Source organism: Myotis daubentonii, chromosome 2 (assembly GCF_963259705.1).
Source record: "Myotis daubentonii chromosome 2, mMyoDau2.1, whole genome shotgun sequence".
NCBI classification, from domain to species: domain Eukaryota; kingdom Metazoa; phylum Chordata; class Mammalia; order Chiroptera; family Vespertilionidae; genus Myotis; species Myotis daubentonii.
This window is the reverse complement of record NC_081841.1, coordinates 12,538,660-12,647,118: the sequence shown is the minus strand read 5'-3', so window position 1 is coordinate 12,647,118 and position 108,459 is coordinate 12,538,660. Positions and strand designations below refer to the sequence as shown.

Genomic DNA, 108,459 nt, shown 5'->3' with positions numbered 1-108,459 from the left:
GTCGCCCAGACCCAGCACCGAATTGTCCTGGTAACAAGTACAAAGGGGAATGGATGTGTGCTGGGTCAGAGACCAATGCTGTCTGCCACACCCTGGTCCCGTGTCTCTAGCCCTCTCCTCTCACAGCTCAGACAACCTGATTTCACAAGGAGCCCAGGGCAGTGGCTCTAACTTAAACAGGTGTCCCTGTCAACTGGGCACAGAAGCTTCTGAACTTGAAACCCTTGCAGATTTTGCCCTGTGTACCATGTCTTCTGGCTGTTCATTTGTATCTTTTATAAGAAAACTAGGGGCCCAGTGCACGAATTCATGCACTTTGAAAGGAACTGTGGGCCGTGAGGCTGCAGTAGGCACAGGGGCAGGTCTTGGTGCATCCTCCATGCCCCCGCCCAGCCCTTCCCACTGTGGCCTATGGTCCCCTGTCTGCTGGCAGCCCCGCTCCCTCCGCTGCTACTCCCACACACTGACTGCACTGGCTCTGCTTGTACCCACTGATAGCGCGGAGCATTTGGGGCCAGTGCCAGCAGCGGGTGCAAGCGAGGTAGGTGCCATAAGTGGGTGACAGTAGCAGCTGCTGCCCCGATCACCCCTCAGGAGCAGGGGGAGGTGGAGAAGCCCTCAGGCATGATCAGGGCCAGCAGCCACCACTCGCACCCACTGATGGCACCGAGTGATCAGGACCAGTGCCAGGCACCGGCAGTGGGTGCAAACGGCGGCTCTGGTGCCGGCAGCAGGTGCAAGTGCCAGGCGGGACCACAGCACTCAGGAGCAAAGAATTTTCAGTAGCCACCAGAGACTCACCCCAATGACAGCGACGGGCACCCTGCCTTGGTCTGGCACCCCCGCTCACCTCCTCCACCATCCCACCGCAGCCAACGCCCACCATGTTCCGCACACTCCCCCTGGTGGTCAGCGCACGTCATAGCAACTGGTTGTTCCGATTGTTCTGCTGTTCAGTCTACATATTCGCCTTTTTTATATAGGATGGTAACCTCAGTATAGTGCTTTCCTGCTTCTGTTAGGTCACTCTATGATAGAGTGTGGATGGCCCGGGGACCCTCACTGGCATCTGGCATGAGAAGTGAGGGCAGTCTTGTTGGGGGCTCGCCTCTTAACTTTTGGGACCTGATGCTAACTCCAGGTGGTATCAGAACTGACATGAATTGTAGGACCTTCCGTTGTCGGCAGAGAACTGGTGTGGGAATGCACTCAGGTAATCATGACGACAGCTATGGTAGGAAGCCAGAGAGCCCCACCTGACGCTCAGACTTGTTTATCTTCAGAGCCTGAGCTCTGAATCCAGGGCACAGTCCAGGGGTACCATTTACGTTGCGTATGTGAACGTCACTCCTGCCTGCTTCTGTCGCTGTGCAATGCACAGCCCTGCGATCACAGCCCCAGCGTCGGCCAAATTCACCTAATCATCAGAGTCGCCTGGGGCGTTTATTAAAAATGGGGACTCCCAGCCCCTCCTTGAAGATTCTGATCTAGTAAGTTTGGGGCGGGGCCTGGGAATTTTTATTTTTAACAAGCTCCCCAGGGAATTCCAACAATCAGTCCAGTTTGGCAAGCAATGCACTGTGCCACCTTTACCAACCTCCTTACTCAGGTCTATCATCTGCCAGAGTCCCGCCCAGCAACAGTCCTACTCCTGGGTCTTGCTCTTCCTTCTGCATCCTCAAGCTCGACAATGACCCCCAGCCACGCCAACAGCAGAGCCTGGAATCTGGGGCACAGTCTTGCTGCACTTTCTCCTTCGCTCACCATTTGCTAGTAATTTCTACCTCCTACCAAATACCAATCAGCCCTCCCTTCCTTTGCCACAGCCCAGATGACACTCTAGCCAGGCCAGCTTACTAACAAGGCTTTCTGCCTTCATCCTTTGCCCCCACCTCATAATCTGCCACCCCATAGAAGGCAAATTGCATATTCCAAAGGTGGTTACAAAACTATCTCCCATCTCATATGTTCTTCTGGAATCTCACCACTATTCTACCAAGAGGTGAGGTCTAATTCCCCTTTTCTTGAACATGAGTGCCTTTTGGTGATTATTTCAATCCATAGCATATCTACATGCTCTACAAATGATGCTACATGACTTCTAAGGCTAGTCCGAAAAGGTGATTCATGTGCCCCTTTTCCCACTATGATACTCACTCTTCACACTTTTATTTAGTCTCCATCTATGCCTCCAGATCAACAGTCAACTGTCTGAGCCTGCCATGTTGGGAGGAAGCCCAAGCTAGCCTACGCAGAGAGAGCATGTGGAATGGCCCCAAAGCAACCAGCTAAAGAGAGATGCGTGACCAGCCCCCAGCTGCCCCAGCCCTGACTATTTGATCTTTGGCCACCATCTGGCTGCAACCACATGAGAGACCCCAAATCAGAATTGACCCACCCAGCCCTTCCCAAATTCCTGACCCAAAGAAATGATGAGAGATAATAAAGTAATTGTTGCTTTAAGCTAGGAGGTTTTATGCAGCAATAGCTTACAGGAACCTCATTTAATGGGCACAATGGCCAGAACTGTATGGAGCCATGCAGTGATCAGGACCAGTGCCAGGCACCGGCAGTGGGTGCAAACGGCGGCTCTGGTGCCGGCAGCAGGTGCAAGTGCCAGGCGGGACCACAGCACTCAGGAGCAAAGAATTTTCAGTAGCCACCAGAGACTCACCCCAATGACAGCGACGGGCACCCTGCCTTGGTCTGGCACCCCCGCTCACCTCCTCCACCATCCCACCGCAGCCAACGCCCGCCTGGCCTAGGGCTGGAGAGCAAACTGCTACTAGTCAGTGTAGATATTGAGGATAAGTGTTGAGAAGTTTTTGATGGGGTGATTTTTTTTTTTTTTGCTCATTGAATCTAATCATTTTTTGAAAACGGACTTGTGCTGTGTCTGGATTTGGGCAGACTTGGGCTCAAAGAGCGGAGGGGAAACCACTTTGGTTGGGTTGGTCAGACACAGCCCGGTCTCGGGAACTGCACTGCATTGAAAGAACGAAGAGAGGCCATGGGGAGTAGTGAGGGGCAAATGGGCCAGGCAGAGGCAGTACATGAGGGTGTCTCTCTAATGCAGGAAAACGTGTGATGTGTTCACTGGACTGAAAGAAGGCACGGTGCCCTTAAAGAATGGCTGACTTTGGGAATCCCTTCAATTGCAAACAACAGAAAACCCTACTCCGGTGACTTAAACCAACCTTGCTTTATTTTTCTCATTGTATCAGAATCTTGTCCATGACACTTGGCACTGGACCACTGTGTACCACAGTGAGTCTCCCAACTGTATGAACTGGCACCTCTGGGGGGGTTTTCTCCAAAGTCACAGAAGGTCACTCTGCCTGTGGCTGTGATAACTGACGTGTGTGTTCTACACGGGCTCAAGCTCCAGGTGTCCAAAAGAGATCATGTGTAATAACTCACCCTTTATTGCCTTCCTTCCATCCTTGTCTCATGTGCCCTCTCCCTTATCAGCATTTCCTGGAATCCCTTACCAAATAAACAGCTTGCATTCTGTGAATTAAAGCAGCATACACAAGATGGAGAATGCTAAGTGATAACACTGGAGAGGTAGGCAGAGACCAGGGAGGGGGGGGGGTTGGTAGGCGGGACTTGCCCAAGAACACACAGGGGTTAGGGGTACGACTGGAATTAGACCCAGCTCCTGGGATTAGCCCTTCCCATCAGGCTGCATGGCACTCACTGAGAAGTCAAGAAACGAAGTCGCAAACCCACAGTTGCCTCCAAACTCTCTTGGTGATTCTTCTTACAAATGACCTCACCTGAATTTTTACTTTTCACAGCTTCCTCCCTCCAAGCAGCACCTTAAAGGGGAAGCTTAAAGGGGAAGAAACGAAGCACTTAAAGTCAAACAGACTCTGTTTAGCATGTGCCTCCTCCATTTGCTAGCTGTGTGACTGAAGGCAACTTTCTTAACTTCTCTGGGCCTCCTCTGTAAGTATAGGTATGCTTATAAAGCTAACTTGCTGGATCATTGCAAAGTAAAATGGATAACATGAAAAAGCACCCAGGGCATGGCTGGCACACAGTAGGTGCTCAGTAACGCCTGGCCTCCTCTTCTGTCTTTCCACACACTCTCTTTTTCACAACAGAATGAAAGACCAAGTAAAGATGTATTGGCCAAATACTCAACTCCATTTGTCTGGCATTTCTCAACCCACTTGCTTCCCGTGATTATTTCTATGAGGCTAATACCTCATTACAATAACACTGCACTCTAATACCGGTGGGCCCATAAACAGAGGCCCAAGTAAAATAAAACCATTATAATCATGGCCCAGATTTAATCACTGACTAGTGGGCTCCCCAGTGGTTTGATCAAGAGCCAGGCAATAGTCAAATAATCAAACTGCAGATGCTGGGATAGCAAATCGGCTTAAATTTAAACAGTGGCAAAGACCCAGACTACAGTGGGGAGAAAAGAGCGACAAGGAGGGGGAGAGAGAGCCTTGTACAATGCTGGAATTTCCCTTCCACAGCCTCCCAAGTTAATTGGCCCATAAAATGACCAGGCTTGTTAACGAATAATGGGCTCATTCCTGAGAGGCACCTAGGTCTGGCGTTCGCTGGGGGCCTGTTGACTCCGCTCTTGGAGCTGAAAGGGATCCCAAGGGTGACATGAAGGCAGAGGCGATGATCTCCGTCCTGCTGGCCACTCACAGGCGCGCAGCTACTTACAAAGTGGATCCTAAGTCACAGAACCAGTAACGAGAAGGAAGGAGAGGCAGATCAGTTTTGGGGGTCCTGATGCTTATACAATCTGGGGCCCTCTCTGAGAAAAGAAGATGCAACTGTGCATATAAAATATGCTCAGTCACCCAACACCACCTTGCACAAAAGAGTGGTCACCCCAGTGCCACCCAACCCAAGGAGAAGTGTGAGGGGGAGGAGGTGAAGTGGAAAGAGACAGCAGCTTAGCCACTGCAGCTAAACATGGTACAAGACCATGTGACCCTGTGAACACGAAGCTGGGGATGCCCCCAGGCCAGTGAGAGGCCCCGAAGCTTCGTTAGCTTCATGGTAAGCCCACCTCTAACGAGGAACTAAGACCATGACCTTCTGAGTTTTCCACATTTTGCTTCCCAATGTCATTCCATCAAACTAGGAACCCTGGTGCTACCTAAGTTTGGAGCTGGGCTGCCACTAAGAGCACAGCCTAACAGGCATGGTGAGCAGAGTCCATCCAGGGGCGAAGGCCTGAGGGCACATCAGACTGTTCCCCAAACCAAAACACCCAGGACTTTTGATTACCCAAGTTTCAGTTGTCTCTGCGATTCATAAGAAACAGTGCATTTAAAAACGACGTGCTTTGTGAATCAGACAGAACTTAAAGTGCAAATTCTTCCAAGGAACCTGAATATTCAAAGAGAATTGTGGTTTAGGCCCTCACTGGCGCAGGCAGTCTGCGGCTGAAAGCATTATGGTTAAGAGTATAGGTGTGATTTTTAAAAATTATATCTTTATTATTTAAAGTATTACATATGTCCCTTTTTCCCCCCATTGATCCCTTCTAGCCTGCCTCTCCCCTCCCCCCAGGCCTTCACCATCCTATTGACAAGTTCTTTGGTTGATCTTTTCCCACCCACTCACCCTCCCCCGCCTTCCCTCATAGAAGAATGGAACAGATTCTGCAAACTGTTCTATGCTTCTATGTCTCTGGATCCATTTTGTTCATCAATTTATTTTGTTCATTAGATGCCACACATGAGTGAGATCATGTGATACTTACCATTCTCTGGCTTATTTTGCTTAGGATATGCAAAGACCCATGCAGATACATAACAGAGAGACACACACACATTCACCTGTGTGGAGTTTAGTTCCCAGCACCCTCCTTAGGCAAGTTCACAGTCCTGTGATGCCTGTCTTCCTCCACTGCGCCAAGTCATCCAACCAGCAAATTCAGTCCCCACACCTCCCTGTGCCAGTGATTGCATCCAGAATCGAGATCTGAATCTTACTTTACTTACAGCCTCTCACTGACGCTCCGGGGGCTGTTCTGTTGCAACACCCGGCATAAAATCTGTCACGAGCATATGTGGAGATGCAGCAGAGAGGAGGCGGGAGCCAGTGGAAAGTTCACTGGTGCCAAAGCAGGAGAAGCAGAGCATGCAGATAGATAAAAAGCCAGAGTCCGTATTCACTAAGATTGGGACTAAATCCCAAGTAATATTCACAGACCTGACTTAGCACCATAATCAAATAACAAAAATCACGAAGTAAGACATCTACGATTGTAATGCATTTCCATGAACTCATTCAAAAATATGTATTGTATTATTTAAACACTTACTCTTTGCCAATGTAGTATTGGTTCAAGGGCAGAGCAATCAAGCAAAATAGATGGATAATTCCATCTACGAACATACCATGGAATAGATTTCAGAGCTAGACCCATATATATTGCCGGGAGCCGGTCCATCCTTGCTGTTTCAAGGGACCTGGCATATATGGCATACGGTTCTTAATATGTTTGCTCACCTTCTTGGCGCTGTGTTTTAACCAAGGTCACCTCTCCAAGAAAGGTTGAATCCCCAGGTAGGGATTTTCCCCTGAAGTTAGGGAGGGAATAAAACCCCTCAACTAAGTGCCAGGCGGGTAATTAATCACTTTAACTACGAACAATCATGCTTAAGCTACATAATCTTTACTCCCTGGAATGGAGATAAGAAACGCCCTAACCTTTGTAATAGAGATTGATAGGATTGAATCAACTGGTATAAATACAGATGTAACTAGACAGCAAGACACAGAACTCAGGAGACAGAATTCAGAAGACAGAACCTACACGGAGCCTGGAGACAGAAGAACTTCGCTGGAGAGAACATGGCAATAGATCCTGGACTGAACCTGACTATAGAACATGGCAAGAGAACCTGACTAGAACCTGGATACCGAACCTGGCTGGAGATCTCAGACAGAACCTGGCTGGAGAACCTAGCGAGGGAACATGGCTACATAACCTGGCTGGAGATCCTAAGCAGAACCTCTCTGGAGATCCAGACCAGAACTTGGCTAGAGATCCTGGCTAGGCTGCTGATCAACTGAACGCTGTCTCCGTGTCATTCCTTCTTCGCCGACTCCGTCTACGCCTTTGGGGACCCCTGGATCTGCTGGGGTTGGACCCCGGCAATATATAGGACATACTCTAATGATGTGATAATATTTGGGGCCCCACTTCTAGCATTATGCTGGGGTTATACCAGAAGAGAGCATAGGAGAACATCTTTACAACCTTGAGATGGGGCAAGGCCTTTCTATGCAATACACAAAACTCAAAAGCTGGAAAAAAAAAAAAAAAAGGGCTGATTGATGTGGCCATCAGAATTCAAAGCCCTGTCTAATTAACACCAAGGGAAGTTCAAAGACAAACACTACAAACAACCCAAACCATGTTCAACAGAGAAATCACTTATAAATTTGATAACATAATTTATCATGCAGCCATTTTATGGAAACTTAGGGCCATAGTTACATAAAACGATGGAAAGTTATATATACACGGGTGTGAAAAAAATTTCCAAGACAGAGAGCTAAGTGTCAAAAATGAGTCATAGAACTGGCTAGATGGATAGCTACCATTCCTATTTTAAAAGCGTGTGTGAAGATTGTGACAAAGCTTCATAAAGAATGGACTACACCAGTGATGGTGAACCTATGACAAGCGTGTCAGAGGTGACACACGCGAACTCATTTTTTTGGTTGATTTTTCTTTGTTAAATGGCATTTAAATATATAAAATAAATATCAAAAATATAAATCTTTGTTTTACTATGGTTGCAAATATCAAAAAATTTCTATATGTGACACGGCACCAGAGTTAAGTTAGGGCTTTTCAAAATGCTGACACGCCAAGCTCAAAAGGTTCGCCATCACTGGACTACACTCATCCATGGTGAACTGTTAATGGTGGTTATCTCTGAGGAGGCCAATGAGGTCAAGAGATAAATTTCACTTTTCACTATATAAGCTTCTGCATTGTTGGGTTTTTTTTAAGAAAAATAATGCATTTGTGCATTTCATTTGTATGATATATGAGGCAAAGAAAGTCGTAACATTTGGAATCAGATAGGCTGTCGTCTTGGTTCCAACGTATATTAACTTTGTGACCTGTGGCAATTTGCTCAGTCAAAATGGGGCAACAACCCCTACATAGCTCTGAGCACCAATGTGATGAGCACTGAATAATATTGATGTATAACTACTGTTTATTGAGCACCTATATTATCCCAGGCTTTTCAAATGCACTATTGCCTTTTAAATACACTCCCATGCTGAACTGTAATAGCAGCCTCATAAAGTAGCTATTGTTGTGTTTTGCTTGTAAAGAACTTGAGACCCAGAGAGGTGAAGTAACTTGCTCAAGGTCACAGAGCAAGTAAGTAGCAGAGCTGGGGGAAAACCTGGATCTTTTCACTCTAAGATCTATGCTGGTCCTTCCCATGTTTGCTATTCCAGGTCCTTCGCTTTTCTCTCTCAGAGGGGTGCTGCTCACAACTCGGCTTTAGGCAACCCCCCAGCATAAACCTTAGACCAGCTCCAGTACTGCTCCCTGCCCAGACCCTGCAGAAATGGGACCAGGAATTATTGACTCACAGTCGCGGCCTATTGCTCACAGACAGTGTCTGGAAGCACCGTCTCCCACTTCCTCTGAAAGAGATAAGGACGGCTATTTTAGCCTGAAATGTCACTGGTATAAACACACAGAGAGTAATAAATCTGAACTGAGAGGGTGGGGAGAACTCCTTCTAAAAGAGCAATCAGGAACTTGTGTTATAAAACCCCCCACCCTGCAACAGCCAGCTAGGATCCCCCATCGTGGCGACCCCAGCCACAGAGAGCTGGGAACATGTGCGACATACAATAGGGGACTCATTAGAACCTTCGGCAGCAGAAGCTGAACAGACGTTTAAGACCAGGAATAGCTCATCGGATCATTGACGTGTTTACAGCAGGGCACACAATCTGATTTCTCTCTGTGAGCCCCAAATGTTCAGTGAAGTCTAAACGCCTGCAAATATTAACTAATTGCTTTTGAGGATTTATTAAATGCTAAGAACTGTTCTAGTGATTTCCACTAAACTAAGTGGATTCAACCAACCCATTTAATCCCACAACAACTCAAGAATTATTCCCATTTTCGAGGTAAGAAAACTAAGGCACAGAGAAGTTATGGAAGTTGTCCAAGTCCCCAAAGCTAGTATGTGCCAGGCCCTGGGCAGTCTGACTTCAGAGTCTATGCCCTCAACCACCTCTCCACACTGCCTCTCGAACACTTGGCATGGTGAAGTTTTTGCATTGAGGTTCATGAAAGAGCTGAAGGTCAGGACTGGATAAAGACTTCTCCCCACACCACAACACATATCCAAGGCCTCCCCACCCCAAACACTCCTGGACTGACGCAGGCAGAAGAACGATAAGATCCAAAGTCCCTCTCCAATTACGATCATCCCTGACAACTGGCCCACAAGAATGTCCTGTGGGGCTGGCCTTTCCCCCCTGTGGAGAGCTGAGTGAAATCAGCTCTCTTTGCCTTAGTCCAGTGAACCATATCCCACCTCCCTTAAAGAAGGGGATTTGTCATTTTAGCCACAATTTCCCCCTCTACCCAGTGCCGGTAATGAACAGAATTCCTCTGGCTCCATCTCCACACTGTCAGGAAGCTCCAACCACCATCAGATTCCCCAGTGAGTTCTGGGGGTCCCCAGGTTTGGCTGTGGTGAAGATTAGAAATAGCATCGCTAAGATGTCTGAGATTTCACAGATGCTCAAAAAAAAATGGTAGTGGCCTGCAATGGTAAGCATAGAGAGAAATACATTGCTATTTTATTTCATCTTATTTTTTTAATATTTTTATTGATTTCAGAGAGGAAAGGAAAGGGAGAGAGAGATAGAAACATCAATGATGAGAGAGAATCATTGATCGGCTGTCTCCTGCATGCCCCACACTGGGGATCAAACCCACAACCTGGGCATGTGCCCTGACCAGGAATCAAACCGTAACTTCCTGGTTCATAGGTCAACGTTCAACCATCAAGCCACACTAGCCGGGCCATTGCAATTTTAATTAACTCTTAGAGAGAGCCTACTCCATGCCAGACACTGGACTAGTGACACCTGTCATGTGTGGTCATGGTGATCATTTTATGATCAGGACAGAGGATTGCTTATTCCCACAGGGCAAATAGATAGGGTTGTCCAATTTAGTAAATAAAAGCATGGGATGCTTGGATAAATTTGAATTTCAGGCGAACATTGAGTCATTTTTCAGTATATGTGTGTCTCATGCAATATTTGAGACCTACTCCTGCTTTAAAAAAAAAAAATGAAGCACAATGAAGTAACTGTGTTTTACATTGAAATGTGTAGTATGCATTAATAGATGCCAGGCATGGCCCAGTAAACAAAAGTAATAAAACAGAATTGCAGCCCTTGAGAGCATTCTGGGTCAGGGGTTAGTCCTTCAGGAGGAAATTTGGTAATGAACATCAAAGGCCTTAGAAATATTCTAATTCTTTGACCTAGAAATTCATATGACTTTTGGCTATATTAGCTAATTTTCTAAGTCTTTAACATATTTCATAATTTTTTGCACAGCAGGTTACAATTGCAAAACATCAGCACTTCCATCAGGACAAATAAAAAAGAAATTACATGAACTAATGTCTTCATGGTGGTGATTAGGAATTATTATGGAATGAATTGTGCCACCCACTCCCCCCCCCCAAAATAAAAAATTATGTTGGAGGCCGAACATCTAGTACCTCAGAATCCTATATAATAAAAGGGCAATATGCAAATTAACCCTAATGGTGAAAGGGCCTGGAATGACCGGTCGCTATGATGTGCACTGACCACCAGGGGGTAGACGCTCAATGCAGGAGCTGCCCCCTGGTGGTCAGTGTGCTTCCACAGGGGAGTGCCGCTCAGCCTGAAGCCGGCTCATGGCTGGCCAGCGCAGCGGCAGTGGTCAGAACCTCTCCCGCCTCCGCAGCAGTGCTAAGGATGTTCAACTAACGGCTTAGGCCCGCTCCCAGTGGGGAGAGGGCCTAAGCCATTAGTCAGATACCCCCTGAGGGGTCCCCGACTGTGAGAGGGTGCTATTAAGTGTTATTAAGCTGGGCTGAGGGACACTCACCTCGCCCCCACCCCCAACCACCCACCCACCCCCAGTACACAAATTTTCATGCACCAGGCCTGTAGTGTGATGTTATTTGGAGATAGTCTTTCTAGAGGTAGGTACTCACATTAAAATGAGGTTGTCAGGGTAGGCCCTAATTCAGCAAGACTGGTGACTTTATAAAACAGGGAAGTGTAGATACAGAGACAAACACACAAAGAGAGAAGATAATGCGAAGTGACAGAAAAGATGACCATCTACATGCCGAGGAGAGAGGTCTGGGGAAGAGCCTTTGTTCACAGCCCTCAGAAGAAACCAACCTCACTCGGCCAGTGTGGCTCAGTGGTTGAGCATCGACCTATGAATCAGGAGGTCACAGTTCAATTTCCTGTCAGGGCATCTGCCCTGGTTGCAGGCTCGATCCCCAGTAGAGAGCGTCCTGGAGGCAGCTAACCATTGATTCTCTCATCATTGATGTTTCTATCTCTCTGAAGTCAATAAAAACATATTTTAAAAAGGAGAAAATGGAGGAGGAGGAGGAGGAGGAGGAGGAGGAGGAGGAGGAGGAGGAGGAGGAGGAGGAGGAGGAGGAGGAGGAGAAACCAACCCTGATGACGCCTCAGTTTTGGGCTTCTGGACTCCAGATCTGTGAGGCAAAAAACTTTGCGTGTAGCCACTCGGTTTGTGGTATCCTGTTAGAGCAGCCCTAGTAAACTAATCCAGGAACATCTTAGCTCGCTTTCAGAGTTTGGAATGAAACTGATCATGAGTTTCTTTTTCTTTCTTTCTTTCTTTTTAATTTGGCACATGGTTTGGAATCTGTCTACCACCCTGGGTAAAATGAATTGTGGTACAATAGAAAACTTTGCAGCTAAACCTATAGAAAAATATTCGAATGGCAAGCTATTCCCATCTATTTCTAAATGAAAAAAAAGTTTGAAGTCAAACTGCCTCGTTCAAATACTGGCTTCAGCCTCACTGCTGGGCTACTTTCTGTAACCTCTGTGGGACTCAGTTTTCTCGTCTCTAAATTGGGCATGACCATATTAATACCTACCTCATAGTGTTATTATGAGGATTAAATGAGAAGGTGTAAGACATTGAAATAACTCCTGCACATAGAAGTTCCTCTATAAATATTAGCTATTAACAATTTGTAGTGTGGTTTGATCCCATGTTTGTAAAAAATCACTTACAGGCTTATATGTAATTTACTTCTATATCTATAAATATTTTCAAATCCTAGATAAGTAATGGTGACTAATTCTGGTTGGTGGAATTACAGGTGATTTCCATTTACTTCCTTTTGTTCATATTTATTTATTAACTATTCTACAAGAAACATGTGTTACACACATAACACATCTTTACAGATATTTCTATTATTTCAGAAATGTGTTTTTTGACATTCCTAAAATTATATTGAAGCAAGGTAACAAACAAGGAGTTGACTGACAGCCAGTTAACAAAAGAACATCTTCATCCCTGTGACCTGGGCTGGGGGTTTTGGTGTCAGGAAGAGACCCACAGTTTGCCATTGGTAGGTTGAGCCCTTCTTCCTGTTCCTGGCCAGGCTGGCATGGGGAAGGGGGTGTGGATAAAAAGGAGAAGGACCCATGGAGATGACAGCCCATGAACAGAGGGAAGACTCAACCCCTGTCTAGATGATCTGGCTTATGATGTGAGTCTACACTAGGAAGGCCTCATGTATTCACTTACGCTCATTCTATTTGCACTCAAGAAACATTGATTAAGCACTTACACACGGCAGTTCCTGTTCTAAGGACAAAAAGATGACTCAGAGGTGGTCTCTGACCTCAGAAAGCTCAGAGTCCAATGCTGAAGACAGATGGCAGCTGCCATGACAATACCTGGAGCTAACACATGACACACAGGAACACAAAGACCCTGAGGAGGCCAACCCATCCACAGAAGCTGTGGGCAGAATTCTCTCGAGAGCTCCTTCAGAGCCTGCTGGGTGCATTCTGAGATTTCAGCCTCACATCTAACCTCCAGTACCCCCAGTCCAGGGAGAGTCAAACACTGCCCTGGAAATTTTGTTCTTTGACATTTATACAACCAGCAGAAGAGATAAACCCAGACATCTGAGAATGAAAGCATTCCAGTTCCACAGAACGTAACTGTTCCGTTTTTCAAGCAGGTGCACCCCTGCCAGGTCCATAATAGCTAATAAAAAACAATTTGAAAAGTTCTTTGCAAATCCGATAAGAGGCATTGCCATAGATCCTGTCCAACGTTGAGAGATACGTAAATGTGCAATAGCAAGCAATCAGACCTGGATAGCATTCTATAAACTCACTCCAGCACCTCAGGCCTCAGGCCAAGAAAACTGTGCTGCTTCATGTCACAATCTCCCAAAGGCCCTGCCTTCCTGCACTGCCTACTGTCCTCAAGCCCTGCACAGCCTCCTGTCCTCAAGCCCTGCACAGCCTCCTGTCCTCAAGCCCTGCACAGCCTTCTGTCCTCAAGCCCTGCACTGCCTCCTGTCCTCAAGCCCTGCACTGCCTACTGTCCTCAAGCCCTGCACAGCCTCCTGTCCTCAAGCCCTGAACAGCCTCCTGTCCTCAAGACACAGCAAGACACAGGGAGGGGCTCTGAAGCTGAGGCAGGTCAGAAAAGAAGCCCAGAAGGAGTAGATTAACGAGTCCTCATCACCAACACTGTCATTACCATCGTCACCGCGGTCATTCTCTCTTTCAAGAGATTTTCTTGAGCACCAACTACAAGTATCTCAGTGCTACCTCGGCTACAACATGAGTAACATAGATAGAGGACATTTCTGCCCTCATGGAATTTTCATCCTCTTGGAAAAGAGGCAATGAAAATTTTTCAGAAAATTCCAGGTAACGATAAATATTATGACACAGAGTGATGTGGTAAAGAGAAGTTTGGATGAGGGAGGAAAAGGCAAGGCGATGAAAGGTAGCACCCTTGGAAGTGAGAATTTAGTGATAAGGAAAAGCCAGAGTTCTCCACACAGAGGGAACAGCACATGCAAAGACTCTGAGCTTGGAATGAGCTTGGCGTGTTTGAGAAGCCTGAAGAAGATCGGCATGTTTGCACGTGTACAATAAACCACAGGAACAGGACAGGAGGCGGGGTGAGAAACATGAGGGCCCAGATAGCTATTGGTGGGGAGCTCTCTGTGTTCCCACCTGTTGCTCGGGGAAGTAGGCTTCTTGCAATGTCAAGAGAAAAGGCATTTTGTGAGACCCACACGGAGGAATAAGTGGCATTTATTTGTGTGGATTTAAATCCCTGAGTTTGCAAGGTCCCCTCTCTCCAGTCCCACCATGGGAGAAGTACAGCTGTGTCCTCAGCAGAGCCAGGATTAAAGCCATTGCCCAGAGTTTCCGTTCCGTATTTGCACAGTCCCGTCCAGCATCAGACTAGCTTGGCTTGTGTTCCAGCTGCAGTCTCTCAAATATATGTGTGTGAGGTCTGCATGGCCATGGGTCATACGACTTCTAGGGTCACATGGGTATGGAGGGAACACAGCGAATGCAGGAAGCACGAGCGAAGCAGAAGGAACAAGAGAGGAACCAGAGAGAGAATTCCTTTGTCTGGGGATTTTAACTTCCTAAGATTCCATGGGCTTGTGGTGGCTCCACCCTCTCTGGCTAATGGTCAATGTTCCAGGTGAGACTGAAAGGCACCTTCCCTACAGCACCCGACTTCACTGTGTGTGCATCCATCTCCCCCCGTCGTGGGACCTCTTCCCCCGGCAATATGCAGGGAATAGGCCAGTGGTTCCCAAAATGTCTATAGACCTTGACAAATGTCCCCTGGGTTGTGGGGGAGAGGATCACTCCCAATTGTAAACCACTGATCTAGACCAAAGCCATGAATGTCCAACCCATTGCGTAATCTCAGTGGTAAAATGTGAAACCCAAAGATCCCAACATTTTCAAGGACACAAGCAGTATGAAGTTTGGAGAATCGAATGGACAGCTTGGAAATGCAAATTACATGATTGTGGTGAGAGCAGCAACATAGGTAAAAAATAAAACAGCTTCTAGAGGCATTTTCTTCATCATCATCATCATCATCATCATCACAAGGTAGCATGTATATTGTGTGCTACCAGGCACTTTTCACTTTTCACTTATTATCTCTCTTAAAGTCTCACAACAGCCCTGTAAGAGGAACCTGTATTAGGGATAAATCACAGGTGGATAAACAGAGGTCTAAGGAAGGTAAGTAACCTGCCCAAGGTCACAGCCAGCAAGGGGCAAGGGGAATGTCTGGGATTCAAACATAAGTAACTTGAATTCACAGCCCAGACTTTTAGCCATGATGATGTACTGACTTTGTATGAGATTCCATCAACTGAATGCTGAATTTATTTGATAATAAATCATAGGTGATATCAAAGGAATTCCTGAAATAGACAGACAGGTGATAGATGATTGATAGATAGATAGATAGATAGATAGATAGATAGATAGATAGATAGATAGATAGACAGAATCAGAAATATGGAACCAGAAAAGGTCTAAGATATTATTGAGGCCTGCGGGTCCCATTCTGGAGACCAAGTCCAGCAACACTGCTTCCCAGATGCTGATTAGAATCTATGATTAGCCGTCCATAGAATTCCTAAAGGCAATTTTATTTCATAAGCAGAAATATATGTCTGAATCATAAGTAGCAGGAAAAGAATATCAGCTATTATTTAACAAATAGTTTGCTGAGAAGACAATATCTTTCAAAACATGGGAAGAAGAGAAATAAGAAAAATGGCCCCAGGCATTACAAAGTCTGAGACCTGCTCCAGCACAACCTAGTTGCTTTTGATGAAAGTGGGAAATAATGAAAGCCAACGTGGACAAGACTATAAAAGAAAACACTCAATTTTCCTAAAGTCACAGTCCTGAGGACGCTATCAGAGGAAGATGTGCCCGCACAAATGTATTTCTTTTTTCTAACTCTATGTTAGAAAAAGACTTTCTTACTGTGGCAGACCAGTTGGCCAACCTTTCTAGATATGGAAACATTCACCTAGAGCCTCTTAAAATGAGCATGTGACCAGCAGGGAGACGTGGAGAAAGCAGAACAAAACCACCAGACTCGTTCATCCTGCTCAGACTTGGGCAAGAGTAGGAAGGCTGGTGTGGCCTGGTCACACAGACCATCTGCATGACTCATGCGCACGGGAGATGGGCGTGTGTAAATGCAGACCATAGCCATGTGCTTATTTGCTGATCTCCCTTTCACGACTATATAACCTCCTCTTTGTATCTCCTGTGCCCAGTGCCTTTCTTGCCATGCAGTAAGCACTCCATAAATGGTTGTTGAATTCATTCATTTGTAAGGGCTAAGGCATTAGTCGATAATGATCAATATGAATTTCAAGGACCAGAGTTCAAATCCTGGCTCTTCCTGGCAAACTTTGTGACCCCATCCAGGCTTCCTTGCCTTACCTGTAAAATGAGTCAATTCAAAAGTAAAAACTCTGTGCCATGTTGGTGGAAAGTGAATGGTTACAGACATTTTAGAAAGCAATCTGTCAGCCCTGAGTGAAATTAAACGTGTGTATGCCCTGCTGGATACATATACCCCATGTTTATGGTAATGGGCGTCGCCAGGGGAAGTAACACAGTTAACTGTGATGAATGCAGTCTCTGGGATGCAATGCAGCAGAAGCAACAAACTAGGCATACTAGAGCATCATGGGTAAATTCCAAAGGTGCAGTGTTAACACACAAAATGAGCAAGCAGCCAGAAACACCTGAAAAGACCTAAAACCTAACTCATAATAAGAAACAATGCAAATCTATATTGATAAGCTGTTTCTCATCTATTAGACTGTTAAAAATATAAAAATTTGCCTGGCCAGTGTGGTTCAGTGGTTGAGTGTTGACCCATGAACCAGGAGATCAAGGTTCAATTCCTGTAAGGGCACATGCCCAGGTTATGGGCTCGATCCCCAGTGGGGGGGCATGTGGGAGAATGAATCAATGATTCTCTCTCATCATTGATATTTCTCTCTCTCTCTCTCTCTCTCTCTCTCTCTCTCTCTCCCCCATCCTCTCTAAAATCAATAAAAACATATATATATATATATATATATATATATATATATATATATATATATATATATATATATATATATTTGACTTCATGCTGGGCAGGACTGCAATTAACTGGCATCTCGTATATTACATCCCAGCAATGCTCCACTCCTGGTGGAGGGAATTGGAAAATTTCGCATACAGGGATGTAGCATTTGTCCTTTGATCCTGTAAGTCCATCTCTAGGAATCCACACTGGAAATGCGCCCCCATGTGCAGGGTGGTTCGCTGTGGCATTGTCTGTAATAATAGAAAAATGGAAGCACCCTAAATTTCCAGCAATAGGAAGGTGGTTGGGGAAATGATTGTGCACTGTCACAATGGAATATTGTGCAACTGAGGGACAATGAAGAAGATCTCTGTATACTGATTGAGAGTAACTCCAGGATATATTATTAAATGAAAGGAAAACAAGGTATAGAATGCTTGTTTATCCATGTACTACATTTCACATAATAAGAAAGAGAAAGAAGAATATATGTACAGATATATGTATATGTTTATTTTTGTCCCTTCCAGAAACAACCGCTACAAAGAACAACCAGAAATAAATAATAATGGTTACTCTTACGAACAAAGGGGTCAGAAATGGGATGGAGGAATAGGGATGGAAAGGCAATGTCTCTGAGTGGAGTTTCTAATTTAGTTTCATCTTTTGAACGATGTGTGTTACATACTCAAAAAAAAAAAAACACAAAAAAAAAAAAGAAGAAGAGGGCAGAAAAGACAAACCTCAAAAATGAAAACAAACTTTTGAACACAATATCCTAACTATTTATCTTTAGTGGCATATCGTCTGAGAACCACAACAAGAACACCAGAATTTTGCAGAGAAATCTCAAACTTCACTCAGTAGCTTTACTGTTAGTAATAGTGTGTGTGTGTGCGCGCGCGTGTGTGTGTGTGTGTGTGTTTAAAACAACAAAACAAAACATAGTACTGAGTGAGAAAATGAGGAAAGAATAAGATTTATGGCACAATACCATTTGTGAAAATTAAAAACACACATCGGCGATATTTACAAAGACACGCCTATATTGAAGGACATCTACCTCACATTAGGATGAGGACCCACCTATTGTAGGGAGAGAGAATGGTCACAGGCAACGGTTCTCAACCTGTGGGTCATGACCCCTTTGGCGGTCGAACGACCCTTTCACAGGGGTCGCCTAAGACCATCCTGCATATCAGATATTTACATTACAATTCATAACAGTAGCAACATTACAGTTATGAAGTAGCAACGAAAATAATGTTATGGTTGGGTCACAACATGAGGAACTGTATTTAAAGGGCCAGAAGGTTGAGAACCACTGGTCACAGGTATAAGAAAACAGGGGGGAGGGGAATAAAAGGAGAGAGTCTTTGCAGGGAAGAATGATGACAATGTGCGACCACAAATTTAGAAGCCTAAGAAACAACACCCACTTGTTATCTCGCAGCTCTGTAGTTCAGACGTCTGGCTTGACCTGGCTGAACTCTGCTTCAGGGGCTCATGAGGCCGAAACCAAGGTGCCAGCAGCGCTTCATTCCTTTCCGGAAGCTCTGGGGAAGAGCTCACCTCCGAGCTCATTCAGAGTGTTGGCGGAATTCCGTTTCTTGAAGCTGTAGGACTGAGGTTCCCATTTCCTTCTCTTGTGGCCCCTCAGCCTTCAAGCCAGCAATGGCCGTTGAATCCTCCAGGTGCTAAGAAGTCTCTGACTTTCCTTTCTGCCTTCTGCTGCTGCTTTAAGGCAGTGGTTCTCAACCTTGGCTGCACATTAGAATCACCTGGGAATCTTTTTAAAATCCTGATATCTGGGCCTCATCCTCCGGAAATTCTGTTTCTTTGTTATGGGGTGGGGCCACAACGTTAGTAACAAAGAAACAGAATTTCCGGAGGATGAGTCCCAGAAATCAGGATTTTAAAAAGATTCCCAGGTGATTCTAATGTGCAGCCATGGTTGAGAACCACTGCCTTAAGGGTTCTTGTGATTATACTGAGCCTCCCTGGTAATTTACCAGGGTAATTTCCCTCCCTTGGAGTGAACTGATTCTAAGCTAAATTACACCTGCGAAGTCCTTTTTGCCAGTAGGGCTGGAATCTTGTTGGGCCATAAGTGTGCCCACCCCCCTCCCCAAAGTCACCCTGCAAAGCCTCCAATTTACCTCCGTGCTAAGATCGTTGGTATCACCTAGAAAATGTTTTGAAGGGAGGTTTGATCTGCGTTTTAGAAAGACTTGGGTGTCAGTGAGAGGAGGGAGTGAAGAGGCAGACAGGGAAGATCAGCTTGTGAGAGATGATAAGGGTGAAAACCAGGGCGGTGGTCGTGGAAGCAGGCCTGACACTGAGAGTAGTTGAGAAACCAGCTGGGGGCAGAAGGAGGGCCACGGGGAGGCAAGGAAGAAAGCAAGGCCGCTCTCCCTAGATTTCCATCCTGCCCATCTAGTGCCCTTAAGCAACATGGGAAACGGGGTTTGCTGGGTGAGAAGAAAGTGATTTTGATTTGAAGGCATTGCATTCGAGAGGCCTGAAGATCATCAAAGTGAAAATGCATCCCCAGGCCCTGGGAGGAGGCAGAGGGAACTAGAGAAAGCTTAAGCCAAAGCAAGAAGCAGTGAAAGCAAAGGAGGGAGAGGGAGGAGGAATCCAGAGGGAGTGGGAAGTACAGGCAGGCGAGTGAGAAGCTTCTTAGACGTCCTGACAGCTCAGTTAGGGGACAGAGTGTGCTGGCTGTGCCCACTGCCACATGTGATTGTACCTTCCCATCTGCTGCACAGTCAGACGTGTGGGCCTCCGCTTCCAAGGCACCAGGCTTTCACGCTTCCCGGAGAGGCTGCAGCCCAGCACAGGCCTGCTCTCCTGATTCTGCAGAGATAAAGCTGCTTTGGGACCTTATGGAACTCCAGATGGCACTCTGGGATCCCTGCCCACGGGCCTTATGCTTCCCAGAGGGTCCCTGCACCTGAGTTCTCCTCTGTTCCTGCCTGCCATCGCCAAATAGCCTACCCAACAGCCTCTTCCTTATTTCCCTCACACCCCCACCCCCTCCAGTCTCGCCTCCCTCATGCCTGAGCTCCGTGATCCAGTGGGAAAAATCAGGGCCCGGGAGCCCAACAGACCCGCATTAGTACCTTAACCAGCTGTGTGGCCTCAAGCAAGTTTTGTAATCTCTCTGAGCCTCGGATTATTCACCCGAAGAATAGAGTAAATCAACCCGTCTCAATGAGTCTGTTGTGAGTCAATTGCCTAGTACAGTGCCTGGCACTATGCAGTAGAAACTCAATCGATATGGGTCCCCAATCCTCCAGTCTGGAGCACTTTTCAGAGGCAAGAAGGGGCAGCCAAGACCCCTAGCATAAGGGGGAGCGTGGTGGCAGATACCTCCAATTATCAGAGGCCGTTCTGACCAAAAAAAAAAGCATCATTGGCAGTTCACGGACAATGCTGTGACCACGAGGGCTGGCCTGATTATGTCTCTGCCTGGTAAGTTCTACAACACAATTCTGTTTCTGCACCTGTAATCTCGCCGTCTGACCCTCCTAAAGGTTCAGTGCCCACCACATAGCCTTCAATAATTTCTATTTCTGCATAAAAGAGCCAGAACTTGCTGGTGTTGGAAGCTAAGAACTCTGAACTGATGTAGCCATTAAAATGACAGCCCCTTGGACCATGAACCATGTGTCTTGATCTCCACTGTAACCGCTGAGTTTCGGTTGGCGTTTTATCACTTTTATTCTCAGAAACTGTGTCAGTCAAGAATCCTTCTGTTGCCAGTGACAGAAACCCAAATCCAACTAATTAAACCCCCCACAGAAGGTACTAACTCTCGTAAATGGTGAAGTCTCGGGTTAGCATTTGCTTTAGGGACGGCCAGACCCCGAGATTCAAATGATGCCACAGTACCCATTTCATTCCGTCCTTAGTTCTGGTTTTCTCTCCCATGGCTTCCTTCTCAGGCCATCTGTCTTATCACTTGGTGCTGAAACCGGCCACCATCAGTATCTCTAGCTTTGCATCATTCTCCTGGTAATCCCACAAAAAAGAGGAAGAAGGACACAAACGCCTCGCCCCCAACAGTGGCCACCCACATGGGACTGATGGGCCCTGTTTGGGTTTTGGAGGGACCCTGGGTCCGATCTTTGGGTCCCGGAGAAACAGAAATGCAACTAGTTAGAGTGGGTGGAGATCTCGCCTCTGCAGTGCAGAAGGTAACTACAGTGAGGTGATGCCTACTGGAGTCCCATTGCACAGGGACGAGCAGTTCCCCAAATCAAGTGATGCAAGCGGGCAAAAAGAATAGATTTCCACTCAAAATTCCAGGTGGCACAGAGTATATATTTTTTAAAGCTACTAGGCTTGGCCAGTGTGGCTCAGTAGTTGAGCATTGACCTCTGAACCAGGAGGTCACGGTTTGATTCCCGATCAGGACTCATGCCTGGGTTGTGGGCTTGATCCTCAGGGTGGGGTATGCAGGAGGCAGCCAATCAATGATTCTCTCTCTTACTCTCTGAAATTATGTATATATATTGTATATATAGTATATATATTAATTATTTATGTATATAATTATAAATTTTACATATAAAAATAATTTATATATATATATATATATATAGCAGCTTTTTAAAAAAGCTACTAAAATGAAAACTAAAGTAAGGAATAAGTAGTTCTCCTACAAAGATTAATACATTTATTTGTCTCCTCCCTCTTTCCCTCCCTCCATCTTCTTTCTCTCTGTCTCACATACATACACAAGGAAAAGGTTTCAAACAGTCCCCAGGGCCCTAACAGAGGAAAATGGCCATGAGGATCTATCCCAGGATTACTAGGGGGACAGAGCTAAGGTCTCTTATTACATTGAGAGAAAAAAGCAAAACCGTGAACTGAAGCATAAATTTCCTAATTGTGAGAACCATAATTGACCGGCAGTAAACACCTCATCGTTCTCGAATAGACGGCAGCTTTGGGCAGCCTTCATTAAATAACCTATTATAGAGATGTGAATAAAGTTAAGGAGGAGCGGGATGTACTGAGGCAGTAGAGACTCAAGGGTGGGGGGTGAGAAGAGGGAGTCTGATGCCCCTTTGTATCTCACTTACCCAGATACTAACATTGAACCACCACAGTGAGCCAAGTATCATATTCCCCAAAAATCTGCCAGACATTCCTGCCATTTCAGCTTTATTGAATTACTATGTAGTGCAGCCTTAGAAATATAAATCATGGAGAAGCAGGAAATGCGTTTATTTCATTAACCCGTGCTAGCCTTCATGCAAGGCCTGCTGGGGCCTCTCTTAGGGACAGCCCTGCTACCTCACCCTGCAAATACGTTGCATTTTGTTTCCCAGAGCAGACTTAACAATGGGATATCATTTTAACTCCTGCTTCTCCTAAAGAGGCATTTCTTTCTAATGTAGTTGCCCAGATGTAGTGCAGAATGTTAAGACGCGAACATCTGTGTGTTGTTCATTTGTCATTTCTTGGTCTTCCAGGCAGTAGTTGGCCAGACTTGCTTTTCACTTTCATTCCAATCAGCCCTCCACGAAGAAGAACTCGTCTCCAGGATTGGCAACAAACATCTGGATGACATGCAAGGACCCAGATGACCTTTAGCACAAAAATTTGGTGCTCAGCGGAAGGGCTGCACGTGCGAATGCTTAATGGACGGCATGAGGAATGAAGACAGAGATTACTCGGTCACCGCAATCCACTTCCCATTCTTAGATGACAGAGCAGAATTAGAATCGGAAGCCCTGGAGTCAGGTGGCCTGAGTTCAGATTCAGGCCACGCACTTCTCAGCTGGATGACGGGAGCCTGTGACTTCCCCTCTCCAAGCTTCCATTTCCTCCACAGTATTACTGTTTACCTCCAGGGCCTACTGAGAGGCGGCTTCAAGGAAAAGTGAGTTGGAGGAGGAGGGGCTGTAACCTACAAAACATCACTCAACTTTGTTATTATCATGACACTTCACCAAAGAAGGAAAGAGACATACTTAAGTGGCTTAGCTTGAGGCCAAAGTTCAGAGTCTGTCCTTTCCACCTTTCCTGTGAGAATTACCCTGCTTTCTCATCCTGTTCCATTTTCCAAGGGGCCTATGTTGTAAATTTCTTCTGGCCCTAGCTGGTTTGGCTCTGTGGATAGAGTGTTGGCCTGCGGACTGAAGGGTCTTAGGTTTGATTCTGATCAAAGACACATGCCTGGGTCCTGGGCTCGATCCCTAGTAGGGGGCATGCAGAAGGCGGTCAATCAATGATTCTCTCTCATCATTGATGTTTCTATCTCCCCCCCCCCCGAAATCAATAAAAATATATTTTTTTAAATAAATCTCTTCTGAAACATTAATGGCTGGCTAAATTGAGCTGATAACGGCTTAATGTGTGATTGCTCCCAGGAGTACTGGCATTTGTTTTAATAGGGAAAGGGATCCTAACCTCTCTCCTAACCACTCAGAAGCTCCACTAGGGTACAAGGAGTCATCCTGAAGACGTCACTATCTGGGCCTTTCCCACATGATCTTGAACATGAAGGTTTTGGAGAGTGAGCAAGGAGCGGATGAAGAAAACCTGTTGGGAGTTAGTTACTTCTCACTCCCTGACATGAAGAAAAGGCTGGAACATGCTAGGGGCTCCATAAGTAATCTTGAGTGGGTGAATAAATGATAGGATTAAGTAAATGCATGAACAGATGACTGTCCCATACACTCTCCTTGAACCAGATGAGTACACTTTAAGATGATTCTAAGAACACAGTATGAAAATGCCTCCCTTTGCAGATGAGAAAAATGAAGTCCAAAACGAGAATACAACTGGGTCAAGATCACAAACACCAAGACTGAGGTCTCCGAACTTGGTATAGGCATCTATGTTAGACTAAGACTCCTGACTTTCTTTGGCTTAAAAGGAAGATTCCCAATTATTTATCAGGCACTGGGTCCGATAGCAAGGTCACCTAGTGCAGGTAATGGGTGAAGGCTGATCCAGGGGTCCATGCTGGGATGTCACAGCAGGGCTCACACTTAAGGAATGGGTGTGAAGATAAAAACAAAGGTAAGCAAGACTCTAAGGGCAGGAGAAGGCCAACATAGTTCAACAGGTGGAGGAAAGAACAAAGCACCGAGGGTCAGAACACTGGCCAGGAGCAATGTGGTTGACATTGGCTGTCGTGGCAGAATCCTGAGTAGGTCGGCCAGAATGGAAGATGCAAGGGCAGGAAAGACTTCAGGTACAACACCCGTCAAAGCACCAATGTGCAACTGCACTGGAACCCTGGAGGATGACTGGTCTCTTTTAATCTGTTCCTTCACTTTGGAATCCTTTCCTCAACAAGGACAACATTGTCGCCCTATCCTGGATCCCCAATGGGCCTGAGCATGCGATTAGGAGTTGTTTCTCTAAAAGGGGAGGCAATTTTTCCAAAGCCCCTCACCCCACCCCGCTTGTCTCTTTAAATCTTCATGTTGCCCAGATAGATGTGTTCATGAGAAGTCAGTCTAAGCATCAACTACTGCCAGGGACCATCTGTACTTCCTAGGGACTAAACCCACAACCATGGCCACTTTGGAGCTGACCAGCAGGCCTGGTTCTGAGGTCTGCATCTGGCTTTCTGCTTTGCACACATCCTTTTGTCTGGGCTCCAAAGCCTGATGGCTGAAGCTTCTGGAATGCCCTAGGCACTGCTGAATCTGAAGTTTTTCAGCTTCAGTGATTCACAAATTCCAATTTGCAGAACTTTCTCAGAAGAGCTATATTTTGGGAGCCGCTTTTCTCCAGCTGCCTCCAGAATGAACTGTTCCCGATCCTCCGTCTTTCTTGACTGTGAAATGTTCCTCTGGAAGTTTAGTTTGGGACCACGCCCGTGCCATCACCCTGCTCTGGGCTTTGAAGACGTGGCAATACTCTCCTTTTTGTGTGATTGAAGTTGCTGTTGCAATGCCTGACCCCAGGCAGGTCATGCAGCCCGCCTTGGCATCCTGTGTTCCCATATGGCTCCAAGCCGTGGCTTTGAGCAATTAGCCCTCTAGAAGCAGGGTCCCCTGAGGCCCAACAGTACAGGAAAGAGCATGTGGAGCCCTGTTGGGGGATGAGTGTGAATACACAGCTTTGGACAGAAGGAACCCAGCCGCTCAAGGTCTACTATCCCTCTACTGAGTTCTGAACCATAGCAGGTGCTCAGAATGAAGACTCACTCCTCCATCCCATTCCACTCTAGAGGAACTATGAACCCTGGATCATCTCCATTAATTCCATCTGCGGAGCCTGGATCTTAGAACATAAAACCACTGGGGTTCTGGGGGACAGTTGTTCTTTCCATACTTGTTTGGAGAGAGCATTGACTTGGGCCAGTGTCTTCATTCCTAATCGTGTCTGTTTAGCTCCTGCAGGAAAATTCCATTTACATGAACAGGGATGGTAACAGGATGGGGCTTATGCTCAAGGAGCCCAACTTGAAGAAGGACCATCTCAGGAGCACAACAGAGCAATTAAGAACTGGGGCTCAAAAGCCAGTCAGCCGGGCCTGTATTTGAATCCAACTCCACATTTAACAGTTGGGCAACTTGGGCAAGTCACTGTACATTCCCAACCTCAGTTTTCTCATCTGTAGAAAAGGGCACATGAGGAGCATTAAAAGAGATGATGTATGTAAAGGGTAGACACACTGCCTGCAGTTCAGTAAGAACTCAGTTAAAATTAGCAATCATTATTTTTACTTGTGCTGGGACCTTCCCATGGGAAGCAGACATCCGTTGTGACAGAGACATTGTTATGTGTCCATCTGATTCTATTTTATTTTCCACTTTTTCAGTACTACAGACTTGAAGACTATCCAGGAAGTTAGCTTGGGGTCAGGTGACTGAGTTCTGGCTGATGGGCTGTGGGCCCAAATGATGTACATCACATCCAGGCCTGATTCTTAAAAGCTCTTGACTTGTGCTTTCTCTCTCCAGCTGCACAGCTGGAAATGAAGGACCCTCTAATGGCAGAACCACTGGATGGAAGAAGCTCAGATCCCCAAGTGTCTACATGGAGACCACACGATGCAGAGAGCTGCCCAAACTGCATTGAACTCGGTGAGAGTAAGAAATACCGTTTATCAGATCGAGTCATTTCAGGGCTTATTTGTTACTTTGGCATAACATGGTCTATCTAGACAAAGTCCCAAATGAAAACTAGCGCAGGGAGTAAGTGAGGAACCAGAGATCAAAAAACAGTGGCTGTTCCCAGTCAGGTAGAAATGGGCAGTGTCAATTCTTCATCAGTAGAAAAAGATTGTCACAATTTAAAAACTTTTAAATTTGATTGCTAATTTTCCACACAACTCCCTACCAGAACCCAACAGTTGTGATAGCGTAGGGCAGGTTTGATGACTTGGAAGCCTTCGTCTGAATTTTCTGATCTTTATAGAGTGTCACCACTCCTCCACTTCCATGTCCCAAACTCTGCATGATTCTGTGGCTTAAAAACATCCTCGCCATAAATTTCAATAAATTGGCAGTGAATTTCGGCAGTGGAAACATATTCTCATTTAATATGCACGCCATGGCATGTCTCTCGTCTGGGGACCACCTGTCAAAGGAAGCAGCCATTGGTAATTAAGGGTACACCAAGTATTAAATGATTACAGCCAGTCCACATGAGAACATGCCACATCTGTTTAGCAAAACAACCACACTCCCTGAACCATGGTTGTCCTATGCCAATGGACCAAAAATTAACCCTGTAAATCTCTGTTTTAAAGACCCAAGGGCCTTTGCACATACTGTTCCTGCTGCCTGAAATGCTCACTCTTCATATAGCTGGTTCTTTATCTTCAGACCTCTGCCCAAAAGTCACCTCTTCAGAGATGCCTTCCCAGAATACTCTTTCTATAAGAGGTAACCCTCCCCGCTTAATTCTTTATCTTTGCACCCTATCCATTTCCTTCATAGCACTTATTACAATCTGTAATTTGGGGGGCAAGGGGGCTATTAACTTGTTTATTATCTGTTTCTCCCACCAGACCCAAGTGATCATGAAATCCACCCTTTCTCTAGAATTCCAAATATATGAGCTAATAAAGCCATTATAGTGTTTAAACAAGTTTCAGCTGGGTTTTCTCATATTATAGCTGATTTTACAAATATATTTCCTCTCTATAGCATCATATTGTGTCTTCCTGATGCTATCTGTATAAATTTAAAATCTTCTATGTGTCAGGCCCTGTATTAGATACTTTATATTACATTTAATTTCCACAATAACTCTGAAAGTTAGGGATGATTTAATGCTATTTTGTAGATGCAGCCCAAAAGGTGTAACTTTTTTTGTTGGCTCTGCATCCCTTCTACGGAGAGAGCTGCCCTCCCCCATTGTGCAATTCTGAAGGAGCTGTCATTCAAGTATACCACAGGGGTGGGCACAGGATTCAGGCTGGCCAATCAGGGCATCTCTCCACCTGGACTCTGTGACTGGGCCAGAGGGAAACACATGATCCCAGCAAAGCCAATCACAATCTTCCCTGGCACATAAATATTGGGATATTAAGATTCTCTCTCTGACTCCAGGATCACACACTGACAGGACCTGTAACCCTATTACTTCCAGGAGCTACCTTGCTGCCATGCAGAGAAAGCCTGCCTAAGAACAAAATCCACATTTAGTGGGGGTGAGTGAAAAGGCCAATGACATCACTTGAACCCCTGGATCCAGCTGTACATGAAGTAGTAAGTTTTTCTTATTACGTAACATGGTCTGAGTTGAGTTTCTGCCACATCCATTGACTAATGTGAGCACCATGTAGAAGCTCAATGAATGTTAGTTCTCAATTTTCCCCCTAAAAGTGACCACTCCCCAGTAACCTCACCAACCTATCCGTTGACAGCATGTCATCTGTGCCACTCCAGCCACCCCTATATTCCTCACTAAGTTACATTGGGTCCAACCCCTAGGCCATGCACATGCTATTCTATCTGGCTGCAGAACTATGTCTTTCCAAAGGGACTCATTTTTAAGCAGACTTCCTCTTAGTCCCTTACCCCGGGAATGACTGACAGGCCCATTTGCTAACAAGGGCAGGGACCACAGCAAGAATTAAGAGCTTCCAAGCCAGGCAGACTGCCTTTAAAATGTCCAAAGTCAGTGAATAGTGCCCTGTAAAGAAAGGACTATGGTTTCTCATTCATGTCGAGTTTTACATTCAAGGAAACTTGAATATACAGTGAAAAGTTGCCATTTCTTTGGAAAGTCAGGCTTTCCTTGCATGGATCCCCTCTAACACTGCTCTTCAGTACAGAGCATGACTCTCAAGGTTTGATTCTAGGGCAGGGCATGATGTCATTTGATATTGTGACTGGGTTCCAGGAACTCCTCAACCTCCGGCATTCTTCATCCCTCCTCCCAAGAGCTTCCTGAAGGGTCTGTGCGCAGAAGGCACAATGGCACAATGGGACTCAGTGAGTGCCACTTTTTTACAGGCAGAGCAGCGGCCTGCACCACTGGGAAACATGGTCCATGGATCTGGACTCTGAGCAATCGGAATAGGGACGTGTCTGCCCTTAGAGTAGAAGGAGGTGCCCAGGAGGTGGGCAGGCAGAGGAAGCTGAGGCTGGGCCCGGAGCGTGGCTGTTAACCTCTGATGCTGTCTCTAGTCCAGGTTGAAGGAATCGGGTCAGTAGTCTCCTTTGGAAACCAGAACTGAGAACATGTAAATGTGAAAGTTATCTGATAAGCCAGGACGGGCCAGAAAATCAGGGAGGGGAAAGCCAGGCTACAAAAAGGGAAGAATAAAGATGATATGCAAAGAGGAGCAGAAAAGAAAACCTGTCCTTCTCTAAGCTCCCAGGTCTCCAGGTCCTGCTCCCAGCTGCACTGCCAACTGCTCCCCGCCGTCTGAGAACTTCGAATAAATCCCCCATTTGTGCTTATGCTTGAGTGGGTTTCTGTTAGTTATACCCATTCTATCACTTAGTTAACAAAACGAAAAACAAGCAAATAAAGAAGCAAAGTCCCAGTTCAGTTCATTGCAATTTATTTAATTTAAAAATAAAAACAGAAACAAAAAACAAAACAGAAATCGGTTTCCAACAAAAATACAAACACTTTGGGTGGTTATCCAGCTTTTTTTTTTTTTTTTTTTTTTTTTTTTTTTTTTTTTTTTTGCTTTTTTGCTTTTTCTTTCCCCTGTAGGCTATTCTGGGCTCAAACCAATCAAATGAGTGAAAACCAATTTTGACTGGAGCCATAGCGCATGTTGCACCAATTAAATTACACCAATATATTATTATAATACCTTTGAAATGCCTTTCAGACCAATAAATAAGAAAAGACAAATTCAAATAAAAAAGTCAACTTTTTATTACCAAAAAAAAAAAAAAAATAGAAATTAAATAAAAGTCACAACTTGGATTTTTTTTAAAAAATGTGCAGTCAAGTTTCTCTCTCTCTCTCTTTTTTCTTCTAGGAATGATACCATGCCAGTTAATCCCTACAGAACATTTCCAGTTTGGCAATAAGCAGTCAGTCGATCATTCACATTTGTACTCCAGACAGCAGGCCTGGGCAAGCCTCGCCTGAATCCCACCCTGGAAAGTGCTCCCTGTCATCTGAAGCAGCAGCAGGGATGGAAATTCAGTGAGTTCTTAGCCATTTCATTTCGCCTGGGGTCTTGAAGCACTTCCTGAAAACTGATCATGCCTTTGAAATTTACCTGTAAAAAGAAGGATCATTCTATTCCTTTGGCAGATGTGTAAACGAAGACACTGAAAGGCCCAAGAGGCAAGGGAAGGACCAGGAGAGCTGACATCCAACCTCCTGCCTGGTCCACCGGGTCATAAAAGTGTCTCTCACTTGTGATTCCGTGGAAACGAATCAAGCACGTCCTGCTTGGCTGGGGACTGGCAGGTAGGGGTGGTAGGACTTACTCAGGAAGCAGGGAAGTGGCTTTTCTGAGCTTTTCCCTCTCTTCCAGGGTTTTCCTTGAAAAGCAGAGTCAACATCACATCTAGATCAGAGGATTTAGCAGAACTAGGCAGGGCCTGAGAGACCAGCTAACCCACCCCTCCAGCTCTCACAGAAAGGGAAACGTAGTCCCCAAAACTCTGCAGGTGCCCAAGGCCACCAGCTAGTTAGCAGCACACCAGGACTCAACCTAGAATCTTGGCCTGGGGGTGGAGGACTGTCTTTGCCACAATCCAGTCTGGGTTTACTGACAACAGAGAACATACGTGTGTGTTTCTCTTTGAGGGGCTGGGGAAGGAGAACAGTTTTTCTGAATAGTGTCATTTTTATTTAAAGATTAGAAAGTTGGAAAATACTAAACCGAGGTAATCACTTGGCAAAAGGAAAAAAAACACACATCAACCAGTAGGTAGGTGTTACACCTACGTCATACCGACTGCTACCCACAAGGCCAGCTGCCATGCATGGGGACCAGCAGTGTGGCAGACCAGGGAGCTCCCAAAAGGTTGTGGAAAACGAGATAAAGAGTAGGGAGCTCAGAGGCTGCCGAATGCCCTCCATGCACCCACACGCCCTCTGCCACCTACAGGGTTTTCTTTTTCCCTTTGAACCTTTATGGGAGCTCAGGAAGGAGGTGGAATTGAATGCAAGGAAACTGAGACGCTTCCCACAATACATGACTCAGCTGGACCTGAAGGAACACACAAGACAAAACCCCAGAGCTGGTGGCAAAGGGGAGAAATGCCGCCATCTCCTCAGGGAAAGGGTGGCTTTGTTCTCATTAAATGTTCTCCGTGCCTTACGGTGAATTCTTTCTCATCTCCCCATGAGCGATTGCTTGTTGGTTTTCCCAAAAATGCTTCCAAAAACCAGTCCTCCTTGTTTCTCTAGGTGGCTACCGGAAGTCGGCCAACTTGAAACAAGGGTTTCCATTTCCCCAGGCCAGTAGAATCTGAAGTCATCCCAAATTCACAAATAAGACCATTCATTTCAAACCCAGTACCTGAAGATGTCCCATTGTGGGAGTGACAGTCTTGTCACCTGCAATCTGGGTGTCTTTTCAAGGTAAGAGTCCTATCACACCTCTTCTCTGCCTCCTCCAGAACCATCTGGATGGCTTCCCGGGAAATGTCTCCTCTTCCATATGCTTCCACCCAGCCCACTCTGCTCTTTCAACACCTTATTCATGTGAATGGATGAACATTCTTTCCCCCCAAAGCCTAGGAGTTCAAACCCATGACACAGAATAACTAGAGTTGGGGGGGAACACCTTCCGCCTGACTTTCCTTTCCTCGTCCAAATATCCTACCTACACACTAACTCCCTACAAGCAAACTCGCCTACTTCTGAGGATCCCACACGTGGTGGATGGGGAAACCGTCTGCTATTACTAGACAGGGTCAATGGGTGAGCCAGTTACTCCCTTGGAGACTATGGACAGTATCACATCCAAGGAGAGCATTCATGCAGATGAGAATGAACCCAAGAGGCAGCATTCCAGTTAATATTGAGATGTTAAAGAAATCGACAAGTTGTCCCCTTGTTGGTGTGGGTCAGTTTCCATTCATCTGTGCAAAAAGCACAGAGGGTCCCAGGCTCTGTTATACACCAGTTTTAACCTCTGACACCACCATCTTTTTCCCATCCACCCTTGGGAAGTTGTGCTGAAGAGCAAGGCAGACATCAGAGAAGAAGCCAAAAAATCACCATAGGCTCTAAGTCCTTAGCCGAGTTCAGAGCATCCTCTCTCTGACCAAGGCCCTATCTTCCATTCAAGATAGAGTAGCAAATGGACAAGTGCCACTCCAGTAGCATTCAGAGATAACATAGATCCCACAGGATGCCTTAACCTAATTCCCAGGGCTTAACCAGGTCAAGGATGGCAACTACATGGCATGAGTGCTACGGCCCCTCTTCCCATACCCATGGCAGCCATGACTAGTTGATCACAGAACTCCTTCCCTTGTGCCTGGGCAACTCACACCAGCACAGCCAGCAGCCACTATCAATCAACCACCGATTCGAACTCAGGCTGCCGAACTCTACTTGCTAACCCCAAGCAATCAGACCAGACCAAGCTTGCTAATGTGAGAGAAGGAGCAAGCTCTGAGCTCACCCAAAGCAGACGTCTCCAGTCTCTCTCATGCCTCCTCCAGAAGCACTCGGATGACTTCTAGGGAAACGCTCCCTCTTCCATAGGCTTCCTCCCACCCTCTAAGTGCTGGCCAATGCCACCTCCCCCGATAGCTGGGCCTCTAGGAGGTACCATAAAGCCGATGCCAATTAGGACCCAAATTCTGGCTGGCAGCTGACAGGACTGGCAGAGAGCCCACTTCTCCCTTTTAGGTGCTGGCTCAAGGTCGCAACCTTGGCCAAGTGAGATGGCACCAATCCTTTTTCAGTCTATCATCGTGGCCAGCAAAGAGGTAACCAGCTCGTTATCACAAGTCATTGCTCCCCTTCCTCCCTCGTACCCACCCCCAACCCCGCCCTGCACCCCGTGGGAGCTAGTTGAGTTTGTTGCAGATCTCCAGCGCTTTCTTGTAGACCTGAGTCACGTCATCCATGTCTGTGAGGAGGGAGAAGCTGCTGTCTCCCAGCCGGTTCCGGTACCGCTTCGGGTACTGAGGCCGGGGTCGGTTCTGGAGCCCCTCGAAGTCCTGGATCTGGAGGAAGTTTTCCGCCGAGACACAGCTGCGGATGCGCTGGCGGGCGGGGCGATTCTCCTGCAAATCCAGCAAGTCAAAGGAGTCGCTGGACAGGACACTGTCATCGCTGATGATGCTGGAAGGCCGGCTGTAGCTCCGGGAGAGGCCCTCGGAGGAGACGCTGGGCTCCAGCAAGGATTCCAGTGTGGGCATTTCGGGGCTGGCGAGGGCCGGGTCCATGGTGCCTGCAGAGTACTTGCTGCTGTGTTTCAAGATGCCCTTCCTGCGGCAGGACAGGCTGTGGACAGTCACCCTGGCTGTGTCCGGGGGGCTGGGGGACGGGATGCTGCTGCCCATCCCGTCGTTGCTGTCCAAGAGCTCCGAGGACTCGCTGCGCTCTGGGGAGGAGTAGTAACCCGATTCCCTCTGCTGCGTCTTTTTCAAGATGCCTTTCTTGGGCATGGTGGCCGCCTGCTTGGGGCTGAGTTTACCTGGCACCTCTGCCTCGGGGGAGCTCGGGAGGGGCACGCCAGTCCGGCACAGGTCCTGCTCCATCTTGAAAGCAGGGGGTAAGGCAGGACTGACGACACCTTCGATGAAGCCGGTGCTGTGAGAGCGATGCTCGCTGTTGCTTCGCTTCTTCAGGATCCCTTTGGGTCTCTTGGAGCTCAGTTTGGATGGGCTCTCGGGCACCGAGTCCTGGCCGGACTGGGCAAAGTCGTTCTCTTTCTTGGACTTCTTTAGCGACCGCTGCCGCTCTAGCATGACCTCCGAGGCCCCCGGCTTCGTCAGGTTCTTCATTTTGGCTTCCGCCTCGACCTGCAGCCCCGTGGACCGGTGGTGCCAGTCGATAATCCGGGCCAGGAGCGGCGACTCAGAGTTGGGGAGGGCATCGCAGTCACAGACGCTGCTCTTGTAGCCCCAGTTCACCCACCAGTGGTTGGCGATGTCCTCGATGGTGGCCCGGCGATCGGGGTTCACCATCAGCATCCACCGGATGAGTCCTCGAGCATCTACGGGGCAAGAAGGAAGAGGCCTTAATGGGAGCCCCCGGCACTCCAGGAATGGCTAAGGAGACATGCTCACTTTCCGAAAACTCCAGTCGGACCCCCGGGCTAGCCAAAGTCTTCCAGACTGTACCTCAAAAGCCTCATCAAAACTTAGAACCACAGGCCAGTTCGCCATCACAGCCTGGCACGTGTTTGCATGTGAGTGAAGGGATGTCATGAACTACTGGGCTTCCTATCAACTCCAGTCTTTATAAAATGGGCAAGGCCGGGTACCCTGGAAAGAATCCAGACCCAACCCCTGCAGCGCCCCACTACTCCTCCGGTGAATGTCACTTCACCGAAAGGGAACACAGCTGTAGATTACTGTGGCTCTCTTTAGTCCTCCGGATGGAGGCTTGCATAAGCATGCAGTGCTCAGGGTCATCGGGAAAGTGTGTAGCGATGACAAAGAAATTTGGGGCCGAAATGGCGAGAAAAAGGCTCCTCATCAGAGAGGGAAAGATGGAGAAGGATGGAGAGGAGCTCAGACCTGGCACACCTGGGCAGTGAAGGGGCCAAGTGCAGGGCCATGCCCACGGCCGGCCTTGGCCAGGTTCTGAGGCCCACACCCCCATGAGCTCAGCTCCTTTCCCTCTGACATAAGCCACAGCGTGCTGAGCTGTCAGATCAGAGAGCTGATCTGTCTGCTGTCAGCTCACCGCCTGTCTGACAAACTCCATTTGCAAATTTCTGCTGCCAGAGAGGTAAGGGGAAGCCCCAAAGGGATGTCGAGGAGGCACAGGAACCAGCTGCCTCTCACAGCTTTCACACTGACTTCAAAGATCAACTGTGCTTCCCCGATGGGGGCTGAATTACGTCCCGGGAGGCGCCACCTCCCCCGGCCACTTATGTGGGCTAATGAGCAGCTGGCAAGGGCCTGGCAAGGGGGCCAGGGGTGAGGCCCACCCCTGAAAAGTGACAGGACTATGTTCATTCAGTCATTCCACAAGTATTTCCTGAACTCCTGTAATGTGCCAGGAACCCGTTAGCTGGTGAGGCAAGTAAGACCGCCATAGAGATCACCCTGAAATTTCTCAAAAAAAGAAAAGAAAAATTCCCAACCAGGTTGGCTTATTGACAAAAAACAGAGATATGACCCTATCTATCTACACATGTGCAATAGTCAATCCTCATTATTCACAGATTCTGTACTTGTACACTCACCTACTCACTAAAATGTATGTGTGACCTGAACATCAGCGCTCAGGGTGCTTTCCTGGCCTTGAGCACAGTAGAGAGGCAACACCCCGAGCTGCCCGACACTCATGTGTGTTCCCAGCTGAGGTCCGACAAGGGGACGGCACTCTGCTTGTTGTGTCTGCGCTCATGACTCACCCAGTGTCCTTTTCAGTCTATTTAGTCGACGTTTTTCACATTTTTGCACCTTCTGTGGATTCGGCTGTTTACACTGCCCCAGGTGTAGTGCTATCTAGTGATCCTAAGGACAAGAAGGCTGTGATGTGTGTCAGGTAAGCTTGTTCAGGCATGAGTCACAGGGCTGTTGGCCATGACTTTGATGATAAGGAATCAACAGTATATTTTAAGCGAGGTATCTTTAAACAGAAACATATAAGGTTTGTTGAAAACAAGGTTACCTACTATTCAGTGACAAAAGCACGGGGACTTCAGAGGCTCACAGGAATCGAGCCCTGTGTCTCACTGAGGAGCAACGCTCCAGGACTCACTAACCAGTGCTCACAGCAACGTTACAGAACGTCACTACCTGAATATGAGAATCGCCTATGGGTGTCCGTGTGTGAACATATATGTATACATATATGAAGTGCCTGTGTTAACTGTATAAAAATGGTCCCCTGGGCACACCCTTTCCCCACACGCAGGGCACTCTCCCATCAAGAGGCAGAGCCTGTGGCCTCGGTGGCTTTGCCCAATGGGAGACGGCAGAAGGGACTTTATCTGGCTTCCAACACAGACAGTAAGAAAGCCTGGCAGCTGCTTCTTCCTCTCTCTTAGAGCCCAGAGCTGCCACGTAAGAAGGGCAGGCTCCCTCCCAGACTGAGAGGCCTGAGGAGGCACCTCATGGACAGAGAGTCCACAAGGGGTGTCCCCAAGTCAGCCCTGCTGCCATCAGTTACAGCTGCAGGAGAAACCCCTTCCAGCAAGGCCAGCAGAGCTCTAGCCAACCCAGGTGATCGGTACGGTGACATGGTAGCTTGGGGGATGGGACAGAGCCCTGATGCAGCCACAGATCATGAAACAGTGTCCCTGGGGGCACAGTGGTGAAAAGGGGCCGTTGCCACGCTCATGACAGTCTCGTCAGGGTGGTCTGTATGTCTACCTGGACCAGAAGACACCAAAAATACCTCTTCCAAATTTTTAATTTTTAGTGGAGAAACTGAATCCCAACAGGGTGAGGGTTCTGCCCAAGTCCACACAGCGAGTGAACGGGACTCCTCCTAGCCTTCCGGCCGTGCAGAAGGCTTGTTCTGAAGTTCTCATTCGGGAAAGCGGCCTCACAAGCCAGCTCTGCCAGAAAGCAACGAGCTGGAGGGAATAAAGAGGAAAAGCAGGAGACTCCGTCCGGACGCTAAAACAGAAGCAGAAAGCGTGAGCTCGGGCAGCTCCCACTCCACCCCCGACCCTCCCGAGCACGCACCTGAGGGCTGCGTGGGCTCCCGGTACTCTCCGCTGCTGATCTGCCGAATGAGGTTTTTGTGATCGAAACCATCGAAGGGCATTGTTCCATAAACCAGGGTGTAAAGCAACACGCCCAGGGCCCAGCTGTCCACCTGGAGCAGAGAGACAGGACATATAGGAGCCGGGAAGCCGATTCCGGATGCCTTCCAGACCATTAGCATCACAGCGTGGGAGCAGCCACCCCCAGCGACCCCAGAGCCGAGTTTAGCACCTGGCAGACAGGTTCCCATGGCAGCCTGACAACTGATACTCAGTGCAGCTGGGCATTTCCACTTCAAACCAAGCCCCCACAGTCCCAGTCTCCTTTGATCCTCACTCTAACTTTGTGAAATAGGTAGGGATGGATGACTTTCACCCACCCCCCACTTCACAGATGAGAACACTGAGGCACAAAGACCTCCATCGTTTCTCAAGAGGCCTCACCCCAGTGACAGAGGTTAAGCCTGGGATGCAGGGCTCTTGGCTTCTCACCCAGGAATCCATTCCTTCCTGTACCTTCCTTCAAATGGATCAGGCGGCAAACCCAAATGCTTACAGGAGCCAGGCAGGCAACAAACATGAACGGAGCAAGAGAGAATTGGGGAACCAACGTGGAGTGCTGGGGACAGAGACAAACCGTACAATCCATTCATCCATCTCAAGCAGGCAGCCCCCCTGGCTAATTGCCGCCTCAAGGCGACACACAGACCCTCCACGGCTCCATCCTTTGGTTTTTTCAAGAGAAGTCAGAAACCAGACTTATATGTGAAATCTCCCAGTTATTAAATGTGTGTTCAACATTTTTTTTTCTTTTTTAGAAAAACAAATGTGGCCAAATAAAGCACGCTTGCTGGCTGGTTCACAGGCTGCCAGCTTGTAACCTCGGAAAGAGATCCTCCAAGATCAAAGAGGCGTTCATTGTCTATGATAACTTTACAGTGTCGAGTTTCTGCAGTTTCGTAAATGGAATCCTGTGCTCCTCCCTTACATTCTTGCTTCAGAAAGACTTTCCCTGCACTGTCGCTGGCAGAGGCTGCTGGCATCCTTCTCTCCCGCCTCCAGCCCTGCCCCAAACACTCTCAAACAGATAAATATTTGGAAGGAAACATTTCAACCCAGCGAACAGCTGCTATTTAAAGAATACTGAGTGGAAGAAATCTCTCTGTAAAGAGAACCATCTTTTTTTTTTTTTTTAAGAAAATAGCCACTCACAAAAAATAGCCACCAGCTTTTAAAATAACATTTCCACCTAACACACGGCCCCAAAAAGCCTTAGGTATGTAGAGCCGTGCATTGCTCATGAGTTCAAAGATACAATTAAAATTTATTTCCTTAATTAAAAAATACAGGCTGTCAAAATTATTTGCGAAAAGGTAGTCATTCCCAGAGCTAAGGGGTTTTCGGTTTGATGTTTGTTTGTTTTCTTATTTCGTTATATTGAGGAAAAACGGAAAGTAATCTGACTGTCTAAATCTTGGGGAGTGATTCAATTATAGTATGTTTACTCCTACAATAAAACTTTGTATTGTCATTAAAAACTATGTTTTTAATAACAAATTCAGAAAATGTCATAATATAATGTTAAGTTAATAAAATACACACACACACACACACACACACACACACACACACATATATACATATACAAGGACCTCAATTATTTTTTAAGATTTTTAGAGAGGGAAGAGAGAGGGAGACAGAGAGAAATATGTGTATGAGAGTGGAGCATCGATCAGTTGCGTCCTGCAGGCTCCCTACAAGGGATTGAACCGGAAACCCAGGCACTTGCCCTGCCTGAAAACTTTTAGATGCGCAGGACGATGCCCAACCAACTGAGCCACACAAGCCACGACTCAATTTTTGAAATGCAGAGATCGACACTGGAAAAGGGTCTTTTAAAAAGCCACAGAAATATTAACTGGTTATCTTTTATGGGTAGATTGCAGGTAACTTTATTTTCTCTTTTAGGCTTTTCTGGATTTTTCTATTTTTCTCCCAGGTGGGTGTGTATTATGGCTTTTATAATCATATAAGGAAAAGTTTGCTTTGCTTATTTTGTTGGGTATTTTTTAAAGTATTTTCTGGATTAAGCTCTTTGCCCTCTGGCCTTTTCTCCCCCCAAGACCCCCCGCCCCCACTCGCCCCGCCATACACAACAGGCAGCCTGCTCACCTCTGGCCCTCGGTAAGGCCTCCCATTGACAATTTCAGGAGACGCATAGAGTGGGCTCCCACAAAACGTTTGCAAGAACTTGTCCTTCTGGTACAGGTTGGAAAGCCCAAAGTCAGCAATCTACAAAGAAAGCAAGATCCAGGGGGCTTGTTAGCGTCCCAGTCAGTGTCTGCATTGGATCAACTCGCACCACCCAGCACTAGAGCAGCTGAGGGCACCTGGGGGGTCTGCTGGCTGAGTCACCCTTTTCTCTGTAGCCCTGGGTCTTCATAAAAGGACCAGTCAACACGACTGGGCCCGTGACTCCCGGTGGCATCCTTGGCATCCAGCACAACATTCTGCCACATCTGCACACACCTGCTCTGTTCCTTAAAATTACTCCTTACATGGACGCTCTTTTTTAAAAAAATATTTTTTTATTGATTTCAGAGAGGAAGGAAGAGGGAGCGAAAGATAGAAATATCAATGATGAGAATCACTGATTGGCTGCCTCCTGCACGCCCCCTACTGGGGATCGAACCCGCAACCCAGGCATGTGCCCTTGACCGAAATCGAACCCGGGACTTTTCAGTCCACAGGCCAACGCTCTATCCACTGAGCAAACTGGCTAGGGCTGGACACTCTATCTTCACTTCCATTTAGATTTGCCTGAGAAATCCACAAAATCACAGGCTTGATGTTTCTGATGAACACTGAAGTGCATAACCACCTGGTATTAGTTTGAAAAGTGTTCATCTGTGGCCTACCTAATCACACTGCTCCACGGTCGTGTGCACATCGCACTTTGGAAAACCCTTACCTGTGCACCTGACACCACCACCTCTTTATCTGCCCACACGCTGATCAGAACTGCAGTTTGCCTACCTGGTGACCCTAGAGCAGTGGTTCTCAACCTGTGGGTCGCAACCCCTTTGGCGGTTGAACGACCTTTTCACAGGGGTTGCCTAAGACCATCCTGCATATCAATAGATATTTACATTACGATTCATAACAGTAGCAACATGACAGTTATGAAGTAGCAATGAAAATAATTTTATGGTTGGGTCACAACATGAGGAACTGTATTTAAAGGGCCAGAAGGTTGAGAACCACTGCCCTAGAGGAAATGGACTCAGGGCTCTGGGTTTTGTTAAATGAGTTTTTAATCATATTTCAGCCATCTGTGTGACATGGAGCAGGTCCATTAGCTACTCTAAGCCTCAGTTTGCTCGCCAGAAAATGGGAATCCATGATCCCTATCCTGTTCCAGCTCACACGATTATTGTGAGAATGAAAAAAAATCCATCCAGATGAGACCATGACTGCAAAAGTGCTTTATAGTCCTAAGCAAATGTTTTACCTAAGCTTGCTGCTCTTTAACCGCACAGCCCTTGAAGCCATTCTCTGTTCCTTGAGTTTAAGTGTTTTATTTATTGCTATTTATGGCAGCACTCTTCCATATATATATTTTCCACATATGTATCACAAATATACATATAATGTTCATATATACATATGTGCATGTGTGTGTGTATGTATATATATATATATATATCAAAGAATTCACCTTGCCTGTTAGACTTAAGTCCCCTGAGGCAGGTGGGAGGTTCCATATCTTCCCCTCATCTTTGTATCACCCACTGCTTAGCACCTGCTGTACCCAAGAAACAATTCTCACTAGAATAAGCAGTATATTTTGAAAACCACAAGATAATTAGCAGATAATACAAAGGAATAATGATAAACTTAGTTTCCACTTACTGAACAACTTCTAAGTATCAGCCACTGTTCTGAGCACTTTACACTCTCTAATCTAATCCTACCCAAAACCCCATTTACACAAGAATGTGAATGTACTTCATGGCACTGAACTGTACTTCTAAAAATAGTTAAGATGGTGAATTTTGTTTTATGGATATTTTACCACATCAAAAAAACATTTAACAGATGAGAAAAATGAGGTTTAGGGAGATGAAGCTGTTCATTTCAGGTGAACTAACTAGTAAACACCTACGTAAACCCGTATCTGTAAAGTTTCCAACCATGAGCCTTCCTGCCCCGGGTAACAGCAAATTTCACTCCACTCTCAGCCTTTCACGCAGCCTTACAGCCTGAGCCACCGCGGGCTTCTGCCGCTCCCCAAGCTGATTTCCACCGGAGGCTTAAAAACAGCCTGAGTGATTCACATGCCCAGCCTGACCGCAAACCCGCTAGGGCTCTGTTTTGAATGCAGCCCCCCAAATAAGCCTATTTTATAGAAGTCAGCCCTGAATGAATGGAATGTCACTGCAAGTAGCTGGTGAAAAACCACCCCTAGAAAACGCATTCTCGGGGTTCAGATTGCACTTAATTGCCCTGAATTCCACTTTCTTATCAAGGCCCCTGCCTGGCTCGCTTACAGGAAGTTGGTTGGAAGCTCTATGAAGTGTGCCCTGTCAACCAGAAGAGGAATGACATGGCTGCAGCCCTGGGACATACCGAGGAGTCGCAGACTGCGTCCTCTCCGACCACTAAGGCAGAACTAACTGTCCCAGCCGGTGCGCATCCTGCGGACAAGACATTCCTTCCCACCCCACAATGTCAGCGGCACCCGGGACACCTATGAGCTTCCAGATACACACACGTGTGAGAGGCACCCACCAGCTCCGCGTGCAAAACCCCACGTGCACACACTCACACGTGGAGTTCTCCAAGCCAGGGCATCCTTGCTTTCCTTTCAGCCCTCCGAGAGCGTGTTTATGTTGTACCCACTCCCATCCTCACAGACGGATGCTTATCAGCCTCTCCCAGTAAAGCTGTCAGGGCTGCTGACAGAAGATGAATAGAGATCTAGATTAGTCCATGTTCTTGGCACTTTAACGGGGAGAAGCAATACTAATACACACACACATCGTTCTCAAACCTTAAGCCACTTAAACTTGGGCTGTGGCTCTGGACCTCATACCCTGTGGAGCCTACATCAAGTGGCCACTGGTTATGAAACTTCTCAAAGCCTCAGTTTTCTCATCTGTAAAATGGAGGTAGGAACAGTGTCTACACCCACAGGGTCATGGCGAAAATTAAATACCATAATGTATGTAAAATACTTAGAACAGAAATTGGTGCAGAGTTGAAGCTCAATAAATATTTGCTTCCCACCTTTAAATCCATGTTGATAACTTTAGTAACTTCATGATACTCAAAAGGATATTGAATTTCCATTTAAGAGAATTACATAAGGCTTCTATTTCAAATAAGTATAATTTTTAAAAGTGAAATCAACTAAATATATTAAGTAAAACAGCAACAGGAGATACTAGGGAAAGTCAAAATCCAAGAAGAGAGTGAAAGAAAGGAAATTTGGGCCCAGCTGGTGCAGCTCAGCAGTTGGGCATGGACCCAGGAATCAAGAGGTTACCGGTCAGGGCACATGCCCTGGTTGTCGGCTCAATCCCCACGAGGGGACATGCAGGAGGCAGCCAATCGATGATGTTTCTCTCTCATAGATGTTTCTATCTCTCTATTTCTCTCCCTTCCTCTCTCTCTAAAAATCAATAAAAAGTATTTTTTAAGAAATTTTGGAAAAGCTAAAAACATGGGGAATAATGATTTTTGAACATAATAAAACAAAAATAACCCAATCTCCAAAATGGTTTCAACCTGAAAGAGCCTTAAGGGATGAGCTAATCCTACCCCTGGTTCTGTAAGTGAAGCAAGTGGAGGTCAGAGGACTTCAAAGCTTGCTGAAGGCACGAGAGACAACCCCAGGAGCGTCAGGCTCTTCCCAGTCTGTGTGCATTCTCTGCATCAGAGCGTCAGTTGTGTATCGAGGGGGACTCCGCCAAGGAGGCATCTGGGCCCCTGTTAAAGTTGTATTTTGCTGACACACTGGTCACCTCTGGAGAAAGGTAACTGCTTTGCCCTTCTCTCCTGGTTGTGGACTGTTCCCCTGGCCCGTGCTGGTTCAGAACCACCCTCTGTCCCCACCCTGGGTTCAGTTCAGCCTGGACTCTGAACAGGAAGCGAGGAAGTCAACACTCTTGTCTTTAACGTTTGGAGTTTTTGTTATCGAGTCTTTCTAGACGTGTGCCCTGCCGGATGGAAGTCGGAGTCAGAAAGATAAGCTAGGAAAGGGCTGTTCACATTTCAGAAGAATTCACCTCACTACAGCATGGACGGACCTAGAAGATGCCGTGCTCAGTGAAACAAGCCAGACGCCTAAGGATAAATAGTATGTGATTCCACTTACATGTGGCTCAGAGTAGTCAACTTTGTAGAGGCAGAAAGTGAAATGATGGTTTCCAGGGGCTGGGTGGGTGTGTGGGGTGGGGGTGGGGGGAGATTGGGAATTTTTTTTTTCACTGGATACAGAGTTTCAGTTGGGGAAGACAGAAAAGTTCTAGAGACAGGGCGGTGGTGATGGTTGCACGACCATGTGAACATACTTAATGCCACTGTACCATACACCTAAAAATGGTAAACTTTATGTTACATATATTTTACCATTTAAAAAAAGGATCAGGTGGGTGGATGGGAAGAGATCAACCAAAGAACTTGTATGCATATATGCGTAACCCGTGGACACAGACAATCCGGTGGTGAAGGCCTGGGGTGGGGGAAGGGGGCGGGCTAGAAGAGGTCAATTGGGGGAAAGAGGGGGCATAGGTAATACTGTCAATAATAAAGATTAAAAGGGGGGGGGGAAGCAGATTTAAAAATTTAAAAAAAAAGGATTAACCTCAGATCACATGAATAATCACTGTTAGCTCACTTGATGAAAAAGGAAGTATCAGCTTGCTGGTGATTAACTGCTGGGAAAGGATGCTGATGACAATGACAATGTAAGCCATGGTCTGATGGTCATTTGCAGTGTCTAAGAGGAAATGCAGTGGACTGAGCAGATCAGAGGCTTAGAAGCCAGGAGTACCTGGGGCTAACCCTGGGCTTAGCACTAACAGGTGCTCAGTGGGGCCTGCCAAGTTCCTCAATTTCCTCATCTGCAAAATGGGAATGATAACAGACCCCACCGCATAAAGGTGTTGTGAGGATCAGAGAACCCACATGTAAAGCCCTGAAATAACCCTGGTTCCCACAACTCTCTACATTACAGCTGTTACGATAATGCTGATGATCTGGTTTTCTTAACACTGTTTGCCAGGCAAGACACAGGACCGAAAGCCACGATGCCGCTGTCCACCAAACAGCCAACGAAACTGTCATTATTCATTTCAGAAATAAGCATGAGAGACTGCGTTGCATGAGGGGAAGAGTAAGGGATGGAGAGCTTGAGTGTTTGAGTTCAAATCCCGGCCTCAACTCTTCCCAGCTGGAACCTTAGGCACGTTGGTCAGCCCCTCCCTCCTCCACTGAGGTCTGAGGACCAGTAGCATGGGCACTGGCTGGGAGCAGGTCGGTTACAGAATTGCAGGCCCCACCCACCCCGGGCCTACTGAGTCAGGTTGCATCTTAGCAAGATCTCCAGGGGACTCCCCAAACATTAGCCATTCTGAACCTGGGTTTCTTCTTCTAGACAACAGGGCAGCGGTTCTCAACCTGTAGGTCGCGACCCCTTTGGCGGTCGAACGACCCTTTCACAGGGGTCGCCTAAGACCATCCTGCATATCAGATATTTACATTACGATTCATAACAGTAACAACATTACAGTTATGAAGTAGCAACGAAAATAAATTTATGGTTGGGTCACAGCACGAGGAACTGTATTTAAAGGGCCAGAAGGTTGAGAACCACTGCAATAGGGGATGATGATGATAATGTAACCTATTTTGCAGGACTGTTGTAATATCAAATGAATGATAGATGGAAACCATGCCTCACATGGCCTGCAGTAAATGTGAGCAATTACTACTTCAACCTCTCTGAGTCTCCGTTTCCTGGGCTGGAAAATGGAAAGCAACAGCACCAACCACGTGATGTTGTAAAAACCAAAATCAGGGTAAATGAGATAATAACAACAATAAATAATAACAACAATAGCAGCATTGCTACAGGCCAATCGCCGCTCCGTGAGCACTACCTATATGAACGTATTAAATCGGCACAACAACTATGATGAGAGGGTGTCATTGCTACCCCATTTTGTAGATGAGGAAACTGAGGCCCCAGGCGGAGCCATAGCTGGCCTGAAACGTGGAGGAAGAGCTGCTTTGGCTTAAAGCTCCACATAAAGAAGAGTGATTGCTCTTAGGTGGCTGAGAAGGAAACAGCTTTCTGTGGAACGCTTTAGGAAGACAGAAAGCCCATCGGGGAAGCCACACTCCATAGCTCCTTTCCGGCCGAGGAGTTCACGGCCGTAGCTTTCCCCATGACAGCCTCCCTCCCGAGTTGTCAGGAAGTGGAGGCAAGGAGTGGAAGTGAGCAGAAGAGAACGGGGTCGGCTTTCATCTTCAAAAGATCCACGCCCACACCGCCTCAAAAGAGAGACTGGAAATGACTGATTCCACAGGATCTGGGGAAGCTCTTCACCCAGGGCGCCTCCAAGCAGCAGCCTCTCGGGATGCTACTGGGCAACCCGCCCCAGCTCACGGCTCCAGTGACTCAGGCATCCCTGTGCCTGGAGAGTCTCTCCCTGGGACAGCTGGACACAAGCTGCTGCAGACAGGGGAGGCGACCTGAAGCGAGGGCCAAAAAGTGTCTCCAGGATGCTCTCTTGGATGTAGGGCAAATCTGGGTGGGAGCAGTGAAGGTTAGAATTTATCCAGTGGCTGGTCTTTAAGATCAAAGACCCTTAGCTGTAGCCAGTCCCATGGCTCCTTAGCTGGGGAAACTCCTCATCTGTAAACTGGGAGTAATCAGACCCATCCCAGTGGAGATATTCTAATGTCCAAATGAAAGAAGGCACGTGGAAGGTCTGGCTCTGGGCTCTGGTTCTAGCAAGGACTCGATAAAAGTTGCTTTTATTTCTATCCTTCATGTCCTGTTCTTGCACTTGCTGCTCCTTCGCCTTAAAAGACCATCACATTCCTTTCTGTTGAACTCCTACCTGTCCTTCAAAAACCCAGTTGAATCAAAGGTTTTCTGGTCCCTCCAGCTAACAGACCCACCACTTCCTGCTCAGCACTCCCCCAGCATATCACACAAGGCACCCTGAGGCCAATAGCAGGGCCACTTGGTCCTGCCAAGGGACAGGAATCAGAAAAGGCTTCCTGGCCCTCACCGGTTTGGCTCAGTGGATAGAGCATCGGCCTGCGGACTCAAGGGTCCCAGGTTCGATTCCAGTCAAGGGCATGTACCTTGGTTGCAGGCACATCCCCAGTGGGGTGTGTAGGAAGCAGATGATCGATGTTTCTCTCTCATTGATGTTTCTAACTCTCTATGCCTCTCCCCTCCTCTCTGTGAAAAATCAATAAAATATTTTTTTTTTAAAAAAAAAAAGGCTTCCTGGGAGAAGAGGCATTCAAGCTGAGACTCAACGGACAGATAGGCAAAGGGCAGTGGGATGAGCATCCTAGGCGGAGGGAACCATGTGTGCAAAGAACAGGAATCCAGAGAAAGCTTGGTAGATTTAAGGAGTTCGAGTCCTATGCAAGGGCCTTCTCTGACCACCCTCCCTAAAATAGTACCTGCCATTCTCTAAGTTAACCCTGAGTGAATTTTCTTCACTGCCGGACAGTTTCATTATATATTTCTGTTTATTGCTTGTGTCCCAAACTAAAATTCTAAGTCCATTAGGGGAGGTACCTATCGTCCCGTTCACCTCTGTATCCTTCTCATGACTCGACATGACCGATGGTTTACCTGCTAGATTCTGAGCTCCAAGAACACAGGAACCCAGCCATCAGGCTCACTAGTAAATTCCCAGCAGCCAGCACAGGGCCAGGTACCCAGTAGGAACTTAGTAAACATTTGTGGTTGAGTAAATATTGTCCATTGAAGAGATTGGATCTGCTGAATGCATAAGTGCAGGAATGGATGAGTGAATGCAAGCACACATGAATATATATGTGTACACCCACACAAATGGATAGGCGAACAAATGAATGGACTAATTAACGCATGAATGCACACGCTCACATTCATATACTCAAAGCCCAGAGGCGCAGATGCTGAGCTGCCTCCCCTTGGTCTTCTTAAGCCTCCGGGGCTTCTATCTCGCCTGAGCCCTAGCCATTCAAAGCTTCTTTTCTTAGCCCCAGCAGCTGAGTTTCCATTGTCATCAGGGGCAACAGGCCATTTCCCCTCCGCCCCTCTACTCTGAGTCCTGGGAGCTCACTAAATTCTCAGCCCTCTTTGAGGAGGTCAGCTGACCCTGGTGCCTGGACCTCTTCTCATTGTAAGGCGTTTTTTTGTGTGTGTTTTTACAGGAGCCTCCCATGGGAATTGTCGGCGTTCCATTCTCCCAGAGAATAGGATGTGAAATCTGGCCTGTTAGTTTTTTTTTATTAATTGCAAATTAATGCTATCCTGGGTGTCTATTTTGGTAGACATGCTTCTCCTCGGAGTACGGAATGCAACCCAAAGAAGCACATTGCTCTCATTCTTTCTGCTGACCGACTGTGTGAATATTTCTAGAAGCCACACCCTCTCGCACTGGCCAGATAAGTAATTCCCAACGCCAGATGTGCTCTTTGCCAATCAACATCAGGCAGGGAAGGGACGAGGAACAGTTGCATGGCTCCCACCGAAACTGCAGCGACATGTGACAAGTTTAAACCAGTAGCATTTTTACAGGCTTCCTGAGCAACAGCCCTCTACCTTTGGGATTGGGGGGATGCACCCACATTTAGAGAGACACATGAGGGGGCTCCCAGAGGCATCTCGCTGCTCATAGTCCATTGGCTGGTAAGAGGACATCAGTGTCAATGGTCCCCTTGTCCAGATACCGATAACATGGGCTCTCTTGAACTTGGGAGCCCAGCTTGCAGCCATGTGTCTGTGCCTGCTGCCTTTATCACAAGTGCCCTTTTATAAATATGTTTTCAGCAAAATGCTGACTTGGGAAGAGCTGAGCATATCCAGCCGGAAGACAAATCAACACCAGCTGAAACACATTTTTAAAAACCTTGGAAGTGGGTGTGAGATGATGAAAAGAGAATTTGTCTGGAAGTCAAACATTTGAATTCTAATCCTGGCTGTCATCCCTTCACTCCAATCAAACAGCTTAAGAGCACCTACTGTGTGACAAGCACTGTGCCACACTCCAGGGAAACAAAGACACACTAATTTCATCTACACTGTGTCTGACCCTGGGCACATCAGTTGGACTTTTTGGACCATAATCATTAAAACAAAGGGTTTGGAAATGACCCTCAAGGTTCTTTCAAGCTTTAGGAGTCTCAGATCCTAGCAGCATTCCTTGAATAAGCAGAAGGAAGGATTCGTGTCAGAGAATGGGAGGGTTTAGTTTCTGTTCAGGAGGTGTGTGTGTGTGTGTGTGTGTGTGTGTGTGTGTGTGTGTGTGTTTCCTTAGTAAATGCCAGAAACAAAAAAATCTTAAGGATTAAGAATCCTAGCCCAGCTGATGTGGCTCAGGAGTTGAGCATCAACCTATGAACCAGGACATCACGGTTAGATTCCTGGTCAGGATACATGCCTGGGTTGCCAGCTTGATCCTTAGTAAGGGGCGGGGGTGTGCAGGAGGCAGCAAGTCAATGATTCTCTCTCATCATTGATGTCTTTATCTCTCTCTCCCTTCATCTCTGAAATCAATAAAAATATATTTTTAAAAAAGAATCCTAAAGAAAAAAATATGACCCAAACCTTAATTTCTATAATGTGCTATGTCTGCAATTTCCCCACCTAATGGACAGGGATCCTAGATTGAAGGACTTGGTCCTGGGAACTGGGAGGCCCAACACCATGGCACTATTCCTTATGCCAATGAGCCATTCTCCTGGGCTCCTGCCTATTGTTCCCAGCTCAGTTGCATTCAGAATTCTAACCATTCTTTTCCTCTGGGCAAGTCTATGACTCCCTAGGAAGCTATGTGCCTTATCACTTCTGGGACTACATCATGGGAGCAAGAGGTCACATTGTACTACAGAACCCAACCCCCAAGTGAGAGGCTCACATTCCAGGCCTTGTAAGACTACATTTAGTTTGGAGAGCTCTGGGGGCAGGTGGGAGGAAGAATCTGCAGAGGAAGTTAACAGAGTGGATGACACAAACCCTTAGAATGTGTCCCTCAAACCAGAAGCCAATTCTCTAGCCATGGCCTGACCAACAGGTACTTTCAAAGCAACTGGTGTCCTGTCCAGTCTCCTCCCCAGGGGCCACCCATTTAAGTAGGCACCTTGGACATGAAGCGTTAAGTGCTAAGTGCTTTGACTATATGTTGTCTAAAATCCTCATGTTTATCATTGCCTCCCCCGGAATGGGAACAGGGCATGGCACACAGTAACTGCTCTGGAAACACTCAGTGAAAAAGTGAACAAATCCACAACAATCATCAGAGATGGACTGGCAACCCTACTGGACAAATGAGGAAACTGAGATTTAGGCAGGCAAGTCATTTATCCAAAATACTGCCATTAGTAACAGGCAGGGCTGCCATTCAAAACCCAGGCGAGCCCCCTCCAAAGCCACTGCTCTTACCTTGACTCACTACCCAGTGCTCAGCAGTGTATAAAGCTAAACGCAAACTATCTCATTTACTCCTCCAAACAAGCCTGTGGCATTGCTGTTACCCCATTTTCTAGTTAACAGGGTGAAGTGCATTGCCCAATGTCAAGGAACTAGTAAGCCACACAGGATGGAGTGTCCTAACTGTGCATCTAGCCTCCTGCTCAAATTCTCCAGCCACTCGGCCAGAACTGGAGATTTCACTTCCTGTTCCTAGAGAAAGCTGCACTGACCAACTCTTTTCTCCGCATTCTAAGGACTACACAGAACTATGTGACCACAGTCAACCACTCACAAAAGCAACATGTCACCGGACGTGGCTTCCAGGAGCCTCTCGAAGGATGATGATGACTAACGATGGTCAGATGCCAAAGCAACTCCATCCTTCCAAGCAAGGAAAGAGTCCCCCGTGATGCACCCCCTCAACTTAGAGCAACAACAACAACAAAAGAGGGCGATGCAAGGTCATTCCCAGGCTTGGTCCTGGGGCCAGGGAGGAGGCACTAACGTCACCAGCGGCTAATTAGAGGGATCCCCCGGTGCCAGGAGGACTGAGGCCATTTCATAATGAAACCCACGCCGTGAGCTCCGTTTATTTTGAAACCGTATTTGCTTATTTTGCCGATGTGATCAAAGGGACGTCCCGAGTGCTCTGCAGGAGGCACTTGAACCCTATTGGCCAGGAGCACTTTCTCCAGCTCCAGCAGCAGCCAGCAATAATACTCTCCGTAAAAGTAAACTCCATCACTTGACGGGATGCTCCTTCCCAACAGCGAACACCACCTCCCTTTCCATCAGCTTCCCAGTCCCAGGCAGCTCTCAAGGGTGGGAGGGAGGGGAGTGACAGCAAGTGGCAGGGAAAGTGTCCCAGCTCTAAGGTAACTTGGGGCCCTGCAGGCAAACCAAGCATAGTGGCTCGAATGAGGGCTCATGAGTCAGAAAGACATGGGTTCAAATCCCAAATCCACTACCTACTACTGTGTGACCTTGGGTAAGTTACTTAACTTCTCTGTGCCGCAGTGTCCCTAGCTAGGAAATGATGTAAACAAGAGGACCTATCTCCTAAGGTTCTTGTAAAGATCGAATTTAAATGACATCAGGCAAAGATGATTTGAAATACGTAACATACATGTTATTGTACTAAGTATTTTTATGGCAATGATTGTAATGATTGCAGACCATGAACTTGCTGAAGACAGAGATTGTATTTTAGTCACCTAATTATCCCAGCATGAAGAAGAATGTCTGGCATGTAGCTGAACATGGGTAAATGGCTTACGGAGTTTGAACTGAGGACTCAAGCCCAGTGACGCTCCCCACCCGCCTGCCAGGGAAGGAAGTGGCCACCTTATTTCTAAGCCGTCGTTTGGAGCAGCTTAAACCCCCACCGGATGCCACCCCCAGGCCCTGCATATCAATCATCGAGGCAAGAGGTTTACCTTAATATTGCAGTTGTCATCGAGCAGTATATTTTCCAGCTTCAAGTCCCGGTGGACCACACCGTTCTGAAATGAGAAGACAGGCAGGGAATTGAATGGGAGCGGATGGGATGAGAGAAAGAGAGGGAGAGAGAGAGAGGAAGGCGGAGGCAGAGCAAAGGGAAGCATCTGACAGATGAAAGATGCACCAGCCCGGTGGTCTTCGCCTCCATCCTTCAGGGCTGCTCTCGCTGTCATGCAGCTCCCACAAGAGACCGCGACAGCAGAGCATTAGTCACTGGCTGTGTGGTTAGGGGAAAAATGACTGGAATCCGTTCTCCCCCAGAGCCTGTAAAACAGCAGGGGGATCCTTTGTCGGAATGTCATTCCACTGTGTGAAAGCAACACAGTCCCAGGCAGCGGCAAACCATGTCTGTCTGTGATGTGATTCCCAGGGAAGAAGCAGATTTCTCTGCTGGGGACTCAGAATGCAGGGCTCCCAGACCTTGCGTGTCTGTCTGTCTGTCTGCCTGCCTGCCTCCTCAATGCTGGAAAGAAGCCTGGTTCAATCTATTCTGAGGATAACCAAGTTGCTACCATGGGTGTTTCCTCGGCAACTAGGAGGGAAGATTTTCAAAGTCCCCTTCTGCTCGGTGGGACTCAATGCAGGTAAAGGGTAAAGGTGGGGGAGGCTGGTGAGACTGTCGCCACTGGGTTGACCACAGCAGGTCGGCAGGTCGCTGCCACCCTGGATGACCTACCCATTCAGGTAAGCTCTAGGAAGGCTGGGAGCTGAGCTGCAGTGACAAGCAGCCAGCCCACCAACAGGTGAAAAGAGTCATCAGCCAATAGGCTGTTGGCCTGTATCTACAGCAATAACAACTGGTGTGCTCGCTTCTCTTTTAAAACCCAGTGATCTTTTCATGGTGGGCATGGGAAGAGGAGTGGAACGGAAAGAACCAACTATTCCGGGCTGGGCAGAAAATTAGCAGGGAGAGAATTGTTAACATTATTCAGCATAAAGGGCATTTACAAGCTAAGCTGCTCTTTTAAGCGAATGAACTGCCTAGAAATTCTGTCTTTCAGTCAAGATTTTCTTAGTTCAGAATCCCCCTTTTTCCAATTGGTTCTTTATTATTCTCCTTTCCTTTTGCCAGTTCCTAACATCTCCAAAAGTACTGACCAGAGAGAAGAAAAGGACATATATTTTTCTGAGACTTTTTCTAATCCAAACCTTCAAGGTTGTGTTTTGAATTAAAAAAAATGCACAAAATCAGGCTCCTCTCGATGAAAGATATGAAATACAAGGTACCTAATTCTGCTTTGCTTTCAATATTGGGAGTCGTTCGGTTTACACTGCTACATTCCTCTTTTTCACAATGGAATGAGTCTAATAAAGTCCCTTAGTATGCAGAAACTTCAAGTAATAAAAGTACCATCTGCAATGCTTTTTGATGATGCCTGGTGATAAAATACACACTGTTGTATGATCTGAATAATCAGGACCTTGGGTTACGGGTTTTAGATCTGAATAATCATTTTCTAATCACTCCCAGAGCCGCTACTGATGAACCAGACTACCTGGCAAACCAGGGGGACCCTGTACTACAATCATTTGTGTGAAGAAACTGACTATTTGGTATGCCATGTTGGATTCAAGTCACTGCTGTCCTCAAAGTGAATGAGTGTTCAAGGTATGATAGTTCGGGGCGGGGCGGGGGGGGGGGGTAAATAAGATGATTAATAACATTAATGGCTGGACTGTGGCTTGGAATTATCTGAGGACTTGATTTCCTTCTCCAGAGGCCAACAGTGGCTAACCCAGGGGTGGGCAAACTTTTTGACTCGAGGGCCACAATGGGTTCTTAAACTGGACCGGAGGGCCGGAACAAAAGCATGGATGGAGTGTTTGTGTGAACTAATATAAATTCAAAGTAAACATCATTATATAAAAGGGTACGGTCTTTTTTTTTTTTTTTTTAGTTTTATTCATTTCAAACGGGCCGCATCCGGCCCGCGGGCCGTAGTTTGCCCACGGCTGGTAACCCGTGGCTGTATGATGAGCACATCCAATCGGGTGTATTGTGACAGGATGTACATGAACATCTATGTGTCACCCCTTTGGAAGCAATCAATGCAACAAAAGGGACCAAGAGCAGAGAAAGGTTCAGAACCTGTGGCACAGGAATTCCACTTCTAAAATTTCTCTTAAGCAAATTATTCAAATGAGAGGAAAAGGTTACCGTCTAAAAACATTGATGACTATTTGTAATAACCAGAAACTGGCATCAGCCTACATGTCCAACAAACACAATAATTACAGAGACTTTTTAGTAACATAGGAAAATGTTTAGATTAAAATACTGAGTGAAAAAATAAGACACAAACTTTGTAAAAATTAGACAAGGCATTACTCCTGGAACAGAGAAAGGCCATTGGTGGAAAAGCTGGTGAAATCCCTATAAAACCTGAAGTTTTGTTAATGGCAACATATGAATGTTGGTACATTCATACTACAGTAATGTATTATGGTAAGATATTACCATAGGGTTAGCTGAGTCAGGGGTATATGGCAACTCTCTGTACTATTGGGAAACTCTGCTGTAAATCTAAAATTATTCTAAATAAAAAATTCAAATAAAAAACAAATGTTAAAAGTAGGAGGAAGGAGATTAGAAAGAAACAAAAATGTCAACAATGAGTTATTGCTGGATTCTGGGATTATGGATGGTGGTAATTTTCTTCTTTTCACTTTGTAAATTCTCCATAAGTACTATAATGAACAGACATTACCCTTATAATGTGAAAACAAACAAACACGTAATGCCATAGACACCATCTGTGGCCAAAGCTCTGGCCGGCCGGTACCTTGTGACAATAGTGAACAGCCGAGACAATCTGCCGGAAGAAGTGTCTGGTCTCCCTCTCGCTGAGACGTCTCCGCTCGCTGATGAAATCATACAGCTCCCCTTTGCTGGCATATTCCATGATGATCACAATCTTATCTTTGTTCTCAAACACTGTGGGGGGAGCAGCAATATACAAACACCCTGTTAATCCAACAATCTCACTTAGACTGGGACAACAGCGATGTCACTGAGCGAGGGGCGGGGCAAACAGCTACCGGGAAGGACACAAGTTGGGCCGTTCAACATCACGAGGAGTTGGCCGAGTTTTCCAGCCAAGTGGGCGATACCATCACTATTGTTACTGGACAAACTATTTTATATGGACTAGCTACCAGGACCGCCTAAGCTCCTCTGACCCAAAGTCGGTGATGATCCTGTCATCTCTTTGCTTAAAACCTTCCAGTCTTTCCATCTCACTCAAAATAAAACCCAAAGTTTCAAATGTGGCTCACCTGGTCCTATATGATCCTGTGGACCCTTAGCCTTATCACACAACAATTCTCTGTATTTGTTTATTTTGTCTCCTCCGTTAGACTGTAAATGAGGGTGGTTCCAGTTCATTCACTAATGTATCCCCAGCACCCGGTGTGCTAGTTGGCCTAGGAGCTCAATTAATATTTATTAAACCTTAATAAGTGCATTCTGGACAATCATCTATAATAATAAAAGCTTAATATGCTAATTAGACCAGACATCCTTCCAGATGACCGTCTGGACGATGCCAGGGCTGCGAGGGAAGCCCCAGTCCCGGGTGCCAGAGGGAAGCCAGTGCCAGCAGCTGGGGGAAGGAAGGCCTGTTCTTGCAAGAATTTCGTGCCCTGGGCCTCTAGTAGTAAATAATTACATATCACTAAGTGCTTCTCTCCCAACCCTGATATTCTCAAACAGCGATATGTTCAAAACTCTGCTCGTCAGAGGTCCTGTAGTTCCAGGCAGATGCCTGAGCACCGGGCTCGGGGAGGCCTCGAAGGACAGGCTCTGGTCCTCAGCACTGCCTCAACCAAAGGGACTCTGCTGCCGTTTCATACTTTGGATTTCACATAAAATGCCCTTTGAGCAAAGACAAAATAATAATTGTTTTTGAAAACCTTTACTCCCAGGAGATATTTTATAAAAAATAAAATAAAAACACTCTTTTTTAGGCTACCCAAGACCCTCCCTGAAGGACCCTGACTACCTTCCTCCATCTCACCAGCTTCTACCAATCCCAGTAAGGCACTACATGCCCAATGCCCACCATAGTAGGACTCCTTGCTGTTTCTGTTTCCTTCTCTCTCACACACACACACACACACACACACACACACACACAACTGTTTCCCACCTCCATGCTCTTCTAACTCATCAGTTGAGAATGAACTCAAATATGGCTTCCACTATGCCTTCCTTCTGCTTTTTACTGCACTTGCATCATAGGACTTTCAAACTAAATGAATTTATTTGCTAGTTTATATATCCAGTTCCTCTACCTGCCTGAACTTTGAGACAAAAACTACAGTGTTGAAACCAGACACTGGCAAGTAGGATTCCTGGATCTGCCTCTTACTTGCTGTGTGACTCTGGGGAAGTTGCTTGCCCTCTCTGTGCCTCAGTTTAGTCAACTATAAAATGTGCATAATATTAGGATGTACTTCTTAGAACTGCTGGGAGAGTTTATTGATAAGTGGTATGCTAAATGCTTAGAACAAGGCCTGTCCTTACGGCATGCACTCAATGTTAGCTATTACAATTCGTATCAATATTATTGGACCCCCAGGGCCTACTACACACACACACACACACACACATACACACACACACACACACACACATACACGCACACACACACGAGGGCGCGCACACACTGAGGACTGAGTTAAACTGGAATGTGCCCAGGCCTGGGTCCCCTGTCCTCCCACACCTTGTCACTGCCGCTAGGAACTCAGACCCGCTCCGGTCCTTTTTGGCTCCTTCAAGTCCAGCCAAACCTCTCTGATAAAACTAAGCGGGGAGGAGGAGGGCAGAGAGGAGGAGGAGAGTGAGAACAGCCAGATAAAATTGGCTGCTCCTGCGTCTGCTGGCCTCGGTGTACCCTGCGGCTCCGGCTCCTGCCAGGGATTTCAGCCTGGTTTGCACTTTTCATTAACAATAAACTTTGGAAACGGGAAAAGCTGCCTCAGGATGCATGGCTCGGGCTCCAACAATGAGAGAGTGATATTCCCAAACGCGGGCAGAGCGTTTCCTCATTTTACAAGGGGTGGGAGGAGGAAGGAGAAGGAAAGTACTTTGACAGGGAAAGAAACAAGGAACCTCACACCCCAAAAAGTCTGATGCCAAAGACTAAAGGTCAAAGCCAGCGGTCCCTTCAGTGTCTATCAGAAGGCGTGGGTCAGTGCCCCCTGCAAACCAAAGGGTGGCTTCAGCCACTGGCTTCTTCCTTTCCCAACTGGCTGACATGGTATCAAGGAGACATAAATGCAGTTCAGTTCAACACACTTCAATACGCCAAATATTTTACTAAGCAGATTGCATCCCTAAGTCCTGCTGATCCTACCTCTAAAGTATATCCCAATCCTGTCCACCTGTTCCACATCGCCGGCCACCCCTTGCTCCAAATCCCCATCCTCCCTGATTTCCCACCGTTAACTCTTGCCCGGCTGCTGGCTGCATTTGGAGGGGTGTGGGGAACAGTTTCAAATGCATGTTCCATGGAGCACTTGCCCTGCAAGCTATTCTGAGGCAAATGGGGTTCCATGGTCAAACTGAGGTAACATAATTTGGAAAATGTTAAGACTGGATGGCCCCTTGGAGAATCTGGTTTCTTTAACTCAAGAGCTTTGCAGGTTGCTTTGGTCATTTCAATATTCCTATTATAATCCCCAGGAACTAACCAGGAGCCAATGTGGAAAACACTGGATGAATGAGATGATACCCAACTGATAAAATCAGCCCCTCACTGTTGCAGGAGCTGGGGGGGCAGCCAAGTGAGAAAAATGTCCAAGTGGCCAGGCCTGGCTCTGGAACCCCACCCTCAGCCCTCCCACAGGAAACAGCTGGAGTCTCATGGTCATGGCCCTCACTGGAACTCTAGATTAGCTAAAGGCAAACAGCCGTTCTAGACTGGAAGCATCAATGCTTCTTCAAGAAGGCAATGCGGTGTCCATACGTGAAGCTTCTTGAGCCCTTCCTAATGAAGGCAGCACTTACTGAAGGTTTACTATGTGCAGGCACTGGACTAATAGCATTCTGCATGAATTCTGCCCTATGGCTTTGGTCCTATGAGTATCCCCCATTCAACAGATGATAAAGCTTGGGTGTAGAGAGGTTAGCAACTGCCATGGCCACAGAGCTCGGACGAGGCCAAGGCAGGCCTGAGCCCGTGGTCTGACTACACACTCCATGCTCTACAGTATTATTCACTGTACTGTTACTCACATGCACTAAACCCTCTGACCCTCGGTTTCCTCAACGGTCAAGCAAGGTTAACGATCCCAGTCACGTGGGATTCAGTGGGCTGCTGGGCCCAGCATCCTCCGTACAGTGCCTTGGCCAGTGCTCAGTAAATGGAAGCTCTTCTCGTAATTACTTCATCTGCCTCTTAGGCAGCTTCTGGCAAAACAAAACCCTAAGACTTGCCTCTCTCTCTCCCCACCAACGTAGCTCTTTAAAACATGCTGTGGCTGCTGCAGAACCAGAGTATTTTCAGGCAAAAAGAGCCTTATAGATCAACTATTATTTTTCCAGAACAGCCCGGGATTTATAATGTATGAGAGCGAGGCCTTGGGAATCTGTTCTAAAGAATGACCGGCTTCCGCACCCGCGGCCCAAGGCTCCTTGCCCACAGTCAGGCCACTATCAGTGAGGTGACAGGACCGCTCTTGGCCATTCTTATGGCAAAAAGGGCTGCTTCCCTTGGGCACTTTTACAGCTGGTTATTTATAAGCCCAGAAATCTTGTCTGTGTTTATGTTATTAGTCACTAAGCAAAAGCTTATTTTCCACCAGTTGGGAAGGGTTTCCTTTCTGAAAAATGAAAGCCTGTGTCTCTTGGCCAGACAGTTTTACCCAGAAGCCCAGTGGCTCCAGAGTGGTAAGGAAAACTATGGCCCCTGACATGCCAGGCCCACCAGGAAAATCAAAGCCCTGAATAGAAACCTAGCTCGGCTGGAGTCAGCCCACAGCGCTGGGCCCACGTCCATGTGCTGAAGATCTGTGTTTTAGCACAACAACAAATTTTTATGAAGCACCCACTATGTGGATGGCATTGAGGATACTAAAGGAAGTCTTTACAAGGTTAAGAAGGAGAGGAGAGGCTGGCCCTGGAGAAGGAAAAGTGAAAGAGGGCAGAAATAGGAGCAGAACTACCAGGGTGCCAGGGATTAAGACAAGAGGCGTGGCTGTGGTTGAGCATTGACCTATGAACCAGGAGATTACTGTTCAATTCCGGGTCAGGATATAGGTCTGGATTGCAGGCTCGATGGGGTGCTGGGGGAGGGGGCGGGCAGGAGAGCAGGGGGGCCTGCAGAAGGCAGCTGATCAATGATTCTCTCTTATCATTGATGCTTCTCTCTATCTCCCTCTCCCTCCCTCTCTGAAATCAATAAAGGTAATTTTTTTAAAAAGAGAGAGAAGAGAAAGAAGAAGCAGGCCTTGAATGTAACACAGAGGCCTTGAAGGCCCCAGGGAGCTCTGGGGAGGAGGAGTCAGACACAAGTGACCAGACATCGCCAAGAATGATAAAAACGTGGAACAAAGGACAGGGTAGCATCCAGGATCCTGGACCTATGAAATGGTCCAGGGCTCTCTTCTCTCCAGAGCCTCCCCAGACAGCTATCGCTCCTTTCCTGGAAGGCTTATTCAGAATAACAATAGTTCACATTTATTGAACCATTGCCTCATGCCCTGGATTCTCACATTTAATACTAACACTCCTATGAGATAGGTATTAATATTATTCCTACTTCATAAATAGGAAATCAGCATTCAGATCAAGAAACAATGTGGCCAGCACCCTGCAAACACCCGCCAGGGCCTCTTTCTGTCACTACCCATCTCCCCAAGTGTGTGTGCTTGTGTGTATACACATATCTCCACCAATATCATGAATATCATAAATATAAGCCAATAGCACAGATTAGTTTGGCATTTCAAGTTTTCTAAAAATGAAATCATGCAGTACATATTCTTTTTTGTCTGGCTTCATTAGCTCAACATTATATTTGTAAGAATAATCCATGCTGTTGTTCCATGTAGTCAAAGACTGTTCACATCCATGTTTGTAGAGTTCTCCATGTTGTGAATGCATCATGGTTTAGTTATCCATTCTACAGTTGATATAGACATTTGCATTGGAAAGGTGGGGGTCAAGATGAGCAGTGCTGCTGCGAGCATTCTCATGCATGACTTTTAATGCTCATCTGTATGCATTTCTGTTGGGCAGATCCTTACTGGATCTGATCCCAAATCTGTGTGACTCAAAAGCTTATGTTCTTGCCACAACTCCACACCACCTTACATAATACTCAGTAATGTAGCAGGACAGAATATTAATATTCAGATATCAGTTGCATTTTTATACACCAAGAGCCAATTATTGGACTCTCCTTCCCCAATACTCAGTAAAGATTCTCTTTCATAAAAGAGAACCAACATCACTGTCTCTTCTAAAAATGCTCTTTTATCAGCCTACCTGAAACATGTTTCTGAGCATTTTGTTATGTGTTTAAAAGAATGCAATCATAGCATAAGACACAGTCTTTGTTCTCCAGAGTTGCTATCTGGTTGAATAAAACTAGTACTTCACAAATAAATCAAGGTCTCACCTATACCATATAGGCTTTAAGTACCCAGATGATCAGAAAGATGGGTGAGGTAACTCGAATGGGCCTGAAAAGATTCCTAGAGAAAGCAGGCGTGGAACTGACCCATGACAAAGGACTTGGGCTTTGTTTGCAGGAGAGCGTGTTAACCATTGTTTCAGCTTGTCCTAAAATATCCAAACTCTCTTCGTTTTCTTCTACTGTCCCACAGAAGGGCCTTCTTCCCAGACACCAACTTGAATTGTTTTGCTTGTTTTCTGTTTATTTTCCATTTCAAAGGAGAATGGGGATTGGTCGCTATGGCAACAGCGACTTCTCCAAATTAATTCTGAATTTCATCAGATGTTCAGTTTGACAGCCCAGTTCTGCCTCCTGATTTGTCTGGCTTTCACAACCACGCTAATTACCCAACTCCTAACCATTCCCTCCTGCTGCCCTCGGGGTTAATAACACAACTGTATAACTTGAGAATATGCGTGTTATCAAAACAATGCTCTGGCCTGGGAGAGATGCTGATGCGTGAGGAGATCTTGGGATTTTAACCATCCACCAGGCATTTTAGAGCCAAATTCAGGAGGCCATTTAGGAAGATGAAGGGCTTGGGAAGGGAGAGGGTGGGAATCGATTTACAGGATGCTCTGTGATGAGCAGGTTCGAAAAACTGGAGGATATCTTTCTGCTTGACATGTAACCTTAAGAAAGGAAGATTAGTTTGTTGGTTTTAAGCAAAAAAAGGCCAAGGGCCTAGAGTGGACCAGTCTGAATTCTTTTCCTGCCTTTGCCTTCTGTCAACTTCATATCCCAAATTAGTTCCAGGAAACTGCCATTCCTTCCATGGCGTTGCCTCCCCACATGGCAGCATTTTTATTACTTTCTTAAAACCTCAGACAGAAGTACCGTTCCATTTCTCGGGGATGCTCTTTTCTTAAAGGTCAGTAGAATCCTCACAGAAAATTGCTTATTTTCCATTTTAGAAATGGAGACATCTTTCCTTTGCGAGAACTGTCTGCAACCTAATTGCATCAGTTAGTCAATACAAGATTCACTCTTCAAGAGTTTCCTCTCCAGAATTAAATTTCAAACACCTCATGGGCTCATGGCTTCACAGAATGGTCTTCTGATCCCTTAAGTCCAAAAGCCCAAGGCAGTGAGAGTGAGAAAATTAAACTGGACTGGCAGCTCCCCATTGTCAATGAACTGGTCAGAGTTGAGTCAATGTGTTTCCTGGTTTGGACAATGAAAAGCTCTTTAGTTCACTTAAACCCAAACTCTTTCTAGATGTTGGCTGGCATGTCCAAGAAGAACCATAGCCAACCAGGCCATCCACTGCCAGCAGTAGACTCCATAGAAAGAAGAAATGGTAAGAAAGTATGCAAGTGACCTGCAGAAGACAGAGATGCAGAAGCTTACCAAGAACCAATCACTCCTGCTAAGATTAACAGTGCTATTTGAGGGCCCAATATCAAATCCTAGGAGGACAGAGGACAGACATGGCCAGGAAAGAGATAGGAGTTGCATGGAAGAGGAGATCAAATGTACCACTTTGGACCAGCCATTGGACTCCCCTCCTTCCACAACCATCCCTGGTGGTGTTTCCATGGAAACCAGCAGGGCTTTGAGGGGATGAGCTCTGTCAGCCATAATCACACACTCATCAGCCATGCCCACAGTCTCCGTGATCATTTTTCTATTGCTCTGTCTCAGACTTTTTGTCACACACACACACACATACACACAATCCTGAATCTGAGAGAGCAGTGACAATTGATCAGAACATCTCAGAATCATCCCAGACTGAAGCTAAGGCTCTTTTACTTGATATAGTGAACTTCTGAAAACAAGCATGCTCCCCTAATTTGGGCAATGAAGCCGGGCCTATGGTTATCACACCTCTGCTTCTAGCACTGCTTGACCCACCATGTACGGCTCATCTTGTTCACTCTAAATCCCAGTCTCCCGCATTGGACAAGGTAGTGCAGTAGTTAAGACCCTGATTCCCAGAGCCAGGCTACCTGGGTTCAGAACTAGGCTCTGCCATTTACCAGCTGAGTGACCTTAGCAAGTTACTTGACCTTCTGTGCCTCAGCTTCTTCACCTGTTGAAATGAAGACCATCCTTATTGTAAATATTATCATAGCTCACAATAAGCATAAGTGTTAGCCTGGTATTACTAAGCAGCAAGTATTAGTTTAAGAAAGAACAAATGAAGATATGCCTGGATTAAATCCAAAATTATTAAGGCTATGTATTCGCAGAAGCCGCATCTGACATTATACATGTGGCGCTGAAGGATGGGGAAGGCAGGAGACTGAATGGAGGAGACAGAAAACTAATACTCAAAGACAACAAAGCCTGAGGTGGAAGCAAGCCCGATCTCTTAACTAGGGTCCATTCCTCAGTCCCCAGTGGGGTGCCAAAGCGTGGATCTCAATCTCAGTCCATACCGACTAGAGGAACCTCCTGTCAGAAATCACGGTGGCCAGTGGGACCTCTTCTATACCCTATGGGCCTCCCTAAATGCAGCCTATGACTACCAGGGGCAAATTAACAGAGCCATCCCAGTTAATTCCCAAAGACCCCACATTAAATGACAACACGGTTCCAGTTTTCTCCTTAAAAATTAGCTTCAAGTACGAGAGGCATTATTTGAGGCACTAGAAAATACTGAATTCCAGGAAACCCAAGAGGGTGAGGCAGGACAACCAGGGAGTAGCGTTCATTTGCAGTTGTTTTACTTCTAATCTCCAGCCTTCAGAAAAATGGCTTGGGTGTAATCAAAAGAAAACAATGAAAATAATACACTTGAAGGTCAAATAGCTAACTTAATAGGAAACTCATTAGAAACGTGGCTGGACAGACTCGCAGCTGAAGAGCTGGTTCACATGATTAACAGTGAAGACAGCTCTCTGGTGCTATGTTATGAACAGGGGCGAGTCCTTCCTTTGCATCCAGTCTGCAGAGACTTCGTGTGGAACTTGGGGATCTGGCAGCAAAGGCCGTGTGTTTAAAGGCTCAGCAATTCGCCATGGGTTCAAAAGAGTAAACACAAGCATAATACACCACGTTGCCAAGTTCAACAAACTGTTTCATGGGGCTCTGAGTCCCTGATGAGGGCAGCAACCAAATGGCTAAGTAAGTAAACCCAGGCCCAAAGGTATCGCTCACTGCTCACTAGACACACTGCTGCCAGACACACGTTCTTCTCTGGAATTCACTGATGACAAATGATCTGACCAAGACGAGTTCATAGAGCAGGGCTCTCATTTCCCCTTAGTTGCAGGACTAAGTCCATATTTCTCAGCCTGGTCAATTAAATCTAAATCTAAATGCCGAGGCATCAGCATTTTTTACAAATACCCCCATGAGATTCTAATGTGTTATCCAGCATCCAGAATCACTGATCTAGGCTATCTGGTCAACCTTCTCTTCCAGCACCTCCCAAGAGGACTTTCTACTCTAGCCAGAAAGGACCTCTCACAGCCCTAAAGATCAATCACATTGGGAAGAATCAATATCATGTATTGAGCATGTACCCAGCACTGTGCTTAACTATTTTACATATTATTGGAGTCATTCTTCACAACCTTATCTATTCAGATTCTAGCTATTGGCGGCATCTAACAGAAAAGATAACTGAGCCTCAGAGAGGTTAAGTCACTGGCCTAAGATCACACAGTAAAAACTGGTAGAGCAATTAGCTCATTCAAATCTAAGCCTATTTGGACAATAAAGATACTCACCCTCGTAGAACAGTACCTGGAACATAACTGTTCAATACATTTTTTGTAAAAAGAAATGAATGACCGAAGGAATAAATGACTAAATAGGTGAATGAGTGAACAAGAACAGACCTTGTTAGATTAGTTCAGCTGACCCATGCCTTTTAAAGGGCCTAAATCAGGATTTGCTTGCTGCCTGAGAAACCTAAATTAGAATGAATACTTGAGCCTAAGAGAAAAAATGTAAACGGCTTGCTCTGTAGGTATTTCCAAATACCTGATGCTAGCAATACAGCCCTGCTTTGGTTTCTGACCTCCTGAGCAGGGGTTTCTCCAATACAGCGAGTGCTTCTCACACTTAGGAGTGTGTGGGAACACTGGACCCCACCCCTAGGGTTTTGGATTCAGTATAGTAGGGTGGGACCAGGTGATGCTGACGCAGCTGGTCCTGGACCACCCTCTGAGAACAGCAGCTTCTGACTCCAGGACCTCTGCTGGGTCCTGTGAAACATCAGCGCCACTGCCCCTGGCCACAAGAGTAGGGGAAGGAGAAGGCGAGAGGCGGGAGGCGGAATGCCCTTCTACAAGCCTGCAGTAAACAGCACAGGCCAAAAGCTGTGGGCTTGTCCACAGATCCTATCTCTTGTTTTCTCCTCTTCATCTCTGGCTGGATGTTCTGAGCAGTGATGTTCACCAAAGGCCAAAAACAATATCCCCTTCCAGAAAGACCAGCAGAACCTCAGGAGGCACAGGTAACTCGAAGAAAGGTATTGTAATGCGTACTTCTAGGAAGAAGATGAGAGGCACGTTCAACTGATAGTAAACTCATCCAAAGGGTCTTCGTGGTAAGAATTTGGAGAATTTTCTACAACCCAGATTCTTCTGCCATCTTCTTGCAGACAGCAGGTGTGAGGTTCAGAGGGCAAGGACGTGAGACTCATGTGCTTATCAAAGACGGCATGCTTGTTTGTCTATTTTGTTTTGTTATTTTACGGTTGAGAAACTCTTCCGAAGGCGACAGATTACAGCTGACCAATGCCACATGGGCCTCCTCCTTCGTCCCAGAAAGCCAGGATCGCCCTTCCTAAGACAGGAGCCGCGATGAAAGCAGATCACCACGCCAGGGGCCAAAAAAGAGTTCAAACATGGAAGAGAGATTTCCAGGAACAAAAAAAATCCAGGGCATAAAAGGGAAGGCAAGGCCCAATCGCCCCCATTCCCTCGCCTTTTCCTCTTTACCCACGGGGACTGTTACCAGATGGGGCGCTAAGGTTCCCTAAAGTACAAGATGTTCATTCTCTTGGTTGTGCAGACTGGGTCTCCTAGGCTTTCAAAGGGGAAACGGGGGGGGGGGGGGGGGGGGGGCCGGGCCTTTGATGTTTGAACTCAGATCCTGAAATCAGAACCTCAGGCAAAAACTGTTTTTATCTCTCCCATCCTAGGCAACCAAGTTGAAAGCTCTGGCGGGCACTTCCTTTTCAGCTGCTCTTTCCATTTTGTCAATTACCTCCCTACTGAGAGAATGGAATTCCTCTGACTGGAAACGGGGGTCCAGAGAGCGATGGTGCCAGAGATTTCTTCCTTTTCTCTCTCTCGATTAGGTTACCCTTCCTATCCCACACTGGCAGGTGTATTTCCATCCTTTCATTGGACTGGGCATCAGAAGCCAGTCATGGTTCCTGTTGGCAGTTGACAGATTTGTGGGTTAATCACCTTCTCCCGTGGGTCCACAGGGGAGCAACCCCAGGGGCTGGTTTGAGAGAGAAACATTTGCAGGGATTATTTTTGAGATTTGGTCAACAGCAGCGCTGATTCAGCGAGGTCGCAGATTTTATGAGCCTGCGGGTATTATGAATAATATATAAATAACTTACATTTCCATGGACTGCTGTGCAGAAATATCTCCTAAAATACTCGCAACGCTGGGATTTAATGCTCTCTCATATTTAAGACAGCCATCTCTGTGAGGGCCAGAAATTCCCCTCATCACAGGGTCTAGACAAGGCCCCCAATGGGGGTCGCTGCAGACCACCAACTGACCTGGTTAGTTTTATGAGCACCAGCTTCGGAATGTCCCTGAGACTGGGTTGGACTTTCAGGCCCACCATCTATTAGGTGATGAAAGCTTGGGAAAAACTACATTTTCCTCACCATGAAGTTAGAGATGTTAACAGCTCGTATGTCATGGGTGGAAGGATTAAACTCGATAATACATGTTCTAGGGCAGGGTAAACACTTAACAACTCCTAGTTTTATTAGTATTATTTTAAAGTACAAATTGAAAAATGCTATTTCCCTCATCAAAATCAATGGCTTGCCCTCATTCCTGGTGTAAAATCCACACTCCCTCCTTTTGCCAATGTGACCAAGATCTGGCCCTCTCCAACCTCCTCTCTCCTGCCACCATCGTACTCACTCACCATCTCGGCCTCACAGCCCCACAGGCCCTCTATCACTTCTACCAACACAAACTCCTGCCCTCCTCTGAGCATCCACACATGCTGCTCCCTTTGCCTGGAATGCCAAACTCTTCCAAAGACTTACTCCCTGCTCATTCAGGTCTCAGTTCAAAAGCCACTTAATCTATTCACTTGCCTACTAACTGAATGTCAGCTCTATGGGGCCTGAGCTTATCTTGTTCACTAGAACAGAGCCTGGTACATATTAAGCACTTACTTGATATTTTTTATGAATGAATTACTTTTTCTCTGGAACTGGTATTTCAATATCACCAGATAATACAGCCAAGATGGTGCCTTCCCTCATGAAATCCCCAAGTTCCTAAACATAAAAGGAGCTACACCATTGCTTTGTCATGTTGCTATTGTTATTGCTGCTGATGCTACAGGTGTGTATGTGTATGAGTGTAAGTGTGAGTGTGTGTGTGTGTGTGTGTGTGTTTAAGCATAAAGGTCCTTGTTGAAAATTACAAAGTTCCTTAACAGCTTCTATTCACTTGACTGTTGTCCAAACAGCCACTTAGATGCCTTGGCATTGGTTTTTCATTATGCAAATTAATGCATCTCTGCACTCAGCTAAGGCTCTTGACTGCCCTGGCAACCAATCAGCTTCCAGAGAGGTTTCCTTTCTCTCTGTGAAAGGCTGAGAGACCAGCCCATCAACTCACAGACTCGGGTCCCACCACCATTGCTGCCACCCACTGTTCCTGCCATGTCCCAGGGTTGAAAAGGATAGCAAAGGCCAGGTTGAGGGGGATGCCTGAGGCAGAGAGTTCAGCCACAGAGCCAGCAAAACAAGCCATGAGGTCAAAAACACAGGGCTGAGGTCTGGCAGAGGGGAAAAACCAAATGGGGTCAGAAGGCTCCTGTGCTAGGACCACCAACTAACCATGACTCCAGTGTTATGAGCTAAATCTGGGCCCTCTGAAATTTACATAGTGCATTTCTAACTCCCAATGCCTCAGAATGTCACCCTATATCAGTGATGGCGAACCTATGACACGCATGTCAGAGGTGACACACGCGAACTCATTTTTTTGGTTGATTTTTCTTTGTTAAATGGCATTTAAATATATAAAATAAATATCAAAAATATAAGTCTTTGTTTTACTATGGTTGCAAATATCAAAAAATTTCTACATGTGACACGGCACCAGAGTTAAGTTAGGGTTTTTCAAAATGCTGACATGCCGAGCTCAAAAGGTTCGCCAAAACTGCCCTATATGGATATGGGGTCTTTAAAGAAATAACTGAGGTTAAATGAGGTCATTAGGGTGGATGTTAATCCAATGTGACTGGTGTCCTTATAAAAAGGGGAAATTTAGACACTGACACACAGAGGGAAGATGATGTGACAACACAGGGAGAAGACTGTCCCATACAAGCCAATGATTCAATAAACAATGGCATTTCCATAAACAGAATACTATAAAGCATTTTAAAATGTCTTTGTAGGGAATTTTTTTAATATAGTTTATTGATTTTTTTACAGAGAGGAAGGGAGAGGGATAGAGAGTTAGAAACATCGATGAGAGAGAAACATCAATTAGCTGCCTCCTGCACACCTCCCACTAGGGATATGCCTGAAACCAAGGTGCATGCCCTTGACCGAAATCGAACCTGGGACCCTTTAGTCCGCAGCCTGACGCTCTATCCACTGAGCCAAACCAGTTAGGGCGAGAACATTTATTGACATAGGAAGAGATGCATAACATAAAAACTGAAAAACAATCAAGCTAACAAACAGTATAAGCTGTATGATCTCATTTTGGGTGAAGACACATACAGATATAGAGAAGTAGATAAAAATATAACATGGATAGCGAGCTTTTTATCAAACTGGGAGTTAGAACAGAAAGTATTTTTTAATTTTAACATTAATATTTTGATCATTTCTGCAATAAACACATATTGCTCGTGTAATATTTTTCCAGGATATTTTAAAAATGAAGATTTGGGAAATTTATACTCTCCGTTTCTTCCCACGAGGGAGCAAGGAGGTTGAAGCAAGAGCAGTTTTATAAGCTTTGCCCCACCCTGCCTTTCTGTAAACACCAGCTACCACTTGGACTCCATTTGCACCAGCAGATCCCTCTTCTTTCTCAACATTAATTGGATCTTCTCAAAGGTACTTCCTAACTCAAAGAGCCTAAATTGGAGTAACTCATGACACCCCGCCCTGAGCATCAATTTTGGGGAATGACGTTGACAATTTATCCACCTTTACTTGGTCACCCAACAAACTTCCATTTTTCAGAAACCAAGGCTGTCTCACATACCGATGTTCGATAGGGTGGGTTGCTTAGCAACCACCAAAGGCACTGGGAAGCCGGAAGAAGGCACCCGCCAGAGGTATTTTATAACCAAAAATGAGCTGTGCTACGTGTGTCTGGTTGCATTCAAGGTAACTAAATAAGAGATAACACCCGGCTATTTTTGCATCCTGAGGAAAAATACTTGGCTCCTGCCCAGAAGGGCAATTACCTAAAAATCTTGGCAGGCCCCATGGTATGAGGAATGGTAACTGATACGAGGATGAAAAAAAAAAAAAAAATCACTGACCTTCATAAATACTGATGATATGAGGATGGTTGAGGGATGACATAATCTCAATCTCTCGTCTGATGTGAACCATGTCTTGTTCATCCTTAATTTTGTCCTTACGAATGGATTTTATAGCAACCTGTAAAGTCAGGAAATGAAATGTTACTCAGAGAACTAAACAGATGCAAATCAGCCATTTGGGGGAGTTTGGAAAATAAATACAGATGTTACTTTGCCGGAAGCCGGTCCATCCTTGCTGCTTGACACAGTCGCTGCAGGAAAGAAACATCTGCACAGCATATGTTTCAAGGGACCTGGCGTATATAGCATACTGTTCTTAATATGTTTGCTCCCCTTAGCGCTGTGTGTTTTAACCAAGGTCACCTCTCCGAGAAAGGTTGTTTCCCCAGGTAGGAATTTTTCCCTGAAGTCAGGGAGGGGATGCCTCTCCTAGAAAGGTTGTTTCCCCAGGTAGGAATTTTTCCCTGAAGTCAGGGAGGGCATGAAACTCCTTAACTAAGTGCCAGGCGGGTAGTTAATCACTACAAACAATCATGCTTAAGCTACATAATCTTTACTCCCTGGAATGGAGATAAGAAACGCCCTAACCTTTGTAATAGAAATTGACAGGATTAAAATCAACTGGTATAAATACGGATGTAACAAGACAATAAACAGCAGAGCCTCTCTGGAGATCAAGACCAGAACTTGGCTGGAGATCCTGGCTAGGCTGCTGATCAACTGAACGCTGTCTCCGTGTCATTCCTTCTTCGCCGACTCCGTCCACACCTTTGGGGACCCCTGGACCTGCTGGGGCTGGACCCCGGCATCTGGCGCCCGAACAGGGTTCCCTTAGGTAAGTCCCCCCGTACTTGGGACGGATAGGACTGCACCGTAGGGTGCTTCAGACCCCCCCTATAGAGGATAAGTAGGGTAAGCGGGTAGTTAGTACAAAACTTAGATTGACAGGATGGGTCATACTGAGTCTAAAGAAAAAAGACTTTGTATTAATCTTTTAACGCATATGCTTACTAGCAGAATTGGAGTTAAGGTTACTCCCAGTGAGACAGAAAGTTTTATAGAAGAAGTATGTCAATGGCTTCCAGAGGATGGAACTGTTAATTTAAAAACTTGGGTTGAAGTAGGAAAGCAATTAAAGAAACACCATGAATCTGACGAGGTCCTGCCATGTTTCTTTTCCCTCTGGGAATCAATCTGTGACACCTTGGCACCAGAGGCAAAAACGGTTGAACTTTCTCAAAATTTAAATAGTCCCTCGGCTCCACCCAGAGAGGATACATCATCATTGTCTTCAGCTCAATCTAAAAGCAATTTAGCTATGCCTACTGATCGGGAGGAGAATAAATATCATAAACATGACCATTGGTCCTTTCCAGTCAGTAGAGAGGAGAGTGGCCCTCCCATTCAAAACAGGCTCCCCAAATTAGAAAGGAAGCCTAAACCAGGTCCTGTGGCTCCTAGGAGCTCCATGTCTAAATTTCAAAGGGCGATAAGAGAAGCTGAAGCTAATGGAGATCTTGAATTCTCACTCTGCTTCCCAGTTACATATGAGAATGAGTCTGGTGGGAATAGAAACCCCACCTTGGAGCCTATACCTTACAAAGTACTTAAAGAATTAAAATTGGCCTGCTCTGAATATGGACCTCTAGCTCCTTACACACAAACCTTGGTAGAAACCCTAGCCAGTAAATGGATGACTCCTTATGATTGGTCACAGGTTTGTAAATCCTGTCTCTCAGGAGGCGATTACTTATTATGGAAAACTGAATATGATGATCTTGCTAAGAAAGCTGTAGCCACTAGCGGAAAAACCAGAAAAGGAATAACCCTAGACATGATATTAGGAGAAGGTGATTTTAACACGGCTGAGGAGCAAATGAATATGCCCACAGAGGCACTTACCAAAGTAACCAGTTGTGCAGTAAGTGCCTGGAAATCCCTACCGTGTACAGCAGGAAAAACAACCACCCTTACAGAGGTTAAACAGAAGGTCGAGGAACCATATCAGGATTTCCTTTCTCGCCTCATGCAGGCAGTCAAGAGAGTAATCAATAACAAAGAGGCAGCCGATATCCTAATCAAACAACTGGCTTTTGAAAATGCTAATAATACCTGTCAGGCTTTATTAAGGCCGATTCGCAGAACAGGAACTATAAATGATTTTATAAAACAGTGTGCTGATGTAAGTCCAGCATTTATACAGGGTGTAGCTATAGCTGCAGCTCTCAAAGGGGAGACATACCCTCAATATGTACAGGCTATAGGACAAGCCAGCAATAATATAGGTAATAAAAGAAATATGAACTGCTACTCTTGTGGCTTATCTGGGCACTTTAGCAGAGAATGCCCAAATAAAAATAATAATAATACTCAGGCCAGATGGCAAGCTCCTCGACAGCCTGGAAATACGTTAGGGAATAATATTAATCCTCCAAAAACCATTTGTCCCCGATGTCAGAAAGGATTCCATTGGGCAAAGGAATGTAGATCAAAATACCATAAAAATGGTCGGCCTTTAAACTCTACAAATAGCTCCCAAGGAGGTTATATCCCATCACCTCAATTGGGAAACTTGAGAAGGGGCCAGCCCCAGGCCCCTGCAATAATAGGGGCATCAACCTTCAACCCCTTTGCAAATTTCGATCAGTCAGTGACCTCTTCAGGGCAACCCCAGGCAGTGCAGGATTGGACCTCCACTCAACCACCCATGCAATACTAACCCCAGACTCACCAGTAGTAGCCATTCCTACAGGAGTGTCTGGGCCGCTGCCTGAGGGAACTGTAGGTTTAATATTAGGGCGGAGCTCCACCTCCTTACAGGGGATCTTAGTCATCCCAGGAGTTGTTGATGCAGACTACACAGGAGAAATACAGATTTTACTTTCCCCACCCACCACAACTATACAGATTCAGCCCAACCAGAGAATTGCCCAATTACTCCTGTTACCAATACATAAAATAGGGACAGCTGTTACCCAGGAAGCTAGAGGGGCTGGAGGCTTTGGATCTAGTGATGCAGCATTTTGGATACAAGAAATCCATGCTACTAGACCTACAAAAATTTTACAAATTCAGGGAAAACCAATTGAAGGTCTATTGGATACAGGAGCAGATGTTTCCTGCATAGCAGAGAAGGATTGGCCCTCTTCATGGCCCACTCACACCACCTCCACTTCCCTAGTAGGACTAGGCAAGGCATCTAATGTAAAAAAGAGTTCTCAGATTCTAACTTGGGCTGATGAAGATCAACATTCAGGAACATTCTGTCCCTATGTAATTACGACTATCCCCTTTACATTATGGGGAAGAGATATCTTGTCTCAAATGGGAGTTGTATTATATAGCCCCAGTGATAGAGTAACATCACAGATGCTAGACACGAGATTTAATCCAGGAAAGGGATTAGGAAAGGAAAGTAATACCTCACACTCCTCGACAGGATCTGTAATTGGGGCCATTGCCCTTAGGACTGCTGATCCCATAGTCTGGAAATCGTCACAACCAGTATGGGTTGAGCAATGGCCCTTAACATCTGAGAAAATATCAGCAGCCCGACAATTAATTGATCAGCAATTAGCAGAGGGACATATAGAGCCATCAAATAGTCCCTGGAACACACCCATATTTGTAATAAGAAAGAAATCAGGCAAGTGGAGACTTTTGCAAGATCTAAGAGCCATAAATGCCACCATGGAAGATATGGGTTCCTTACAACCTGGATTGCCCTCCCCTGTGGCAATTCCACAGGAGTATTGTGTTGTTGTTATTGACTTACAGGATTGTTTTTTCACTATACCTCTTCACCCAGCTGATTGTCAAAGATTCGCATTCAGCATACCATCAGAAAACTTTAAACAGCCTTATCAGAGATACCAATGGAAGGTTCTCCCACAAGGGATGAAAAATAGTCCTACATTATGTCAAAAGTTTGTAGATCAGGCATTGCAAGTTATTAGAAAGAAATTTTCAGATCTATATCTTATTCATTATATGGATGATATTTTACTAGCTCATAAAGATCGGGCTACTTTACAGGAAATTCTTACTCAGACCATCCTTGCTTTAGAAGAACATGGTCTAAAAATAGCCCCAGAAAAGATTCAGACTGAACCTTCTTTTTCATACTTAGGCAGAATATTACATACCTCTACTATCACCCATCAGCCTCTACAATTAAGAAAAGATCATTTAAACACATTGAATGATTATCAGAAACTATTAGGTGATATCAACTGGGTCAGGCCATATCTAAAAATAACCACTCTTGACTTGAAACCTCTATTTGACATTTTAAAGGGAGATTCTAACCCTAAGTCTCCCCGACAATTAACTGTAGAAGGAGAAAAGGCTATAGCAAAAATAGAACAGGCCATCAATAAACAGCAACTACAGTATCTAGATTATTCCAAATCTTGGGCCTTAATTATTCTAGCCACTAAATATACTCCTACAGGATGCTTGTGGCAGGAAGGACCATTAGAATGGATACATTTACCTGTCACTCCTAGGAAGATTGTACCACCCTATCCCTCCCTAGTGGCCACTCTCATTATCAAAGGTAGACGACGCAGTATGGAACTCTTTGGAAGAGAAGTTACTGAGATAATAATACCTTATAAAAGAGAACAATTAGACACACTATTACAATTTGAAGAAGAGTGGCAAATAGCTATAGGTAACTTCCCAGGACAAATTTTACATCATTTGCCAAGATCACCTATATTGCAATTTCTCTCCCTACATCCATTTATATTTCCTATTAAATGTTCAAAAGAACCATTATCACCTCCTGCCTCCTTAGTATTCACAGATGGTTCCTCTAATGGTAGGGCAGTAACAATCATTGACTCAATAACCCATGTTCAACAAACTCTAGAGACGTCAGCTCAGAGAACAGAGCTTTTGGCAGTCATTTATGCTTTTGAACAATTGCAACAGGTTCCCTTTAACTTGTACACTGACTCTCAATATATAGTTAAATTATTTCCTCATATTGAGACCGCCTCTCTCCCACAAGGAAGAACAGCCATTTTCTCTTTGTTAACTCAGCTACAAACTTGCATTCACAAACGAGAAAAGGCTTTCTATATTGGACATATTAGAGCTCATTCCTGCCTACCAGGACCCTTAAGTGAAGGAAATTATCAGGCGGATTTACTAACTCGCCCAGTAGTTTGTACAGCTCTAGAAGAAGCCCGGCGGTCTCATGCCATTCACCATCAAAATGCTTCTGCTCTCCGTCTATATTATCGCATATCTAGAGAAGCTGCTCGAAGTATTGTGCGTGACTGCGGCCATTGTCCTACTCATTTTCCTAGCCCTGCTACTGGAGTTAATCCAAGAGGACTTAGACCCTGTGACTTATGGCAGATGGATATTACTCATGTCCCATCTTTTGGCAAACTTTGCTATGTGCATGTTTGTATTGATACCTTTTCTCATGTTATCCTTGCTTCTGCACGTACAGGAGAAGCCTTTAAAGATGTAAGTCAACATCTATTCCAATGCTTTTCCTACCTAGGAATACCAAGGGCACTTAAAACTGACAATGGGCCTGCCTATACCTCTAGAGCTTTTAAAAACTTATGCTCTACATTCGGCATCGCACATACTACAGGAATACCCTACAATCCTCAAGGCCAAGCAATAGTAGAAAGGGCTCACCAAACTTTAAAAACACAAATTAAAAAATTACAAGAAAATGAGTTTAAATATTCCTCTCCTCATCATGTTCTACAACATGCTCAATTTGTAATTAATATACTAAATGTAGATTCTGAGGGAAATTCCCCAATGTACAGGCATTGGAACCCTGATCTATCTAAACCTAAAGCCCTCGTCAAATGGAAAGACTTGCTTACAGGAGCCTGGAAGGGACCTGATGTACTTTTAACCTGGGGGAGAGGATATGCTTGTATATTTCCACAGGACGCAGACTCACCTGTGTGGATTCCAGACCGTCTAGTCCGACCTTATGTCTCACCGCCCGCCATCTCTGCCTCATCATAGCACACCTGACCAGTGCCTGTCTGCAGCAGATGTGCAGCCCTGAGCTGGAACAATCTGTCCATTGGGAGGATCACATGTGCCTCCTTTTTGTCTTTCCACATGTCTCAGCTTTGCCCCACATCTCCTTTCCTTTTTCCTTTTTTTAAAAATCTAACTACTTGTTTGCTGGTTCTTTGGCCTTTCTCCTTCTTTCCTGAACACAGCCTTTTCTAGAATCTCCCTACCCTACTGTTCCAGGAAGGGCACCTCCCTTTTCTGCCATGACTAGGGGGTGTCTAGTATATGTCCCATACATGGAGTTGTCTTGTGCCAAGAGCCTGACATCCTGGGCTGAGAAAGCCCTGTTCCAGGACTCTCCTTTGTCCTGTATTGGCGCCTCTTACCCTTGTGCCAAGAGGGACCCTCTTCTTACAATCCAATTGCCTATAGCTGTTGCCTGAGCTCTCTGTTCATGCTGAGGTTGAAGCCTCATGGTGGCTGGTACCATGGATCTGTCTCTGGCCCAATGGCGTAAGCTGGGCCCTCTCTAGAGAAGAAACCTGAGTTCCCTATGATCAATGCCAGAGCCCCGCCAGCAGGCGAGGGAATCCAAAGGCAGTTGCTGGGCATGGAGGCCAGAGGGACATAGGATATCAAGGAGACAAAACTGAACCTCACATCACCCTACTTGGCCCAGAGATGGCTGGTAGTCAACGACGGGTAAGACTCCACAGGGTGGGGCAACCTAAGACAGGCACAGTCGGGGGCCAGTAGGAGAAAACTTGGGGTGCAACAAAGGTGGGGCACAGACCCCCCTCCCCAATGGTGCAGGGGCTTGAACACTCGCCCCTTCTGATGAAGGTCTCCTGTCCCCATGGCTGCTTCCTGCTTCCCATGCCCAGCTCAGATCGGGACCCAGGTAAAGACAGAGACTGGCTGACAGCAGCTGCCCTCTCACTGCAATAGGACTTGTTTCCCATTTCTACCTGGGACCACAGGGAAAGGGGAAGCTGAAGGAAAGGGCTGTGTCAGGATGCTGCCTTCTTCCCTTTCTTCTCCCTCTTTTTTCTAAACACTTCCATGCCTTGTAGTTCTTTTGCTTTCTCTTCTTTTTCTACTACCCTCCATTTTCAATATCAGCTGGATCCAGAGGGCACAGCTTACTCCTCCTTGGACATCGACACCACCATCAACCACAGCCCTGATGGACCATTTGATGCAGCCCTTCAACTTGCTGACGCTTCGGGAAGCCTGTCGCCAGTGACGCCGCCCGCTAGCCAGACCAACAAAGACAATCAAACCAATAACTTGAGGACAGCTGAAATCCCTTGACTGAAGAGGCTGGCAACCTTCTACAGGAATGGGGCTCCTTCTGCGCTCCATCCACTATGTTTATAGCTATGCTCACTATCATTGCTTGCCACTCTTCTTCCGAGACTTAAATGGCCCAATCTGAGAGGTGGCCACTGATTTGCATGCGTGAGCATTTAAAAAATAAAAAAGGGGGAATTTGCCGGAAGCCGGTCCATCCTTGCTGCTTGACACAGTCGCTGCAGGAAAGAAACATCTGCACAGCATATGTTTCAAGGGACCTGGCGTATATAGCATACTGTTCTTAATATGTTTGCTCCCCTTAGCGCTGTGTGTTTTAACCAAGGTCACCTCTCCGAGAAAGGTTGTTTCCCCAGGTAGGAATTTTTCCCTGAAGTCAGGGAGGGGATGCCTCTCCTAGAAAGGTTGTTTCCCCAGGTAGGAATTTTTCCCTGAAGTCAGGGAGGGCATGAAACTCCTTAACTAAGTGCCAGGCGGGTAGTTAATCACTACAAACAATCATGCTTAAGCTACATAATCTTTACTCCCTGGAATGGAGATAAGAAACGCCCTAACCTTTGTAATAGAAATTGACAGGATTAAAATCAACTGGTATAAATACGGATGTAACAAGACAATAAACAGCAGAGCCTCTCTGGAGATCAAGACCAGAACTTGGCTGGAGATCCTGGCTAGGCTGCTGATCAACTGAACGCTGTCTCCGTGTCATTCCTTCTTCGCCGACTCCGTCCACACCTTTGGGGACCCCTGGACCTGCTGGGGCTGGACCCCGGCATTACTTGTTGGCAGAATTGACAATAACAAAACAAAGCTTCGAATACCCCCTGTCATGTCTTTCATTTATAGCAGAAACACCCTTCTCTGGACAACAGAAAACATCAGGTTTTAACAGCCTGGGTTTGGGGATGGTCATTTTTTTTTTTTTTTCATAAAGCAGAGGCAGCTTCACGTGGCCAGATTCATTTACTCTAGGAATGGTGATCCTTTGAAAAGAGGAAAACGGAGAGCTCGGTTTACAGGGCATCGATGATTAAACGTGGATCCGTGAAATTAGTATCACTCAGCTCCTCTGGCAGCTGCCTCGGCTCTGGCTACAAAAAGCTTTACTGCATGTCCTATCTGGAGGCCACTTCTGCTCCAACCTTGGGTTTTAAGACTCCAGGTTGTGCTTTGTTTATGCACTAGCTGAGAAGCCAAATCCTTCCTCCATCCTTCCTCTTGCCCAAGGCACCGTCAATAGCACATCATGTAACCAAAAGACTCGGCCTGGGGGAAAATCAGCATAAAACCAAGGGAGTGACAGCTAGACTCCCTGCCCAGCCCCAGTGGATTCCCAACGTTCTGTACCAATGTCGCCTGCAAATCCAAACCGTTGAGAAGTGCCAGGGCCAAGATGCAGAGCAGTTACTCAAAATAAATTCATCAATAAAAAGGCATTAAATGACATGAGAATCTAATAAGGAAAAACATGTTTGCCAATGGATTCATCTTTGCTCATGAACAAGTTGGTTGGTAATTTAGTTTTCCTTGGCTCTCAGGGGGACACAAGCTACTTAGGAGGGGGAGGTATCCATGGTAACGAAGAAGCTTGCCAACCAATTTGCTGCGGGTTCTGAAAGCCTGCTGAGTCACCTCCTTCCTGGTGCATCTGTGCCTTAACGTACCTGTCCCACAGTTTCCTAGTAACTCGACAAGAACTGGGAAGCTATTTTTATTATTGTTTTTGCTATTTACTGATCTTCCCAAAACCAGTTAAATGGACTAGCAGCTCTCTGTACTTCTCTTTTGCAGACCCTTGCCCCGTTATAGTTAAATCAGTATTTGTGTCATTAATTGACTCTCCACTAGTGGAGATATTACTCACTGCTTTATCTCGGTGCTTAACACCATGTCTGCCACGTGCCTGGCCTGAGAAAACACTTAGTGTGGGCAGGCAGGCAGGCAGGCAGACAGAATGGGAAGGAGAGAGAAGGAGGGAGGGAGGAGAAGGGGAGGCAAGGGTTGATGCTATTAGGTGATGAGTGCTCAGACAAGAGAAGTGATAGTGGAATTGGAGCAAAAAAGAAGGGAGACTCCTGCTGATGGGGAAAATAAGACATTTGGGGGCAGCCAGCAATCTGAATCTGTGCCAGTGACCTAATGTACATTCTTGATAGCCTATAACTGTCACTGTCCCTTTCTCCACAATCTGGTCTTGCAAGACCTGTTTACCTAAGTACTCCCATTTTACAGAGGCCATAAACCACGAACAATACACAACCCCCAGACTGGAGTTATCAGTGCTGACGCCAGGCCAGGCCTTTCGTGTGGTCTCAAGGCCCCCATCCCAACACACAGGGCTTTGGTGAAAGGTCCGGAAGTCCCATCCATATTTGGGAGTCCAAGAAACCGAAGGGTATCAAGGGAGAGCTTCCTCCATATTGGTTTGCTCAGGGTTTGGAGAGAAACAGTCCCCCTAAGTCACTGTACTAGTACATGCAAAACATCTGAAAATAAATGGGTTTTTCCTGTATCTCCAAGTACTCCTGTGTATTTTTCGGTCACCTGGTAAATTCAGTAACACTGCCAAAAAACACCACCAAGACAGGCACGACGGGAAGATGACTTGGGATTTCTTGGACATCCTACCTACAGGGGCAATCGAGGAATGAAGGAAGCAGATAGGGAACACGAGACACCCTGCCGGATAAAAGGCGGCTGCACAGACAAGATTAAGCTTCCGGCTACAAGGCCCCTTTTCATCAGGGTGCCAGGCTCAGAGCTGCCCTGGGTCTTCACGACAGCCCCATTCAGTATGCAGCAAGAAAAGCCTCCGTGTGCTTACGTCAAATGTAAGGATATGACTGGAAGGCTTTATTTCATCTGAGCAGGGCCGGCAATCCTGAGAGCTGGTTCTTAGAGGAAGCAGACAGTGAGCACACACAGGCCTGGAGGATGTGGGTGGCTGTTGGACCCACTGCTACATTCCTCCATGAACTAAGATGGGAGGAGGGGAGAAACCACCCCTTTGATCATGCAGCAGGCTGAACTTGCCCTTGAGGAGGCCCTATTGTCCAATGACAATAGGAATACATTCTTTCAGCATCCAGGATCAAGGGAGGGTAGTGACATTCTGTGGGTAAGAAAATAAGCCCACTTTTCAACGCCCCCCCAAACAGGAGCCAGAGGCTACAAGAGGCCGCGAGGGTCCCACGAGGGTCCCGCAGTGAATTTGCCAGGGTGTGCTTCCAGCCCAGTGTGAAAGGGGAGTGCCCACATGCTAATAAAACCCCACTCGGCATTGAGGTCACGCAAAGGGTTCGTTCCACAATGTCAATAAGCATGGTGGCTGTCCCTCCACAAAAGCTTCCCTCTTCCCACAATGAATCTTCTGTTGAAAATGTGAAAGAGGGGTCATTCTATCCCCTATTTCAAAGGGATGGTGGAAGTCAGGAGGAGACAGATGCTAGAAGTCACTCAGAACTGTGCAACTGTCAGGGCCAGAGGGAAGGCTTTCAGTTCAGTTCCCAAGAGCAGTGAGATGACTACCCAAGGTCACAGTTAATGGCAAACCACAAAAACAATAACGATAGTAATAACAGTAGGCATTCATATATGGCACAGACACTGTGCTAAGCGCTTTATACCCCTCAGATCATCGCATCCTTCTCATCACTCCAGCTTCAGCTTCACACAACCCCCTAGGGATGACGCCCTCTGACCCCACTGGTTGATAAGGCCACCTGGCTGCCTCCTCTACACCTTTCCCCATGTTATCTCTTTGGGGGCATTTCACATTATCTGAAATTATCTTGCTTCATTGTTTGCTGCATATTCATTCAGCCTGTGGGCCAAATTCAGCTCAAGGCCTATTTCTGTTAGGACCCCGAGAGCTAAGAATGGCTGTCACATTTTCAAACAGTTGTTTAAAAAGGAGGAGGAGGAAATCTATACTAGTAAATGTAGCTTCTGTAACGGAATATAGCACCTGCTTCATGAAGTTGAAGGAGAAACCGAGCCAGGTGCACAGTGAAGCAGTATTGCACAATGGCTAGTGACATGGCTTTGAGTCCTAGCTAAAATCCCTCGCTGGCTGTGTGACCTTGGGCAGGTTACATAACCTCTCTGGGCTTTAGTTTCCTCATCTATAAAGTACAGAAATAACAGTACCAGCTTCATAGGTTCCTCCCTGTGAGGATTACACGTCGTGTGCTTAGAATGTGCCAGGTCCAGGCAGGGTAGGTGTTTAATAATGTCAACCATGTTTACCCCAGAGAAGAATGTCCCAGAAATAGGGCCTTTCTTCCTTTCACCCACCGAGCAAACTTGAATTCCACCTGATTCCTCATGGGGCCATGAGTGAAGGCCTTGGGAATGGAAACCACATTTGTTCCCAAAGGACACAAAGGGCTGGAACCTCTCTCTCCTGGGTCTTTAAATTGTACCCTCATCTGAAATGTCAGGAAGCTCAGAGGGGCCGGGGCCCTCAACATCATCATCATGGCACCCGAGTCTGAGACCAAACAGGGAAATGAACAACTTGAACCTAGGACCGTCTTCCCATCTCCTTCTTGTGGTTGTCCACCCAGGTGAACAAGGGAATAAACTCTTCCTCCTTAGAATAAAAAAGCTGACTCACACTATCCAGCTCAGCTTTCCTGGATTTGTTTATCCACTTATTCCTTTGAGCGCCAACCAGGTACCAAGCACAGTGCTAAGACAACGCGAGAGGTAGCCAACGCGACTTTGCTCTGGCCCTCATGGTGGAGGGGAGGGGGGACAGGGACAAGACGGAAACATTGCACAGATAATTACATAATTTCCCTCAGGACCAAAAGCTACCGAAGACATGCACAGAAAGGCCAGCATTATAGAAAAAAGCCCCTTTCCAGTTTTCCTCTATCCTCACATCTACAAAGAAAGACTGATAAGTAAAGGGGCCAGCAGGAAGAGATTACCAAATGTCTGAAACCATACACCCTCCAAAAAGAAAAAAAAATCCAATTTGTTCTTGCACGAGTCAGATTTCGCTCCGCCTTCGAAATGACTAGAGCCAGGAAGTCAGGTGTCTGAGCCCAACGCGCAGCACAGCAACTTTCATAAATGTCCCCTCGTCTAGACGGCACCGTGCACCTTATAAAACGGTCTGCTTTTAAAGAAGGCCACCCCTAGTTTGATGTTTAAACCGTCTGCAGCCGCAGGTCTGGCCAGGGACCGGCCAGTGCTGCCCTGTGCTGCCTGCCTGTTTAAGAGGCACACTGGGCCCAGCCAATTGCCATCCCTTGTTAAATGTAACGGGCTCAGCCTCCTCTTCTGCAGAGGTTGGTTTGCCTTTTTGTGAATAACCACCCAAAACCACCTGCTCTGGCACCAGCCACCGTGGCTGCTGTACATGAGAGAGCCCGGTGATTTCAGCAAGGCTACGAGGAAGCAGAGAAGTACGGTGAAAGCTTAGGCTTGTACTGGCTGGCTGACCGCAGGCAAGCCTGAACCTTGCAGGCCTCAGTTTCCTGATCTGTAAAATGGAGTTAGCAAGTTGTACCTCCTGAGGCTGTTGTAAGGAATAAAAATAATATAAGTGCCGGGACACAGTAGGTGCTCACTGAATCATGGTGACTATAAACAAAGCCTATCAGATACAGCGTCCTGGACCATGTTTTAGGGGTGATGAGCCCACAGACCTCCCCGTTTCCCCCACACAGCTTCTCCCCACAGTTAAACTGCAGGAAGAGCAGGTGAAAATTCATATCCAGCCTGCATGCCTGCACACAGCAGGCAGGCAGCTGTCTTCCTAGCCTGCTTTGGGGAGTGGGGACGTTCCGGGCAGGTGGTGTATATTTGAGGCTGTAGCCAAGAGAATCACTGCCATATGTCAGCCTGCAGGGAGTGCTCTAGAACAGTGCCTCTCCTACAGGGGTCATGGGTATACTGTTAATTAAAATGCAGATTCTGAATCCAAAGGTCTAAGGGGGGGCCTGGAAGTCTGCATCGCGGGCAAGCTCCCTTGTGATGCCAGTGATGCAGGTGCAAGGACCCACTTTGCATAGCAAGATCTTAGCACTCTGCCTTTGGCCCTGACAGACCAATATTTTAAAATCAGTGACAACATTCTTCATAATAACAGTGACTGACATTACATGTGCCCATGTGCCAGTGGGCCTTAGCTCATTTCATCCTTACTGCACCCCCGTTTTAGAGGGGAAGAAACTGAGGCTTAGAGGACATAAGTATTGCCCGAAGTCACCCAGCTTTCGAACAGCAGAGCTACGACTCCAACCCAGGCAGACTGAGCTCAGAGGCTGCTGATCCTTGAGGCTGTGGATAAGTCAGGATGGACAGCAAATGTGGTAGCTGATAGAACCTCTCATACTATTCTCCCAAGCTCAGTGTGATGGGCCCCCTCCAAGCAGATGAAGTTTTACAGGGTCCCATGTCAGGTGCTAAGAGGTGGGACTGGGGAGTGAGGAGCAGGAAAGACACACGCCATGAACACAGCATTAGCATCGCTTAGTGAAAACAAGGCTACGGTTATCTGGCAGCAGGAGCTGGCAGCTTCCCCACCATTCACAAGGTGCGATCTCACGCCCAGCCACGTTCCAGGTTCCACCTTCCACGTTCGACCTTCCACCTTCCCCAGGGAGCTGCAGGGCATTGAGTCAGAGGCAGCTCAAGGACCTTTTCTTAACAGGGGCCCAACGCAAGTAGCCTCCAGGCAGCCAAGCTGGAGGCCAGTGCATGCTCCCGCTCCTGTCTGGTTGATGCTCAGAGTTCCGGCAAGGCGGAGCTCCACCAGGCAACACGGGTCCCAAGCTCCACAGGATCACCCATTAGCTTTCACTCAGAAAGTCAACCATCACCCCAAAGATGCCACCCAGGAGACCATCTTGCAGCCAAAGCCCCTAATTAATTAAATGACCTCCAGCTCTTCGTGAGCAGCCCGGCCAACTCAGGAACACACTCCAGCAAGTTGCAATGATGCAACCGGCCCCACAGGGACCCAAGCCAGCTCCGCCGTGGGACCCACAGGCCTCTTCCTCTCAGGCCTGTTGATTCATGTCGTTACATGGATGTTTTCTCAGACAGAAGCAGATTGGAAGCCAAGAGTTGTATCAACAGGCTCTGAGGAGAGGCACCCCGATGCCAGGGAGCACGGCGTGTGTGAAAAAGAGCTTCTCCTTCAAAGAATGGCATCCCGCCATTCGCCACCACCAGCCCTTTAATCTTGTAGGAGGCTCTAAAAATATAACCCTCTGTAACTCGGTTCTCAATCCTCTATTTCCCAAAACTCCCCATCAGGGATGCTGTTTCCTGGGATGATACTGATTTTTCTCCTGCTATGAAAAATGTGTTCTATTTCCAGAACTTAAGCAGCAAATCAGATTTTTATTTGACGGTGCCAGGGCCTGCTTGGGAGCACCTCAGAGAGGCCTGGGGTCTTTTTTCTACATGTACAGTCAGACCTTGATCTCCATCGCCCTCCCTTCAAAGACTGAGCTGAGACTGTCATCATTGCACGTGGTGATGCCACCAGGGAAGTCGAATTAATGACTAAGCAATCTCGGGCGGATTTACACTCCCTGCATGGCTGGCGCTGGGGTTGGTAAACACGAGATAGTGGCCATGGCTGACCGAGCAGCGAAAAGAAGGCCAAGGGAAAGTTAACACCAGTAGCAATGCCCAAAGCAAGCAACAAACCAGCTCGGAGTGCAGTTAGAGTCTCAGAGGAAACAGTGTGCAAAAGGGTGGTGAGCACACCCCCTGCACCAGATCCCCTGGCTGGGGGGCAAAGAGGAAATGGTCAAAATGCAGATTCCATGGCCCATCCAGGTCTACTGAATTTTCAGGGTGGGGGCCAGCTCCTGTCAGCATTTTTTTATGTGCTTCCCTGGTGATTCTGCTGCATTCTGAAGTTTAAGAAATGCCATCTTAAACCAGAGTGAATGTGGCCAGGATGGCCCTTAATATTCTGTACCTTAAATACTAAACATTAGGTGACTAGTGAAAATTGATGAGCTGCCCATCAATAGAGAGGGGATTAGAAACAAGCTGCTTCCTGGGGGGACTTAGTGACCCCAATTAATTTACCCCTGGCACACGGAAGGCTGCTTCCTCTCATCCTCGCCTGAGGCGGGCCTGTGGCCGCTGTAAGGGCAGGAAGCTGGCTGCTGAGAGGTGACTTCATGCTCAGCATACAACCGGGGGCTCCCACGCCTGGTCAAAGTGGATGTGTCCAGAAGAAGAGAGAGAAAGTGAGCCCCGGAGCTTGACGTCCTGCCTGCTGGCTGCTGGGAGGAGCCTTCTCTTACCAGGATCCCCTGGACGTCTCTCGGGGCTCTGCTCTAATAAACACCCCCACGGCCGCCTGTGTGAAAAGGCCTCCAGCAGCACAAGAGATGCTACACCAGCAACTGGGGTCACAGAAGGCCTGAAAATGCAGGCTGTGTAGCTGGGACTCCAGTGGCCAAGCAGCTGTTTATGGACTCCCATGTCAGCAAAAGCCAAGTGCAACAGCCACTCGAATTCGCACGGGCCACTGCTCTTCTTTCAGGTTGCGACTGCCCGGGGGAGGCAGAGGCCGGGCGGGGCTCGGGGGCTGAGGCTATTCACAAGTTGGACAGCCTCAACTGGTAGCGTCCGATCACTCTGACTCTGTTTATAACACAGCTTGGATAAGCGTAGAGTCGTGCAACTTTTATATATCAGCCTCCAAGCCCAGCAGAGCTCCAGCCAGAAACGCTAGGAAACCAGGCATCAGCGCCTGTGCCTTGTCATCAAGCACAGCCACTTGGCCCCCTGCACAGAGGGGTCCTCGGGAAAGCATGTCACAGGCTCAGCTTCCTCGTCTGCAATGAGGAGGACAAGGGTACCCACAAATTGGTATAGGCAGGAATCAAAACGGCTTGTGCATATGATGGAGGGCAGAGGCCAGGAGTCATTATAGTAGAGACACAATGAGCACCATGATCATCCACAGACGTCAGAGTTGCAAGGACCTCGGAATGCTCTCTGCCGCCTCCCCTCCCCTCATTTTACAGATGAGGAAACTGAGCCCCAGCGAGGCTAAAGCACAGGCTCCCATGCTAACAGCAGCACTGGGACTGCAGCAAGAGTCCTGAGTCTCACTCCGGTCCTGGGTTATTACTCTGGGCAAGGAGTCCTAAGTTCCCAGCCACGGCCAGCAGCAGTGAGGGAACTGCCACAGAAAGGTTCAACATGGACCTGGGAGGCGGGCTCTTGCACGGCGAAGTCCCCAGAAGAGCTAGATTATTAATGCACCGAGATAAGGAGTGACAAACACTCCTAAGGATGCTGGCCAATGATGACCCGTTTCGCAGCACAATGCATTATTTCAGCTCCATCTAATTCAGACACTCCGGGGACACCGTTTTCAGTCCAATTCAGCCCAATCATTGTTCCAGTTTCTTAAGGCTGATTGGATATCACACATGGATAGGCATACTTAGGAGGTTTTCATCCCATTATTTCTTAATTCACTGAAAACACTGCTTTTAAATATTAACCTCAGGCTGCTACAGAATCACTGACCTTGGGAGCAATGAACAAGGAACACAAAAGACCTAAGAAACAAAATTAGTTTTCCAAAGGAAAAAGAAATGAGTCCATTGAATTTAGCTCATCCAGGTGAGGAGTACAAAGAAGAAGTTTTTAATTTCTTACAATGAAAAAATACAGAAGACATGCAAAAAAAAGGGGGGGTGGCTTTAAATTTTATTTTATACTTTAACCATGGGTAATTTTATAGCTAAGTGAAAGAGAAGATTCTTCAGAAGTTATTTTTATCCCGACAGACTCCCTCTTAGTCGAAAAATTGATTTATGACCATTAGAGTGAGCAAAGACATATCAGACAAGGAAGGAACAATAGCCCGGCTGCAGCCTGTCCCCCGGGGCCCTCATTCATCATCCCCTCACAAGAAGAAGCTTTTTGCCTTCCAAGGGAAGCTCTCCTTGTCCATCCACCCCGAGAGTTAACAGGCTGGTTCCTGCTCCACAGCCCCACTGCCAAATCCATCTGGATGCTTATCAGCCCGCTAATTACCTCTGCAAACCTGCCCAGGATGCTTGTCATGGCAGCACCTCCGGCTACAAAAGCTCAGCCCCCCAGGCGATGACAGCCCGACCCCCAAGGAGCATGCTCAGTTCCAGGAAGGCATTTCAGGATCTCTGCCAGGATCCCTGTCCTCAATAACTAGCTTCTTCAGCTGACCGTCTCCTCCACATCCATCCATCCCCTGCAACGAATCCCATAAAGTTCGCGCAGGTCGCTTTTCACAACCTCGCTCACCCTTACTGGTGGGTTTCAGTGGCACAGAGACCGTACAACTCCAGTGCCTAGCAGGTGCCTGGTGCTGAAACGGACCCCAACTATTTAAAAATTTAAAAAGGACTCTTAATATTATGCTAAGTGAAGTCAGACAGAAAAAGACAGATACTGTATGATTTCACTTACATGTGGAATATAAAAGACCCAAACTCACAGACATAGAGAGTAGATGAGTCGTTGCCAGGAGCTTGTGGGGATGGGGGGCGGAGCATAATGGGGGGATGTTGGTCAAAGGGTACAAACTTTCAGCTATAAGATGAATAAGTTCCTGGGATCTAATATACAGCATGGTGAGTATAGTTAACAACACTGTATTATATACTGGAAAGTTTTAAGAGAGTAGATCTTAAATGTTATCACACAACACACATACAAATTAGAAAAGTGGTATGTTATGTGAGGGGATGGAGGTATTAACCAACCTTATTGTGATCATCATTTTGCCACATACATACATATCAAATCATCACCTTGTACACCTTAAGCTCACATAAGTTATATGTAAATAAAGATAGGGGAAAGGACCCTTAAAAAGCCATAAAACCATAGCAGGACATCTTCTTCCACATGCACCTGTCACTGAGTCTTCTTTTACTTACTAATCGCTCAGACATTGAATCCAATCCGTCCTTGTCCTGAAACCACTTAGCCTGAACTTGCTGGTCTATAAAATGGAGCCAGGCTGGGAGATAATTCACAACAATAGCTAAAATCAATCATAATAACCACCTGTCAAGCCCTTCGATTAGGCCAGGCACTGGGCACCATCCCATTGAATCCCTCAACCTCTCATTCATTAAATTCTTACAGAAACAGCATTGTTTCTGCTTTCTTAATGAATGTAAACTGAGTCTGGGGGGGGGGGTTAAGTAACGTGCCCTGGGGCACACAACTAGTAAGTAGGAAAGCTGGGTCCTGCAAAAAAAAAACAAAAAAAAAAACCAAAGACCATATTCTTAACCTCTGAACCACTGACAAAGCACCGCACCATCCTGGCACATGGCCAGTGTCTGGTGAAAATGAGCTCCATCAGAGTCTCTGGAGATGAAGGCCCCACCAAAGCCACATGGCCTTATCCCCACCCTAAGTCTTTTTTTTTTTTTTAAGCTAAAATTTAAACCACTTCCATCTTCAAAAGCACACCCACTGGTGTTCCTTGCTGCTCTCTGTGAGGCCAGCCAATGCAGTTGGCAGAATCAGACAGCAGGGTCTGGGAGGCGTGTTCCTAAAGTGATGCAATAATGAGTCAATTCTCCAAGCAAGCAATTTTGGGAACTCTACTCTGAATAAGGCATTCACCCAGATGCAGTAAAATATGACCCAGACCTATCCTTTACGTTGCTTACAATCCAACTGGAAAGGGCAGTGGACACAGTAACCATTCACCCTTCTACTAGTAGACACTCCCTGGCTTTACTCAGGGGACCAGCCCTACCCCATTGGATGCAGTTTTAAAGAAACTGTCATCAAGATAAGTCATGACAATGGGTGGATCCATGATCCTAGAGTTTGACTAAGGAGAAGCTCTTTCCCCAGAATTGAATTTTCAATGGTCTGAAAGCAGCTGGGGCATTCATCCCAGCAATCTTAGAACATCTGCTAGTACTTTCTCCTACCTAGTTCCACGGGGCTTCCTTAGTTCTTGTCTTTCTTTTCCCAGTTTGGTCCTGTAGGATATGCTGACTGGAGGTTCAGTAAGGATCACTTAGACCCATCTTGCAGAAAGGTGTAGGAAGTCTAGACATATTTTCTCCCAAATAATGTTCACACCAATAAAATATTTACCAGTTGTTATTGACTGAATTGTGTGTGTGTGTGTACAGACACACACACACACACACACACACACACACACACATTTATTGAAACCCTAATCCTTAGAGATAGGACCTTTAGGGAGGTAATTAAGGTTAAATGAGGTCATAGAGTAGGGTCCTGATCCAAAAGGGTTGGTGTCCTTTTAAGAGCAGAACAAGTCACCAGGAGCATATGCACACCAAGGAAAGGACATGTGAGGACACAGCAAGAAGGTGGCTGTCTACACGCCATGGAGAGAGGCCTCACCAGAAACCAATCCTTCTGGCATCTTGATAGTGGACCTCTAATCTCCAGAATTGTAAAAAAAAAAATAACTTTCTGTTATTTAAGCCACTCAGTCTGTGTTATTCTGCTAGGACAGCCTGAGCAGACTAATATACTAGTCATTATCCATTCTACCTAAAACCCAGTCAACATGTAAACTAACAAAAGGGAGGGCCATCCATGGTCAATACCAGGCATAGCAAGCAGAGAATGCAGAACAGCAGCCCTAACTGCTTTGTTCACCCCTGTGTCCCCAATATCTAGGAAAGAGTCTGGCACCATAGCAGACATCCAATAAATATTTATTGAGTTGAGTTGAATCAAACTTGATAAATAGCAAAAGTCTTAATTTTCATAAGGATGATTCCTTTCTCACCCATCCACCCACTAGTACCAACCTGGCCCAGGGTCTACAAGTTGCTGAAGTCAGACAACCTACCCAGATGATATCCCAGATTCCACTCTGGTCCACGCTTCCACGCTGCTCTTGTACTTGTGGGTAAGACCACAAACCCCCGTACTTGTGCAATACCATGGGGTAAATGACCAACTCCTATGTACACATGGCCACCCCACTTAATTTTACTGCCCCACCCCATGACACAGGCAAGAGAGGGAAACAGTAACTGAGGAAAAGAACTCCCCAAATCCCCACAGGTCATAAAGTCAACACCCAAGTTTCAACCCAGGTACCTGGATTCTGTAGCCAATGCTGCTTCCGCTGAACCACAGCTGTTTCCACATTTCGTCAAATCGACGGAAACGTGGGGTAAAGAAGAAATATTCTGAGTCCTGGTGTTGCGATGCTTCCTTTTACTGGAGCTTAAGCCTTGGGGAAAACTAACTCAGATTTCGAACTGTTCAAATGTTGTGGGCGACCTGGCCAGGGAGCTAATCAGAACAACTTGGGAGTGCGGCGAAACAAGGACACCCCTTCCTGGATCAAGCATTGTCTTTATGGCAACACTTCATAAGAACCATTCTCTTACAACAAAACTGTCAAATCCAGCAACCACAGGCCAGAAACATCCCAGCTGAACCCCGCCAAGCGGCTTTCTGATGTACTGTACACACAGATACCAATATTCCCCAGATGTTCTCCATGTAAAACATTTGGTTTGAGACACAGCCCTTCTTTCCCAAAAACTCTTACATTTGTTTAATGGACTCATACAGTTCAGCTAAAATATCCTGGAGCAGACATCTGAAGCCAGCCCGGCTCTGATGCAAGCATCCCATCTGCAGAAAAGACAAACAAGTAAATAAGACAAACCTCCCCAAGATTTATGCTGCCTGCATCTTTTAAGCAGGTCATAAAATGTAAGCTATGTACGGAGAGCAATGCATGTTGCTTTCAAGTGTGTTTCTGAATCCATTTCCTTGTTAATCTAAGACTGATGTTCAAACAGAGAGTGGTCTGACATGCTGAAGAGGAGGCGACATGCTCTCTCTACTCTCTCAGAAAAAGGAGTTAAAAAAATCTGTCACTTGAGCAATGTAGATGATTGAGGTAAAGGGAGGTTTTTCCTGAAGTTAGTTATCCAAACACAGCAACAGTTCCTTTATTCCAAAGCCCCTTATCTCTTCACCCACAATCGAGAACACAGGTAAGAGGTGGCAAAAGATTTGGAAGTGCCCATCAGTAGACGAGTGGATAAAAAAGCTGTGGTACATTTACACAATGGAATAGTACTCAGCTGTAAAAAAGAAGAAAATCCTACCTTTCACAACAGCAAGTATGGACCTAGAGGTCTTATGCAAAGTGAAATAAGCCAGTCAGAGAAAAACAAATACCATATGATTTCACTTATATGTGAAATCTAATGAACAAAATAAACAAAATAGAAAAAAATTAATAGATACAAAGAACAGGCTGACAGCTGTTAAGAGGGGAGGGAGGAGTGGGAGCTGGGTGAGAAAGGTGAAGGGATTTTTTCAAAAAATCTCATAGATACAGACAACAGTATGGTGGTTGTCAGAGGGAAAGAGGAGTGAAAGGAGGTAGAAGAGGGTAAACGAAGGATAAATGATGAGGGAAGGAAACTAGACTTTGGATGGTGAATGCACAATACAACATACAGATGATGGACTATAGAATTGTACACTCGAAACCTACATAATTTTATTAAACAATGTAACCCCAACAAATGCAATTATAAAAGAAGAGGTGGTGAAATGGGAAACGCATTGGAACTCCAGTCAAGGGATCCAGCTTGGCCACATACTAACTGGGTGACCCTGGCCAGCCCGACTCCCCCACAGTGGCTCAGCCTATTACATGAGAAGAAAAAAACTTCACTAGACTCACTGTCAGGGACAGTTCAGCTGTGAACACTATACATATAAGAGCAACAAAACCTTAGAAAAGCCAAGAAATGTCATCAAGTTCATGCACTGGGTCCCCACAGATAATCACCAGTAGTTTTCCTATTAACAGTTCTAACAAGCTTCGTCACAGCCAATCTTTGGGCAAGTGGGGAAATAGAACTAGAAAGTCGCTAGAGACAACCTCACTGACAGAATCAAGACAGGACAACTAACTTCACCTTTACTCTTGTCCTATGACAATGGTTCTCAACGACCCTTTCACAGGGGTCGCCTAAGACCATTGGAAAACACATATATAATTACATATTGTTTTTGTGATTAATCACTATGCTTTAATTATGTTCAATTTGTGACAATGAAAATACATCCTGCATATCAGATATTTACATTACGATTCATAATAGTAGCAAAATTACAGTTATGAAGTAGCAACGAAAATAATTTTATGGTTGGGGGTCACCACAACATGAGGAACTATATTAAAGGGTCGCGGCATTAGGAAGGTTGAGAAACACTGTCCTATGAGTTTTCAGTATTGAGCATGCATTCTTTTTGCTGTAGGGAAAAAGAAAAATTTCACTGTTTAAAAAGGTCACAAAAAAGGAATGAAAGTTGATGAGGGAGAAGATAGGCAAACTATAAATAGCAGACATGAGAATTCCAAAACACAGTACTGAGGACTATTTAGAAGTTCCCCAAAGACATCAAGACAAGGATAACCTCCCTTCAAGGTACTTTGTTTTAAGGAGCAAGAAAGTGTACATGCACTTAGAAAGATTTTCATAATAAATGGATACAATCTTTTTAGTGAGCTTCAGTTACCTGGAAAAATATATTTAGACCTCTGTATTATTACATAATCTCTCCACTTAACCAGGAGTCGTATTAACCAGTATTCTCCATTTCCTCGACCGAGGCTCATGCAGGTTGAACAGTACTGGTTCCTGGGCTCCTCTCTGCCTTTCCCAGACCCTTCCGTTCAATCAGCCAACCTCCCACCGCCATCCCAGCCAAACCAACGGCTCCAATATGGCGGCCTCGACAGTCCATGGGGCATCTCATTCTCCAACAAGGCCAGCAAATTGTGGCCCGACTGTAACTTCCTCCATTCTAAGGATCATCCCCAGAGTTCAGACTTGTGCTTACTCTCATGACTGCCAAGAAAAGGCAACATGCAATAAGATAACATATAGAAAATGCCCAGGAGTATGCCCAACATACAGCAGAGTCTCCAAAACTGCTTTTTGAATAACTATTATTAACAAATAAACCGTATGCAGAGGTGTGTGTCAGTAAGAACACTACAGTGAGAGCCTCAAAATATGAGCCTGAGAGGGCGATGTCAGAGGGCAAAGTGAGACAGGGGTTGGGAGGAAGGGGACAGCTGTAGCCTCTTTTAAGAGGACACTTCAGGTCACCCCACTAGAAGAAATCCCTCCGAATGTACTTCTGTAGCCCCTAGGGAATCAAGTTTGCAGGATGGAATTATTTCCCTGAAATAAACAGACACACAAAGGTCGCGACAGCTGGGGCCTAAAAAGAAAACAAGCCGGCTGCCGATTTATGGGCAGCCTCTGATGCAACAGAGCCGAAGGTCCCGGCCCAGGCCCCGCGGGATGGCTTCCGACACACCCGTCCCCACTGAAGAACGCATACTGGGGGCAAGAGTGGGGGCGGGGATCCACCTTCCTATGGACCAGGCCCCAGCGTGACCAGACATGGATGGGGACACCTTCAGGAGTACAGATCCTTGGACCTCCACAGTCAGCGTGCTTCAGCCAGTGGCTCTCAACTCCAGCAGTGCATTACAGCAACCTAGGGGACAGTTTAAAACCCCCGATGCTTGCGCCCCATCCCCAGAGAGAGCTTTTTTAAAGCTCGGTTGGGACTGAGAACCAGTGGGGTAGCGGGAAGAACCCCAGAAGGACCTGAGTTTTGACCTACTGTGATTACTGGAGCAGATCGGTTACTCCTTCTGAGCATCAACTTCCTTAACTGCAAAGTGGGGATAAGAGTCACTACATGTCACAGAGTTGTGGTGAAACGAGGGGACGCATGTGTACTGCCTCATTCAGTGTCTTGCAGAAAGACACACTGTGTTCCATAGACATTCACTCCTCTCCCTTTCACTCTCCTCTGCCCAGGTTCTTCCAAGTGGGTCAGGAGTGCTGGGCACGCCCCACTCTACGGGGTTTCCTGCCTTGCTAAGGGGTTAAAAATGGGTGGAAGGCAGACACATCCTTCCTTGCCTTGGACCCCCCTCCACATATACAAAATACACCCACAATGAACCCCTACTGGGTGAAACAGGCATATTCTATAGCAAAACTGTAAAAACTAGTCACAAGCAGCAAAATGAAGGAACATCTAGTTTTTAAGGTCTGCTTTGCTTTTCCTGTCTAGATGGTAGACCCATCTTGGGTGTGACCCTTTCTCAGGAAGTCCCTGCGTATGCCTCTGTCCCCCTTTTAGGCCAGATCTAAGAACCGCACAGGCCTGGTGCATAGTAGGACCAAGGGAATGTTCACTGAATGAATGAATTATGCTTCTTGAGGTCAGTGATGAGCATTTGTAGATCAACAGAGCTCATAATGACCAAAGGTGTTAATCCCCTAAACAGACAATTCAGAAATATACTTGCACTTTGATTCTGAGCAACTGGCAGAAAAGGAGATAAAGGCCCATTTGGCATTTGGAAGGCAGCTAATCAAAGCCCAGTGACTGTGAGTAGCACTTCATGGGCAAATGACTTAAATTTCTGAGCCTCAGTTTATCCACTGTAAAATGGGGATAATAATGGTACGTACCTTTTAAGAGTACCTTGAGGATGAAGTTAGGTCAATGATTTAACGTGCTTGGATTCTCGCCTGGCACTATTACTGCATGCAACTGTTTAATTTTGTTATTATTATTATTACTCCATGGAAGGATAATAGCAAAGAGACCTCAAGCTTCAGGTCCAATGTAAGGATGCAGGGTCTTCTGATTATCACAAGAGAAGGGGTGGGCTAAAGAAAACGGGGGGTATCCCCAGATGAATACAACTAGCTTCCCGCTGCTATGTTTCTCCAAGTACAGACTATGGACCAACTCCTCACACTCACTTGGGTTGCCTGGTTAAAGCATTTCAGAGTCTCAGGTCACCCTGAGTCCCACCCCAGACCTGCTGGATCAGATTTTCTGGGGTGGGTGCTGAGGAGGGTGCATTTTAACAGGCAAACCCAGGAGATTCACAAGTCGCCAAAAATTTAAGAATAATTGGATTGGATAAACTCCTTTACTAGAGAATCAGGTCTGTTGGCTCATCATTGTATCTCCAGAGCCTGACACATAATTTGTGCTCAACTCTAGAAGAATTCGTTCAATTTTCTGAAGGCCCACTGTGTGCGAGGCACATGCCAAGCAATGCTGAATCAGACAGCTTCATTCATTCATTCTAAACGTCTTTACTGGGCGCTCACTACATACCAGTCACTGTCCTAGACACTGAAGGCACAGAAAAGATGACGAGTTGCTTAGAGATCATTTACAGATGGTGACAAGGGCTACGTATGGAGCTGATCAAGCAAAACAAGGGGCGGAGTGTGTCACAGCAATGATTAAACTCAGCATCCAGAGCAGTTCTGCCCTTCATAACTTTCCATGATGACAGAAATTACGTTTTCTGCACTGTCCAATGGTAACCACTAGCCACAAAGGGTTATTAAGCACTTAAAAAGTGGCTAGGATGACCAAGGCACTGAAATTTTCATTTTATTTAATTGTACTTAATTTTCATTTTAACAGCCACGTGTGTCCATCGAAGACAGTGCAGGGCTAGAGGCAGAAACAGATAAGTAAACTGGAAATTATAACACAAGGCAATACGTGCCAGGGACGGCATGCGGGGAGTGCGGGAACAGAGCACCATGTGTTATCAAACGCCTCTCACCCAATTACCAGATGCCCTAATGTTCTCAGGCTCCGGGATCTGAAGAAACAAGGTCAGGTACAAGGTACTGTGCTTGGGCTGGAATTTTTATAGCCCATGATCAGTTGGAAGTGGTATGCACCCCAGCCAAGCCCCAGAGACTGTGGCTCAAGAACACACCACCGTCCGAAAGGCCTGCCCACAGCTGTCAGAGAGCTCTCTCTCTCTCTCTCTTCCCTGTCATTCCGTTGATGGTCATTTTGTCCTTGGCTAGAACGTCCCACTGGGCCCGAGACACTGCACGGATTTTATGAGATTTCTTCACTTCCAGCTTGAGTACAAACACAAGCCTCCCAAATTCCACCAGAAAATTGGGGGCTAATCCAAACATTTCATAAAATTAGAACTCGTTGTGGGGCTGAGAGGAATTCAGACTGTGCCGCCACCAGAGAAATGCAAAATATTTGTTATAATTTTTCCCTTCATGAGCTGTATTTTAAGAAGCAAGTGCTTTTTCTGGCTCAAAGCAAAGGGGGTGGAGGGGAAAGGACGAGTTTTTGTTTTTTTCTCTGGTTTGCAAAAGGCATCGCCAGATGAAAATAATCGAGGAATCCTGTCCGATTTGCTAATCCCAGAGCTAGAGAGGTAACAAACCTTCCCACTCTCAGCTGCATCTTGCCTTTAAAAAAAAAAAAGTGTTTTTCCTGGAAAATGGCACTTTGGAGCCATAATGTTCTTCTTGCGCTTTAAGCGCAGAATTTTTATATCTGAGATTCTGTTAGCAAGAGAGGCACTGCAATCATTCATTCAGGCGTGCCTGCCACATATCACCAATATTTACTTGCCAGGCACTGTGCTAGGCACTTGGGATGTATCAGTCAGTAGAACCGATGGACATCCTGCCCTGGTGGGACACGCCTTCCAGTGAAGAAAAGCAAACGAGAGGATTCGGCGCCCTCCGCTTTGAAGCAATTTGGAGATGAGACATGAAGTTCACCAAAGGCAGAATCTGAAAGAGGCTGGAATGTAAGCTCTGAGTGAGAGAGCAGGAATCTGTCTCATTGTCATCGTCGCTCTCTCCCTGTCGCCCAGAGCAGAATCGTGTTGGACACATAGCAGGCATTCAACAAATATTTGTTGACTGAATAATGAATCCTAAAACAAAACTCAGGCCCAGAGCCACTCCTCTCGCAGATAAGCTGGTTGAAGTCACAGAAGGGACATCTCTTGCCCAAGGTCACGCAGCTGAAGATGTGGCAATGCTGGGCCCGGCTCCCAAGTCTCCTGACGACATCCCCAGACTCAGGACACGCCACAGCCATTCAACAAATTTTTATTGCCATTCTTCTCGTGTGCCAGGCACTGAACTAACACTAGGAGGAGAAAAATGAGTAAGACACGGAAAAATCAAGATTATGGAACCAAGTTCCTCAAATTACTGTCTCGCAGCCTGGAGACAACTTTCTCTGAGCTCTATGTCTGGGTTCAACGAACCAAAGCAGAGGCTCACAGGGCTCCATACCCATGAGAGGCCCTGGGGCCCAGTGGTTACAACCATGACCCTGATGTTCGACAGCCCAGCCCTAAATCCCACTCTGCGACTTTGGGCGAGTCACTTGATTTCTCTAAGTCTCTTCTTCCTCGTCTGTAAAATGAATGCACTAATAACACAGGCTCAGAGGATAGAAGGCATGTAAAGTACTTAGAACAGTGCCTGGCACACACTCATCACTCACTAAATCTTTCCTGCTATTAGGGCTGTTAGGGAAAGAAACACACACACACACACACACACACACACACACACACACACTCACTCACTCTGGACCTTCCTACACATTCAAGAAGGTGGATACTATTAGTAGAGATTTCCACTTAATTCCTCCCCTCTCCAGGATTCCTGCTACCAGCTGCTTGCACGCCCACACACTGGGTCCCTCCTTGAGCATTCCATTTGATTCTGCCCCAGAAAAGTTATCAATTAACCTTGAGGAAGAGGCAAAGGGGACTTCTCCCTGGCGTGAGAGCATCACTGCCCTGCCCTGCCTTTCCATCCACACCCGTGCTGGGCTCTGCGCTCAGCAGATGGACGGACTGTCAGCTTCTTCCCTCCCACTGCTTCTGCGGCTTAGAGAAGAGTTCACTTTCCAATCTACCCAGAACCACTCACCACAATTATGCAATGGACTGCGAAGAGCTTCTCCAAGTTTGTTGGCATCTTTTTTAATTGATTCTGTGAAAATCAAGGCTGTATAATGGATGTGCTTGAAGCAAAGGAAGGAATTCTGAGAGATTAAAAATAAAAAATAAAAACCCTAACCCAAGGGAATCGGTTTCCTTGAATAGACCAGCAAGGAAGGGTAAGTGTGGACCACAAGATGGGGATCTAGAAATGACCAGTAGGTACACCTTCTACAACCAACAGGTCATGAGCTCCTTTGGGGCAGAGGTCATATCTTGTCCCTTATTGTCCCCCACCCCACCCCATGCCTACACAGTCCCTGGCACTGAGGAGGAGCTCAACAAATACCAGAAGACATACATATTTTTAAATGTGCTGCCTGGGAGAAACAGAAGGAACACCAGCCACAAGAAAAAATGACAAAGATAGTTCTACTCCTCCTTAGGAAGCTGCTTAGGGGCACCGCTGAGAACTCAGGCAGACGTGGGCTTCATTCCTGCCATCCTCAGACCCTCTGTGGTCAAGCGGGGATGGCAATAGCATCTCTCTCATAGGCTGGGTCTAAGGCCAACAAGAAAGTCAGTGAGATGAGCCTGGCAATGTGCTTACCCCCTGGCCTGGCAAGTATAAAGTGCTCCCTAAAGGTGAGCTTGGTTGATTGATCAACTGATTTCATCTTTAAGGTTGCAACAGACATCAAAACATGTTAGGGAGTCAATTCTTCCTTTTACCTGAGGCTGCCAAAAACATCTCTTGCCTTGGGGACAGGGCCCCTCCTTAGTCTTTTCCTCATCCTCCGGGTCTTGCCTCCAGCCCACCACCAGTCACCAGGATGAAGGACCCAGGATGAATGGATGCTGAATGCCCCCCCTCACTGCTAAAGCCACTGGGAGAAAAGTGGTGTCTCCGGGGAGACCCAAAGGCACAACTGAGAGCAGAGGCAGCCAGGGCTCTGGCTTCATTGGGACCAAAAGCAAAGCCTCTGAAATTCTAAGCTTCTAAGGAATGAGCAAAGAGCCTTCCAAGCAACCCAGCAGAATGTGAGCTGGCCCCCCTCTGATCCCCAAATAATAACAGTTAGCATGTACCGAGACCATCAGGCACTGTTCTCAGCACCCTCCCTGCATCCTGAGGACAACATATGAGGCAGGCTCTGCTATTATCAATCCACTGTGCAGATGAGAAAATGGATAGGTTCTTTGAAAGCGAGAATTTTCTAATTCACAAAGAGCCTAGTTCAGAACCCACCTCACAGACATGCTTAAAAAGTAGGGCCTGCCCGGCCAGTGTTGCTCAGTGGTTGAGCATCGACCCATGAACCAGGAGGTCACAGCTTGATTCCCAGGCAGGGTACATGCCTGGGTTGCAGGCTCAATCCCCAGTACGGGGCATGCCGGAGACAGCAAGTCAATGAATCTCTCATCATTGATGCTTCTATCTCTCTCTCCCTCTTCCTTCCTCTCTGAAATCAATAAAAATATATATTTTTAAAAGCAGTGCCTGCCTAGAGCTGAACGGGACCCTAAAGGGCCAGAGAACAGGGAGGGTAAGAAGTCCTCCCCAGCACAGGCTGACACTCCCCGTGGGAGACTTTCCTCACACCTGACAGAGCCTGCACCAAACCATCTCAAAAAGGTTTGGGAGCTGAACATATGACCCCTCCCCGCACACGGAGTCCTTCTGCCAAAAACCAGGCCACCGGAAATGAAGTCTACATCTCCCCGATTCCTTTCAGTGAACACAGGATTCTCTTCCTAGGACCTGGCAGGGGCTCTGGAGAACATTTTGTCCCAGCCCCGCAATTTAAAGGTGAAAAAAGCGGGCTCAACACCGGGGCACCTACTATGTGCGATGCACTGTGCCCAGGGCTTTCAAGGTACAGACAGCTGAGACCCCGTCCTGCCTCCCAAGAAGAACACATAGAGAGAACAGTCACTGTGACCACACACTTTTCTGAGAACTGGACATACAACTCATTTCTCCTCCCAGCATTCCCATTTCACAGATGAGGGAACTGAGTCAAGCTGACCATCTCAAGGTTACACAGGAGGTTTGAGGGAGACTCTCAATCCCAGGCAGCCTGGCTCCAGGTCGCCGCCATGCACCCTTTTAGATTCCTAAGTTGAATGGTCCACTTCCCTTCCACCACAGCTGTACAAGACTGGGATCTGAGTGTCCTTGGGGTGAATCACAGGTGAAATAACAGCGAGGGGAGGAAACCTTCTAATCTGCCGAGATCTGATTGATGGATGCCTTTGTGGCTTTTGAATCAGCTGGAAGAGATGGGGAGGGAATGGTCATTGGAAAACACTCAAGAGAAGCAGCCCCCATTTTTTTACTGTGAAACTGCCCTGGGGAGAAAGAGATTCAAGCTGCACACCCCAAGCCACTTGAACACCACCAGTCCCCACCCCTTCCAGGAAAGGAGGGGAACCTACCACAGAGGCCTCTTAGCACCTTCCCGCTAGAAACCTCGGGCTGCCTCTGAATATCTCTAATGAAAGTAAACAAGTGGAATTCTTTTCTCCAGTTTAAAGGGCAAATCGCCATGGTGTTTCTTGCAGACATACATTACCTCTGCACTCCAGCCAGTTTACAATTCTTTAAGTACTTGATTTACAACCGGGATACAATGTTTTGAAAGCCTCGCAAATGCACTTTGCATCTAAAGCCTGCCTACTCTGCAGAGCTGATCGCCAGGGTGTCTCGGATGGGAGACTGAAAGCAACCCAAGAAAGCAGCGCTTTGGGGAGCAGCCTGCAAGGGTGAGGAACAGGCTCGCTCTGCCTCTCCGGGACCACAGTGCAGTCAAGAGGCACCTGGCAATGCTGGGCTGTCCACAGATGTCCTCACAGTGATGAGGAGAGGGGTGACCCAGGAAACGAGGAGGAAGGTCCCATCGGGCCTTCCCCACTCCACTGCCTGCCACATTCACAGAACTCCCCTGTCTCAGGATTGCTGGTGTACTCTTCATCCACCTGTTCATTTATTCATTCATTCATTCATTCATTCATATTTACTGAGCACCTATTATACGCCTGGCACCAGGCTACCGACCAGGATGCAGTTTACCTTCTAACGGGCAACAAGGTCAGCATGTATACACACAAATCACCAAAACCACACGGTTTACATGCTCTGAAGGCAATGGATACGGGTCCAAGACAGAGAAATAAGGATGTGAGGGTTCAGCTACCCAGGAAGGAACCTCAAAGGACATGGAAAATTCAGAGTTTAGTCCCCTTGCGATCAGGAGAGGGTTTTTAGAAGGTGACCATCTAAGATGAGAAGGTCACCAGGTATTCAGTGCTAGTACTTCTCATCAAAATAACAATGCTGGCTCTAGTTTTCAAGAGCCTATTGTGCACCAGGCTCCAAACCCCATTTCTCATGAATCCCACTTGGTAGCCGCCTTTTTCTAAATGAGAATGCAGAAGCTCCAGGGGAACGGGCAGCTTGCCCAGATCGTCCAGCTGCCCGGTAGCGGGGAGGAATCTGAACTCGAGTCTGCCTGATTCCACAGCCGTGACTTCTTCCTCCGCCCCTCATTGATATACTACCTTGCATTGCTCTCAGATGATTCCAGATGTGTTGTTCATTTCACATCCCAACTAACTTCTCGGTATCTTGTCGGCAAGGCTCGTCACATTCCCTGAAATATCCCACAGTCCTGGGCCCTTTAGTAAGTGCTCGTTAAATGCATCGGGTTTATTGCTAGAGTGACAGGAAAAGGTGTGTCAGCCCCCAAAGTATGTTGTGTCTTCATCACGGGGAATCTTCGGCCACAGAGGAGTGACGCACAGTAGCTGATCAGAACCATGATGAAAGCCACTTGGAGGGGCAAGTGACAGGCACCCAGCCCACACTGTTCTCACGCAGCCACCCGTCTGGGGCGGCTTCAGGTAGTCAGGAAAGGAGCTTTTCCACTCATCCACCCAGAGAAAGGCCTGTTTCTACTTCGTACAGATGTGCCTTTGAGACTATCGTGCATAACATATGATCTGATTGCCCGCCTACTACTTATACTTAGCACAGGGCTAAAAGCTTGGTTAGCCACAGCACCTGAATCCTCTCAACACTCCATAAAATAAGACCTACTAGGAGCAGCTGGAAAACAGGTTTAAAGGAGATCGGGGAGGAGCCCAGGGTCACACGGCTGTCACACGACGGGGCACTCTCCCTGGACCATGGCACCCAGGACGACACTTCCCACTTAACACAAAATGCACGTGCGCGCTCCCTGGACCCGCAGGTTGGAGTCTTGCGGGCCTGATAGATAGGAGCCTCTACCCCCCAATCCCACTCCCCAATCACCTTCCCGCACTACAGTTGTTGTTTATAACAGATGCATTGAGATCTAATTCACATACCATCAATTCACTCATTTAAAACATGTAAGTCATAGCTTTTAGTATATTCAGAGTGGTGCAATCCTCATCACGACCAACTTTCCAACACTTTCATTCCCCAAAAGAAACCCCATGCCCATTAGCAGCCACTCCCAGCCCTAGGCAACCACTAATCCATTTTCTGTCTCCATGGATTTGACTACTTCAGATACTTCAGAGAAACAGAACCATACATTATACATGATCTTTTGTGACTGGCTTCTTTCGCTTAGCATCATGTTTTCAAGTTCACCTATGTATCCACGCTTTGTTTTATTTCTGAATACTATTCCAGAGGTCCTCCATAAATAAAAGAATGGAATTGATCATAAATAATGTTCATAAATAAAATGAACATCCCCTGTTTGATCCATCCATCAGCCAGTGACTATCTGGGTTGCTTCTACTTTGGGGCTCTTAGGAATAATGCTGCTGTGAACATTTATGTGCAGGTTTCTGTGTGGACATGTGTTTGCACTTCTCCTGGGCAGACCTAGGAGTGAAACTTGCCCAGCCTGGGTTTAACATGCAGTTGAAAGTTTACTGAAGAGCTTCGCCGTGAAGTCAACATCTGGCTGCTTCTGGGCCATTTCCAGAGAATTTTATCAATACAGCCAGACACCGCTCATGGGTGGGTCATCTGGCCTGGCCCCTCCTGTTCTGGGGCCTGGGATCTTCTCATTCCTGCACTGCACAGTGTTGTCTGGGCCAGCGTGATGATAAACGCATTCTGCTTTAAAGCAGATACTTCGCAAATCATAACTTACAGATGCTCCGGGACTTTCATGTGGGAAAGACAAATGAGACTTATGCTGTCTGACTCCGGAGCCACTGAGGACAGGAAGCCGAGGCCAGGAAGCTGACAAGCCCTGGATAGACGGCTCTCTCTCTCTCTCTCTCTCCCCCCCCCCCCCCCTAACGAGTGCATGAACACATGTAACAGAAAGGGAATTTGTGCAGGGGAGGGTCTGCCTGGCTTTGCAAACTTTGCTACGTAATCAGCCATTCATTTCCAGCCATTGTCTTTTCTTCCCAGCACATCAAAAAGCTCCGTGAGGTCAGAGATGATGACCTCCAACCTCTACACCTCCTAAAATATTCCCCCGGCTCAATGTATTCCTTTCTGTTCCATTCTATAAGCCTTTGTTGAGGACCTACTATGTGCTTGGCATGATGCGAGGCCTTGACAGTGAGTTCAAGACAGTCAGACAGGGCTTACCGACAAAACAGACAAGATACCTGACTCAACCCTTATCTGCTGATGCTTCCCAGGAGGAAATGACGCCATGAAGACCTGGTGCGTGGTGTGTGTGCATTTCTGTCTCCAAGCAAAGAAGCGAACGGGCTGACCTCCCGAGGCCCCCTAGGGCTTCTAGAATCTGAGTATTCTTAGGCAACAAAAAACTCAGTGTGTGTCCAGGTAGAGAGCTCTTTGACCTGATTCATTAAAACATACTTGTGGCTCAATGAGCAGATAGTTTGCCAGCAGACATATCTTTCTCTCCCAACGCAGTCCGATTCTTATCTTCTCATACCTTAACTCTTGCGAAAACCTCCGGGCCGGCCTCCCTGCTCCGAGCCAGCCCACCAGTCAGAAGGGTTCAGGGCCCCACTGTGATCAGAACCTAGCCCAGCCCCTTGAGGAGGGGAGATGGCCAAGGTCTCTGCATTCACACGACCTGTGACCTTGGCAGGCTAGTGAACCTCTCTGTGACTCAGTTTCTTCATCTGGAAAATGAGGTCACTACAGAATTATTAGGAGGATTAAATCAGTTTATATGTGCCTGGCATGTTATAATCACTCAAGAAGTATTAGCTGTTGTTATTATATATTAGTATTACCCCCATCCTATTTTACCCATCTTGCCTCCCTCTGGGTCCCAGCTCACACTAGACTCTGCCCCCTAGCTAAAACCGCCCCTCCCCCCATATTTCAGTCTTCTGAAACTCAAATCAAAGGTCATCTTCAACAGCACTTGTTGTCCCTAATCGTACAGTATTCCATGGCCTCTTCTTTAGATCCCTTGCTGAACAACAGCGAGAACCCCCCCCCCCAGGAAAATAATCACCCCATGGCTGGTCTTCTGGCACCAGGAGCGGAGCAGCCACGCCCAAATCCAGAAGTGACCAGCTGGACTACATAAGGAAGGTTCTCCATTTCTCTAAAAGCAACAGGTTTCAAAACAGATCGATGTATTTGACACTGTCTAACTGTATAAACCCTGGGCAAGTTACCAAACCTCCCTAAAGCCTCACTGTCCCTATCTATTAAATGGGTCTAACTAGAGTACATGCCTCTTAGCACTGGCGAGAGGCTCAGAGAAAATGTCTGTAAAGTAGACACACCCCAGGCTCTCCAAGATATCAGCTGGTAGTAATAATAACAGCAGGGCTAATACTGGGAAGGGGCGCTCCTCTCCAGGATCAAAGTCATTGAACTAAGCTTCAATGAACTACATTTGAAAATCACCTGAAATCATCAAGTCCTGCATAGAAGAGGAACCCATGGCCTATCCACTGCTTAATTCTATCTCTCCCTCCAGACGGTAAGTTCTTTGTCTATGTCCCAGCATTTAACATGGCGAGAAGCATATGGCAGATAGTAATAAATCTTTGTTGAACTGAGCTGAATTAGTTCAATATTTGTAAGTACACTTCATCTTTGCTACCAGATTATAAGCTCTTTAAAAGTGAGGATCATGTCTTGCTCAAGGAAAGATTTATGAAATGAGTGATGGAAAAATACCAAACCAAGAATCAGGTTTCTTAGACCCAGCCCAGTCACTTAGGAGCTGTGCAACCTCAGAAAAGTCACCTAACGCTTCTGTGCCCTACTTTTTCCACCTCCAGGATAAGAAGTTTGGACCACGTTTGCCGAGGTCCCTTGATCCCTGAAACTAGAGTCGGGTCTTAGCTGCAACATGGCACCTCCGACATGTGCATATGACAGCCACACACGCCCTGCCCTGGCTCAGTAGGCCAGCCTGCTAATTCACTCCCTTGATCTGCAAATATTCCAGCACCAGGCTGTGAAAGGCAGGGCCAATGCTGAAAACACCCATTTCGGGTCAAATCAGTAGCTTTGCCAAGTGAGGATGGCCCATCACTCTAACTAGAGCTCTAGGACCTGGGGGCACACTCTGCCCACCAGTCCTGCCACTCCCATGCCAGACCCCTCCCACAAACCTTTCCTCCTGCTTATACAACGCCACGTACCAGAGATAACCTGGTGCCCAGGGAAAGTTGAATTTGGCTCTTGGCAGTGAGGTGATCACATGACACCTCTCCCCAAAATGTTGTTCTTGGTTTTGGTATGTTTTGTCAATATTTTGTGCTGCCTGAAGGTCTAGGGAGTTTGGCTCAAAGAAAATGCATGCCGTGTTTCGACACAGGGGCTCACTCGACAGTGTGGCCAAAATTGTAGCAAAACAAGAATTCTGCAATAAACAAAGCCTAAATGCAAGGCTTCAGAAACACTTCCAGAGCCTACTGGAATATGGCTGCCTTGGCTTCCTGTGGGCACACTTCCCTAGCATTCCCTAGTTAACCTGAAAGGTTGATTATTTCTTCTCTTTCTCTCTGAATGATACAAGGCTGTCCAGAGCATCATGCCTTTCTGATGGTCTTAAAATCTAAATGGAAGTCCAAATAAAATGAGGGGGAAGGGGAGAACTTGCTAAAAGAGGCAACTGAAATGGGCTTACTAGTATTTCCCCATTTGAGGCTTTCTATAGATAATTTTACTCAATTCTCACAATAAGCCCATGAACTTAGTACCATAATTTGCCCATTTTACAGATGAGAAAACTGAGGTTTCAAACTGCTGCATAGCTTGCACAAGGTCACAAGGCTAGCAAGGAATAGGTCAGGATTTGAATGTCAGCCAGGGCTCTTAGCCCTTCTGCAAGAGTACCTCGTTGTTGGGCTTATTAATTTCTGGAAGTCCCTGTCTTGTGGACAGGCTCAGGCAGTGGCCTCAAGACCACATTTGGGATTGAAGAGGGGAAGATGCCGGAAGATGCCTGGACCATGCGGAGGGCTGGACTAGCTGATCCAATTTCCTGATTCTGCAACACTTTTTGGAACTGCCTTTCACAGAAGATGATGCTGTGTGGTGTTTTGTTTGATTCAGAAGGCCCTCCAGACATGCAATTAAAAGCCACAACATTCTTGTTTTTAAACACTTCTCTGTCTCAGGAGTACTGATTGCACAGCATCTCATGCAGCCTGACACCCAACACCGGACTCCAGCCACTCGCATTGGCAAAGTCGCTTAAAACCACCACACCTCATGAGAAGTGCTCTAGAAGGCGAGGCTACAAATGAAAATAAATCACTGCGGAATTCTCCCTGAAGAGTGAAAAGGCAGCACGGAGACAGCGCTTGTCAAGTCACCTCAATGGTACCTTACAAGTAAATTGTCGCCGTTTAGTGCACCCTTGGAACCAGAAGAAAACTGCCAGTTTAAATGAAAATTTCTTGCTGCTCTTGACAGATTCTGAGTCACCAAGCGCTGTATGGCAAGAACAACTCATTGACCAAATTTTTTTTATGTTTGTTTTATTTTCTGTTCAGCCAGGCACAGGGAATTTTCCACCTGACAATTCCTGCTTCTCACTTAAGTCCTTACACCGCCTGTGAGCAGTGTGCTCAGCAGGGGGAGGACTCAAGGCCAAGGAGGCCTCCCATTCACCCCACCTCACCCACTAGTTTTCCCACCTCTTTAATGCGAGGTTTTCACCAGATGATTTTGCTGACATTGTAAGCGCATCTATCCAGTTGAAAGCAGTTTGGAGACTGTCGGTTTCTGGGGCTGGATCTGCTACCAGATTCAAAATCTCTGCATTAATTTTTTGAGTAAAACAAGAGATGGGGCTGAAATAAACAGCACAATGGGAAACTGAACTAGGGCTGGACAATAACATCCAGGACTGAAGTCTTGCGGCTGAGAAATGAGCCTCTTCCGTTCTCAGGGCGCCCCCTAGTGGGCATTCAATTAAATCCCGACGGAATGCTGAGAGTTTCTGCAAAGACAGGGAGACACCCACAGAAAGAAAAGGGCAGGCTCCCCTCTACTGATGCAGTCCCTTCCACTCAGACTTACTCTGTGGATCCGACAGTGAGAGGAAAGCCCGGCAGGAAGCTCCAGTGAAACTCAGAAAGGTATCTGCCATAACACCAGGTTTCATTCTCTCAGTTCGCGGCAGCTCCCCAGCATTCTGGCTTCTGTGTCCCCTCACAGATCCCCCCAGACACACCCTTACCACTCAACCCCTCACAAGCCCACATCCTCAACCTGCAGCTCCAACCGCGTCTGTTTTTCATTATCCCACTTTCCAACTTCCCAGCGCGATTCTTCAACAGCTATTAAGACAGCACGGGCAAGGAGCTAAGCTTAGTTTTTGCTTATTCAACATCCAGCCTGGGGAATATCACCTCAGAAGAAAAGCATGAATGAAGCGCACGTTTCTCAGCCTCTTCTTCCACAAACCTGGAAAGGTGTTCCCCAAAGGGCATCGTTACAACCATGTCCTCTTTAAATATTTTCAGCCTTCAGAAATGGCACCTGCCCAGAGTGAATTCTCCACTACTTTTGCTTGCTATAGAATTTTTACATTGGAGACAGCCTAAAATACATAATGTACAATGTCTCAAATTTCCAATTAACCTACAACAGACTTTTTTTTTTTAAGCTATAGGATAAAGTTATATCAACCCAAACAGTGACGCTTAGAATGAGGGAGTTATCCAGGAATCCAAATATTTGAGAAGGGGGGGGTGAACTTTCTGATTGGTGCCCCCCTTTTCACAGAACAATCTCTGCACTTATGCAAAAGCAAAATACCAACATCAACCTACCAATTCATTCAACGATTCATTTTGCTTCCCCCCTGTCTCCGCCCCCCACCCCCACCCCCTATCCTCACTTGTTAACTTTATAACCAACCCTGGGTCATGAAACACCCCAAAATGTGCACACAAGGAGTCCCAAAATTAGTCTGGCGCTAAATCGATGAAAATGCATCAGATATGCTTCAAATCAAAGTACCCTGCTAATTTTCTGCCACGCACCACACAAAATCCTTCTGCAGCCGTCAGTCACTCTGAACCCAGTCCTCTAGCCACAAGCCGTGTGGATTACTGGGGCCTGTTCTGCAGAAAGGAAAATGACAACAAACCAAGTTGGCGACCATCTAGAGACCCCAAGGCACTCGAGGAGCTCTTTGGGGCTGTGCAAATGATGCCCGGATGCTGGCGGGGTTTCAGCTGTCACGGAGAGTGGGGCGGCTGGGCCAGACTCAAAGCAATTTAGTAGCCCTTGCAGCCAGGACCTGAAGTGTAATTGAGTCGGCTGCAACTCAGCATCTGTGTGGCGACTCATGCCCTGGGCATCTCAGTCCTCCCAGAAGCCAGGCCAAACTGTCACAGCCCTCATGCCTGCAGCAGCCTTTACTTTTTGCTCCCTAACCTTCTCTCTGAAAAACAGGCAGGAGTGCGCCCTCCCTTGCAGCGACAGCAGCATCCAGGTGATAGGAAGGATGAGTGGGAGGGTGGGGGGCAGGGGGGTCGCATTCATCTGCAGGACACGGGATTTGGGGGACCAGCTCTGAGCTGAGATCTCGGACCTGGTTTGGAGTTGGAGCAATAAGGCTTTCCAGGGCACGGTCTGAACGCGCGCCCTAGAGGGAGACCCCGACGGTCCCAACCTTGCAAAGTGTTTGCGAATCATAAACACTACTTTGCTGCTGGGATAAAACCCCCCAAAATATGCGCAGACAGGATGTAACAAGTGTTTCAGGAGAGAAACACGCCTGAGTCCCGGGGAGCTGGGGGCAGAGTGGAGCTGTCTAGGGGTTCCCGGAAAGCCCCCTCTCAGACCAGAGAGACGCAGCAGCCGAGACCCCCGCCCCTGGCGCCCTCGGTCCCCAGTGCGTCGGGCCCGCGCCCCCCGGGGCTTCCCGCACTCACCACTCGGCCCGAGAACCTCTCGGTGGCCCTCTTGACTTTGCCGTAGGTGCCTTTGCCCAGCGTCTCCTGCAGCTCGTAGCGGTGCTTCAAGTTGTGCTTGTGGTGATGCCGCTTCACCCCGTGCGGCTTCCTGGGCTCCGGGGCCGCCGCTGCGGGGGCTGCGGGGGCTGCGGTCGCCCCCGCCCCCGCCTCCGGGGGAGAACCCGGCGCCCCCGGCCCCAAGTCGGGGCCGTCCCGGGCCGCGGGCGCAGCGGCCCCCTCCATGGCCAAACTCGGGACGAGTGGGATGGACAGGGCAGGACCCGGCACACGGCACTCGGGGTGTCGGGGTCCCCGCCGAGGGAAGTCGGGGTGCGCGCTCAACGTCGCCCCCGCAGCATGGAGGAGGCGGCCGGATCCAACTGGGGCTGCGGCTGGGTCACTGGCGGCGGCGGGGACGGCACATCTGGCGCCCCCGGCGCGCACGGTCCGCGCACCGCCCACCGGCCGCGCGCACTGAGGAGCAGCGGGCGAGGTGGCGGCGGTAGCAGGAGAGGCGGTGGTGTTTGCAGGAGGGAGGGGAGAGGGGGTGGCTCCGAGCGCAGGAGGGGAGTGTTATGTGGGCGCCGCGCCCCCCGAGCCCTCCCCGGGAGGACGGGCAGACGGCGGGGGCGGGGCGGCGCGCTGGCGGGTCCCGGGGGAGGGGGGCGAGGGGCGGGGCGGCCGGGGCTTCCCCACCTCCCCGCCGCCCCCGGCCCGGGCCGCCCCCGCCGGAGGGGGATGGGAGCCTGTCGCCACTCGCCCTTTGTGCCGCGCGGCGCAGGCCGCAGCCGGGGCCGGGGCTTTGTCCTCGCTCGGCCGGGCCGGGGGCCGGGGGGGGGTTCCCAGCCCGGGCGCCCCCGCCCCGGATCGCTCGCCGC

The 108,459-nt window shown here is 46.9% G+C and overlaps 1 protein-coding gene across 2 annotated transcripts; it reads right to left on the bottom strand.

Moving 5' to 3' along the window:
- Positions 1–29,202: 29,202 nt before the first annotated feature.
- On the bottom strand, positions 29,203–108,185 carry NUAK1 (NUAK family kinase 1). 2 transcript variants are annotated; one of them, XM_059681772.1, is made up of 7 exons: positions 107,561–108,163; positions 68,056–68,176; positions 53,478–53,629; positions 50,631–50,696; positions 38,655–38,774; positions 36,463–36,595; positions 29,203–33,809 (listed from the first exon to the last, which is right to left on the bottom strand). In XM_059681772.1, the coding sequence occupies exons 1-7, from the start codon at positions 107,822–107,824 to the stop codon at positions 32,656–32,658; spliced, it is 2,010 nt and encodes a 669-aa protein (XP_059537755.1). In that variant the 5' UTR covers positions 107,825–108,163; the 3' UTR covers positions 29,203–32,655. The 2 variants fall into 2 exon arrangements, with proteins under 2 accessions (XP_059537755.1, XP_059537756.1); XM_059681773.1 differs by lacking the exon at positions 38,655–38,774 and having other exon boundaries at positions 107,561–108,185.
- Between the last annotated feature and the right edge of the window lie 274 nt (positions 108,186–108,459).

Coding starts and splice junctions, on each gene's coding strand:
- NUAK1 (XM_059681772.1), bottom strand. CDS start 107,824: ATGGAGGGGGCCGCTGCGCCCGCGGCCCGGGACGGCCCCGACTTGGGG. Junction 50,697..53,477: donor CTGTTCACTATTGTCACAAG/GTACCGGCCGGC, acceptor TTCTCATTTCAG/AACGGTGTGGTCCACCGGGA. Junction 38,775..50,630: donor ATGACAACTGCAATATTAAG/GTAAACCTCTTG, acceptor CTTTCTTTGTAG/ATTGCTGACTTTGGGCTTTC.